At 45.9% G+C, this 114,893-nt stretch overlaps 8 protein-coding genes and 3 long non-coding RNA genes across 30 annotated transcripts; 8 read left to right on the top strand and 3 right to left on the bottom strand.

The window, feature by feature from the left end:
• Nucleotides 1-5,949: 5,949 nt before the first annotated feature.
• Nucleotides 5,950-9,929, top strand: MYL2 (myosin light chain 2). The gene is given in 8 exon segments (XM_061466375.1): nt 5,950-6,024; nt 6,026-6,079; nt 7,005-7,094; nt 7,395-7,470; nt 8,299-8,403; nt 9,450-9,525; nt 9,608-9,656; nt 9,743-9,929. Coding segments are annotated over 8 exon segments (609 nt in total). The 5' UTR covers nt 5,950-5,964; the 3' UTR covers nt 9,842-9,929.
• Nucleotides 9,930-10,516: 587 nt separating this feature from the next.
• On the bottom strand, nt 10,517-34,891 carry CCDC63 (coiled-coil domain containing 63). Of its 14 annotated transcripts, none has more exons than XM_061466357.1 (15): nt 34,625-34,676; nt 31,644-31,777; nt 23,511-23,800; nt 17,138-18,946; nt 16,620-16,708; nt 15,895-16,058; nt 15,551-15,740; nt 14,326-14,445; nt 13,695-13,876; nt 13,317-13,498; nt 12,619-12,839; nt 12,098-12,172; nt 11,539-11,731; nt 10,839-11,036; nt 10,517-10,642 (listed from the first exon to the last, which is right to left on the bottom strand). In XM_061466357.1, the coding sequence occupies exons 5-15, from the start codon at nt 16,632-16,634 to the stop codon at nt 10,533-10,535; spliced, it is 1,650 nt and encodes a 549-aa protein (XP_061322341.1). In that variant the 5' UTR covers nt 16,635-16,708; nt 17,138-18,946; nt 23,511-23,800; nt 31,644-31,777; nt 34,625-34,676; the 3' UTR covers nt 10,517-10,532. The 14 variants fall into 14 exon arrangements, with proteins under 14 accessions (XP_061322341.1, XP_061322348.1, XP_061322350.1 ...); XM_061466364.1 differs by lacking the exons at nt 31,644-31,777; nt 34,625-34,676 and adding exons at nt 19,693-19,821; nt 19,930-20,051 and having other exon boundaries at nt 23,511-25,942; XM_061466366.1 differs by lacking the exons at nt 31,644-31,777; nt 34,625-34,676 and adding exons at nt 19,693-19,821; nt 19,930-20,040 and having other exon boundaries at nt 23,511-25,942.
• A 122-nt stretch (nt 34,892-35,013) lies between these two features.
• PPP1CC (protein phosphatase 1 catalytic subunit gamma) lies at nt 35,014-49,915 on the top strand. 2 transcript variants are annotated; one of them, XM_061466373.1, is made up of 8 exons: nt 35,088-35,180; nt 36,764-36,904; nt 44,401-44,532; nt 45,198-45,428; nt 46,414-46,518; nt 47,491-47,714; nt 48,179-48,313; nt 48,751-49,915. In XM_061466373.1, coding segments are annotated over exons 2-8 (918 nt in total). In that variant the 5' UTR covers nt 35,088-35,180; nt 36,764-36,903; the 3' UTR covers nt 48,841-49,915. The 2 variants fall into 2 exon arrangements, with proteins under 2 accessions (XP_061322356.1, XP_061322357.1); XM_061466372.1 differs by lacking the exon at nt 36,764-36,904 and having other exon boundaries at nt 35,014-35,180.
• A 2,072-nt stretch (nt 49,916-51,987) lies between these two features.
• Nucleotides 51,988-58,058, top strand: HVCN1 (hydrogen voltage gated channel 1). The gene is made up of 6 exons (XM_061466374.1): nt 51,988-52,122; nt 53,690-53,922; nt 54,426-54,530; nt 54,975-55,206; nt 57,268-57,380; nt 57,699-58,058. Exons 2-6 carry the CDS (start codon nt 53,725-53,727, stop codon nt 57,762-57,764), a joined length of 714 nt encoding a protein of 237 aa, XP_061322358.1. The 5' UTR covers nt 51,988-52,122; nt 53,690-53,724; the 3' UTR covers nt 57,765-58,058.
• TCTN1 (tectonic family member 1) lies at nt 57,971-71,897 on the bottom strand. The gene is made up of 14 exons (XM_061466376.1): nt 71,657-71,897; nt 70,005-70,125; nt 67,885-68,015; nt 66,961-67,127; nt 66,653-66,740; nt 65,665-65,774; nt 63,507-63,527; nt 63,121-63,246; nt 62,413-62,538; nt 61,929-62,011; nt 61,442-61,582; nt 60,994-61,150; nt 59,823-59,948; nt 57,971-59,481 (listed from the first exon to the last, which is right to left on the bottom strand). The coding sequence occupies exons 1-14, from the start codon at nt 71,808-71,810 to the stop codon at nt 59,338-59,340; spliced, it is 1,695 nt and encodes a 564-aa protein (XP_061322360.1). The 5' UTR covers nt 71,811-71,897; the 3' UTR covers nt 57,971-59,337.
• Nucleotides 60,013-71,648, top strand: LOC133275992 (uncharacterized). 2 transcript variants are annotated; one of them, XR_009745753.1, is made up of 4 exons: nt 60,013-61,011; nt 66,659-66,773; nt 67,887-68,053; nt 70,733-71,648. It is a non-coding gene; the product is annotated as an uncharacterized LOC133275992 (long non-coding RNA). The 2 variants fall into 2 exon arrangements; XR_009745754.1 differs by lacking the exon at nt 70,733-71,648 and adding an exon at nt 70,615-70,724.
• Nucleotides 71,898-72,666: 769 nt separating the features above from the next.
• Nucleotides 72,667-77,486, top strand: LOC133275985 (uncharacterized). Its single transcript, XR_009745751.1, has 3 exons — nt 72,667-73,544; nt 74,453-74,570; nt 76,203-77,486. It is a non-coding gene; the product is annotated as an uncharacterized LOC133275985 (long non-coding RNA).
• Nucleotides 77,487-79,363: 1,877 nt separating this feature from the next.
• PPTC7 (protein phosphatase targeting COQ7) lies at nt 79,364-101,367 on the top strand. 2 transcript variants are annotated; one of them, XM_061466354.1, is made up of 6 exons: nt 79,365-79,724; nt 89,221-89,400; nt 92,114-92,312; nt 94,603-94,726; nt 96,558-96,687; nt 97,833-101,367. In XM_061466354.1, the coding sequence occupies exons 1-6, from the start codon at nt 79,523-79,525 to the stop codon at nt 97,889-97,891; spliced, it is 894 nt and encodes a 297-aa protein (XP_061322338.1). In that variant the 5' UTR covers nt 79,365-79,522; the 3' UTR covers nt 97,892-101,367. The 2 variants fall into 2 exon arrangements, with proteins under 2 accessions (XP_061322339.1, XP_061322338.1); XM_061466355.1 differs by lacking the exon at nt 96,558-96,687 and having other exon boundaries at nt 79,364-79,724.
• Nucleotides 101,368-101,954: 587 nt separating this feature from the next.
• Nucleotides 101,955-110,835, bottom strand: RAD9B (RAD9 checkpoint clamp component B). 3 transcript variants are annotated; one of them, XM_061466350.1, is made up of 11 exons: nt 110,739-110,834; nt 110,413-110,483; nt 109,168-109,317; nt 108,567-108,681; nt 107,543-107,642; nt 106,564-106,670; nt 104,796-104,902; nt 104,301-104,365; nt 103,343-103,465; nt 102,715-102,967; nt 101,955-102,408 (listed from the first exon to the last, which is right to left on the bottom strand). In XM_061466350.1, exons 1-11 carry the CDS (start codon nt 110,770-110,772, stop codon nt 102,277-102,279), a joined length of 1,257 nt encoding a protein of 418 aa, XP_061322334.1. In that variant the 5' UTR covers nt 110,773-110,834; the 3' UTR covers nt 101,955-102,276. The 3 variants fall into 3 exon arrangements, 2 of the variants coding, with proteins under 2 accessions (XP_061322334.1, XP_061322333.1); XM_061466349.1 differs by lacking the exon at nt 101,955-102,408 and adding an exon at nt 110,080-110,325 and having other exon boundaries at nt 102,731-102,967; nt 104,791-104,902; nt 110,739-110,835; XR_009745747.1 differs by lacking the exon at nt 101,955-102,408 and adding an exon at nt 110,080-110,325 and having other exon boundaries at nt 102,840-102,967; nt 103,343-103,460; nt 104,243-104,365; nt 104,791-104,902; nt 110,739-110,835.
• Nucleotides 104,901-106,494, top strand: LOC133275981 (uncharacterized). Its single transcript, XR_009745749.1, has 2 exons — nt 104,901-105,295; nt 105,403-106,494. It is a non-coding gene; the product is annotated as an uncharacterized LOC133275981 (long non-coding RNA).
• Nucleotides 110,831-114,643, top strand: VPS29 (VPS29 retromer complex component). 2 transcript variants are annotated; one of them, XM_061466351.1, is made up of 5 exons: nt 110,831-110,993; nt 111,435-111,446; nt 113,291-113,482; nt 113,913-114,148; nt 114,316-114,643. In XM_061466351.1, the coding sequence occupies exons 1-5, from the start codon at nt 110,991-110,993 to the stop codon at nt 114,431-114,433; spliced, it is 561 nt and encodes a 186-aa protein (XP_061322335.1). In that variant the 5' UTR covers nt 110,831-110,990; the 3' UTR covers nt 114,434-114,643. The 2 variants fall into 2 exon arrangements, with proteins under 2 accessions (XP_061322335.1, XP_061322336.1); XM_061466352.1 differs by lacking the exon at nt 111,435-111,446 and having other exon boundaries at nt 110,833-110,993.
• Nucleotides 114,644-114,893: the final 250 nt, after the last annotated feature.

Raw genomic sequence — 114,893 nt, 5'->3', positions numbered from 1 at the left:
ATCTACTTGGAACTGGTGCAGTTTGCAAATGCCAAGCTCAAACCCCAACCTTGTTACCATCAGCAGCAAACCCCATGGGTGCTCTGAGACCTTCGACCATCACATGCCTCTGCACTACACCTGCTTGGGTGCACCTATGTCAAGGGCCCAGCTTTGCTCTGGGAACCCGAGCCCTATAAATAGATTCTCTCTTAACCCAAAGAATCAAAGAGCCCAAAGCAGTGGGAGGTGCTGAGATTCGTAACGAGATTGGGGCTGCAGGTGGTGCCAGGAAGGTGCTTCACGTTTGGCTTAATGAGGCTGTAATTAGGCAGAGGTGAGAGCAGGTCGTGTAAAGGGAGGATTCCTCCAGGGAATTGGCTTCCATCCCTCTAAGGGCCATGCACAGGGGGAGGTTGGATTATAGATGGGCCAATAAGCTCAGGTGGGATGGATGGTCTTTGCTGGGGTGAGAGCTGGTGTCAGCTGTTGAGTGCCAGCGGTCTCTCCAAGCCAGTGACAGGGATTGAGATGTTCATGACAAGATGCTCCAGGCATCTGCTGTTGGACACCGTCAGAGACAGGTCCCAGGCCATCCCCCTGCACCCACAAAGCTGATCTCACACCCATAAATCACTGCCCCTCTCTGGAACAGAAGAGCCTGCTCATCAATCAGAAACAAACCTAACTGGGCATTTTGGTGAGCAAATTAAATTGTGGGCTTTGGAGGAATGTTTCTGTTTGGCCAAATCGTTAACAAATCAATGGGAGCCATAGGGAAGAGGAGAGGAACTGCACCCTGTGCTGCGCAGAGGGATGCAGAGCTGCAGGGTGGCACGCTCCATCCCTGCTCCCCCTGTGTCCCCCTGTTCCTGTGTTCCCTAAGGCACCATCCCGCTGGTCCTGGGGCATCCCAGGAGAGCAGGGGGATCCCATCCCACTGTGTGTGCCCCCCCCCCCTCCCCCCCCCCGGCTTCCCTGCCTCAGGGAATGCTGCGAGGTGCAGGTTAATAAATCAGTTTGTCTCCAGAAGGGCTTGCTTTGTGCTCCTGACAATAGCCCGTTGTAAACGGCAGCCCCTTGCCTCCTCTTCTGAAAGGCTTTTAATTAAAATATGGAAGGGGCTTTTCTGTGTACCTAAAAAAGAAAATAATAGTTAGATTTCAGCACGTTCCCATCCAATTTATTCGCATCTTCCCGATGGTTTTGATCCACATAAGCCCTTTGTGCGGTGATCCGGCCCCATTATGCAGTCGAGGGGTGATGCTGGCAGCAAGAACCATGAGCCAATGGTGATGGCGGGTTTGCTTGGCCTTGTCCCCAGGACAGGCAGGAGGACAGCAGGAGCCCCACCAAGGGATGAGTGGGGACAAGTCAGGCCTTGGGGCTCATCCTACAGAAGGAAGACCCTCATGAAGACCCAAACAACTGCTTCAGAGCTCTGTCCCCATCCCATGCAGGGGAACACAGCACAGCCCCTGTCAGTTGTCACAAGGGGCTGCCTGCCCAGTGCCCCCGCTGCAGGGTCTCTGCCTCTTCCAGTGGGAGACACCAGGGCTATCCCAGCGCTGCCTGGCTCTGCCAGCCCCGCAGCTGGATATGGGGCCGCTCAGTCCCTTTCCCATCTTCTCACACATGGTTTAAGGTGTTTGATGGAGCAGAAGCCCGTGACCGCAGGTGATGCAGCTTTGTGGCATCTCCCCTGTCCCGGTACCCAGCCCGCTCCCTCCTGCCCCTCTCTCCTCCAGCCCCTCTCCCCCGCCCTACCGGGTCCGGGCAGCGCCCGCACAGCGCCCGCTACAACGGCGCCACCTGGTGGCCTCCGCGGCACCTGCAGCGCGTCCTACCCGGCCGGGGCGGGGGCACCGGAGGGCACCGGAAGGGCTGGGGACACGCAGCGCCCCTATGGGGCACACTGAGGGGCATGGGGAGCATCATGGGGACAAAGCAGTGCAGGCTGAGACACCACGGGGGACTCTCCCGTTTCCCCTTGGTGCCCATCGCTACCCGTGGGACATGCACTGAGCTGTGCCCGGCCTCAGCCCTCGGTATCTCTGGGGTACCCCAGGATGTAGTGGAAGGATGCTCGGGCGCCTCCACCAGCCGTCTTTCTGCCACGGCCACTTCTATCCAGGCATATTCCCTTTACAATTAGCACATCCTCTTTAATTAATTTTCCTCTTTTATTGCTTTGCCCAAATCATCTCAACTATGGCACCATTCGGCGCGCACAGTGGATAATGCTGCTATTTATGGCTTTTCCCTTGTCAACGCCGTAGCTCCAGAGGCCAGGATGGCCACCTCCTCCTGGGGCCGCATCCTGTGCACAGCACAAGGCACCTCCCAGATAGGCCAGTTTGGGGATGGGATATTGTTCATCCTCATCCCCATCCTCAGGGCAGCCCGTCCCCAGCTCTGTTTAGTGGGTGGCAGCTCCTCCCCAAGCTCCTGAGCTGGGCAGACCCTCCTGGCCATTACTGCAGTGATATATCCTTCCAAGGGAAAATGGAGCTGAATCAGGAAAAGCTGCTAAATTAAGTCTGTCTGGAATAAGCTGTTAAACATGGAAACCTTCTGAACTCCAAGGGGAGGTGGATAAAACCCTCCTGAAGACGCTGCCAGCAGAAAGGGGCTGTGGGGGGAGTGTGATGAGTCCAAGGAAAGGATCCCCCCAAGCCCCAATGTGATGGGAAATGAGAGGCAGGGATGTGGCCAAGGACACAGAGGCCATCAGTGGCAGAGAACGGGCCTCAGCACTGCAATGCCCTGGCTACCCCAATGGCCACCATCAGTGTGAGCACCAGGGATAGGGTAACCACCACCAGCTTCCAACTGCAGCTGCACAGGAATCCATCCTTTAACCTTTAATAATCTTTCTCCCTTTAAAAATAATCATTACCAATAAAGAAATGCAGCAGGCAGTGTATATAAGCATCAAATTAAGTAGCTACATGCATTTGTTATATTTGATATAGCCTTGTTAATGGGAAATTCCTAGGTTTGGAATATGTATTGATTTCAGCAAACATATATTATTTCACGGTAAGTACCAACAGCCGTTGTAGTTAATATACAACAGTTTAATTTAAAATGCATTAGTTTAATAAAAATGCATAAAATAGAAGAGAATTGCATTAGCTTCAATAAAAAATTCAATTTCATAAATATTATCCCGTGTTAAAATGCATTGATTTCCCAGGAAAACGTATTGGTCAAAGGTAATTTACATTGGTTTGAATGGGAATGTACTGGTGTGTATACATATGTATTTGTTTAGTCAAATGTATCTGATCTCAGGGAAGAATGTCAGTTGGAGCAGAAGATATTCATAAGGAAACTGCAATGGCACGGATTGAGCCATGGCTCCGGAGCATCCCAACCCACTGATGTGGCCCTGGGGGCCTGGAACCCCCCCAGCTCACCTCCATCGATGGGACTACCCCTGGGCATGATGCTGCTGGGCTCCATGGGATGATGGAGCCCGTTATCGGCCATGGGCAGGACTTGGCTGGGCACAGGCACGCGTCTGGCTCAGGCGGAGCACGCGCCGTGAACAGAGCAGGGGTTAATCAAATCCTTTTGACTCCGTTTTTTATCGAGCTCAAGAGGGGCTGTCCTGTTAATTAGAAAGGCTTTTTCATGTAAAACACAGGCTTTTTTTTTTTTGCAGATAAGAAGGACAACGCTCGCTTTTGCCACGGGCGCAGAGACGTGTGTTATTCCTGACATCCATTCACAAGCCGCAGCTACTTCCCAACAGCTCTTTTGTTCACTACGGGGCTCTATAGGCATATATGTACATACATCCATATTTAAAGCACTCGCTTTTTCCTGGATGCCAGTAAATCCGCCCATATCCACAGCAGGAGAAGGAAAAGATGTGCCTGAAGCCACCTCCATCCCCAGGTTTGACCAGGATCCTCACTGTGGGGTCAGGATCCGGCCTGTGCAGCACAGAGGATTAGGTCTGACAGTGAGAAGTGAGCACTGGAGCAGATGCACCGTCTTACAAATCGCAGCAGAAGCACAGGCAGCCATCTGCACCCCATTCCCAGCCAGCATTCCTGTACCGCACTCAGCACATCCAGCCCCTCGAAGACCCCAGCCACCATTGGACCCCCAACCACAACATGGACAACGCAGGGGAGAGATCAAAGTCTGACCTATTCCAGTCTGGGCAAGGAGAAATGGTGTTTCCCCACAAAGAAACCCCAATCTAGGATATCTCCATGGCTCCAGGGCTGCCTCCTGCACCACCAGCCATGTGTGGCCATGGACATGGAGCCATGGATGGCAATGGGCAGCATCCAGGTGGTGCCGGTGGCTCCATGGCCAACCAGTCCCATTAAACTGCTACACATCACTTCCCTGATGCTTATGGATTTTTCCTTAATGCCACAAATTAAGGTAATTGGGCTCGGCTGGGCGATGAATCCAGCTGAACTTGGCAGGAGGAGGGAGCATCCACACCAAGATTGATTCCCCCTCATCCCTAGCTATGCCCAGGTTTGGTCCTCTCTCCATCCCTGCCCCTCAGCTCTCTTGTCTGCCCTTTTGCTCAGAGAGAGCCCAAACCCAATCCTGAAATCCCTTCCCTCAGCTGCAGCTCCATCCAGATGAGGCAGTCATTCCCGGATCAGGAGTTTTCCCCTCCCTGGGCACTTTTCCCTACTCATTTCCCTGCTGGCTTCTTAAATCCTCCTTGTAATACCATCCTTACTGGCTCGGTCGTGTCAGCCCAGTATTGAAGTGCATCCGAATGGTGAGTGCCAGGGATTAAGCAGGGTATTTGTGGCCTCTGGGGGAACAAGGGCAGTGTCTGGGCAGAGCCTGGAGCTCCAGGGATCTGATTTCATCATCTCTTTTGTTCCCAGCCCTGTTCCAGCCCTCCAGCCTCCTTGGCATGTGGAGGGGACGATTCCAGGCAGTGAGTCCAGCAGCACCCGTGCCCCAGCCACCAGGTCAAGGCCATAGAGTCATAGGATCTCAGACTGGGTTGGCTTGGAAAGGACCTGAAGGCTCACCCAGCTCCAACCCCTGCCATGAGCAGGGACCCCTTCCACTAGAGCAGCTTGCTCCAAGCCCCTGTGTCCAACCTGGCCTTGAGCACTGCCAGGGATGGGGCAGCCACAGCTTCTCTGGGCACCCTGTGCCAGCGCCTCAGCACCCTCACAGGGAAGAGCTTCTGCCTTAGATCTAATCCTAGCTCCCCCTGTTTCAGTTTAAACCCACCACCCTTTGTCCTACCGTGATGGCTGGTGGCACCAGTGCTGCTGCTCCAGGGTGCTGCAGGATGCAGTTCTGCACTCGGGATGGGGAGAGTTAATCCCATGCATGTCACTGGGACCAGGACGAGCAAGTGGTTGGCTTAAGTGTGTGACAGGTGCCTCGGTGGGGAGTGACACATGAGAGGAGCCCTGCGTGCCTGCCGGGACTCAGCATCACACCCAGCCTTGTCCCAGTGCTGCATGGGGTGCTGCATGCAGCAGGATGGTCACCTTTCGACCAGAGATGGGGTGGGCAGGCCCTCGGAGCATCACAGTGATGGGACTCAGTTGCAGGCAGGACACGGGGGCTTCTCCACCCACAGCACCTTGCTTTGCCACACTGTGATAGGGATGAAGGCTCCCAAAACTGCCTGGTAGGACCGAGGCAAAACACCCTTATCCTTGGGTGACTGTAACTGGGGGTCCCCAGAGCCCAAACCCTCCTTGCCTGTCCCCCAGAAGAGGGGAAAAGCCCGGCCCCATCCCGAGTGACAAACACAGGTGGGTTTGCTCCTGTGCAGTCCCCACCATGGGTCAGCATCTGCAGTGTGGGAGCTGCGGGGCCACTTGGTTAACCTTGAAACCCTCTCTGGCTCTCACATGTCACGTCAGCCGCTGACAAGAAGCTGCTATTCCAGATTAGAGAGAGGGGGACGGAGGGAGACGGAGACAAGAGGGCTGGGGGTGGCTGATTTACCTACCACAGCCAAAAGTGGGCATGAGGCTATTTTTAACCAGGGGTGGGATGTATTTATTGTTCCAGCCCGAGGGGAAGGAGAGACTTGCCTCTGAGACACCTCTCGCAGCAACATCGGTACCTGCGTGAAGCCATGGTGAGTACCGAGAGCCCAGAATTCCAATGGGAAGAGGCAAAATCTGTCAGCTTTTTCACCAGGATAGCTTTAATATGCAGGGAATGATGGAGGGGACAGGGATCTGATGGCCAAAGGTCCCTCCTGCCCTGGGAAGGGGGTGAGAAATCTGGCTGCATCAGCAGCATCCCGTGGGGAACAGAGAGGTGTATCCCACACTAGCAGAGCTTTCTAACGGGGGCAGAGGGTTTGGGGATCCAAATACCATCCTGCTGCTTTCCCTTCCTCCATATAGCGAGAGGAAGGGCTATTGTATTCCCTAAAATCCCTTCTCTGGCAGACCCTCCCTGGTTAGAGGGAAAGGCTGGGAAGAGGGATGACGGGCAGGGTGGGATGGCGAGCGGCTCTGTCCTCTGCTCCTTATAAAAGTTGAGCTGTTTCTGGTTGTTTCAAGCCTCACAGCAGGAGGAGGCAGATTCTTTTATTAAGCAGTTTAATAAGAGCTGAGTTCTCAGTGAGGCACAGCAGGGTAAGGAAGCACCCGATGACTACAGCCCTTGGGTGCAACCTCAGCAGCGCACTCCCAAAGCTGGATATCCACCCAGGGAGATCTCAGTCTCACCCCAATGCCGACCCTTTTACTGCCATAGCCTTTGGTGGGGAAGTGATTTCCCAGCTCATCTGTCCTGGGATCTATTTGGTTAAATTCATCAAGGAAGCAAAGATAGAGCTGTAATTTAAGCAAGAATCTTAACATCCATTGACATTGGAGGGTTGCATGTGTCCAGAGCTGAGCAATGCACCAAGCACCCAGGGAAGACAGCAGAGCAGCAGCACCAACCCAGAGCTACCGTGAAGGACTCACCTAAAAATAGGGTAGTTTCATGCTTTTGTTCCACGCCATAAAAAGCCAGTGAATTAGTGATACATACCTGAACCCCTGCAGGCACCCAAGAAAGCCAAGAAGAGGATTGAAGGTGCTAATTCCAACGTCTTCTCCATGTTTGAGCAGGCCCAGATCCAGGAATTCAAAGAGGTAGGTGTGTTTGGATGACCGAGCGTCCATGATGCGATGTGACCTTCAGCTCTTCATGATGTTCCCCCTGCATGGCTGGCACATGGTGCTGTACAGCATTGGGGTTTGCCATAGGAAGCCATCACCCCACAAACACCCAAGGGTGCAGGGGTTTAGGATTGCTGCTGGATTTGGGTGGTGGTTGTTGCTCCATTCTGTGAGGGCTCAAGGTGCCCTTGTCTCATCCAAGTCGAAGGGAGGAGGAGGAGGAGGATACTAAAGCCTCTCCCTGTGCTCCCTGTCCTCCTCTTGTGCTTCCAGGCATTCACCATCATGGATCAGAACCGGGATGGCTTCATCGACAAGGCAGATCTGAGAGACACCTTCGCTGCACTTGGTGAGCCCCTCTTTAGGATCCTCCCTAACAGCTTAGACAATATCAGACCTATTATGTGAGAAACCAGCTGTGAGCCCCCATTTAACCAAGCCCCACCGGTAACTGGATCTGCTGCTTCACTGAAAACCTCCTGATCCAAACCCACTTCTGTTAGCTCTGTGTGGGAGCAGATCCCACAGCAGCAGGCGTTTTATCCCACAGATCCAACTGCTGGATTGTACATGGCCAAATTCTCCCTGCCTTCTCTTAGCTAAGAAGGACCTGGTTAGGCCCATCCCACAGTAGCCCTGGGTGTACGGGCATTAGGGGCATTTATGGGCTTTGTGGGAAGCTGTGAAGTTGTGAGCTTGACTCTCTGATCACAGAGGCCAGCATGAACCAGTGATGGGGATGGGGAGTCCCAAAGACACCCAACCTCATGTAAAAGGATGTAGGCATTCAGTCCTGTTCACTTCTGACACAGGGGGGAGCAGCACTGTTAATTTCAACCCAAAGTATCTTCCAAGCAGGGCTGAAGTAGGCTGCTCCATAGGGCAGTGAGGGAAGGAAGCAGCACAGCTCAGCCCTTTGCAGGGCTGTATGATCCTGTGGCTGGAGAAACCAGAGATGGAGATGATGGAAATCAGCACACAGTTCTCCCATCTTCACTTCTTCATTGCCCTTCCTTGTCAGAGATGGTTCCCCAGGGCTGTGCTGCTTCAGATGGGGGAAAAACCCCTGGGAAAGGCTCCCGTGGTGTGTCTTTTAGCTGCTGGCACATAGAGCAGAGCCTGGAGGGCTGCACATCTCTGCATCTGGACATGGACACCCATTGCTGCTCTCCTCTAGGGCGCCTGAACGTGAAGAACGAGGAGATCGATGAGATGATAAAGGAGGCACCCGGCCCCATCAACTTCACTGTGTTCCTCACCATGTTTGGGGAGAAACTCAAGGGTGAGAGGGCAGCTGGGGGGGGTCAGTGGGCACTGCTACCATCACCAATATCCTGTCCCACCTGGGGAAGCCACACAGCTCCCAGGGCCTCTATCACCCTTCCACGGAGATCCCTCAGATGGTCCTTGGAGGCTACACATGGGAGCTGCTAAAGGAAAGCAAGTGGCACTGGCTGCTGTACTGTGGCATGCAGAGCATGGGAAGTGGGATGCTCCCATGCCATGGCCAAGAGGTCAAACCTGGGGACAACCACAGGATACCTGTGAAATGATCTCCCTCTCACATCCCTCTGACATCGCTTAGTGCCATCTTCTCCCAATGACAGCACAGGGACCCCCCAAAGATAGAGGCTATGGTGGGATCTTCACCAGCAACAACCTCTCTTCCCAAGAATTCCAGTTCTCATCCTCCAAATCCTGGACTTGTGTGCTCTCCCTACTTCCCTGTCCTGAGACACCACAGATAGGACAAAGAGCATCATGCACCCTGAGCAAGTGTCCCCAGTGAGATCCCTGCACCCCAAAATTCACAGTGATTTGCAATACAGTCTCAGACAGGGCTGGTGCTGCCCATCTGGAGACCTGGATCTCATTCCATGCCTCTCCAGCCTGTTGTGGTGTGAGCAGATCTCTGTGCCTCAGTTTCCCCAACCTTTAAGAACCACAGCAGGCTGCGAATGGGACAAAGAGATCCCGCTGCACCTGTCAGAGCCTGCTGACACACAGCCCGGGGCATGCAGCCTCCCTGCAGCTCTCCAGGAGGAATTGCAGCCCCAAAAGCCTGGAGCTCTATAAATACACCCAAAGATAAGATAGACGCCGGCTGGCAGGCGGTGGTGACAGCTTGCTCTGCGGCCACACCACAGCCCTGCCTCTGCTCCTCGACAGCCACCACCTCCACTTGAGGCCCCAGCTGCAGGGTCCACATTCCTGTGGCAATGATGCTTCCCAGCCTTCCCTTTCTACCCCAAAGGCTGTGGGAAGCAGGAGGCTGGAGCTGGTTTCCTCCTCCACTGCATCCAATGGCTGTGCCCATGTCACCCGCAGGAGCAGACCCGGAGGAGACGATCCTGAATGCATTCAAGGTGTTCGATCCAGAGGGAAAAGGACTGAAATCTGCCTAGTGAGTGCAGGGGTTGCCCAAGGGGAGGGCGGGTGTCCTCACTGAGGCCTCCCTGGTGCTCACCACACTCTCTTGGTTGCAGCATCAAAGAAATGCTGATGACACAGGGCGAGAGGTTTTCCCAGGAAGAGGTACGAGCTCCTTCCCTCCATCCCCGCAGAGCCCCAGGCACAAACCCCTCCTGTGCCACTTTTCCAACCTGTCTCCTTCCCGGCAGGTGGAGCAGATGTTCGCAGCCTTCCCTCCGGACATGTCTGGCAACCTGGATTACAAAAACCTCGTCCATGTCATTACACACGGCGAAGAGAAGGACTAACTGGGCACTGCGAGATCGCCTCTCTCTGGCTCCCACACGTTCCATGGGGAACGTGTGAATGGCATCCCCATTAAATTGCCTTTTGGCAGAAGAAATTCAGCCGCTGGTGTGAACAGTGCTTGGGCTTGTGTGGTGTGCCTGTGTGGTGTGTCTGTGCCTTTGGATCCCTCCCAGACCCGCAACCCACCGTTGCAGCCCCACTGCACATCACCCCCATGTGCCCTCAGTCCCTCTGCCTCAACATGGCCCAGCCTGGCCCAGCTCCCAGCCCCAAACAGCCTGTTTGGGCTGTGGCAAGCAGCCATCTGGTCCCACCAGCCCAGCACCAGCACAGAGCTCAGCTTTGCTTCAGGCAGCAGAGAGCTGCCTGCTCCTTCCAGGTTAGCAGGGAGCACCCAGCAAGCACACTGCTTGGGCAGGCATAGGGCAGGACTGGGACTGTGGTCCTCATCTCCTCCCTAGTAGCTACGTAATGCCTGGCTGCAGGAAGGGTGCTAGGCTGTGCCATGGGGACAGCATCCCACTGGAGAGCAGTGGGCCCTTTACACAGCAGCTGTCAGCAGTGGGTGAAGCCATGCCGAAATAGCACCTTTTGAAGCCTGCAAAAGGCATTGGGCTCCTTCCAGAGGAGAAGGGAGATGGAATGATGTCCAGGATGCAGAAGCAGAGGGGAACTCAAGAGTAAAACTATTTATTCCATCCCTGGTGTGTTCTCATCTGTACCAGCAGCGTTGTCCCAGTCCTTCTTGTGGTTCTGGAGAACCATCTGACAGAGCTGACTGTGGTCCAGAGGCACCTCCACTGCCCAAGAAAACATCCACCCCATCACACACACCCTATATACCTGTGTACAGCTATACATTCCCACTTATATACCTGGTAGGGCAGGACAGGCTGGGTGGGATTAGCTGGGGAGGACGGCTGACAACGGGATGTAGGAATCATGGATTGTCTGGCTGCATGGACACAGCCCTTCCCTCCCGCCTACAGCACTCACAGGCATCAATGGCGTTGTTGTTGTCATTCAGGGTGGGAGGTGGTGGGCAGATCTGGGACCAGTTGATCTCCTGGAGGAGCTCAGGGCTTCCCAGCAGTGGGTTGGTGAAGGGCAGGTCCAGAGAGGTGCCTTCAGTCAGTGTGTAGCGCAGGATGGACTCCAGCAGCAGGAGCTCATTGGTCTTCTTCTCCATGAGACCTGGGTGGGAAGAAACACCATCCTACAGGGCTTCTGTGGGCCCAAACCCACCCCCAGATGTTTGCTGAGAAGGGGATCCATGGACTTCCCCATGGAAGTGCTGTCAGGCAGCTTGTCTCCCCAGGGACAAGAGTCCAAGGCTGGGTCCCACACCCAGAGCCAAGATGAGGGCTTGGGGGCCCACTGGGATCATAGAATCATAGAATCAACTAGGTTGGAAAAGACCTTTAGGATCAAGTCCAACCTTTAGCCCAGCACTGACAAGTCCACCACTAAACCACATCACTAAGGGCCTCATCTACATGGTTTGTGAGCACTTCCAGGGATGGCCAGGTTAGCTCCTGAATTTGCTGGGAATCTGGCATCACAAAATCACATTAGGGACACCCATCCGTGATGGGACGGGGGGTGAAACTAGCTCAATTAAAACACAGTGCAAGCAGGTGGTGGACATACAAGATCCAGGCCATGTGGCATGAGAAGATGGGCAGCCCTGACTCACCAAAATACTGCATCAGGTTCAGATCCGTGATCTCTCCTTTTTCTCCAAGCTGCTTCATTATGTCCGTAGTGTCGCAGTCGATTTTTCTGATCAGGATTTCCATGCTGGATTTGAGCTGGCCCAGGATTTTGCTTCTCTCTTTGCACAGGTCTTCGTAGCAGTTGGCTTCCTCGGTGCTTTCCGTTAGATTTGTCTATCGGCAAAGGTTTTGCGAGGTGTCACACCAGTTCCCTGCTCTCCCCCCAACCCCAGTCCCATCCACTTCCAGTCTGGACACCGGAGACGTCCCAGGAGAGGCTGTGGGATGCTCCCATCCCTGCAGGGGAAAGGCTCTGTGAAGGGGATCCTAAGCTCCCCATGCCAAGGACAAGGCTCAAGGGGGAGCAGGGTTGCCAGGAGCCCTCCAACCACCCTCTCACCATGCACTGAGAGACAGGGCTGCCAAAGCCTATGCAGGGCCCTTTTCTGATCAGCATCAGCAGGACCAGACTCCCAAGGGGACATGCCAAGACAGACAGGGATCTGCTGCCCTTGCAGAGGGAAATCCTGGCTGCCTTACCTCCAGCTCCTTCACGAGATGAAAGCTCTTGGTCTTTGCATGCTTCTGACCCTTCATGAGGGATGCAATTTCAAGCTGTGTAAACGCAAGCACACAAAGGGGATACTGCCTGAATGCCCACCAGATGTTCCTAACGGAGGTTGGGCACCATCCCTCCATCCTGGGAGCAGGGACATCCCACTTGACCCCTCTGGCCCCAGTCCAGGAGGGCAGGTGATGTCCCCTTCTCTCCAGCTACGGAGTGAGGCAAAGGCAGCTCTTGGCTTTCCTGGATGCTGCAGTATTTTTGCTGGGTACACGGTGGCAGCATTGAGACACTTTTAGCTCCGACAACACAGAGTTCTGTTTATCGGAGTTGTATTTTTAGCTATCTCTTTCCATTCCCCTAATCCCACCCTTATGGCAGGCTGAGAGCAGGGCTCTGGTGCCGGCAGTGATGCTGGACACACGGGAAAGGAAACACCCACTCCAGCCCAAAACCCACCAGCTGAGAGGGGCGACATGAAGAGCCTGGAACAGACCTGGAGTTCCTTGATCTTCCTCTGCAACTTCTGCATATCGTCATTGAGCTCAGAGGCATAGAGGAAGCAGGCGAAGCTCTTCTGCTCCTTCTCGACGAAGCTACTCAGCAGCTGGTCGACATTCCCATCCTCTGCCAGCTCCAGCAGGCGTTTGTAAGCCACTTCCCAAGTCTCAAAGCACTCCCCTCCGCTCTTCTTGGCCCTCTGGGCTGCTTTCAAGTCTGAGGGAGAGACGGAGAGCCCAGGCTGTGTGTGTCCCTGCGAGGTGCCCTTCACAGAGCCTTCCCTTGCAGGTGCTGAGGGGTTCAGTGTGGTGCTCAGGACAGGGTGGACCAGTGCCAGAGGGGGAGAAGGTGTCCTGGTTTCACACTGAAACTAAGCAGGGAAGTTACTGTCCTCACGGGAATGGGCCAAACACAGTGGGATCCCTCCCCAGGAGGATAAAAGGAGACATGGTTGCACATAGGGGCAGCCGCCCCATCCCTCCCTCTGCCCCAAGGGCACACACAGTGCTGGGTGATTATCACTGTTCATCCTTTTCACTTGTAGGGTGAAAGTTGGGTGAAGGAGCCTTTGGAAAGGGGAGAGGTCCTTCCTTTGGGGTTCAGTGATATAAATCACTTTAAACAGCCCCCTTGCCAGCTCTGCAGGCTCCTGGTTGGCAGTCCCAGCTGCACATGTTCTTTCTGCTCTGATACCTCTTTTCTTTTTGGCCTGTTCCTCCAGTTCAGAGCGATCAGTAAATCTGGCAAGCATGAAGGCTTTCAATTTGGTCTCCCGTGCAAGGATACGCTCCTGCTCCTGCATCTCGATGTGGTACTGGGCAGTGTCTGTCTTGTGCCTTTCGATCATGGCTGCAATCCTTGTCTGGGCCTCTGACCTGCACACAGAGAGCAGCAGCAGGTTACATCATGTGTACCAGCCTCCCTGATCAGACACCTAATCCTAGCACCCAGCTCTAGACAAGGGTGCTGAATCCTCTCTCCGAAGTTGAAATCTCTTTCTTTACATCAACACATCATTGGCATTGCCTCTTGGTGCTCAGTTTGCCACACAGGGTTCTCAAGGCCACGTACAGCTGCTCGTAGGCTTGTGTGGTTTGCTCAACAGCAGTGTTCATCCTTTTCTTCTGCTGATCCAGCTTTGTATGGAGCTTGAAGTAGAAGTTGTCCAAAACAGCCTTCTGGATTTGCAGGCTTTCAATCTCTTCTCGAAGCTTGTCATTTTTGGCCAGGATGGTATTGAAATGGACATTGGCCTGGGAAGAGAGATGCAAAAAGCTTGAAGCTGGTATAGGACTCAGGTCTCTGTTGAAAGACCTTGACCAGACTTAGGACAAGCAGTCTAAGAGATCTTAAGTTGGCCCTGCACTATCCTCCCCAAGACAGGGGAGGCAACAGTAAGTCAGGCCAACCACAACAGAGATCTGGAGCTGGCATTGTCCAAAGCAAGGTGGCTTCAGGCAGCTTGGTTTTATTGCTACACAGGTGCAGACCTTCAGGCTTCTCGGCGTGGCACAAGTGCTGCATTTGGGTCACAAAGTTTGAAGGAGCCTTCGAGATATTCTGGGAGCAATCAGGCCAGGGGAACAGCCACGTCCTTTATGCAGCTCAGGCCAACCAAATGCATATGCACCATTCCCCTTTGTCCTTACTAAAAAGTGGGTTTCACACCTGGTCTCCAAAGGTGGGCAACAGGTTTGCTTACATTGTACAGACGCATCTCCAGTGTGTCAATCTGCTTCTGCAGCTGTTTGCTACAGTTTGCTTGCTTCACCTTGCTTGCTATCAGGTTTTGCTTCACAACCTTTTTTTCCAGCTCTTCTATCTGCAACACAGATTAAAAATAATAATGATCATAATAAAAGGAAAGCTTAATCTCCACCCCTGTGTTCTGGACTCTTGTCAGGACGCTAAGCCAAAGAAAATACCCACTGTTGACTTGAACTACAGCAACCATGTCATTAATGATCTCACAGTTATAGAAACAGCTTTAATCCCAAAGGATCCCATCCTGCACATGCAGAAACATAAACTGTAACTAGGAATGGGTTTACTTTCATGTCATGAAGGAAATGTAGCTGCCTCTGGAGGGAAAGTCAGCAGGTGTTGGACAAGGCACAGCAGCACTCTGCATCAAGTGGAAGAGGCAATGAGAATGGGGTTTTGGTAGTCACATTGTGCTGGCCAGACAGGGATCTGTGCAGTCCTCCCTGGGACTGAAAGGAGAAAAACTTCTTCCAGAAGTGAGGAGCTGCCAGAGGAAATAAATCCAGGAGAAGAATAAAGTAGTTGGAGAACAACGAAGCAGGGAGCAGGTGGGAGAGGAATGACTCAGCCAAGAGATCCCTGATGGAAAGCTAACCCTGGTGTGGAAAGCTCTGCAGCACCTATAGCAACTATAAACCATCCGAGCATGTTCCCTGATTTCTGTCACAGGCAACTTGTTCAGAGCAGGAAGCAGCAAGGACCTGTGACTTCTGTAGCACTAGGTTTCCCTTGGCCTCAGACCAAATCCAACCAGCCTGCCCAGAGGGGAAGTAATGGTACATCCCGCAGGTGCTGCTGCTCCTCAATTTGCCATGTCTCAGGCAGCACAACTAATGTTCCATTTTTGCCTCTTTTTCAGGAGGAAAAGTCAAGGGGAAAGCAAAGGGATGTTGCTTGACCCCAGGCAGGTGTGTGCCATCAAAGAGGAGCTGCAGAGACTAGGACAGCAAGGTTGAGGGTCAGACCTTACTTTTCCAGCCAGCACTGCTGACTTGAATGGCTCTATCCATTTATCATTGTCATGTGTCTTTTGCCAGGAGGCAGCATTATGTTCCAAGACCTGAACTAAATGCATTTTACATTGAGGCATTTCAGCTCCAGGGATCACTCTGTGACTGCTCTGCTGTACCATGCTCAGTAGGAAACAGTCCAGATGTTCTTACCTGGTTGTCCAGGACAGCTAACAGTGCTTTTCTTTCTCTAATCAGACAATCATACTGATATCTGATCTGCAAAAGGTATTGGGCCTCTTTGCAATTTCTGTCATCCAGCATCCTATTTTTTGGGGACATGATCTGGCCTATTGTTAGTGACACCTCTTTCTGTTCTTGAGTCAGAGATTCTATTTTTTTTCTGTAAAAACAGAACCACAAATTACATTCAGCACATCCCATCTACAACACCACAGCAGGTCCTACACCCGCCCTCCATCTCAGCACCAGGGTCCCTAGATCTTAGCATGGAGGAGCTTTCCAAGCACAATGAAGCTGAGTGAAGCTGAACTCACTCCTGGGCCAGTATTTGCTGTTTCAGGTTGGTACTGTAAGACTTCCTCTTCTCCATTGCTATCCGAAACTGTTTCTGCAGCCTGTTGATCTCGGACACAACCATCCTTTCTGACACCTTCAGAGGCTCATCTGAAAGGTCCTGCCTCGAGGGGTGTCCTTGCCTCTGTCACAGAGAGGGAGTTTGGTCACTTGAGCAAATGCAACCAGCATTTTCTGGTAGACAGTGGAGCTGGACACAGGGGAGTGGGTTAACGGCATCACCTCCAGCTCTGTGTCAACACCAAAACCAGAGCCACGTAAACCAACCCCATGAGTGGGTCTGACCAGCTTCAGAGCAAAGCCCACCATGCTGGTGGATGTGAACAAACCCAGCTTTGCCCAGGAGTGGAGCAGGAGTGCTCACATCCCCAGCTGTGCGAAGGTGACTTCTAGCTGAGAAACTGCCCAACAGGTCAGCACTGAAGCTGTGGCATTTAGATCCACCACTGCCTGTGTCCTCAGGTGTTATCTCCCAACCCTGCCTTTCCCAACACCCAAATATCAGTCCATGGACTCATCCCCAGCAGAATCAGACCCAGCAGAAGAACCCAACACCTTGCTAGCAGAAGAAAGCCTGGCTCCCTCCCCACCAGCCATCTAGCTCACTGCACCACAGCATTTCTTTCTGTAGGGAAGATCCCCAAGGCAGATTCAATTTAGTTTTGGTTTGTGCTTCAGTTTTTACCTTCGACTTCCTCATTTCTTCCAGCTAATTCTGCAGTCACCCTGCAGGCACCTTGGGAAGGGGAAGATAGAGCCTTCACGGGGACAGGCCTGCTTTCCAAGGGGAGAAACAAAACCTGGGTAAGGGGTTGGTTGTATGATTGTGTCCTTCGGGTGTTTTGGCACATAAGGAAACCATCACAGATGGCTGCACAATGAATAAAAGAAGAACATGTGTAGGGATGTCATCACGAAGCACGCTCCTCTTATCCAGTTTATAAGCAGGGGAAGAACAGATGGTTTGAGCTATTCCATCCCATTCGGTACCTGGGTTTCCATAGAAATCCCAGTGAGGCCAGACCCCCTGTGCCAGCAGCCAGAGTCCCCTGGGAGCATGAGCAAGGACATTGCCTGGATGCAGCCCCCATCCCTCTGCAGCACTGGGGCTGACCCCCCAGACCTCACCCACAAAGCTAGTCCCACCCCACCCAGCCCCCCTGCAGCCGTCCAGGCTCCCCTGTAGCCCGCAATGCTGCTCACCCTGCTGCAGGATGCTGCAGCTCCTCTCCAGCCAGGGGGCAGGACCACGATGGCAGTCAGTTATTCCCCAAGAACAGCCCCTATTTCCAGTGGGAAGCACAGAAGCAGTTAAGAACCCATCAGAGGGCGGGTACCGGTCCGACCCCGGTTACCATGACAGCAACATCACACCAGAATGTGGACGTGTTCTCCACGGGGACCATCACCAAGGAGGGTGGCCAGGGAAGTGCTGGGAGCCCCCATTACATGGACCAAAGGGGTTTCCATGCCCCAAAACCAGCCCCGAAGCATGTGCTCTGATGTCTCCCTGGCTGCGTGTCCACAGCAAGCAGAAACCCTCGTTTTACTGGTTCTTGCTTCCCTTTGAATATTTCAATCATCCCATAACCTGGGACTTTGAAGCCTTTTGCTCTAACTGGAAAGCAGAACCCAGGGTTTCACTGTCAAGAGCCACAGAGTTGCCATTCCCTTCCCTTCCTTGCAACCAGCTCCCTGGACATCATACCTAGTTTCAATCTGTTTTGCTCATGGAGAAGCAGCAATCACCACATCGCTGCCACTGCCTCAGCACTCAGACACCCTGGAGATGCCTGCCATTGGGAGAACAGGCACTGCCAACTCGGGGACAGAGCCAATACAGGGAACAAACTAAGGATTCATACCCGCTTCTCTCCTTTCCATGCACACGGGAGCTGTGGGCTGAATCACAAGAGCTATGATAATCCCTTCCTCATAAGCTGGAGCGCGTGTCCAGCTTCTTCCCAGGGATTCAGCAAACCCTGCGATCCCTGGAGGGCAGAAGCATGAGATAGAGCTGGAGGCTGCAGCAGGGCTGTGTTTTGTAGTCCTCGTGCTGCTTACTCAGCTGCGGGATGAAGGGGAATAGAGAAGTGCTGAAGGTGAGCAAAGGGCATCCGTGTCTCGGTTTGCAGAGCTGCGGTGAGTTCAAGGCAGAGAGCAAAATCCCCAGCCAGCACATCACTCCTGAGGCTGCCCGTCCCCGTTAGCCTGGAGACTTTGATGAGCTAACAAGCCAGCCATCAAGTTCCAGGCTAATTCACAGCCAGATAGGCTCTGAGGATGCGTTTAATTGGAAATGATTTTCATGGCAAAAAGCAGAATGTGACGCTAGATAATAAGAATCTCAACCAAAAGCAGAGCAACGCTGAGAAGGCACCAGAGCCTGAGGGTCCCACAGGGGCCCAGGGAAGCTCCCAGAGCTTTTTGTGCTGTTCCTGCATGAGTGACAGCTCCGTGGGATAGTAACAGCACCGTCTCCAGGGATGAAGCTGTCACTCTGTCTCGGTGGCCCTGGCTGTGTCATACTGCAGATTCCCTTCTCTCCAGTTTGCTTCTCTTCACCCTCAGCAGAAATAAGGCCAAACCTCCAGTCCAGAGTAAAGGTAGAGCTGCAGGGGTGGTCATTATTTTCCCAGAAACAATGCTGCTGAATGGCTCAAACGCCTATTTTCCCTTGGCTTGGACTAGTCCAACCTCAAACTACAGCCCATATTATCTGTCCTTTTTGTGTTCCTTCTCCATGGACCAATTCTCAATTGTTTAGCAATGAACAAGTCAGTAAATTAAACTATTGAGGAGGGTTCTGACTTGGTAGAGTCTGTGTCTGTCACACTCATTTATTTTACTAAAGGAGATTGTTTTCACCCAAACAATGCTCAGCTGTCAGACTTGCTCTGAATGAGGGTGACTTCATTGTCTGGATGGACCTTTAAGCTGTGGCTGAGCAGAACAGTAATCAGAGCAGGATGAGATAGTCTGTAGCATCTGAATCCAACAAATCTTTGTCTTCTGGGAAAAAACAGAAGAAAAGTGACTTTCTATGCAATTCTCACTTAACCCATCTTCCCTGATTTAATAGGTACATTTAGCACTGATTGACATGGAGAAATTATTCCTTCAGCTGAAGATCTGTGGTCCAATTAAAACTATTTGTACTATTTTAAGGGCAAAATTCTGATCTCTGCAAGCAGCACAAATCCTTCCCGACTTCAGCAATGATTTCCCCATTTCACTGGATCCAGCTAAATGGTGGCGGCAGGGGACGGTCAGAACTGGGCTGACTCTGATGTAAGCTCATCTTTTGAGCATCCCATTGACGTCCAAGAAGATCTCTGGGGTAAGCCAGAGAATAAGGCCCATATTTTCATGCAAATTTAATACATTCATGTTACCTAATGCCTATTTATAACAAATCCAGAACTTAATTCTACTTAACCCGTCTTTGGTGTTTGACACATGAAATCTGTGAGTCAGAGGACTATATATGGAACTGTCAAAACTTTCTTTTTTCCCTCCTCTAAAAGCCTGGATTAAATCTTAATCAAACTCCCATCAGCTCCAGCAGTAGTGCTGGGAGGTGCAGGAAGATGCTCACAACTGCTAAGGCAGCTGAGGATGGGGAAAGATCCTCTCAGCCAGCAATCCAATGGCAAAACCTTATAGAAGAGGTCCCAAATTCAGGCACACACTAGGTCCACCTTTGCTGAAATGTTATGTCATGGACCTGCAGGGATTCCTTGGCATCACGGTGTCACCTTATCGAGACTTGGCCTGCGAATGGCCTCCCATGAGCACATCTTCTCCCCAGGTTTTAGTTCTTTCCTCTGAAGAATGGCTATCTTCGTATGTGCATGAACCATACCAACCTTCATGCAGTTTTGGTCCTAAGAGCATTGCAAATGCATTGACAGTTGTAGACCTGCAGCCTTTTGCAACTGGCCTGAGTTTTGCTCTGTGTGTTTGTTACAGAAAAGGTTTACTAAAATACACACCATCTAATCCTCAAATGCTGAGCCATTCTCTCCCTGCATGATATCACTTCTCCTTGCCTGCCTGTCCTCAGCACACACCCTTCTGGGAGAAAAGGCTCTCATGCCCAGCATCTGCAACAACACTGCAAACATCTGATGCAATTTTCCTGATTTAACACTTAAAACCTCAACAAAATCAAAGCCAAATGTGCCAGAGACTCTACAAGCACGCAGCAGGACACCGTTCTCACGCTGGAAGTCTACAGTGCAAAAATAACAAGTGCATATCCATCATATCTATCATTAGAGATGACAAAATAGCACAAAAGTCACTGGTTTTCACCTCTAGGTATGTTTTTCCTGACAGACTGTGAGTGCAGCAGCAATGGCCTTTAGGTAGCGGGATGGGGTAGAGATGTTTCTACGTATGGCTTTAAGTTTTAAGAGGAATTGGTACTAAGCAAGGAGAAGGGAGGCTGTTCACAGCCTCCTCGATTACAGCTGTAATTCCTCTTCACTCAAAGAGGAAATTGTCATCATAATTTCCTGCAGATGGGTCTCTTCTGAATTGCTGACACCAAGCAAAATGTGATTTCCAGCAGGGAACCGACTCCGTGGCGTTACTTGGTGGTTTTTAACGGGTCATTTTAGGAGCAAGCTCCCCAGGGCTTGACTTTGGGAAAGTAAAACTCTTTTCCACTGCAGGCTCAGCCCCTCCAGCAGAGCCTAATGACATGGATTTGCTTCATCTCTCTATGCTGACTTCGCCTGCAGCAGGTACACCGTGCTAAATTACTGCTCAAAGGCTGCAGCCGGGGGGGGGGGGAACACAGAAGCAAAATAGCTGAGGATGTGCTGCCATCTGAAAGCAAGAAAAGACCTCAGAACGTTTCACTGGCCTGAGGTCAAACCTGGCATGTAGCAAACACTCATCTGCTGCAGGAGGGACGACTTTAGCTAGAGTAAGAGAAGAGAACAGAGGACTCAAGGACAGGGCTATCGCAGAAGCTGCTGTCACACAGGGTCTTGCCTGACTGGGACGAGTTCTCTGTGCAGATAACATGGGGTTTTGCTTATGATTTAGGCAAAGCCTCGCAAAGCAAAGCTCTGAGCAGGGCTGCTCAGCAGGTTTGGAGAGACGCAGCCATTTTACAGCATAAAACCCAAGCAGGAGGCTGGGTTTTTGCTTAAGGGTGGGATGTGCAATGCAAGAGCTCTGAAAGTCTGGCAGGACACTTGGCTATTCCAAGCATAAGCCGAGCTAATAAATTCCCACCGTGACCTCCCAGATCCCATTCTTCCCCAGGAATGTCTGTTGGCAAATCTAGATGCTGTGCTGGAAATGGTCTGTGCCAGATGCAGATGGAGAGCACTGGGAGGAGAGGTGAGAGGGGTGGTTTGTGGCTAGGAAAGCAGGACATCATGGGGGGAATCAGGGAGGAAAATTCCTTCCCCACAGAACCCGAACAGCTCTGTGTCAGCTCTGGGTAGAGCTGGGCAGCACAGGAGAGCACAGCAGGTACAGCCTGGTTTAGAAGAGCTATTTCCAATTAATCATTCCTGATTACCGTCCCGTGCAATGCTCTTGATCAGGACTAAGAATACCTTACTAGTTGAACTCACTCTGCAAGTGGCTTAAGGCAACTGAGGATTTGCCTATAAAAGATCACTCAGGGAAACTATTTTGAATTAACATTTAAAGGCAATTAATTAAACTGCTGCACGGGTGTTCTGCACCATCTGCATCCAGGTTATCTTTTACTTTACTTTTCCAAACCAAATGAAGGCCACTTGATCGCTGGGTTGGGCACAGGAGGAAAGAACCCTGGGGGAGCCCACAAGCCCCAGGGAAAGCAAGAAAACTGAAATAAATATGCCTGGAGGAATTGCACCCGAGGTGCAGCCCAGTGTGCTGTTGATATGGACAGCCCCAGGCCTTTCTGTCTCTTCAGTTTTGGCTTTATGGGAGAAGCTTGGGCACGCTGGGGTGTCCTCTTCCAACAGCAATTGTAGCAGTGGGCAAGAAACTGGGTGCACTAGCTGCTCTCCTTCTGGGTTAGTGATGTTAATGCCTGATTAAGTAGGTGATGGTATGAGGCAGTAAAGTGCATGGCCAAACACGGCCAAACAAGGTGGATAAGCAGGGTTTTCCTGCCCAAGCATCAGCCAGAGCAGAAAGCCATAGACACAGCAGCAAGCAGGGCCGTGGGACAAGGCAGAGCAGGGCTCCTTCAGCACAAGCCTCCCTGGAGAAGAGTCAGCCCATCAAAGCCACTTGCAGACTGCTTTGATTTAGGACGTGTCTCCTTGTAATGAGCCTGTCTTGGCCCTGCCATTTTTCTGAGGCAGAGTTTCAGACCAGCTCACGCCGAGAATAGCCGCGTTCCCAGCCTGCCGCCAGCACCACATCCCTTCTCTGGAGAAGGAACAGATTGTTCTGAACAGCCTGGTCCATTTGCCATTTCGAGGAGCTGGCTGGATTTGCTGTTTATTGCCACTCACTCAGCAACTATCTTTTGCAAGATTGCAGCTATCAGTTGCCTCTCTCCCATTAAGCGTTGCCTCATACCCCTTGCTGCGGGTCCAAGGCTTTATGAGGGACATCAGCTGACTTTTGTTGTTACTCAAGAGTTGATTTAAATTAAAGCTTTAGAAAAGAAAATCCCAAGGGTTTGGGCTGCATATTTCTCTTAGTGTAAATCTGAAGCAACTCCCAAGGAAATGCTGAGGTGACACTAATGAAACTCGGGTTATAATGAGTCCTCCTGGGTGTTTTGCTCCATGTGTTAGCACACATTTCTAGGACTAGTTCAAAAGGAAGCTGCTCAGCTCAGAAATGGGTTAGAAGAGAAAGCCTCTCTCTAGCCCTGCTGCTGACAGTGATTTGCCATAGGTTGGGTGTGCAGGAATGGTCATTCCCACTGGCTAAAAGCATCGTTCTCCCTCCCATGAACAGCCCCTGCCTTTCCCAGTCCCTGTTTTTCCCACTCCCTGTTGGTACCTCCTCTGGGGTACCAGCGCTGGGCTGGCCAGGCAGAGGGATGCAGGGATGCAGCCATCCCCTGCCTGCTCACTGCTCAGAGGGAGGAAAGGAGCTGCGCCAGTTGCTTGGCAACTCCCCTGAATATCTCCATCCTGTCAGAAAACATTTTTTCCAGCCATTCAATGGGTTTCTCAGGAGCAGGATCAGGCCTGGCTGATCAGGTGGTGTTAAGAGACCACACATTGTACCTGGAGGGGCTGCACACTCTCTTTGGTCAGGTCCTGGCCGAAAGCATGGGCTGTAAAACACAGCTCCCAATGGGCACTGCACAGCAGGGAGGGCTGTAAGGAGGATGACAAGGCTTCCTGGGGCTCCTACATCCCCATTTCAGCCTCTGCTCAGGGATCATGATGCTCTATATCATCCTTGTGCTAGCAAAAGACAGGGAATGGAGCAGTCTCCCCTTCTCCCATCTGCAGGCAACCCATGGATAGGACATGGAGTTTGGAGGGGGAATGAGTGGCTGACGTGAACCCAGGCGAGCTGCTCCCTGCACCCTTCATTAGCTGCCCCTTGTTCTCTCTAGACTGAGAGAGAAGCTGAGCTAGGCTGATCCTACCTTAGTCTTTGTGTCTCTCCATCACTATGGAGCAAGACTGTGGCAGCACAATTCCCTGCTCATCCAGCCAGGCTTTCCTCTGACATCCCATGCTTCAGCTGTCCTTGAGTCTGTACCTGGCTTCTTTAATCCCCCAAATTGAGCAGTCAATCCTGACCTGAAAACCCGTCTAGCTCTTCTATGACTGCAGTCTTCAATCTGTGTGCAGTGAGGAAGGAGAAGGAAGACAAGCCAGGTTGCATCCTTTGAGCAAAGCTGGGGCCATGCTGAGCTTGGTGGTGAAAATACAGCTGAAGAGGAAAAGGGCAGGAGCTAAGGAAACACAAAACAGCCCCAAATCACTGCCAAGCAGGCTGGATCCCAACACATACAGCATCCCTCTGCATTTCTACTTTGCTCTGCTCCTGTTTGCATTTTGCACGGGAGATGCTCCTGGCTTTGTCACCTGCCCAGTTTGTGTAGGAGCTCATCCTTCTGCTCAGAGCTAATGAAGGGGGGAATTTCCTCAAGGAAAACAGAATGGTCTCAGCCTGAAAAGGCTATTTTCCTCTGGATTTGTTGGTTAGGAACAGAGGCTGGAATTTTCCTCTCGGCTATGCTGACACAACCCCTTCTCCTCCAGCGTGGGAGGAGAATTTGGCCTGCTGGTATCTTATGCCAAGTTTAGATCGGGATAATGATATACTGTTCAGATTTCTATAGATTCTCAGGTCACTTTGCAAACACGAATTAATCTTGACAATGCAGCTGCAAGGAAATGGAGGTTTATTGTTTCTCATTTGAAGAGAGGGAAGCTGAGACACGGGCAGTACATGCTTTTTGCAAGGTTGGAGAGAAAACAAGTGCTGGGAGCAAACCAAGGGTCCCGAAATCCTTTCCGCTTCTTGCGGTGCTGCAGAGCACTCCTTCCCACACAAACCTGCTCTGGAGCATGGTTTTACACCAGCCCAAAACGTAACTCTCTTTTATATTTAGCTCCCAGGTTCTGTAAAGGCACATTATGTAACAGACCTCAAGCATGGCATTTTATAATTTACCAGCTCAACTTGTGCTGCTTCTATAATCCCACTGGTGCAGTGTATTCCCTGGCCCAGCGCACAGCCCGCTCCCATCTTCCTTCTGAGCTGACAAAACACCCCACTGGGCACTCAGCTGCAGGTTTAAAACCCTGATATGCCATCCCCATGGCCCCAGGCTTCCACACCATCTCTCTCAAGCAATTAGTGCTGTTGTCAGCTTCCATTTTCATTGTCAAGTTTGTTGTTCCTCCAAGAGGAGGACAGGAGGTAGCTGGATGTGCTGCTCTCAGAGAGCCAGTGGGAAATCCTCTTTTGGGATGCAAAATGATCCCACAGGCTCTGAAGTCCCCAGGGACAAGTGGGGGAACCCAGAGCTCTGCAGGGATTCCCACACATTCCTCCAGCAAAAATTGGTGCTCCCAAAGCTGGGGTGAGTGACTGAACAGGCAGTCAGCACCATGTGGGGATAGCTCTGCTGCCATGCAGTCCCTGTATCCCTGCTGCTCCTATCCTCAGGCAGTGGACTCCATGGGTCAGAAATGGGGGCTTTATGCCCTGGGATGCACCCCCAGGGAGAAGAAACCCAACCCTGAAGCTCCGGAAGCCACTTGGTGTCTTTGATGCTCAGTGCTCCCGACAGCCTGTCTGGTTCTCTCCAGCACAAGAGCCTGACACTTTGGGAAGGTCCTGCATTACCACACACACTTGTCCCCACACGTGTCCTCTTCCTCTGACTGACGCTGGGTTAAGCACAGACCCACTGGAGCGGGAAGAACACGTTGCCTAATGGTGAGAGCTCAGCTTGCTCCTGCCTGCAGCAAACTGGTGCTGCTGAGCTTGGGACAGAGTTTTCTCGGCAGCTCCTCTGCTCCAACAGCGAGCATCCTCCCACACAGTGGGTCCTGTCAGGGGATACAGGTCTGCTCCAGCACAAAGCAGGGCAAGGAAACATCAAACCACAGCCACATTGCTCCTTTCTAGCACTGCAGCACAAGCCCAGTGTGCCAGTAGCCTGCTGGGGAGGCTGTGCAGATGCATTGCAGGTTAAACACCGTTGCAGGGTTGACACCTCCAAGGTGAGCTGAAACTGGCAGGACAAACACAATTGACAACATTTCTGGCTTAAATCCTTGCCTGCAGGCAGAGGCAAGAAGCCACATGAGGAATATTTGCTGAAGAGCAGCAAAGGAGGGCACTCTGGCTCACCGTGAGTGCTGCAGCCCCTGGCCCCTCTGGTGCCACGAGCCAGCAGAGCCTTGGGGGACAGACAGATAGACAGCCCTGCTGTGCTCATCTCCAGACCAGGAAAAGAGGGCTGATCTCTCACCTCTTTCAGATGAGCCAAGCAATAATATGGAATGGCCTTAAATCCTGCCATGTGCCTTTTCAGTACATTATTTCTATCATAATATATATAAACTGGAGCTACCTGGAAGTTTTGCCATAAGCTTATGTGCCTGGTGCCGATGAGATACCTCATCCTGCTGGTCCCTTCCTTTTCCCTCCAAAAGCTGAGCACTTAACTTCCAGATTATTGTAAGCTTCAACATCTGCAATAAACAGAAAAAAAACTTGGTGTGTGACTCAGAAAGGGACAAGGAAATGACCAGAAACTTCAAATCCTGAGCTGAAAATACTGTTTTACTAAAAATACACGTCCAGCCCCTTTCAGTGCATGACACTGTCTCCGCCCTGGGAGGTGAGTTTCAGTCACATCACTGAACATCAGTGTCAAACAAGTGAAACAGAAGAGCATTAATTAATCAAGCAGTTGATGGCCCAGCATTTAAAGGCTGTGCTTGGGAGAACCTGGGAGCAGCAAGCAGAGGATTTAAAGCATATTTTCGCACTCCCAGCTGGAGCCAGGGACATCCCAGATCCAGAGCAGGGTCAGTAAAAGCACAGGGATGTGTGGTCATCCTGCCTGGGCATATATGACAATTTCCATATTAATTACAGCACAATAAAAAACACCAAACAAAAATGAGCTTGTCCACATGGCCAAGCTCTCAGCACATGAGGACTCGTCACCTATCGTGGTCACCTGCACCCCTGGAATTCCCAATCCCTCCTTGCTCAGGCCTGTGGAATTCACCAGCAATACCACAGTTTCACCAAGTGACTTACATCTCTTTGGACTTTATTTCATCCCCATTCCCCACTTTCTCATGGAAATATTACAGTGGGTCAAGATGCTGCGGCTCCTGGAGCATTTCTGGCATCGCCTGCTGGATGAGATGGGGCAGGTCACTTCACTAGCTGGGGCTGGGAAGAGATTGCACACTTGATAATAAGTAAATGCATTGTAAAAATAAGTGCAATCTTGATAAAAATATTAATTAATTAAAATATGCCTGCAGTCAAGCAATATAACACTGCAGCAAAGAGCTGATGGCTTGTCCCACCTCCTCCTCCACAGACGGCAGCAGGGACTGAAGCACACCATCATGGTATAAAGGGCACCAGGAAGTATGGCTCATGAGGGAGAACACCCAGGTCTGGAAAACATCATCTGAGAAACCAAAATTTAAGAGGGTGCAGGAAGAAAGAAAACAGAGGCAACGGTGGCTGCTTGCCTTGTTCTAACCTGTTGCACATGCTTACACTGCTGTTAAAATAGAGAGAAAGCTGCTGTTAACCTGGGTTGAAAGAGCAGTGAAGACCAAGCATGACCCAAGGTCATGGCTGTGAAGGGATCTCATCGGCTGGGTAGGCTCTGCAGCAGTCTTTTGGGGGTCTCTGAGCCACCCCAGTGCTCCTACACAGACCCAAACATCAAGCAGGTCTCAGGGGTCAGCCCACAGCTTGTGTTCTTCCTGGGCATGTCCTCAGCAGCTGCCCCCAGCACGTGCCATGGCTTTACTTCCTCATCTGGGGAAGGGCAGTGACCTTGTACCGCTTATGTCTCGTGTGTGCCAAGTTACAGCTATAAAAGGGAAAAAAGTTCAGCTGAAAAATACAGCTCACCTTTTTATAGAAGAATATGGGATCTGTTACATTCCAGCTGAAACCCTTCCAAAAGGCCAGGTGGGACTTTTTCTATATATATCTAGATAAAACCATTTCTTTCAACAAAAAAGAGCTCTGGCAACTATCCCATGCCAAGACATTTAATTGAAGCCACACAAAAGGCAGCTGGTCTCACCAGCAACTGCACTTCTATCGCCTCCAGAAAGCCTGACGCACAGATTCACAACCAAGGATGGATGTCAGCTGTCAGGTCCCTAAGGCTCTGCAGTGACCTACATGCTACCAAGAAGGAAAGATACCCAACGCTTGTTTGAGGTTGCACTGGGAGAAGTAGCAAAGGTAGCACGGCTCAGCAGAGGGGGGTCACTGAGCCAGGAGATGGGGTGAAGCATCCCCCATGCACTGCCCAGAGAGAACCTCCTCTCCTGGGGAGCTTGTGGTGTAAATCCATTGGTGCATGGAATTACCCAGGAGCAGCCATCTCTTCCTCACCCTGTGTTAGAAAAGTTAAATGAGAGTGTTGGGAGGTGCCAAGTTAAATGAATGTGTTAAATGAGAGTGTTGGGAGAAGGTTTGGTCTGACCCACACCAGCAGAACCTTGTGTGGGGTGTCCACTCCAACTTCGATGTGACTCCTGTCACCGAGCGCATCTTTGCTTGTGCCAGCTTGGTGGCAATGGGCTAAGGTGGGATTTCTCACAGTGGCTGGCCATGAGTCCTGCCCGATGGATATCTGGATGGCAACATGAGGCCAATCCCTCTGCTGCAGCTGGATCCGACATGACAATGTTCAGTGCTTGAGCTGAAAGGACCAGCACAGTCCTCTCTGCTTCATAACACGTTCCCTTTTCATATGTGCCATGTTGTCCAAGGCAACATCCCCTCAAGCTTCACTCTCTGTCCATAGTTTGTTTGCACTCCTCTCCCTTTACCACAAAGCACATTAATTTCTGCAACCACCTCTATAATAAACCCAAACCCACCAAACTCAGTGGTGAACATCCCCTGGAAGGGAGTGGGAATTCAGCAACAAGATGTAATGATATATTTGAACCCTAAATGCAGCCTTGAATAATCAGAGCTGTTCTGGCCACGAGGTGAATGCTTCTTCTAATAGTTTCTTTTCTTTGTAAATGTAAGAAACAGACTGCCCATGCCCACATTCTCTTTGAGGCAGAAGTTTAACATCAGCCCCCATGACCAGCTGGCTGACCCAGAGCTGATGCAATGCTGAAGTCTCACCCAATCCCAGTCTTGCACTGGGCTGAATCTCACCCGCTGTTCAAACATGTGCAGGGTGCTTGTTCTTACTGCAAACAAGGCTTCTGTTTTTAAAGGGCAGAAAAAATCATGTGAAGTAAAACACAGAGCGAAAGAAGGAGAAAACCAAGTTCCCGGAGAAAGCAGAGACTGGAACAAAAGTGGCAGGTTTCCAAGGCTCCCTGTTGTCCATAGATTAATGTTTCCAACTCTCCTGCCTCACCTGCCTCCTGACAGCATACGTGCGTATGGAAGCATTTACGTAAAAGCCCAATTTATTGGCTAAACCCCACTATTGTGTACGTTATCATTCGCAGCCCTCAGATTTATCACCACACTGAAACCAAAACACTTGTGATTTATCCCCAAAGACACCTGGCTGCAGACCAGTGTGGGAGAGAGCCTGGCTTCACCACTTTGGCTCCATGTGCTGTGACCCAGAGATGGGATTGCAGATACCAAGGTCACGTTGGCTTTAAACCAGCTCACAGCAGCACCCAAAGCACTGTGGGTCTGTGGTGAGCCTTGTCCACACCACGATCTCTCCAAGGGTGCCAGGGGCTTTGCCCAGATGAAGCTGCCCATGACATGGAGGAGAAACCATCCCAGAAGAAAGATATTTCAGGGAAAGCATCCTCTGGATGCAGGTGCAGGTCTGTTGAGCCGAGAACTCAGCTCAGTGCGACTCAGGCTGAGGATTTCAGATGAGTTAAATCCATTTCATACCGACTCCCTCAACCGGATAATTACCATCAATTATACAGGCTTGAACTCTGGCCATACTCTCCCAGGGACCTGGGAGATGCTGCTCTTGTAAGAAGCTGCTTGCCCAGGGGAGCCAGCACAGGACCACACCTGCTGGGACCAGACCTCATCCTCCACATTGAGCCTGGTTCCGAGGGATGCTCATGGCAGAGGATGCCCCAGAGCATCACAACGTCATACCCAAGCTGTGCAGACAAATCAGAAGGGAATGCAGGGATCAAAGGTGATTCCAGCCACAGATTCCTCCAAATCCTTTTGTATGGATTTTGACGCAACGTTATGTAAGAGCAGCCCAGCTCCTGAAAATGTGCCAGGCTCATGAGCAGCGAGGAGGAGGTGAGAATAGAAACAAATAAATAAGCACACGTGGCAGCTACCTCCACAGCGGGCCATGCTTTCAAATGCTGCCTGTGAGCAGAAACTCCAAGTGTCCAAGAACCAGCAGTGGGATTGGTCTCGATTTTTTGGAGTGTAAAGGAAAAACAAAACCTGAACCAGCAAAGCCACTGCCCTCTGAACACTTGTTGCATGTCCTACACTTTGGGAAGCCTGCAGGCACTTGCTGTTGGGATTTCCCATGTACTTAATCTGCATTTCAGAATCCCCAGTGGAATTAGGGAACCCCAGGCTGTGTGGAAGATCTCTTTCTTGCTCCTGCATCTTGTGTTAAGTGATGTCTCTCCCACTGGGGTCTGCAAAACACAGCAGCCCTTTGACCAACAGCAAATCAACAGACTTTCATCTTATTTCCATGTTCCCACTCCCCTGACAGCTCTCCTGGTCCTCCTTTTTCAACTGTTTTAATTAGAGAAACAGCTCATCCACGAAGCAGAGTCATGCTGGGGTAAAATCAGAGGAAGCAAAGGCACCTGTGTCCCAGGCTGCTAATGTGCATTTCTGGCCAATGCAATGAGGAACATCCACACAGTGCTTTCTTCAAGCCACGTGAAGCTGAAGCTGCACAAAAAGTCCCACTTAATCTTTCTGAGACCAGCAGATTCCACACCATGGAACAACCCACATCCCTCTGCAACCACATCCAGGCAGACAAAGGTGAGAGCCACCCTGCTCCCCAGCCCCTCTCCCCTTGCACAACCTCTCCTCACCATAAACCACCTGAGGGAGGGCTTAAAATGCAGTTTTTCCCTTTCCCTACCCATGAACAGCTCAGCTGAGCTTTGGTGGAGTGGATTGATTCTTGACCAAAGACAAGAAGACGGGAGCTCCTCTCCATCCCAAAGCAGAATCAACTGCTTTGATGATTCACCATGGCTGTTCTCCACCTAAAGTAGGACAAAGCTTACTTTAGCACCATTTCTCCTCTCTTTCTAAGTGACAAGGGATGCTCCTGTGTGGACAGGACACACGAAAATGTCTCATGTACCTGCTCTAGCTTTAAAAGTTGGATTAGTATAAGAAATCCACCAAGGGGGTGGAATGTGCTCTGTTTTCTTAATCCAAATAGCTGTAGCAGGAAAAATCCTACTGTGGCCACTTCTATATTTGAAAAAAGTGACTTATGACTTTTATTGGTAGTATTTTTGCCAGTATGAACCTTCCAAAACTCACCAATAGACCATGTTTTCATTCAAAACCATCTTTCATCAGAAACCCATGAAGTACATCTTTAAAAAAACCCAAAGGAAGTAGTAGAAAGGGAGGAAAGGCAAATCACACTTCTCACAAATCACATCAAAATAGCCTGTCTCAAAATTTTCTGAGCAAAATCTTTTCACATCTTTTATCAAAAATGTGATTTGAACAAACTTGAGATGGACTCGTCAGTGCTGTTGACAGCTTCTGCTGGTGAGAGATTGCAGACAGACGCCAGCTGCTGAGACTGTGAAACGGTTTGGGTAGAAATCAAGGTGTGCAGATACACCAGTGAGAAGAGTGTCTCCAACGGGAATCCTGCTGCTGGCTATCTGGGATGAGCCTTCATTTGGCTTCTGTACATGGTTTGAGGTGAAGCCAGAGGCTTGGGAGCAGCAGCTAGCCCTGAGCTCCTCACCACATCCCACACGGAGCAGCCGCCTGCCTGCAGTTTGCAGGGTTTGATGCTGGAGGGAGATCACTGCTCTGCATGTTTTGTAAATAAAATATGACACTAAGAAAACACCTGCCTGTGCGTCATCAGCTCCCTTCCAAGCAGGACACGGACCCCTCCATCTCCACATCAGCCTTGCGTCATGTTCCAGCTGCTCTTCTTTTGTCTGACAAATCACCACCGCCTACCCCAAATCTCTGCAGCACCTGTAATTTGAGGGTCAGCAAAACATTTTAGACATCAGAAGCAAGAGGGATGGAAAAAAAAACCTTTATCTTGATTGTAACACAAGGAAAATCTGGATGCAAACAGTAGGAGTTATGAAAACATTGAAATCGTGGCTGTGTATTGAGCTAGGAAAAATAACATTTGACCCACAAGTCACCCGCTTGTTTTTGCTGTGTTTGAACAGGCTGTGTAGATCTTTGTTTGAAATGTACACAAACACATTGGATTTCATGGACTTAGCAAATATGTAATCTAAGAGAAGGGGAAGTGTGGGTGACTCGCATTTCTTAGGATCCACCTACATACAGGGATAAAATAAGGGGATTTATTATTATCTGCATATATACAAACACGTGTGTATATAGTGTACATACATATTATTTTATACACATGGCTTATGTATGTGTGAGTATATATTATGTATATATATGTACAAAACAATAATGTATGTAGGTGGGTATTATATATATGATATATGTATCATTAAACACAGATTATGAACAGCTGTACAATAAACCAAGTGGCATGCGCATGAGATAGGGAGGACGAATCAGTGGGGAAAGATATTTTACATGGAGGTTTCCAAGGAACGTTACCAAAGCAGTAATTTATTTGCGGAATTTCAGGGAGGGGAAGGAGGAAAAGACACAAAGGTCTCAGAGCTGCGAGTGAGATAAACCGTACATCATCCTGTATGGAGCAAAGTGGAATGCAAATTGTAGACAAACAGAAAGGGGGGGGGGGGGGGGGGGGGGAATATAGGAACCACAGCTTCAAAATTACAGAATGCTTTAAGCTGTGTGCAGGGTTTAAGGACAAAGGGATTTCCCTGATTGTTCCCCCTCTAGAAATAACTCATTGTTGTGAGCAACACTGGAGAACAAAATAGTCTTGCACATTGGCCTGGGAACTCGCATTAAAACATAGCGGATTCAATCCATATTGTTATGTTTTACCAAATCAGCCTCAGACTGTGGCTTCAGTTACTTGTTTGGGACTTTTATTATCAACTACATGAGGAATAAAATTATCCACAGTGAGAACAATCAACCATTGGAATAATCTCCCCAGGGAAGTGATGGAGTCCCCAGCGTTGAACATTTTAAATACTCAGCTGTACAGGGTACTGGAACATCGTGTCGACTGTGCTTTTGCCAAGAAAGGTTGGACCAGATGAATCTCGAGGTCCTTTCCAACCTGGTATTATGAGTCTATGAGTCTATATTTATAACACCTTGGCTGGGTCCCCTTTCTAATCAGAGAAGCCGGTGTGAGGCGAGGTTTGTTATTTCCAGCAGAGAAAATACAGGTTATTAAAAGATAATTTTGTGGTGGCATTTTAATATTTCTGGCTCATCACAGAGGTTGCTGCTGTAGAGTCCTTATTCTTTATACCCACACAGCAAAAACCTACATGCGACAGACTTTGTGCATAAAACCACAGCCCCCTTCAACCAGGACACCAAGTACTGGCTGTCACTGTGGAGACACGGTGGTGATCGAGGTGATGATGGGGCCTTGACAGATTTGCCTTTAGCTGTCACTTCTCCCCTTCCCTCGTGGCTGCGCCTCCTTTAACAAGAATTGACGGTGCTTTGGACCTTGATATGGTTCGGCGAGTGAGACATATTCTTTGCCCTCAGTAGTGTTGTTGGAAGAGCCAGACCTTTCTAGAAGTAGGGATGTACTTGGGAATTCACTGGAAATTGAATTCCCATTTTGCACCCTGGAAGATGCCCCATTTCCCAGAGCGAAAGGGACTCAGCACCCCACTAAAACATGTCCCTGGAGAAGGGATAACAGCTGAAGGATAAGACGAAGATCTTTCCAGAAAGGCCAGGGTGGTTCCTCTGGAAACACAGGACACATTTCCCTTTCGAAATAACGCAGCTAAGCCCAGGGGAACAACTTGCCCTGCAGAATTAAGAGAGGATTTGAAGGAGAAAGCAAGCATTTGGTGCAAAAGAGCCCCGGGGGGGGGGGGTGTGGGGGGGCACTCCCCAGGAAGGTGCAGCACAAAAATAGATGTAAATCTGCAAAGGCTGTCACGTTGAAGTAGATCTGAAGTAACTCTATTGTCTTCAACGGGGTTACTTCGGGCTTACACCAGCGTGACTGAGATTAGCATATTGGCTTGGGCGTGCTCGTCATGATAAGCACAAGGGGAGGCGAGCGTTGAAGCTGGGTTTCAGGTAAAATCAGTGTCCTCTTATCGCCTTCCTCCCGCGTTGAGGCCTTCGCTTTATCACCCCTCCTGAGCTCAGCCTCTGCTCCGGCCCCACCACGGCAATAACTGGTACGGATGGATATTGGATAACAGCTGGAATCCACACAGGGAAGGGAGGAGGCTGACCCAGCCAACCCCCGGCAAATTAAAGGAGGAGTAAAGAAAGCAATTAAACAATATTCAACCAGAGGCAAACCGAACAGCGGGGAAGGCCCGCACGGCCCATCTCCCTTGTAAATGCAATCCCGTTTACGAGCAGAACCTCATTGTAATTGCCTGCCCCTAAGCTGTAGCTACACATAGAATAAAAGAGCAAAGCGTGAAGTAAAAGTGCAAGATGCTCTTGAAAGAGTGGGCTAATTTCTCCACCCATCGGGGATTCCAATGCCCTGTATGTTTGTTGCTTCAAGTGTTTGCAGAGAAAAAGCCACATATCTGAACTTGCTCAAGCCATGGAAGCTCCCATGAGGGGCACAGCAGTTGCAAGCGTGATTTTGGTGCTGTCTATCCCCGTTTAGGCTTAAGGAGGCGGTTGCTCCTCTGAAGGGAGAGCACCCCTCGCACCAAGCCACTGCCTCGTGACTTGAGGCAATGCTACCTTGGAGCAGACACCACGGGGAGACAGCGCTGACAGAAGCCCGGCTGGCACCAAAGGGCCTCCCCGCCCGCTCCACAGCCAGGTTCCGAGGCACCAAACCCCGTAACAGCCCTACAACCCGCAGACGGCAGCGCTGCACTATTTCACCTCCCGTGAGCGGAAGGATTCCGCGAGGGCGGGACGCGTCACGCTCCGTGACCCCGCCCCGCTCTTCCCGCCCGGCCTATAAAGGGTTTCCGGCGAGCCGCGTCGCGCGCGTAGTATCCGTGCGCCGGCCGAGCTCGCTGAGGGGGCGGCCGCCATTTTGTTCAGAGCTGGGTCTCTGCTGAGACCGGCGGTCGTGGGGGGGGGGCGGGGGGGAAACGAGGTTGTGAGGGAATAAGGAGAGCGGGGAGGAGAAGGGGAGAAACAAGAGAGAACAAGGAGAGAAGTCGGGTCGGCCAAGCAGCGAGCGGAGGGAGGGGAGCCGCGGGGAGGGGTCCGCCCGGCCGCTGAGAGGCGATGGCGGATATAGACAAGCTCAACATCGACAGCATCATCCAACGGCTGCTGGAGGGTGAGGGTCCGGGAAGGCATGGGGCGGGTGGCCGTGGGGTGGGTGGCGGCCGTGAGGCGCCTCCGTCGTCCCTCTTCAGCCGCCGCTGATGCACCGCGTCCTGCCCGCCCGGTGGGGTCGGGGGACCAAAATGGAGGGGTTTGCCGAGGCGCTTTGTCTTACCGGGGCTCGTCTCCGCCTCCCCCCCGGGCGGCTCGGCCCTTCAGCCACAACTTTTCCCTCAGTCCGTGTGTTTCCGAGCTGTTCCCTGCTCTCTGATCCCTTCTGCGCTCCCTGGTGCAGTGTTGGGACCAGCCGGCTGCCGCTCCTTCTCCTCCCCTGCAGCTCTTAAGGAGATGCTTAATTTAGTATAATTTTCGTAGGAAAGTGTTTAAAAACCCCTGGCTTTTTCTCTTGTCTTCCACGCATGCACATGGGGTCTGTGCTTTGGCTGGGTAGTTGTGGGGCTCTGGAAATAAGACCTAAAGAGTCTGTAGAAGCAGGTTTTGAAAAAGTCTTGAGATTTGTATGGGTTTCAGGCTGTCGTGGGTTTAGCTTTGATGAGCTGCTGGCGTTAATGCTACCATTGGGATTTGGCTCTTAATTTGTAACATATGGTGGCTTTTTAGGTGTGCAGAGAGGGTTGGGTTTTGGTGTTTCAGACAGTCTGTGGAAGGGCTTATTGTCTTGTATAGTTAGGGCTTTGGGTTGGCAATACTTGCTTGGGAATTTCTTAAAGGAAAAACTGAGAAGTTGCAGGGCATGTCTTCAGCATCATTCCTTTGGTTGCAGGGGTCAGCACCATGCTAGAACTGTCGGCTGATTGTAAGGCAAAAGGCGGAGAAGTAGCCGGTGGCGAATTTTCTTCTAGGCATCAAGGAAATTCATCATTCAGGGAAGGAAGCTAGCCTGAGACAGCCTCATTTCACATATGGCAGGGCAAAGCATCTCATCTGGGCTCAGGCTTGAAGAGCTGGGTCAGGGATTTAACTTCTTTCCATTTGGCATGAAGTCATGGGATCAATTGGGTTGGAATCTGAGATGTTGCTGAGACAAATGGTGAAGAAATGTCTTTCGGCTGTATCGCACCCTTTCCTTGTAAGATGTGGCTTGTGTAATAGCTTCGATAGCAAAAGGGCAGGCAGAGGAGCAATAGTGCTACTCTAGAAATTACTTGGAATTAAAAATCCTATAGATGCATTATGGGATTATTGAGCTTGAATAAGTAAAAGTAAATAGGGTTTTTCCTCTGATCTGTGGAGGTTTTTGCTTGTTACCAATTTAAGCTTCCCTGGTTTAAATTATTTAAAGGCTTCCTGTCATAAATTTAGACCAGGATTTTCCTAAAACTCTACTAGTGTGATTTGTAGATCCCAGGTCCTGGATGTCATATGATTGATGACATATTAATACATGCTCAGCTGCAGGTATTAATTACAATTATTATTTGATATCCCCTAGTGTAACTAGTGCAAATGATTAATATCAAAAACATGGAACAAGATAATCCTGGGAAGAGAATGAATCATTTTGAATTATTTCTCTTGTTTAAAGTTTCAAAAGTAGTGTGATGTACTGTGTCAGTGTGTTCTGTTCTTACCCAGCTTGTTTCAGTATTATACATTTGGAGGAGATGAGCGTTCATAAATCAGGCTTCCAAATGTTTCCTGACAAGATCTTCTGAGAGATGGTTCATGCAACGCAAGGTGTTACCTGAGGTTGCATCAGCTGCCAGAACTCTGAAAGTAATGTTTTTCTTCTATTGACATTTCAGCTGGGATTTTGGATGCCTTGAGGCAATGATTGTCTTTTGATATTTAAAATAATTACCAATGTTAGTAACCTGTGCTAGTGCTTTTTTGTTGCTTAATAAATGTCTGTTACAAACATCTTTGCCAGACAGAGTAATGATTGACCTTTGTGGCAGTCTGTCATTTTTATATCTTCTTTTCCAAAAAGGGCAAAAAGGTAATGCATTTTAGCAACCACTGCGATTTTGAGTGGTAAATTGTGTAAATTACTGTGCAAACATGGTTCTCCTCAGTTGTTTAAAATGTACTTCACGTATTCTTTCCCTGAAATCATTAAGGTCTGGCTGGGGTAAGTGATCTGAACCTCCAAGGTGGAGATTTGCATTGTGCTAAATAGAAGGGGAAAAAAAAGTAAAGTATGTGTAAGGATTCTTACCCTATAGACATTTGGAGCAAACAAGAGAGACTTTTTCACTGCAGTTCTGGTAGAACAACTGCATAATGTTAGTTACCCAAACTGGTGTGCCTCTGCCACAACTCTGTTAAGAGTTTCGACCTTTATTTGCGTGTAAATTAAAACCATACTCAAGCATGAAAACACTGCAAAATCTGCTTTAATAATCAGCTTACTCAAAGTTGTCCAAATCCTTATGCAGGCTTTAATTTTTAGAGCAGTATGGTCTTTCATTAGAGCTGTCGTTAAACTGTATGCTTTTTATAACAGTTAACTTTAGGTGATTTTGCTAGTAAAATAACAAACTCAAGTGTTAGGAGGTACTTGATGAAATACTTCAAATCAGTGAGAAACTACAGTCAAGTAGGTATTTGTGGTTTATAATACGCCTTAGTGTTGTGCTGTTGGAAGAGATCAAGAGAGCTTCGCTGGTAATAAGTCTGGTCTAATGGTCAAGATGAAGTGAGGAGTGATTAATGAATTACTCTCACTTTTGTTCTTAATACAGGGTATTAATAATGTATTTGTGAGGGAGGTTTACTTGTTTTCTGTCCTGACTTCTCTGATGAAGTGATACTATTCTTACTTTTCCCCCAGATAGTAGATACTCTCCCACCCACATTAGGCTAGTTAGCTGAAATTATTAGTTTGTTCTTTAAAAGCCCTGGAAGTGCCTTTTTAGCTTCTCATTCGAAGGTAAATATTTTAAGTCTTTCTTGCTCTAAATGTTAAGAGTACAGAGCCATTTGGCTTTGAAATGTCACAAGAAAACATTGTTCTCAACCTTGGAAAGCCATTCAGTAAAAACATTGAACATCCTGAGCTTTTTTGCTGTAATTGAATTTATACGGGATGTTTTACCTTCTTTACTAATGAGGTTTTGTTCTGCTAGGAACAATCTTGAGTACAGGTTGTCTAATCATGTTACTTTTAGTAACTGTACTAACAATTTTCACAAGAATAAGGCTTTTAAGGTATAGTAAATGACAGTATCCTTCACTGAGTATTGAAATGGTTCTGAAGTGTCCTTGATAGTGGATAAAGTCTCAAATACTTACAGAGCTAACTCACTTTACTGAAATAAGATGGGACAAAAGAGCAAATTACTCTCCTTCTAGGAAGAGTATTGTAAGACAGCAGGTTGATGGTTCTGAGTTTGCAGCTGTGTGTGGCTGCCAAGTCAGAACTGCCTCTAGACTAGAGGATGCTAGAAAAGCTCCCTGTAAGATGAAAAATCAGTGACATTTTGTACGGTCATGGAAGGGGTTCCAGGAAATGGCAGAATTCCTGCTCAGCTCCAGGTAAAAAATGAGTGACAAATCCTGAGATGCCAAGTATAAGCATGGCTTCCTTTCCGCGTCATGTCAGATGGTGTTCCTGACTTGAGCCCCTTATCAGTTTCCTTCATCGGCTGTGTTGGCAGCTTTTCACAGATAAGCGGGGTCTGGTTTGAAAAAGGAGCTGATAGTAGTGTAACTAGAAAACAAGATTGAAATGCATTAGTCTTACCATGGTAACGATAAATGACAGGGTAAAATAACACCATTCAGCATACCTAACTGGAACCAAAGTTGAAATACGCTTCTGAAAATATTTTCTGTGCTTCAGCCTCTGCTAATGCTATTAAGTGAAAACCAAATGATGAATGGAGGCTACTTAGGATAAAGCCATGTGAGGCTGGAGTGATGGTAGCCATTCTGAAAGCTAAAATCCTGGTTAATGCACTAAAATCAGCAAAAAGACTCTAAATCCTCAAACTTTTCTGTTTATACACCCACAGATTTCTATTCCTGGTAAAGCCTGTTGTATAGCTGTCAAGGAGATATTCTCTCTAATTTGCTTTTAATGGGGAAAGAGGATCATCCAGTTATTAAAAATAGTTGAACCAAAGAGTCTGGGTAAACTTTTGCTGACAACAGTGAGGGCTGTTTCTTAGAAATGCAGTTTTCCTCTGATATTTTTTTGTTACATGTTCCACTAAATACAGCACTCACTGGGCTGAAGGGTCACTTGCTATTCAGCTTCATATACTGCGATAAGTGCCTGTGATTCTCACAGTTGTTAATATGAAATGTGTTCGGATTTTACTTGAGATGGGTTGGGGTGCTCTGATAAAGTTTCTAATAGGCAAGCAGCACTTCTTGACCTCAAATAATATAATTTTCTGTAGTTTGTAGAGCTTCGTGTTAGCCATTTCCTGCTGTGTTGCAGCAGTTTATAATAACAGGAAAAATGGGAGCCCTGCGTTCAGAAGACGAGGACTAGATTCCTATCAGTGCTGTGGATTCAGTCACATTCTGCATTTACATCTCAGTCATTAAAGTGGAAGAATTTGTTATCTCTGAGTATTTGTGATGAGTGTGTGTTTACTGCATAGCTCTCTCCAGTGTGGAAGTAGACTACAAGATGAGAACTTGTCAGTGATGCAGAATCTTCTGTTTGATAATGCTGCTGTGAACTTTCATATTAAAAAGTAGACTACAAATTTCTCGGTTTAGAGGCTTGGACACTGAGGAGTTGCTTTTCAGTTTCACTTTTCAATCTAAAATGATCTGATCAAAGTTGGTAGTGCCTGCAAGAAAGGAAAACCTTTTCTACATCAGCCACTTTCAAGTTACTTTCTTTCATGCCGATGGTGCAAAACTGTCATAAGGAGCTGCTAAAAGTAAGGTGAAAAACAACCTGCAGTATTTTTGGAGATGTCTCTGGGATTGCAAACATCTTAATGTAAAAGGTGGTAAAATTGAGAGATCTGTTTAGTAGCCAAAAATGAACTGACCTCCTGATAGACGATTTTCTTTAAAACATTTTCGGTACAAGTATTTAATTTTGTATCTCAGTTGACAGCTTTTCAGCTGCAGCTTTTCATGTAATACAGGAAAATGAGATGTATCAATGAAATTTCCACTATTTTTGAGTTCTCTTTTTGAGTACTTCCCTAAGCATATGTCCCTTTCATGTTAACCTTGAATGAGGTAATATAATCAGTTTTATAATATCATTTGCCTTTGTTAAAGGGTTGTGTGGCACTAAGCAGAATATTGGGAAATGCTTGTGATTGGATGTGGTGCAGAAGTCTGTTGTACTCTATGTGCATGTGGTCTTCCGACTGTTGTACTCTCTAGATCCCATAGTTCTTAACCTATTTATCTTTCACAAACAAATGTATAAAAGTTATCCTGGGTGTCAAGCAGTGTTCTAGCTCCTGGCAGCTGCAGCTATGTTTTGTACTAGCTCCATTTGCTTGCACCAAGATGTCAGGGGTGCTGTAAAATTCTTGCTGCTCTTCCTTTTATTTTCCCCTGTCTGCTGGGGTGGCTGTAGCACTGCGCTCACCTCTGTGTAATACACTTATTTTAGAGCTGGTGTTGTTTGTTGCTTTCCTGCAGTTTTCCTCCTTGTCTTGGAAAGCAGTGTTAATTTTAACAGTTGGAACCCATGTTCAAGTCAGTACCTCTGCAGGCATCATCCAGGTTCCATGAGTGATCCTTTCTGGAGTCTTTTCTGTCCTGAGGAGAGCTTGTTTTTCCAAAACTTCTCATACTTGTACAGTGGAAAAGGTTTGTTAGAAGACTGCCCAGACTGGACACTGAAATTAAAGCTCTCAAAAAATCATTTTTAAGAGCAGTAGCATCTCTGAAAGAGGATGTGAATAAACTACTCTGGAAATAGTGCAGCAGTATGTGGAGACCAGGCACAAATAATGTATTACTTGAAATGGGCTGACTTTTTTTCTCAGCTGATTAATCATTAACTTGTTCCACTGCAGTTCCAGTCTGTTGTTTGAGAGAGGTTATTGTTTATGCGTTGAAAGAACAAATGTGCGAGTACAGCCCCATTGGCCTGCTCTTTTGACTTTATGACCAAGCTGCCAATTAGTATTGTACTTGTCTGATGTCTGTGAGCTGCTTTGGTTTGGTGCAAAGCAGAGAGGACAAACTGTAAACACAACATATTTTTCATAGTATATTATTTTTGCCTCTCTTAGTGAGATTAAGTAATGTGAAGGCTCAGAGAAATCTTTCTAAGTCCTAGAGACTGAACAGCCTGCATTTCATTGCAGATTAGAAAATCCTTGCACTAAAAATACAGATTTCTCAAACCAACATGCACTTCTGCATATTTGGTGCTTCTGAAGCCAAAAATATTTTTTCTGAGCTTCTCAGGATATATAGGTCAATGTGAGAAGAAGTTGAACATGCTTATTTCTTCTGTGCCCATTCCATGTTGGATGAGAGTGGTCTAAATGTCATTGGCAGGCAGTGTGCTACAGAGCTGAATCAGATTGTCCTGTTCTTCTTTCATCCTTCTGGTGTCTCTGCTAGTGAGCTTGTGGACTGCAACAAAGCATTTTATCTTGTCAAGGTTTTCTGCCAGTAGGTGACTAAAACTGCAGGAATATTATACTGGTTAAGTGAAAATATATTAGAGAAGCAAGGAAACTTGTATCTGAAAACAGTTTCCAGATTTCATTTAATCTTCAGCAGAAATGAATGCATATGCTTTATTCATGAGCTTTAGTGACTCAGTGCGTGACACAGTCCATATATTATTTTATACTTTATGGATGTGCAATACAGAGTTTGGTTTTAGCATTTTCTAACAAGACCAAGTCATAGAAAGTTAGATTTTTCAGCTTTTGAGAAAGCTAAAAACAAGTGTAGTGTATTATCTCAAAACCAAAGCTGAATTGTAAAATTGAAAAGCAGGGGAAATGTTAACATAATTCAGGCAGCTGGCCGCTTGATGCTATTAATTTCTGTTCCTTATTGCTGCTGGATAGTTGGCATTTTGAGTAACTTGCTCATTGCTTGGGAGTGTTTGGAAAATTACTGTATGGATGAAAAAATGATTGTGTGGATGAAAAGCCTCATGCATGATAAGCTGCTGTGACAAAGATGTAACTTTCATTTATATGCTCCATTACTTTGGATGTTTTAATGGAAGACATGAAGTTTAGTGGTAATTCCAGTGTTGTCATGTAATGTCAGAGCTGAGTGATAATACACAGGCAGTGAGTAGTGAAGGAGCATGTATTGCTTGAAAGATAACATTATGAAAGCCATGGCTTTTGACCTACAATTAAGTTAATACGACTGTTGGTATACATTGTAATTTGAACTAAATTTTAATTTGAAGCTTGTTTGAGGAAAAGTCTTGTGGTTTAGGGGGTTGTCCATGATTCTGTAGGGCAGCCTGTGCCACCGTGACCAGTACTTCTGGGAGTCAGTGTACGGGCTGGAATTGTGGTAGGAATGCTGTAAGTGCTGGTAGAAATTGCATCCAATGACACTTGATTTTATGGATGGATATTACACAAGCATTATTTTATTCTTGGTCTAGATAAGATGTATGCTGAGTCAGCAGTGTTTCTACTCTTAATCAGAGGCTTGCATAAAAGTAGGAAGCTTCTGTGCTAATGAGGAATTGTAATGCCTTTGGAACACAACAGCTTTTGTTCTTACTCTTCCTAAAACATGCCCCCTGCTTCCCCACTTTTCCTCTTGCATTTCTCTCTTCTTCATTCCATATAGTGCAAGGCCCGAAGTGACAGTACAGATATTTGAGTCTGTAGCTTCCAGATTTCTCGCTCTGAGGCTAAACAGTATCAAGGGAGTTAGACTCTAATGGTATCTGGAAGGTTATTTAGGAATTCGGGAAGGTAATATTGCATAGGTTCTTTTATTTGAAAGGGGTCAGGGGTTGTTGCTTGCTTTTTTTTGCAACTGAAGACCAAGTTTTTTTTGGGTAAGAGAATAAATTCTTCAGTTTCAATGCCATCTGAGTTGTGCACAGTAAGCCCCTTAACTAGGCAACATTTCCAGCAATGCTTCTGTTCTGGAGGTGTTGTTAAGAGTGTTTCAGGCATCTGAGGCTGAAGTTCTGAGGTCATTTGGCTTTGATGCAGCTCAGCCAATGGGTTATGTGGTAGAAGATGACTTTGCTTATTCCATAATCTTACTGGAGCTTGGAAGAGGTTTTTATTGCTTCAGCCTTATCTGTACTCTGTGTTGTTACTGGTTTGACACCAAATAAAAATAAGCTGTACCAGTAATGGCATAAACACCATTTTTATTTAGTCTTATCCTAACCCTGATAAAAGCTGCTGCGTGGAACTTGGCCATAGGTAGCGTATTGCTGCCATAGAAATGTCCTTTGTATTTCTGGGCAACAGAAACGGGGCATGGGGTGATAGGTAAATGGAGGATAAGCTGTGCTGGTGGCTGTAGAAACATGTCTGGGTCAAACTGGTGTCCTTGTTGTCCATACTAGGACAGAAAGCTTTGATAGATACTAAAGAGAACCAACTATTTTTGAATTGTTTTAGTGGGGGAGAGTGGAGCGTTAATGGAGGGGGTGAAGGACTGAGGGAAAAAGTAGTCTGAGGCTGGGAGATAAATGTCCTACTGGCTTGTCTTTTACTGTGCTCAAAGGCAATAAGGAGAGCTGTTTTGTCATTGTGATAAAAGAATATTTCCTTATGTATAGTTCTGACCTTCCAGTCATACCCTTGTTTTTTTTTTTCCATGGCTGCTAACTGCATTGTAGAATGGGGCAGTACAGTATTTATTGGTAGTGCAGCCTTGTTTAGATACTGTTTTGGGCAATTGTACAAGCTTCCCTAAACTGTCATATATTTCAGCTACCAGGTTGATGATTAAATGGGAGCCTTCCTTTTCCCATCTTCAGATGGCTTTCCAGAGAACAAGTGTGTAACTGCTTCAGTAAAAAAAAAAAGTCTATATAGTCTCATTGTCCAAGATATGTTTTATAACTAAAAGGACTAAACTGATGCTATTTAAAATGTGGCATTTAATGGGGGAAGTGTCAAGCCTTGAATTCTGTTAAAAGAAAGTAACATACAAATGAAACAGAAGACGCTGCCCTTTCTCTGGTGACAAGACAGTGCAGTTTCACCTCAGCAGACTGATATTACCCTGCTGTCATCTCATTCTGCATTGCAGTGGCATTTAGTCTCTTAAAATAACAGCAGGGTTGTTGATTTTGATAACTGAGTTCTGACTCCTTCCAACAGTGCGAGGATCAAAACCAGGCAAAAATGTCCAGCTTCAAGAGAATGAAATCAGAGGATTGTGCTTGAAATCCAGAGAAATCTTTCTGAGTCAGCCTATTCTACTAGAACTTGAAGCTCCACTGAAAATATGTGGTGAGTGCTGTGATCATGATTTGATACCTGGGCAGGGGGCGTCAGGTAAATGCAGCTCTTAAGCAGAGAACAAATGCCGAATGTTATTTTCACTTACTAACAGCAAAACTGATAAAGGATTGTAGCAAAAGGAAAAATAAACCCCTGCTGGATGCTTAGGGGTTTGGTTTCACCATACTTGTACACAGTGGCGTTCATTTTGCAGCACTTTCATGTCCAGTTATGCTAAAAGAATGAAGAATGTCAAAATGAAAACCTCAATAAATGCACTTTTAAAAGCTTCCAGTATTTTATCCTATTCCAACACTGAGGGATTTACGTCAGATTGAAGTAGATTGTTTAGTATTAGACACCGGTTGTCTAAAATTGAGTTAGATGCAACTGAACATACAGTTGGTTTCTCAGAATCTTGACTTTGTTTTACAAGTGTGAGTATTTCTAAGTAGCTACATACATCTTAGGGCAGTTAACCATTGTGTTACATAGATGCCAGACTTCAGAATGTAATCATTTTATATCCAGTAAGATAAACTGATTTTTAAGTATGTTGTATGTCACTGCAAGTTTTTCCTTTCTGAAGCATTGTTCCTTTGTTCTTTCTCTAGAATCAGACAAAGAATGTAGCAAAGGGTCACTTACATATCATTTCCAAATAATCTTTGCAGGTGATATCCATGGACAGTACTATGACTTGCTTCGACTCTTTGAATATGGAGGCTTTCCACCAGAAAGCAACTACCTGTTCCTTGGTGATTATGTTGACAGAGGAAAACAATCTTTAGAAACCATTTGTCTTCTATTGGCCTACAAAATTAAATATCCAGAGAATTTTTTCCTCCTCAGAGGAAACCATGAATGTGCCAGCATCAATAGAATTTATGGGTTTTACGATGAATGTAAGTAATAGATGTGTGCATCATCATCTGGGGATGATGATGATGATGCTGTATACTTGGGTGAAGTTAACCTGAAGAATGGGCTGGTGTTTACAGTGGTTATGTTACAGTGATTGCAGCTACTTCATATTAAGACCTGTAATGTTTAAAATAAACATGGCATTGCTACACAGTTAATGTACCAGCGCTGTCACTGCAGGGTGCATTGGTAGACCTTACCCTAACATAAGAAGCAGTTTTATAATGAAGTTGGAGTGTATGTTCATGTTTCAAAGGATGTGACTTAATCCAGATAATGTGAAGGAGATAAAACTGATAAATTAATTGTGCAGTGAAGCATTCTCACAACTTGCATTATGGGACAGACTTGGCTTGTAGCTTACAAGATGTACACTCCATGTCTCATTTCTCCTTCAGTGAGGAAACAAAGATGTGTGGTATTTCAGAGTTGACTCCTTGGAGATTAATCACAGGCTTAGTCATAGGTGGCAAATATGTTCAGGGTTCATGTCTGTTTGGAGAGTTGTCTTGAAAGTAAAACTGTAGTAGTTCCAATTTTCAGTCCTGTTTCTTTGCCTGGGGAGATTATGTGGTACAGCAGAAGAAAATCTGCTTTCCAGGAACTGCTGTTTTCCCTTAAAGAAAACAGTAAATGGCAAGTTTTTCCAAAATGGATCAAATTCTCCAAGGGATAACTTTCTGAAGCAGAGTTGGGACTGGAGAGTCTGGCTACCAGCAGTGGGATGTTGTTCTGTTGTCAGACCAGTGCTGTCCTCAGAGCTGCTTCAGAGCACTCTGCCACACTGAAAGAACCTCTGCAACTTTCTTCTGAGCAGTGAAGTGCGTCAGTGGGTATCAAGAGATAAATTGTGTATAGGTTTTAATGCTAACTTTTTGCAAGCTTTAGTAAACTTAAGGCTGTTAGGTTGACTGTAGTTGTGATGGAAAAGCATATTGACTGTTTTTATTCCAAAATGTCTTCCAGGTAAGAGAAGATACAATATTAAGCTGTGGAAAACCTTCACAGATTGTTTTAACTGTTTACCAATTGCAGCTATTGTGGATGAGAAAATATTCTGCTGTCATGGGGGTGAGTTCCTTAGTCAGTACATAAGAAACTAACACTCTAGTGTCAGTCATGGCAGTTTTATGTTTACGTTGGTGAAGCTTCAGAATCTGGGGGATTTTTTTCTCTGCCTTGGTGCATGCTTGAGGTAGGGTTGAGCTGGATTAGTGTCAGTTTGGTGAATCATTGAGCTGGTAATTTTGTCACTTCAGACACAATTATCTGCTTTTCCTTTTGTACCAGAAGGCACACTGAATAGCCTCTCCTTTTGAGTAAAGAGTCATTGTAGGTTTTTTTAGGCTTGCATGACTGGGAGTTTTATATGCATTGTGAAAACATGGTTTTTCGTAGAATCGAAGAATGATTTGAGTTGGAAGGCACCCTTAAAGATTGTTTAGTAGAATCCCCCCCTGCCAGGGCAGGGACATTTTTCACTAGACCAGGCTGCTCAAAGCCCTGTTTAACCTGAGGGGTTTGGAATTTCATTTGTAGAAGTGGGCTCTGTTATGCCATGTGTTACCTGCTTCATGCTGCTTTTCAAAGTAATGAAATACATATTGCACCTTAAATGTTTTATCACTTGCATGTGCCAAGAAATCTGTATCAGTGAGAAATGGTATGAGGTCTGTTTGACACTGTATTTCATCTTGGCAGGCCTGGTGGTTAAAATGAACCTACCAAGTGGTTTCTAGTATTAATGCCTCTTATTTAACAGCTCTTTTATCAGACACTTACAAAATACTACAGTGAGATTATAGTAATCCTGTAAAATGTAGAAATGACTTTGCTTATCTTGATTCCAGTAAATAATCTAGTAAATGGACATATCCACAAAGCGACTTGTCTTCTGTTACAAAAGCTTTAAAACGAAAAGCAGTTAACAGTGCAAGTGAGTTATGTAAAATCAGTTTGAATACAGATCGGTTTTGTTTTAAAATATTAGCTCAGTCTTGAGAGCAAAGTTGGATTAAGCTCTGAGCTGTGTGTGTCTTACAGGCCTGTCACCAGACCTTCAGTCAATGGAACAGATCAGACGAATCATGCGCCCCACTGATGTACCAGATCAAGGTCTGCTCTGTGATCTCCTGTGGTCTGACCCTGACAAGGATGTCTTGGGATGGGGTGAAAACGACAGAGGAGTGTCCTTCACATTTGGTGCTGAAGTGGTTGCTAAATTTCTCCATAAACATGACTTGGATCTCATATGTAGAGCTCATCAGGTATTCTAGTTTTGTACATTAAACTGTAATTTGGGTCCAGAGGGATCTGAGGTGCTTACCTGGTCCAACCCTACCCGCACATACTAAGTGCAAAACAAACCAGTGTGAGCCTGAGTTGCTGAGGATCTTACATCTGCAAGGGTCAAGATTCCACTGTCTCTGAGCAATTTGTCCCAGTGTTTAACAACCCTTGTAATGAAACTTTTTTTTTTCTTAATACATATAAACTGTTGCTGGATTCCTGATTCATAAACCAGACTGTCTTGAACCCAGCAGAATCCTGGTTTTCTCATTCTTAATGAACTCTGAACCAGGTCCTGCTGTGAGTTTCCTGTTCCAGTATGAAGGTCTGGAACTCATGTTCCTTAGATGTAGCCAGTCTGTCAGCAGCTGGCTGGATTAAAGCCGCTTTGCACTTTGGCAGGAAATTGTTCAGTCTTAATATTTCTGCTTTCTCCCTAAAGGTTGTTGAAGATGGGTATGAGTTTTTTGCAAAAAGACAATTGGTAACTCTCTTCTCTGCCCCAAATTACTGTGGAGAATTTGATAATGCGGGTGCCATGATGAGTGTGGATGAAACTCTAATGTGCTCTTTTCAGGTATGGTATCTGAAGGTTTCACCTACTGGTTAGCGCAGTTACACTTTAAATTTGTTCTGGTTAGAATCACTACTTCACTGTTACAAACACGTGCTGCTTGTTTCAAATGGATCTTTACCAACACGTAAACAGGGCTGTGCTTGCACTTACGTCTTCAACGATGTGATAAGCCCATGCTGATGTGAGTAGGTGAGCTGCTTTATGCTGGGTTTAAATCGTCCAAGCAGAGCTCTCAGCTGTCTGCCTGCTTCCATTGGTGCCAGCTCAGATCAGCTGCTCTCAAGCCCTTGTCTGAGCTCTGAGCAGGAAACACATTTAATTCCTGGTGTGCTGATGACTTGCTCAGATGAGCTGTACAGTGCTTTTACGCGTGAGTTAATTGCTTGCTGGTAAGAGAGTTAAAGCTTTGTGCTAAACACCTGAACTATCTTTTTCAGATTTTGAAACCTGCAGAGAAAAAGAAGCCCAATTCCAGCCGACCTGTAACACCTCCCAGGGGCATGATCACAAAACAGGCAAAGAAATAGTCACTTTGGCACTGCCTTGCTGGGACTTGTATCATAGTATATAACCTCCATTTTTAACACTGTCATGTGTACTGTTCAGCTTGCTCAAAATAGATAATGTGTTTGTGGTTTTACTTTTGATTTGATGAATGGCATTTGCTGGTTGTACCAGCAAATGAAAGACTTTCTTTTTCTCCCTCCCAGGAAGAAAGTTTTAAACTGTCCTTTTGCTGGTGTTACAGCTGTGCTCCACAGTGTCCCACATTCGGGGTAATCCTACAGCCGACTTCCTGACCTGTACAATGAGTAGTGTAAATGCTTGTTTTCTTCTTTAGGATCTAAAGAGGGCACTGGTGTGCTGTGAGAGTAGAGATTTGTTACTGTCAGAAATTACATACTGTTTATACAGACCACTGTGAACTTTTTTTTTTTTACATTTTTTGTTTTAAAGGGATTTTCTTTTAATGTCGTGTCACGTACACGTTTGTTTCATTGCTGTCAACATTAGAAATAACCTTCAGCCTCACCAGGCTTGCTGGGATGATGTATATTTAATTCAGACACTCCCCCCTCTCCGTACACTTCCAATGAGAATTAAAGCCATCATTTTAAGTGTTTGTGTCTCTTTCCTGAAGCCAAAGTTCGCTTTGCCTGTGACCCACCTCGCCGAGCTGGCAGGGCTCTCCTTTCATCCCACCTTCCTCTTGGAGACGGAAGGAAGTGCCGACTCAAAATAGCAAGTAGAAACGCTGTGCTGTTGGTCCTGCTGTGCTCACAGTGAACACGTTTTTGTACAGTTCCCGTGTGGTCGATCGAGTGGAGCATTTTCCAGCGGCGGCCGTGTCGGACGGACGGGAGCTACGGAGGTGGCTCTGGATCTGCCGGAACGGGGTTTGTGCATTTTAGCCTAAAGACTTTGTTCTACGAACGTAGACAATGGCTTGGGAAGCCAACCAGGGGCGTCGATCTCGATCTCCAGTTTCTATGAATCTCTCACAGAATCTTGTTTTTTAAATACTGTTAATCTTTTTTGGACGGATAACAGTGTACAATACCATGTAGTGAAAATCACTTATTAAATGAAGAAGTTGTTAAATCTTCTCAGTGTCAGTTTATCACAACATAAACACTCCTGCTCCCAGAGGATGTGACTTAGAGAAATAAATTTTTCTGGAAACCCCCACATTCTTGGTTTGGATTTGTGTGAGCTACCAGCACTAGAGATGTGTGCCGGGCACGCTCGGCTGTGTTCAGCTTTCTGTGGTTTGAGTGGGGTTGTTCACTCAAGTACTGCTCTGAGAAGGTTGTAGCTGAGGATGAGACCCATTTTCTCTGGTTCTTAATTAAACAGTGAAGGAGGAACCACTGCCAGCTGTTTTGTGGCCAGGTTTGGTGTGCCCTAGCCAGTGTGGGTCATGTCAGGGTGAAGGGTGAGGTGTGATGTGGGCTCTGGGCGTCTCACTCCTCCATTTGCCACTTTGTGTGCCTGTGGAAGACACTTTACGAGTCCAATGAGGTAGTGTGCCTGCTGCTGCAGGGGGAGATTGGGGTGAGCCACCAGTGCTGTTCTGGTGGCCACTGGCGAGTTTCCCCTTGTTTCTGGACAGAGCTGAGCTTTCCTGACAAGAAAAGCAGCCCCCAGCCCCCATTACTTTAACGTAGTTCTCTACCAAATCCAAAAACATTTTTCTTCCTCCAGGCACCTTGTCCCCTCTACAGCTAATAACCCAGCTCTTGGTAACTTCTGATGAACTTGTTACATCAGGTTTTGGTGATTGCCTGTCACAGGCTTCCTTACCACCTTTTGCCCTTTAAATCACTTCTGTGGTTTTCTTTACTGCTCTGATTTTAATCCCTCCTAGTACAATAGTCACCTGCATCTCTATAGATCTAGTGATAATGGAGCACAAGTGGAAATGGTTTTATGTGACCTGTGCCAAGGCATGCATTAACCCATCTGCAACTGTTCCCCCCCCCCCGACTGCTGTGCCTGTCGCTGTGTCACATCTTCCTCTGCGACTTGTTTCCTTCTTCTCTCCTCAGATGCGGTTTCAGTGACACGCGCCTGGTCTGGGCTGCGTTCCCTGGCGCTGCTCCCGGATCACGGCTGCTCGGGGTGAAGGAAGTCCCATGGCAGTGGAAGGTTCCTGTCCCACCCCAGAGGAGGAAGGGAAGGCGACTTGCTGCTGGCACTGCGGGTTGCGATCAAAAGCTCAGAGGCAGGTTTTATTCCCATTTCTTGGGGATTTTTGATCAGTGGAGGGAGAGAGGGAGCAGCAGGCACAGATTTCCTATTGTTTTTCCATAATAATACTTGCAGGATCATCCAGTTCAGGAACAGCAGGTGCTGTGGCTCCAGCAGGCACTGCGCCCTTGCTGCAAATCTCCACCAAAGCAGGACAGTTGTGATAAACCCGAGTTATCTTCAGCCCTGGCCTTGTGCTGTACACCCAAGTCTAACCTGAATGTACTGCTCTGACAAAGAGTGATGAAATCTGAGGTGGAGCCCTGTGCCTGTTCTCCACCTGGGAGGCGCACAAGGATGGACCATTGGGATGAGGTGCTAGAAAACGCTGAGGTTCCAGAAGATTTAGGCACTCCCTAGGAGGAAACTTTCCAAGAAACAAGTGTCTTTGGGTGTTAGAAGTGCAAAAGGGGGAGATGCTTCTTCATTTCTTCAGAAATACCTCAGGTTTGGCCCAGCAGAGATGGGTCCCTGATCGTTCTTGCAGTTGAGTTTGCTTAGGGCACTTCCCAAATGAGCTCATGTTTGTAGATTGAAGGGAGCCCTAAATAAGAAGAAGCCTTCAGATAAAACATGAGCCTGTAAGTGGAGGCAGGTTAATCCCGGCCTCATTTCTAGGTTTTAAACTTCTGTAATCCATGCGATCCCTGGGCCTCCACCTCCTCTGTGGGACTGATCTGTGTCCCTCCCTGCTCGGCAGCCGAGCTCTGATCCCAGCAGAGACTCGATTTGATTTCAGAGCTGTGCTGGATCTGGGGCTGGTTAAAACTTAAAGAGAACAGAAGTCTGAACCACGGTCCTGCGGGTCCTATTCGACAGCTCCGGGACGCGCCGTAGGGAGCCGGGGAGGGGGAATGTCGGATCGGGGACCGGGGCTCGGGACCCGTTCGGAGTCTTCCGGGCGGGGCCGGTCGGACGGTGGGGCCGGCCCTGGCTGGGGGGCGGAGCCGGGCCGGGGGGAGGCCGCGCAGCACTGGGGAGCGCGGGGCGGCGGGCGCAGCCGGGACGCGCACGGTACCGGGGGCAGAGGGGCCGGGACGCTCGCGGGGCTTGGCGCGGTGAGTGCCGGCCTGGGGATGGGGTGGGGTGGGGTGGGATGGGAGGTGCAGCAGGGCCTCCCCCCGGACCGCCACGTCCTTCGCGGTAGGGGTCTCGCCGGGGCCCGGGGCTCCGCCCAGCCCCAGGAGCTGACCGGTTGCTCCGGTCTCAGGGAGGTCGGGGAGCTCCGACGGCAGCGTCGGTCCCGCTTGCTCCATCCACCGGTGACGGCTCCAGGCCCCGAGGGCTGAGCGAGCCCAGAGGCCATCCCGCAAGAGGCTGGGGGGGGGGGGGGGGGTCGATGGTGGCGAAGCAGCTCCCTGCGGGGCTCCACTGTGCTCCACTCAGCGCCTGGTGGTCTGGAATGAAGGTGCTGTATCTGTGAGGCACCCCTACATTGGGTAAGGAGGTGCCTTCTAAGGCCACCCCTGCTGTGAGTGGAGCCCAGGGTGGCCCTCCAGGACCTCCAACTGCAGGGAGTGAGGGGAGGCAGAGCAACCCGGGGGCACGGGCAGACCCACGGGGGCTCCCTTGGGCACAAGTGGCTTGTGTTGAGCTCTCCAGATGGCTTTGGCAATGACGGATGCATGGACAGCCTCATTGAGGATGGGGATGTGGTTTTTGGCAGGATTTGTGGGCCAGGCAGCCCAATGAGGAAGGGTGAGCTGTGACCAGGGAACAGGACAGCGGGTGCAGATGGAACCTCTTCTGCAGTTGTCCCCAGTGTCGAGCTGCAGCCAGGATCATTTGTGGATTTGGGGTTGGTCCTGGCCCTAACCGGGCATCCATAGGGACGGGCTGAAGTCAGGATGCCTGAGGGTGATGGAGGGTGGATGGAGGATGCATTCTGGAGGATGCAGGGAGAAGAGGTGGGTTTGTACAGCATTGCCCACCATCCAGGCTGAAGTGTGGGAATTGCCTGCTTATTTTGGCTGTAAAGGGTAAAACGATTTGGGACCCTGATGTTAAAGAAGGGAAGTTACAGCTGTTTCTCAGGTCAGTGTTGTGGCAGGTGGGTAAGGATGGAGGGTTAGCCCAGGGCAGCTGGGCTGCAACTGCAGCCACTGGAAGGGCAGTATCAGACCCGTTGCTACAAGCAGCCTGTCCTGGTTGTGTAAGTGATGAGAAAATGAATGAAGGGGAGGAAATCACTTGCTTCCAGCTTCTGACCAAAACCAGGGCCTACTAGAAACACAGTGGCTCTTTCCAGTGGGAAACTGGCAGGTGCCTCTTCTGGCATCATGAGATGTGAGGTAAGGGCGGGTGTTTTTTCCTCCTGTAACCAATGCTTTGTTTGGAGATGTTTGGAAATACCTCACGAGCGAGTTCCTCATTGTAGAGCAGCAGACGGGGTGCAGACAGCACTGGGGAAGGCAGCGGGGGCTCCATGTCGTGCCGTGGGAGGTGATGCAAAACATGTGGCTCCACCATTGAGCAACTTCCCATCAGCAGGGCACGTCCACGCCACCCGCCTGGCTGTGCCTGAGCACTGTCACACTCCTGTCACTTGCTGTGGTGAAAGGAAAGGGATTTGGCATCCTTGGTCAGCCCCTCGCAGGGAGGTGATGCTCTGTTCTTGTCTCTCAGGCATTGGCAGGGTGATGCCAGCTTGATCCAGAGCCATGTCCAGGTACCTGAAGCACTTCACAGTGGTGGGTGATGACCCAGTGCAGTGGAGTAATGACTATCAGAAATGGGAGGAAGAGGAGGAGGATGCTGGGGAGAAGCAGCCAGATTCGGAAATCAAGCTGGAGCCCACCAGGAGGGATGTCTCCTTCCAGGACATGATGAAAAAGCTCTTCAGCTCCCACAGGTTTCAGGTGAGGCAGAACAAACCTGGGCTGAAGGGAGATGAGGGTGAGATCTGGCCAAAGGCACTTGTGATGAAACTGATGTGGGATGGAGCTCGTGAGCAGTCACAGTGCTGCAAGAGTGGCTCCTGCCTCTGAGCTGAGCTGTCCCATGGGAACACAGTGCTCCACAGCCAGTGCAGGTGTTTCCTGAGCAGTGACAAGCCTCAGTGCATGCTGCTCACAGCTCGAGCTCCCCAAGACACCCCCTATACCAAGCACTGGGCAATGACTGGGCTTGGTGGGCACCCAGGAGGTTTTATGTGGGTGAGACTTCACAGGAATAAACCCACTGACCCGGGGCTGCAGGAGTGGAAGTGCTGGGTGGGAGCAGTAGAAAGCTCCATCAAGTACAACCAGCTGAACTGGGGACCCAGGGCATTGAGGCATGTTTAGCTGAAGGCTGTATTGGCTCCTCTTGCTGATCTGTCTGTGCTGGGTGGGGGTTTATATTGGTTCTTCTCCTCCAACAGATCTTGGTTGTCTGTTTGGTCATCCTGGATGCCTTGTTGGTTCTCGGGGAATTGCTTATGGACTTGAAAATCATCCATCCGGACAAATATAATATAACCCCAAAGGTAAAATGCATGGTGATTTCGCTCTCTTTAGTGGTTCAAAGCCTACTAGATGGGATGACTGGGCAAAGCAGGACCTGGACTTTAAGCTGTGCTGAGGCAGCAGTTGCAGGCACACAGATGAAGGCCTCACCAAGACTTGTGTGACAGCCCCGCCGTATGCGGGACCAATCTGGCTCAGTTCATGCCATCCATGCAGCAGCCTTGTGTTTCCTTGGGCTGCAGGAGGGCTGAATCACTCTCACCACCCTTCTCTCAGTCATCTTCACACCTTCAGTCCACTGACAGCCACATGCTCTGGTTGTGCTTTAGAGCAGGAGGCCCCAGCCCTTCCCCTTGTACAGCCAAACCAGACATGCCCTCGCATGTAGGAGGTTTTCCAGGCTGCCCTGCTCATGAGCATGCAGGAGGGTTTCCTGACCCTAAACTTGCACTGTCTTTTCCCAGGTTTTCCACTACCTCTCCCTTTCCATTTTAACTATCTTCCTGGTTGAGGTGGGGTTTAAAGTGTTCGTGTACCGCCGAGAGTTCTTTCACCACAAGTTTGAAGTGCTGGATGGGATCGTGGTCATTGTGTCCTTCATCCTCGATGTCGTCCTCATCTTCCGGGAGCATGAGTTCGAAGCTGTTGGGCTCCTGATCCTGCTGCGGCTGTGGCGAGTGGCCAGGATTATCAATGGTAGGTGTGAGCTTCCCCTGCTGTATGGGCTGGATTTGCTGACCTTTCCTGCATTACCTGGGCTTAGGTCTTTGTTTCCTTTTCAAAGTCATCTCCTGGACCCCATGGTCTTGCTCTCCCAGAGAACTCAGTTTCATCCATCTGGTTTTTGTTGCTGGAGCCTTAATTTGGGTGGAATTTCTTTGGAGCAGCAATAATCTGCTGCTTGTGTTGGTGTGATCCTTCAGTGATGGCCAGCTCTAGCATGGCAGCATCAGGCACATTCCCCTTAAAACAACCTATAATCTGCTCTTGCATCCTGGAGGGAATGGCTCATGTCTTTGGTTTGCATGGTAGGATCCTTTTGGTGATGTTTCAATAAGGGAACAGGGTAAAACCCTGCCTTCCTGAGTTGACTTTCATGGCAGAGTAGGTCTTGCTGCTCTGATGTTCTGCTGTGACTCTGTCATCCCCTGCAGGGATGCTGCAGGGAACGTCCTGATCCCACTCTGGATCTTTCTTACTTGGATTCAAAGGGTTTATCATAAAAAGAGGAATATAAATATCCCCAAATCAGACTTTACTGAGTCTGCTTTTGTAACTGTAATTGTTGCAAATAGATGTGAATTCAGATACTGCCGAAGCAAGTGGAGCTGGAAACATCTTCTCCCTTCTCGGGGAAGGAATTTTGGGAGTAAAAAAAAAATGTGGCAATGAGATTATCTCTAATTCCTGCATGAAACCTCAGCCTAAGTGCTGTCCTGTGCCTACGAGTCCATTCTTGGTAAGTACTCTGCACTTGATGCAGCTCCAGGTCTTATTAGTTGGAATGAAAGGCAAGGATGGCTGGGGCCGTGTCCTTTGCCTGCAGCTCCCAGCTGATGTTTTCATGGGGAGAACATCCCTGATCAGCAGAAGTGTCCGGGAAGGGGGTAAATGTGAAAGCAGCTTTTGTGGTTCTTTTTAATTCTAGTGAAAGTCAGAGAGAAACTGAATTTGCATGCAGCTGCCTGACCTTGGAATCTTGGTGTCTCTTAACATGCCATTTTACAGCAGAAAACCAGTAGTGCATGTACAAGTAAATCCCCTTAATCCTGGGGTGCTCCTGGTTTCCTCCCAAAGCTTTTCACCATGCCCACTTGGAGGAACAGAGAGGACAAAAAAAACCTGCCCCAAGCTTTGGTGGTGTCTGAGCCGTGCACAGTTCATGGTTCACTGCCCATAGGGACCGGGTTACAGGCAGGTGTGGGACTGTTTGATGTTATCAATGCAAATAAGCAGCATCACTGCTTTGTCTTGAGGGAGGAACCTCGAAGCCCAGCCTGTAGCACTGGAAACACCGCACGCTTCAGTGCCTGCCTCTGTGCACGTTGTTCTGTCAGCAGCCGGAGGAGAGCTCCGCTCAGTAGGAAGAACGTGATGTTCTTGATGCTCTTACCAGGCTATTTTGGTTTTTCCCCCTCAGAAAAGGGTGGGAAGAAAATGTCTTTACTGCGGGGGCTGAGTTCACATGTAAGAACCTCACGGTATTTCAGTAGAGAAGTGACACCTCCACTGGAATGAGCATACTCTTTGTGCAGCTGTGCAAGGTGAAGCCAAAACACCTTGAGGATGATGTGCTGTGTCCATGTCCTGTTCCACAGGGCCAGAGCAGTCAGCCCCAAGGGTGAATGAGCCTTGTGCCCAGGCTGTGATGAGGACAAGGCTCCCCACTACATGAAACCAGCTAAAACACAGCCCCTTTTGAGTTTTGTTGTCAGCAAAGCTGCCCCCAGTTACATCCCCCCAGGCTGTGCCAAGGGAGCGAATTCAAATTGAGGATGTGAATGGCAGTATGATTAATTCAGCTCAGCGGCCAGACTGCCTCTTTCCAGCAGGGTATTGGTATCTGAATCCCTGGGGTGGCTAATTTCAAACCCTCCTCATTAAGAAAAGCACTTGGGAAGAGTGGTTTGGAGATGACAGAACCAGAGCACGAGAGAAACACATTTAACTCCTTGAGTACAGACCCAGTGTATTGTTAACCTCCTGCTCGGGGCTGTTTTGCATTGTAAAACGAATCCACTGTGAATTGTTTCACAGGAATCATTTTATCAGTGAAAACCCGCTCAGAACAACAATTGTCCAAGCTCAAGCAAATAAACCTGAAACTTGCCACAAAGGTTGAACAACTGGAACACAGCTGTGTCGAGAAGGTAAGAAAACAATTTATATGAGGTTTACCTGCTGGCTGCTCCCCAGGGTGAGCTGCTGGGAACCTTTTGCAAGGTTGCTGCTCTCAGCTTAGTTTCCTCATCAGAAAGTTGTGGGGCTGAAAAGCCACAACCCTGCCTGTACTTCCCATAGCAGCTCCTCTTGCAAAGGGATGACGGCTGCCTCTGCCCTATCCTAGCGAGGTCATCCTGTTTTACAGCAGCTCAAGATACATTACAGCAGTGGGAAGATCTATGGGAACCTGCAAAACTATTTTAAGGTAACAGCTCTATGAATGATTTGATTTTTGTCTCCTACAGGAGCAAGAAATTGAAAGGCTTAACAAGATACTAAAACAGCATGGACTCGTCAGCGAGGAAAAGTAGGCGGCTGGTTTTCCGAGATGGGAAATCTGCCCTGGAAAGTGCAGTGTTGAAATCTACCAGACTGACCTGCAAGGTTTTTGTGTGTCTTTGCTTTCTCTTGTATAAGTGTTTTCTATAAACATTTTCTATTTGACCACGCTTTGATTAGACCTTGGGATTGCAAAAACACTTTTGTGGAAAATTAATCCCATGTCCTCCCACAACAGTGATTTCATAAGACCTTCCTTGCACAGCTGTACAGCCCAGACTGCAAAGTAATTTAATAAAGACACATCCTTACAAGCTACAAACCCATGGAAGTACCACTTATTTGAAATAAGTTCATTTTTTTCCAGTGATAATGTTCTTTGTTTGTAACATCTTGTACAAACTGGCAGTACCACTGATAAGAACCCAGGCTGAAAGGTCATTGCTTCCCAACAAGATGACCATTCACCACTGGTACATCTCTCCTGTGCCAACCATTCTTTTCGTAGTGTTGGTAGTTTCCTCATTTCTGTTGCTGCTTCTGCCACTTTGATATTTATATAAGGCTTGTTTCAGAAATACCAACACACCACTCCCGTAGTTGACAATCAAATCAGCACCAAAATAGAGGCCAACACGTGCCATCTTACGTCAAACAGCGCCTTGTTCTCAGCAGCAGATCTGACTTCTGATACTGCATTCTCTCATCCCTGCTTCCATTTTAAGTGTCAGTTTGCAGCCCGCTGAGCTACGAAGTTCTTTGTTTCCACAGCTCATAAATCAATGCATTAGAAGAACTGGAATATGTGAGAACAGGTGTAGGTGAGTGCACTGCTGGGAACTGCGAAGACTCCAGAAAAGCCATTTAGAAAATGTGTTCTGAAGGACCAGGCTGGTGTTTGAACACTTTTCAGGTACTAGAAGGTCTCTGTGGAGAGACTGTTTCACAGTAGAAGATTCAGTAAGTGGGAATTCTGAAAGGTGTTGACTGTAGCAGGCATCTCCAGTTGATTTCAGCTGGAATGGCCATTGAGCTCTCCTGAAAGCATCACTTAACTGGTCAGATTTGTAAAGAAAGGTATAATTAATCAGTGGTTTGGGGAAAATAGCTAGAAATATGTGGCTTATTCATCTACAAAAATAGTTAGAGCCTTATCTAATAGCACATGATTACTTTAATTAACAATTTAGTTTTGCTATTCACAGAATAATGAAGCCTACTTTCCTTTAGAGCTGTCGCTTCCCCTCCTGCATCCACACTGCTCAGCAGAGCAGCCAATGTGGTGGGAGGCTGGTGGCTCTGCATGTGCTGACTGGGCAGCCAGAGCCACCAGCAAGTTCAGACTCAAGCTTTTTTCCTCCTGGCAGAGGTAGAATTGGGAACTTTCCACTTAATGTGGGGGTTTTTCTGCCCTAAAGCTTCCGAGAGCCCTCACAAGGATTCACCCTTTCTCTCCTGGGCTATTTTAACCCAGCAGGTTGACAATTCAGAACCAACTGATGGCTCTTCACAGCGACTGGATAAACCTCTCTTCTTTAGGAAATGAACTCCAAGTCAGAAAAAGCAGAAATGTGGTTGGTTTGAGGGGTTTTATGAATACTTACCTCAGACAAACGGGAAGAAAAAATCAAAGGGTAACTTGGCATTAATGGTGGGCCAGGCTTTATAGCCTGGCTCTGCAGGTAACGAAACATCCGTGAAAACAACAGAACTGGTTATAGGAATAGTCCTTTCCCTTCCTGAGGGAAGCTGCAACGAAAATACAAATGGTCATTAGCTTCAGCCTTCTCTTTGTACAACTGCTTTGTTTGTGCTGGGTTATATTCTCAGCTGTTACTTGTAAAAAGTTTGTTTTTTCATATACAGCTCCATGTGTTTTCATGAATGACGTATAGTTTTTTATTGAAGTGTGTTTTGGCCAGTAGCCCACAGTTGTGTTTGAGTTGGAACAGAAACTGTTGGATATAATAGAGTCTAATATGAAGTGCTACTTTTAGATAAGGAGATTAACTGGGTCACTGTTGCAGAGCTGATACCTAAGCAAAACAAGCCATTCTTTTTGTCTTAGGTCCTGTAATTGAATTACATACCTGCTTTAGTGTGGTGGTAGTGATCGTTGCTGTAACATTCACTATTCTGGCTTGTGGATTGACTAGGGATCCATATTTAGTCCACCTCACTTCTATTTCAAGTGATACCGGTATTTGGCATGAGCTCTGAAAAGTGTTATAAATTCTCTCATTGTCTGACTCATACAGAAACAGCCACATTAATTATTCATGTTATTAAACTGGCAGAATGCCCCCACAAAGCTGGCTCCAGGAGCTTCCCAGTACTCCTACACCATGCCTGTGCCCTGGACTGCTGCCTCTGCAGGCAGCACAGGCATTGCAGCCTTGGCTCAGGGGTGTCCCAGCAGTTTCTCCATAGGTGACAAACTGACCCTGTAAACAGCACTTCAAGCAGGGCTGTTCTACCTGAGGCAGGACTGTGACTCTCAGTGATAGTGCTGAGCTGGCTCTTTTTAGTAGGAAGACTTATTTCAGCAGAAATCCTTAGCTCTGTCAGGGCAGAATTTTGAAGCCTACAATCTTAGGTATTTTTAGGTATTTCTTTGTGAACTGTCAAGTTTCTGGTTACAGAAATGATTCACTGTTTAGTTGCAAAAGCCTGTTAGAAATCTATATGCAAGCTGTTGCTGAGGGCGTGCTGCCATTCAGCACGTGCCAAGCAGCACTGCCTGACACCAACAGCAGGATCTGTGCTGTTGGGAGGAGAAAGACTAGTACAGAGAATGTTAGGAATTAATGTAGTGTTTGGGTCACTCAAATATACTGTTTCTGTGCTTTAAAGGATTCTTGCTCTTACTCTAACCTGATATAAGCACCAAGGACAAGCACTGATTCTGTTACTTTGCTCTTTCAACCATACCTATTGTGCTTCATCCCCATCTGAAGAGCAAGAATCTAAACTGGCTAGAACTCATTCTGTACCTAACATGTTGTCCTGATTCATAACTGAGAAGCCTGGATAGCAGCTTGATTAAAGGTAAACCCTGTCTTCTAGAGCAAGAGCTAAACTCCTCATTTGTGACTATCCCAGGAAGTCATTCCTCCAGTTTGTCTCTGCATTTTTTTTCCCTGTAGGTCCGTATTTTTCCCTGAGAAGCCCAGGCTGGCGCTGCAGTACATGTACAGGTAGAGGTCTCAGGAGGGAGGACAGCAAGAGTGAAGGGGACAGTGGTAGTGGTGTAACTTTCACCTGTTCTGAAATGTAGAGGTGAGTTATCGGCACCCAGTCAAGCACATCCTGGGCTTGAGAATTCCCAAATGAAGCCACGTAGTCAGGGAAGCTTTGTCCTTTCAGTAGATCCAGGAGGGCCTGAGTCAAAGGCTGGCATTTCATAGCTGCTGTCATTCTTCCAGGGAGAAAAAAAGAGATGCATTAAAGCAAAATCTATCAGTTTGGCACAGTAATAATTTCTCCTTGCTCTCATGCGCTGTTCAAGCCTTCTGGCTACAGCTGCTAATGTACACAATCTTTTCAAGAGAAAGACCCTTATTAATTAAATGACATTTTTTATAATTAAATACTCCATTCCCAATACTCCTCCAGCTGTATAAATGTCCCAGGACCTGAAACAGATGCTAATGGAAAGGGCTGTCAGCAAGTTTAAAAGCACTAAATAATAAAAGAAATGGCCTCTTACCGTAACTTACAGCCTGATATCATGTTATAACCAAATAACACTGGGGCTCTGGCTCCCTGTGCCGCCAGACAGTCCTGGGCAGATGTACTTTGCAGGATGGTAAGTTGACTGTATTTGTTAGTATTTTGAATGATGCCAGATGTAACACACGGTTAAAGGGAAATTCAATACTTGATGTATATCGTGAAGAAAGAATCCTCAGTCATATCCTTAAAATATAGCTGAAAATGCTACAATAGCTCAAGACTCCTCTTACACTGCAAAGAAGCACTGGAGCGTACAAAGAAGGTCTGAATCTGTTTCACTAAACAGTCTCAGGAGATTGCAGTCAGGACTGAGTCATAAGCCACTTCTAAAATACAGCCCAAAAGCACACTTTTACACTGGGTAAAGAACAGATAATGTATTATAGATGCCCGTGCTAGAAAGTGTTTGTGAGGCTGGACCAGTGAAAGTGCTGCAGACAATTTCAACAGGGAAAGGATATCCTTGTGTCCGGAAGCCTGCTCTTACAGGCAGTCCAACAACATAACCAGGATTACCACTGAGAGGAACTGGTGTTGTATTTACCTGCAATGCAAACATACGGTATTAGTTCTCATCCTGTACTGAAATGGTTGGAAAACATAGAAATATTTCAGTTATTTTAGGATTATTAAGGATTGTTCAAGGATTGCCTTGAACAATGATAGTGGTAAGATGGTAACAGTAAGCTTGTAACAATTCTCTTAACATTGGTGCAGGCTTTTCTGTCACTGGATACAGTTATAGAGAGTCACAAGATGCATCTTCCAAATGTGAAAACCAGACTTTGGAGGCCATTATTGCCCAGTTCTCCGGTGCTGCCTCATTTGTGTACCCAGAGCAGGTTATATTTTACCTTGCTGCTAACAACTGTTCCAATTCAAGTTTAATAAGTTTTGTAATTAAATGTCTTTCACCAAGTCACCCGTAACATCTCCAGCAGTTACCTGAGTAAAGCTGATTTCGAAGCTCTGCTCTATTGAAAGTGCTTCTTTGTTAATTGCCCCCAAGACAAAAGCACCAGCTGCTTCTATTATTTCTCCTGCATCTGTGTATGTAATGTGATAGCTCACCTGAAAATTCAACATTTTAGATATTAATTAGAATAAATACGTAAGAGGATGAAACTAGAGAAGAGGAATTTAGAAGTATGCAAATATTTTTTCTTTCTTCCTTGCTTAAGGAACACTCAAGTACACAGTAAAGCCTCTAAAGGCTGGAGCCTCTTCAAAACTGGCTTCTTGGAAAACCTCTTCTAAGCATAAGGCCAATGTTCATTTAAGGTTTAAAGCTGAGATGACGTGCACTGTGTGTTCCTCTGCCTCTGTCACCACTGTGCCTGAAGTCAACATCTCCCAAGCATAATGGAGAGTCTAAGCTCATTTTATTATCTGTTATGCCATATACACACAGTCATAATAGAAAAGGATTTCATCCTGTCTCCATGTTATGTTGCATATAGTTATTATTTTGTTGCAAAATACTCCCGTTTTCCCAAAGTCAGTGTTTCTCCTGTCACATTTGCTTGGGAGATGTCAAATACATGGAAACCATGCAAGGCCCTTCTCACATCTTTGCAGTTTGTGACTCAGAAGTGATTTGATGCATAGATGCTTTCCATCAAACATGAGGAGAAAAAGAACTGTCATACCTACCCCAAGAACTACATTTATGCACAGTTCATCCAAAATCATGGGGAGCCTGAGGACATCACTATCATTAAGTAAAGTCCGTGTTCCATTTAGAGACTGGACAGATATGGACTGGACAGAAATATTCACCTGAAAAGCAAATTCATGTCATTTCTGAGTATTGTGTAGAATTATTTTTGGCTTTTTTTGTATTGTATTTGTGACCCTTCTGGGTTCTGTCAACAGTCCTCAGAACAACTACTATATTACATTCTGGTACCATATTTTTACTGTAAAGATTAAGGATAAAGTCCCTGTTCTGATGAAGTCAGTGAAAAAAGCTCCCACTGACTATAACCAAGTAAGAATTTTTCCCCCAGCTCTTCCCACTAAGTTAGAAGGATACTCACCATCTGACTTGACTTAGGCACCTAGGGAAGAATAAAAGAGCACATTTAAATGACAGCAAACATGACTTAATACAAGGAACAGCTAAGTAAAGCATTTAAGGCTTAACTGCTTTGCCAATTTAACTCTCTATCATTACAATAACTTTTATATCATGGAAGTTATTGGAAATACAATACGGTAGTGTGAAAACAATGGCTGCTCTTCATGGCTAGTAGGCAAAATCTTATAGTCCAGTCCTCTTCTTCCTCTGACAGTTACTGGAAAATGTCTTAGTGACTTCCATTAGTTTTCCCTCAGGCCTAGCTAGACTACATCCCCAACAAACATCTACTGCATTCGTCAAGTAGTAGATGAATCCAGTGTTTCCCTTGGACACTGTATTTGCAACTCAGAAACACTGGAAAAGTTTACTTGCATCAGAAAGGTGATGACTGTTATTGTGACCCATTGAGGGCGTCAGAGAACATTGTTCCTACTGCAGCTCTGTGCAACACCACTTGTAACTAACCGGAGACTGCCAGTTCAGGAAGTCTGCCAGGCTGTTCCTTCCCGAAGGAATAAAGAGGTTTTGTTGTGCCGTTCTGATAGTAGTAAGTCCATAGCTTCACAGTACAATGAAATGAGAAGCAAGTATCCCTCTTGTAATACAGCACATGGACATGCACAGTTGCCCCACAGGAAAATTTCCACTGAAATTTCATGGAAACACAGAAATGTCAGCCCAAGGTCATCAGTCATATTTATATCTACACCTTGAGGTATAGCTCAGCCATCAGAATGCCCCTGGGTCTGCTGGACAGGCCATGGGAGAGAGCAGAGATTAAGTGCCACAATTACCAAGAGCTTCATATCCCTCAAGCTGCCCGGCCTGGCAGTGAGTATGGGTTCATTATGATGGGGTTTCTGAAGGAACTGCTGTACCAGTCCTCTCACCGGGGGCTCCCCGGGTTTCTGCCGTATCTTTTGCCAGCAGCTCCACCTGCTGGCACTGGAAGGGCTCCCTGCTCTGCCCTGTCCCTAGTACCAAGTCACTTTTCTGTTGTCATACCCATCTTCAGCTCCCTTTGGGAAGGGGAGCTTCCTACAGACCATCTCCAGCATCTACTCAGCGCTCTCCAGTTCTTGCATCTGATCCTTCCTGAATGTCCAACGTACTTTGGACAGAATTCTGGCCTCTCCTGAGCTGGGCTGCTGTCACTGGCAAGCAGCACATGGGTTCTAGTGAGAAAGGGGAATTCACCTTTGAATTCAAAAACATTCATCTGCTTGGAGCTTGTCCTGAGGCAAGCTTGTTATTCCTGGTTCTACAGCCACCAAGAACGTCAATTCTGCATACACACAGAAACACTCAATGCCCTTCTGAGGCAGAGTTTTCTCTAACTGTTCCCCAGCAGGATGACCAAAAGCTGACATCTGTGTGCAACAAATGTGCTGATTTTAATGAGGTCCTCAATAAGCAGGAGAATGATCCCACCTGTGAGAACATGAACTATTTAAGGGGCTTTCCTTTCCTGTTGAAAGGGGATTTATTTCTACATGAGACATCATCCTCCACTTTAAAAAGGAATGAAAAAGTAAGCTTAACTTTGAAAAATAACCACAGGCTGTATTGGGAGTAGGCTGGATACAAACAAATTTGCTCTCAGTGGGTTAAAAGGTCATGTTGTTGGAGGACTATAAAAGGAAGGCTCAGTATGCATGTACAATACCCTACTATTAAAAACTGAGGTGTGTAAGAAAGGTGTATCTATGCAGAGGATTAAACCTTACAAGTTCTTCTTTAAGTACAAAGGTTTCTCAACTCGTTAAAGCTCAGACTTCTTATGCACTCTGGTAACAGGCTTCTTGGAAGAGCTTGAACAAGCACAAAAGCCTAAAGCTGCTGCCACTGCAGTAAGCACAAGCTCAGGAACAGGCTTGTCTCTTCAAGACCATTATTTTTGTTGGCCAAGCAGAGCACAGTAAATGCTTCTGCTACCAAAGCCTGAAGTAAAAACATTTCCCAAGGCTTTCTGTAGAAAAGTCCATTGCACAGGGAGGTGGTTTTTCCCAACCCAGTAAAGCACCATACTCTTTAGCAAATAGAATTGACTTAAATCTGTAGATACAAATGATATATCAATGGTCAGCTGTATGACTGCTACAAATCATACTCACTGCTAAAATGCTGGAGTTGATGTAGAACAGCATACTAATTGCTTGAATGTTTTCGCATTTTTCCACACTTACTGATCTAATGCATTTTGTAGCCTGGTTTACTAAAAAGCCTGGAAAAAAGCCACAAAGAATTACTGAAGGAAGTTAAAGTGTAATTATAAACACCAGAAATAAAAATCTAAGCACCTCAAGTATAAGTAAGTGTAAATCCTATTGCAGGTAAGGGTTTGTGTGAGCTATAAAGACTGATACTTTCTTAGATTCTGCCAAAGTGCTGAGACAAAACACTATTTTTTAACAAGCTTAATAAAAAGAAGCTTAATAAAAAAGCTTAATAAAAGCCAGCTGAAAATGTATTACTTCAGTTTCGAGATCTTATGAGATTTCTTCATTTCACAAGAAACTTCAGTTTTCTTACGGTCAGCATGATTGTTATGATACCATATTTAATAACAACAGTGGGGTTTGGAAACTGTGTGTTTGGTTGTGGCTTTTTCTTTTTCCCTCCCTCTCTGCAGAGGAGAAAAAAAACTGTGTGAAAGATTAAAATGTAGAGCTCAAGCCTGCAAGTCTGCCTTGACTTGCATTCAGGCTGTGAAAGGAACCTCACTGTTGTAAGAGGCATCTTACAAAGGTTGCCCGGTTAGGTCTTGCTTTGTGTAATACCCTCTTCCCTCAGGGTGTCACCCTTGTGCTATTCTATTAAACCAGTTATGCCAAAGAGGATGTTTTATTGTTGGATAAACACCCCATTAACAAGATTCTCAAGGATTTACATATCTAACTTTGAATGTTTAACATAGATGCAACACAACTTCCAATCTATGCCTAAAAATAAACCCAGAGGAGTGGAAACATGAACAGTTTGTTCATGAATCCTTATCTGAATTTACATCTCTGTGTGTGCCAATTTACTGACTGATTAAGATCAAGTCAGAGCAGAACACTCTAAAGCAAACGAAACTTGAATTCAAATGCAGTTTCTAACCTGCAGGATTTTCATCAGAGCACCAAGAGGAGACCACAGGACTAGGCAGTCTCAGGAATGCATCCACTGTCTGTATAGGAACACCATACTGCCAAACAAAAGAATATATTCCAGTGTACAGGTACGCTTCAGTTCTAGTTCACTTTTTAAGTAAGCCAACACAAAACGCTACACTTCTTATTTTTACATTTCAAAATTTAAAGGCCAAGATAAAGTTTGTCTCTTCCAGAAGAACTGCATGTTTTTAAAAGCAGATGCAAACAATGCTTACTTCAATCTAACACTAATTGCATCAGATCATTATTTACCTGGTATCTGTAAGTTTCATTTGCGTCAGACAGATTCTGATCATCTGTGTTCATGTCCCAGCTCTCAGGCTCAGCACTGAAAGTAGCACTTCCAAACTGCTTAAGCAATTGATCAAAATTCTCAGAAGTAGGAATTTCAGGGGAACTGAAGGTGAGTGCTTGTTCATCTGTCAAAACATTTTAAAGAATAGGAGAACTTTGGGGATAAAAGATACAGAAACAGCATTTAGTAACATTTTTTTCCTTCTGGAGTCATTAAAAACTCAGCAATAGAAAAATATTAACACAGCTTTTCTCTAAGAAAAGCTTTCTATTTTATTTAAAAGAAAACCTAAGCAGTATCTCAACCCATTATTTCCCCCAGGTCCATGAAAGCACAAACGTAAGGAAAAGGGTAAGTCCCTTACTCTCAAAACCATGGTTTCTAGCAGCCTATGTTACAAAACAAAGACTTGTCAGTTAGTGTCTACAGATCCCATTGAAGTATTCAGATAATTTAATTCTGACTGTATGTTAGTTAAGAGAACACAGCACTGATAACTCCTTCCCAGCAAGTCACTTCTTCCCAAAGCTGGGCATAACGGATTTGTACCACTGGTGGCTATTACATAGTTACAGTAACTGATCAGGAAGGAGTTAGTTTCCCATATGACAACTTTAAATATTATGATGATAAATTATTTAAAAACAAATAAACCCCACAAAACAGTTTATTTTTTTTTCCAACAGAGAAACTAAGAATTAGAGATGTTTTATCTTCACAGTTTCACAAGTGAAAGGATTACAACATAAGGACGGTGAACCTGCAGAATAACCAGTTTTTTGACAGGTTTAGTTAGTTCTAATTTTAGTCTGTTTCTGGTATCTAAAGAGCTTACAAAAATAACACCACAGTGCTTAATATTAGCAACAGTTCTTACTTACAGTTTGTAGCATGAATGCAGAAAATACTGGGATTGACTTGGTCGATTAATTTAAATACTCTTTCTGGTGGATTTGCTTCAACATCAAGTGAATATATGGCAGCTTTCTGACTACACAGACGGCTGTCACCTCTGCAAGCAATAATAATAAAATCAGTGACCTACTTCAAGTGAGTATTGACCGTATTTTCAAGTTCTTTTCATGTATTTAGGCAGCATCAAAAAAAAGCACGAGATTACTGTTTTAACATAACGTACTGCAATTGTGTCTCCTTTGAAGGCTTATATTGTTTTTTACTGTGTGCTTAGTAATAAATAATAGAGAATTCTCCAACAGCTTTTATCTAGCAGTGGAAATTGAGCAGCAACATGAAGAAAGGTGGGAGACGGGAAAGGGGAGAACCTGACACTAATAATATTAGAGCTAAAATGAGAAGTTGGATGGGATCCATGTGGTGTGAGACACCACAAATTGCAGAGGGTCCCACACAGTATACACAGCTCAGAAGCACTCTTATTTATACAACACAAGTGGGAAGTATGACCTTTAGGGTGACATAATGGCATGTAGACCAAAAAAAAAGGTCAGTTTTGTGAATATTGGAATAATATTCACTTGGGGCAGGAAGTCCTACTTGAGATACACGTAAAAGAAATGGCAGAGACAGGAGGGTGAAATAACTCACTCCAGTCTAACAAAGTATTTGTAGATGTGCCATGGGCTCATCCACAGCAGCCCAGAACTGTGGCAGTGAATGTGCCAGTTCATACCCTGAAGAGCACTGGTGTGTCCTACATGCCGGAAATAAAAGATGATGATTCCTGTGAAACTGGTGCTGGGGCAGGGTTAAAACAGTCAAGGAGAGATACTGAAGAAGTGAAATGCCTCTTAAGTATGGAGTTAAACTCTTCCATGAAGTAAAGCATTTGTTAGTAGCATTCACATCCTAAATCAAATGCCCTTTCTCTGCTGTTTCCGAGGCCACATCGCCTCTTACTTGGGATCAGTCAAACCCTTTCAGTAACTAACACAATTACACTGATGTTTATAAATCTAGATGTAAATAATGAGATCCACAGTCCTTGCAGCCATTGAAAATCCCATGGATTTTCCTGTAAAAGAAACATTTTACACAAAAGACTTTGGGAAAAGAAACACAACTTCATTTTATACATTTCTAGTTGACAAAGACAGAACAGTCACCCGAGACAATGAAACTGTCACTCAGGAAGGCGCTGATTAGACCTTTCTGATATCTATAAATGGGAATCAGTAGTCATTGTGTGCAAGAACAATAAGAACCCATGGTCTGGGATGACTGCTAATTCAAATTTCAAAGCACCAAGAATAAACCCCAGTGTTCACATTGGCATGACTTATGCAGAAGGTGGGTTGAAGAGCTGTACTTTTTGTTCTGAAAAGTCACCGAGAGACTTTTTTACATTACAGATTTGAAGGAGCTTTCTTAACTCCTTTTTGAGATGAAATTGGGTGAGAGTGGTTTCACAGAGACTGTAAATAGCAAAGAAATAATTATTGGCATTAACTTATTGATATAATGTTAGATTTCACTGTTTCTAATGTGACGGACTGGCAGTGAGGCAGCAGGTTGGGATGCTGACTTGTAAAATGAGGACCAGAACAATGCTCAAACTTGTTCATTAAGCCCTGAATTGATCAAGTTTCTATCTGATATCATAAACCATAATGAAAGAGGTTACTGATAAATTGCTGATGACTGAAGGGGGTGACTAGATGGTCCCATGGTATCAGCTTTAACTCCAGACACTGCATTGTATTGATTTAAGTTTAAAGATGCATTATTCTTGGCCCAACAGAAGGTATCACCACTTAAGTACCCATAAACAAGGAAAGAGGAGAAAAGCAAGGAGTATGAGTTCAGAAATGAGGGAATAAGTCAAAGAGAAACAGGTGAGAGGACAATTTGTTGTTCTACCTGGTTGGGGACAAAAGTTTTCATGCCTAGTGCAGGAAGGACTGGTCAAAGGGTAGGCAGGAGTTAGAATGGAGAGGGAGAGTGGATAGGATTTGTTAATAGAGCCCTTACAGATGCATGCAGCAAATAAGATTTTACTTCACACAGCTGCTTATGCACTTACGTGACCACAGGAACTGAACAGGTAGTGAAGAGGCTGAAATCTGCTGCACTGCAATCAGGGTCACAGCAGCAATTCACATCACATTGTGCCACCAGCAGGTCACAAACACACAGCTTGGCAACTGAGGGGGAGGGAGAGATTGAAATTAGAACTGAAACTTTACACACTACAGCATGTTCCCCAACACTTCCATTCTTCACCTCACCTTGTTTCTGACAATGGTCCAAAGTCTATATCCAAATTCATGTGCCTTTAAAAAGTCATTTTCTAAAGCTATCTTTTTTGCTACTTAGCAAATCTATGTGGGACACAAGAACAAAACCAAGGGCATACTAAAACCTGCTGCTGTGTTCCCTATGAAATCAAAAAAGCAATGTTATAGGAGTTTCAAAGGTATGAAAATATACCCAGCCCTGCAGAGGGGGGAAGAGATATAAACAAGGCTCACTTCTTGCTTGTTCAGCTTATTGGGAAAACAAACAAAAAAGGAAACATTTTGATAGAGCAGTGAGATGTTTACAAGTATTGAGCATGTCCCAAGGTCCAGTAATATGTTTTCCCGATGTGCCAATGTAACCATAGTTGACTTTGTTGTTTCTCCTCTCTTTAGACACTGTGAAATATTGTAATAATAGAAAGTGCTACCAATACTGTAAGCTGGCTTGATAAAATACACTTGGTAACTTCTTAAACATTCTTGGGTTTTCAAGTTTATAAATTCAAACAAGCTATTACTCTAATGAAGTGGGTTTGAGAGCTGGTATTCTGTAATAAATACTGACTTAAGAACAACAGAGTGAAGAAAATGAAGCCCAGCTCTGTAGGGAAGACATTCAAACAACATTCATTTTCCTAACTAATGCTGCTTTTATTTTGACTCTTGCCCATTTCTTTATGGCCTCTCGGATGTTCTCTGACCATCTGAACAGTATCCAGGTATTTCCTGGAATCTCTGATGCTCTGACTGTTCCGTTCACTGAGTTTAGCACTGCAATCCTTAGCTCACCTCGTAAACAAGGTAAGTTTAAACACAGATGATTAGGTTGGGAGGTTGTATCTCTGAGATCAGAGATTTAAGTCTCTTTTTCCCTAAGGATGGGTACACACCGGGACATGTTTAATTTGGCAAGTAACCCAGGCAAGCTGAACAGTTGGCAACAACACTGGGAAACCAAAAGTTAAAGTATACCTGCCGATTAGGAGACAGTAGGAAACCAAACAACGATCCGTCATCTATCTTGCCATAGCATCACTATAAACGCACAGAGCTGGGGCCGAGTTCCGAGTCTTGGAGCAAACTGTGTGTGCCACCAGCTCGGCTGGGAGATCTCCAGCACACACAGGGTGAGCCTGGGTCCCCTCTGCCAGGCCAGGCTGTGCCCCATGGGCTCAGAGCAGGGTGCTGGGTGGGCAGGGGGACCTGTATCCTGGCCGTGCATGCCAGGATCAGCGTACCCAGCGGCTGTGTAGCGGTACTGTAGGGTTGTAAACCTGCCTGAGGAAGCCCTGAGCCCCGCCTGGCTTGGGGTGCTGCTAGAGAGGGGTGCTCGGAGCACAGCTGCAGCACAGCCCCGGTAAATCCCCACGGAGAAGCAGGTTTCCCTTGCCCGGCAATAGCCGCCGGTGCCGCGCAGAAGCCCTAAGGCACCCACCGTCCGTAACCGGAGCGGGCCCTCTGCGGGTCCGCGCCGGGACGGCCGCGCTGGTCTCCGGTGGCGCTCCGGGATCCTCCCTCGGCTCTGCTGCCCGGAGCGGCGGCGGGAGGAGGAGGATGAGGAAGGCCCCGAACCCCAGCGCCGCCGCCATAACAGACGCTGCCGGCCGCCCCTAGCAACGGCGCGGTTGCCAGGGAGCGCGGGGCATCACGGGAAGCGCGAGTTCCCGCCCTCCCGGGGCATGACGGGAGGGTGTCTGAGGTAGTGGGGCTGGATGGGGACGGGGTTGTGCGCTCTGGCGCCATGGCGGGTGGCGAGGGGAGGCTGGGTCTTGTCTGGCTGTTGCTTCCTGCCGCCCTCAGCCCCATTCGTTGCAGGGAGATGTGGGGTGAGGCGACACACTGAGCCTCTGCCTGGGTATGGCCTCCTGTGAGGCCACTCCGCTCACCTCAGAGCCTCCATTATGGCTGCCTCAAGCACCCACTTGTGCCACCCAGCCCTGTCAGAAGCCGCCCAGCGCGGCTGTAACTTGGGTGTCGGTGGCCCTCGGTGCTAAGCCAAGGGCAAGAGGAAAAAGTTTAAGTTGTAGCAACTGAAGCATTAGCCATGTATGTGGTTTGGGCAAAAGTTCTGCTGGAAAGCCATACGCAAAGGTGGGGAATGGCTGCTTGTGAGCTGTAAAATCTTACGTTTAGTGTATTTTTGCAACTTTTTAGTAATCTCAAGCCAATTTTTAAAGTCCATTTCTCCTTTAGAAAATTCCGTATCTCCTTTTGAAAACACTTAACGTCCAGCGCATCTGTTTGTTCATCAGCCTTACCAGTAATCCTGCAGTATATACAGGTGTTTTTATGCTAACTGGTAAAAAATGAGCTAGAGAGCGACTGAATGATCACAATTCTTTACGGCTATCTTACAAATACCAACATCCAGGCTTCAGTTCCAACCAAGAGATGACTTTTTAACCTTTGAAGTCTTGTGTTCTGCATTTCCGGCTAAAAAGCACCTCTACAACGTTTGTTCCTGCATCAGGCTAACAAGTGCATTGTTACAGTGTGCCTTCTTTTTCTGATCAGGGTCGTTCTCGTCCTCTTGAAGGGAAGCGCTGAGAGCTGCAAGGCCACAAGAGGGCATGTTCTCTTTTACGTCGATCCACTTGACTGCTGGCCATGCAACTTCAAGTCGACAGTGCGTATTTAGTACATTGATGTTCCAGATTCTGCTGAGAACTGAAATGATTCCACAAAGTCTTTGGCACCTTCACACTCTCCTCTTGCCTCACAGGAGCCCATTACTCACAAAGGTGTTGATGAGTTTCGCAAGACAGACTGTTGTCTGTCTCACGCAGTACAAGGCTACCAAGGTCATTTGATACTATCAAAGAGCTGGTAACGTAAGATGGATTTGAAATAGCTCCATATTACGTGGCGAAGTCCTGGAGTCATCCTTCTCTTTGGAAAGAAGACTTAATACTTCAAAGGTGACATGAAGGTGAGAATCCAGCATACTCCATTGTACCTCAGACATCTGTGTGCCTTATGTGTAGACAGTCTCACCTGGGTGTCCAGTCTGCATTCTTTCTGTTAAATATAACTTAAAGTTACTGTATTTGCCTTCTTCCTTGGGGAAGAAAACCCAGTGTGTTTAGTCTCTTTGTTTCTTTGCTGTTTCTGAGATTACAATGGAAACATTCATGCTTTTCCTTTCAGTAAGGTCTCCTCAATGATGTTACTACTGTTGGGTCTGGCTTTTTTCTCAGGCTTGAAGAGTAACAGTAACTTCAAGTACATTCCCATTTTGAAAAGAGACTGTAAAAATGGCATCAAGGGCTCCTTTTTCCTTCTCACTAAGGCTGTGCCAGTACTGGCTGCAGACATCAAATAGAGTCAGTGCCTATATTTGGAGGAAATCATGGGAGTCTTTAAAAAGCAGTCTCTTTCCTGGTCCCAGAGCAGAGGAACATGTTACCTTTGCCAGTTTACTCAGATTTGCATATTCATAGCTGTGGTCAGGACAGATATTGATGCACTACCCTGAAAACTCTGATTTCTTTGCCCCTGCTTAATAACACACATAGGCACAGGTTATAGAAATCAGGCAAGGACCTGTTAGCAGCAGAGTAAGAAGACTTGCGGCTTCAAGAAGGAGTCCTTAGGCAGGGAACTGTCCCCTGAATAAAGGAGACTTGTTTTCCTGCCTGTTAAAAGGCAAGTGAAGCTCTTTACTTTTGTCACTATGAAGTGACTGAAGTTTCCGCATCCTCTTGCTTAAGGGAAAGTAAAAAATAGATTTGGGAGTTTTACTTCTAGCAGCTGTGGGGCTTTTCTCCACTTCCAAGGGAGAGGGAAGCCTGCAGGAGGGAGCAGTCTGAGTGTGTGGCTGTGCTCTCCTTCACTGCCCCTTGAGATGAGACTCTCATCTCTCTGGGTGAAGCTGACTTGGGGGCTTACAGTCCCTTGGACTTCTTGACTAATCTCCCATACTATGACTATGTATGGTCAGTTGACAAGGATGAGGATGTTTCTCCTCTGTAGAAGTCCTGCACATTTGGAAATCTGGAATTTGGTTTGGAGACTTGGAGGGAGAGTGGTGCTTAGTTTATGGTTTATCATTGTTGGTTGTATTCTGTCTTCTATATAACACGTTCAACTGCAGCATCATGAGATGAGCTCATTAATATTAAAGCACCCCTACTTGTTAGTTTAAATGTTTAATGCATTTAAACTGAGTAAAAAGGGCCTTTGACAACGCACAAGGGAAAATATAATGTAATACATTCTGTTTTGCATCCAGAATTACTTTGCAAAGCTGATGGTGCACAAGGGACCAGCCTCCTTGATGAAAACCAAGCCTTGCTGAAAGCACAGATTGCACCCTGAATGCATGTGGGCAGGAGCTGGATGAATAAGAGGTATTATTTCTTACTGCATCTACCATTGAAATAGAATAGAACTGGGCAACTGTTCAATAGCAAAGTATAATTAATCTGGTTTTCTAATGATTGTTTTCCCCATAGCAAGTTAGGGCTTTACTCAGACCAACAATTCACCTAAAATCCATCTCCAGTAGTACTTGTAAAAGAAGAACAGGATTAACATAGTAGTCACTTCAGTTTCCTCTTTATTAATGTTTAAGTGACTAATTCTAAATTCCTTAACTGTAGGAAGAGATAGTTCAATAAAGGCATGATATCTACCCAGATATATGCACACATAAACAAAATGTATTAAGTAAAGTCTTTCAGAATGTAACATTAAAAAAATAGATTAAAAAAACCCCAAACAAAATACGCTTTTGTCATTAAAAAAACAAGGGAAGACAAAAGCCAAGTATAAGAAAAACCTTTTGAAAAGTTCCACCATCACAAAAGCACCCTTGTGTTAAGACTTCTGAAGCAGGTTCCAAAGAGCAGACTCCGCAGAGGGTGGGACAAGATTGGGACATTGCTAAATACTGCATGTTCTCCATCACAGAGATCCTGATTTATCCCATCAACATGTGGGCATTAATAATTAAAAAGGGCACTGTGATGCTCACAGGGGAGGTCCTACAAAATGGAAATTCGAGCAGTTGAAGATGCAGTTGATTGCTGTCTATAAAAAAACATTTGAAGGGATTTACTGTAGCACTATTTTAGTCATATATTAAGGAGCAAGATTTTGATGTGCATTTAAGCACTGTAGAGTGGCATTTGCAATCCAAATGTGGCAGGATCAAGTCTTGTCAAGCACCATAAAAGCAGGGTAAGTAACTGATTGTAAGCACAAATAAAACTAACACAGATGTCCTTTATGAAATGCTAGGACTAAGCAAACCACATTAGGTATGTTTCAGTTTCTCTCATCCAAGCTTATTTAATTCAGTTAAATGTTATTTTTAACTCTATAACTTTGACCACAGTCCTCACCTTTTAAAATTACTTGAGATTTAAATAATTACTTTAACACATCTAAAACTATTGCAGTTTCTCAGAACAAGTCACTCGAGTTTTCAGAACAGTGCACCAGTATCTGTCCTGAATATAGCTACAAATATGAGAATCTAAGTGAGTAAACTGGCAAAGTCCACGTGCTTTTGTGCAGTGACAGAAATTCTACCCATGGACACATATAATTTTGGTTAGACAGCTTAATTTTATTTTTTTTTGACATTTAAACTAGTTCAGAATTAGCTCAATAAGCAGAGTCTTCATAAACAATGATGGATGAGGTGTTCAAGCTATTTGTGGGCTCTTTCTGAACACACCTTATACAAGGCTTTTAACTGCTCAGGTTTTAGTGTTAGGAGGTTTTTAGTACTAAAAAATGCTCAACAGAGTTATTGTCATGAAGGAGTTAGGAATTCTCTAGGAAGTGGAATTCCTAGAGAAGTAATTCCTGTTACTTTAAACGTTTAAAATGAGGATAAAATCCTAAGAGGAGCAGTTTTGTATGTGTGTTACTTGATCTAAATATGTATTTTCAGCATGGTGCCATTCAAAACAATTTTACCACTGACCAAAAGTCAGAGTCACCATTACACTGCAGTATTCTGTGTTTTATAGAGAAAGTGGATGACTTGGTTGAGATTCTAAAGGAACCGAGGGAGAAACTGATAAGCAAAACAAACCAGCTCTCCATAACAGCTGGGATTTGGGAGGTCCTTGTTCCCATCCTGAGATGGTGATCTTCTGACTCAGTATCTCCTCCTATCTCTTCCATGTGAAGTCTGGCATCACCCTTTCACATTAGTTTTCTGTTTGGTTTTAACTATGCTGTCTTGAACTTCTTCATCTTTTCAAGGCAAACATGAGTTTTGCTCCATGACAGATGACTTTAAAAACTCAAGCAGACAAGCATTTTTAATTAGAGTCAAACCAAAGTCAAATCAGGCTGAAATAAACTGCATTCTGGTCTAGCACAACATTAGCCCTTAAACAAATAGCGAGAAGCCTGGGCTGCCTCTGTACAGCAGATGGCATTACAGGTAATATTTATCATACTCCAATCCCAAGGCTAAGATAGCAGGGAGGGAGCACTGACGTCAGCTACAAGTGAATCAGTCTTAATACAAGCTGAAAAACTGCTTGTGCCTTCCACAGTTGATTACATTGCACAGCACTTCTGCTTAGAGTTCCCCATTGCATTTATTGGTCTGAGCAAGCCTAGCAGGAAGAGTTCATTTTGTTTTGCAGCTTAACTGAACTGATGGAAGTGGATCTTGGACTTTGAGGTGGGAAGATTCCACCCAGCTGCAGTAACCAGGGGAATGCCCTTTGCCCCGGTTTTGGTGCCAAATTTGTGCATTTGAGAATTTTAAACAAATATCACTTGGCAGGATATTGACCCTCAGGGTACAAGAATAATGCAGAGTGAGGCTGCAGGAGGGCATGTCCTGGGAGGGATTTATGGGAGACCTATCAGGACTCGTACTGAACAGTGGGGAAACCCAAATGTCCTGTTTCATTTCCAACGGTTGTTCTTTGTCTCATGGGAGATAAGTGAGCTGAATGAAAACCAACAGCAGTTTTGCATCTGGGCACAGTGTGAGTGAAAGACTACGGTGCAGGAGTGAAAGAGTTCAGCAGTGGTCACTAATTCTCATATAGATGATGCCACCTTCCTCGTGTCTGGGTGCTGAGCAGGGATTGAGGAGCATGAGCTGGCATGGGAGCCCTTACTGAAACATGGGGCTGTGCTCTACCAAGTGTGTTTGACAGCCTTGTGCTCACACTGTTTCCCAACCCATGCTGACTGGCAAAGCAGTACAGAGAGTGTCCCATCCAGCTCCGGGAAACACCCCATGCTTCCAACCAAACCTGGGTTCTCTGTGGCTCAACACAGTGTGCACCCAGCCACTGCAGGACACATCACCCTGTGCTAACCACAGCTGCCCAGCACAGCACAAGCTGTTAACGAAAATGGGGGTGAGGCCAGGCTGGACTTATCCTAGAAGGGAACTGGACAAGAAGGTGGAAGAATGAGAGCGAGAGGAGGAAAAGAATGACTCTGTGGAGGAAACTCTTGACAATATGTGCTTCCCTTTCCTGCTAGTGATACAGGAGGGGTGAGGCAGCAATGCTTGTGGTGGAGGAGAGCCACCTTGCCAGTGCTGTTTGTCATCTCACACACCCTGATGGGCCTTGGCAGCAGCACACCCTTATCTCCAATGCGCTGGCAAATTTGTCTGGGCAGTGGGTTCCCAGCTCACCGAGGCCTGGGCTGCTCTTTGTGTTCACTGCACGCTCCTTCTCCACATTAATTAATTTGGTAGTAAGTTTGGATACCACTTCAGCTTTAGATGGAAAATCTTCATGCATTGCTTAAGCCTTTTGTGGCTTAAAGGGAATATTGTTTCTGTCAAGACGCACAGCAAGTGAAATGCCTCCTGTCTCTTGGTGCTGTTATAATGATGGTGCTGGGCTGGGTCTGTGAGTGTGTCGCTGCTCTTCCTTTCACTGGAGTCAGCCTGAGGTTCAGGTTTCACACCTGCCTCTGCTTTATTTATGCCTGTTGTGTTATATTTACATATCTCGGGTTATGGAACGCGGCAGCAGCCTCCTCAGGAAGCATTAAGTGAATTCGCATGTGTTGTGCAGTGACCTGCTGGGGACTTCCCAAGGGACAAGCCCTTTCCTTGTCCACAAGCAGCACAGAGGAGCTGCAGAAGACAAGGAATTGGGTTTCTTTTTGAGTGCAAGTGGATGTATAAAGCCATCATGCCTTGAAGTTGTTGGTGTCTTTGAAGTTGTGCAGGGGGACACTGGAAAGTTGTGTTGTTGCCTTTGGATCATGCTCACCTGCAATTACCATGATGTTCGTGGGTTTTGTGTTGACTGTGTGCTGAGGGTTTTGTTAGGCATTTCACATCCCTGCCCCAAAACATTCTCCAGTTTCATGGATTTCCACAGAAGCCACACAAACATCACATGCCGCAGCGAGCTGGCGCTGTCCCTCACTGCACCCACGGGGGAGGGAAACAGGACTTGTCCTTTAAAGTTAAGTTTTTGTGCGGTGTGACTCACATCACCTGCCTCAACAGCCAGAAAACACAAGTGGCCACTGAGGCCCTTCGAGTTATTTGCAACGCGCCAGACACGTGGCCTGGGCTGGGCATGGAGAGCCGGTATCTGTGTTAGGTGCAGCCCCATTCACCCCGCTGTATTGTTAATAGCTACTGGTAAAGCCGCAGGAAGCTCCCCTGTCCCGGTGCGGAGCGTGGCCCCGGTTACCGGGAAGGGAAAGGGCAGAGACCGCGATGCCGCGAGGGCTGCCGGGAGCTGCGCGGTGTTATTGTCCCGCAGCATGCAAATGAGACGCGGCCCCCAGCCAATGAGAGAGGTCGTCGGCTGCGGCGCAAGCGCGTTGGGGAGGGGCGGGGCTGACCTCGCCGTCAAGCCCGCTCCGCCGAGCGGCGGGGCCTCAGCACGCGCGGCCAAGATGGCGGCTGCGGGCGGCGGGCGGCGCAGCGGGCACGGCCGGCTCTGACCGGGCCGCCCCACGGCGCGGCGGGAGGGCGTACGGAGGCCTCCGCGGGGCAGTGCCGGCCGGCAGGGGAGTAGGCAGAGCCCCCCTTCGGGGGGGGGGGGGGAAGAGGAGGGATTGTGTGCGGAAGGCGGGGGCCGCTGCCGGCGAGCCCGGCCGTGAGGGGCCGGCGAGCGGGGCGTGAGGGCGGGAGCCGGCCCGGAGGGGTGAGGCAGTCCGCGGTGGGGGGAGGGCGAGGGGCCGGGTTGAGGAGGGGCAGCGCGGGCTGAGGCGAGGCTAGCCGAGCCGGCCGGCGAGCAGAGGAAGGCTGGCTCCCTGCGGCGGGCGCTCGCAGGGCAGGCGGCGGCTGCGCCGGTGGCTCCCCGCGTTCCTGGCTCTCGGCTGCTGGGCGCCCCACGCCATGTTCTCGGTGCTCTCCTATGGCAGGCTGGTGGCCCGGGCAGTCCTGGGCGGCCTGTCGCAGACGGACTCCCGTGACTACAGCTTGGTGACAGCCAGCTGTGGCTTTGGCAAAGATTTCCGCAAGGGCATCCTCAAGAAAGGCATGTGCTACGGAGACGACGCCTGCTTCGTGGCCCGGCACCGGTCGGCTGATGTGCTGGGTGAGTGCTGGCGAGCCCTGCTCGGGGTGCTGGGGAGGGGTTGGTGGCGGTGACCCGGCCTCCTGTGTGAGCCGCACATGGCAAAGCGGCTCATCGGCTGCAGACAAAGGAAGCGGTTCCGCCTGTAAATGTCAGTGCGAGTTCTCTATTTTTTTAGCTTTAGAAGAAAGCTTTTGTACTCTTTGCCGCAGCACGACACCCACCTCACTTAGCACACCCATTGGGACGGGGTGCTGGGTGCCCAGGCCCAGCCTTGGCACCTCACCTGTAGGTGCCTGCAAGGCCTGGTGCCTCCAAAAGCTGGAGAAACGGCGTGTAATATTTCACTTTCCATGTGCCTTTAAACCGTAACCAAGCCCTTTGTGTATGCATTGCGTTTACCAAGAAAAGATCATTGAAACGGACACTTCCTGATTTTTAGCGTGTCCTGTGTCCTTGTCAAGTGAAAGGCAAAGTGACATTGAGACTGGCTTCAAATGTCAAACTTCAGTTTCAGTATTTGCGCTGTCTTGATTGCGCTCTCTGGTTTGTATACACGTGTGAAATGAATCTGAAGGGTTCAAATTTTAGGAGTAGTGAATAATTAGAGATAATGAGTGGAATCTTTGGTTTGTGAACAGCACTCTTCTGACAGTGCTTGACCTTTCTCCTGTGTAGTCAAGGTTGATTTTGGCTAACTGGTACTTTGCAAAAGTTAACTTACTTCTGTCAGTTGCTTGAAAGCTTTCATCAGAACTTTGATATTAAAAAGAAAAAGCTTCCCCCCCTTTTTATTTTTATTTTTTAATTTAAACCTGGTGGGATTACACTGCAATGTCTTGTGATGTATTGGGGACTCTTCACAAGCCAGTGCTGTTGCCCAGAGCTTGGTTGCTGTTTCATGCTAAGACGTTTCTTCTGGAAGCTTGGTGCTAGTTAACAGTATTGCTGATCATTCTCCAGTGAGCTGCTACTCTAAGGGTGATGCTGCAGCTTTGAAGATGTGGAAAACAGGTCAATGCATGTGAGATACTCAGCATGTTTTCTGTTGTGCCTATTCCAGAGAAACTTTTTGCTGTTCAAATTAGCTGTTGGACAGCTTTACTTTAGCATGTGACTGAGACTGCCTGCCTTTAAAGTTCACACTAGGCCAGCACTGATAAATAACTGAGCAATCAGGATTTGCCCAGAAGAGAAATGGAGGGTCTCCTTTACTTACAGGTGGACTCTTTGCATGGGGAAGCAAGTAGATTTGCACCCATTTGATGATGTTTAGTGGGTTTTGGCCATATTGGGTAATTGCCATATGTGGACCTACAGCTTGTCTTGTCTTCCTGCAGGAATCAACAGAATTGTGTTTCTAAGTTGGGCTTTGCATTAATTTTCATGGTGACATGAAAACAAACAGAATTGCAGCTCCACTTTAGGATCAAACAGCAAAGGCGGCTTCAGACCAGTATGTCTTAAACACCAAGGAGAAAATAATTTACACAGAAAAGCTGTTGGGTTGGGTTTTCCCCTGTAAAACTGTTTTCATGTTAGTTCTTTATGGATTTTCTAAATACACCTTCCAAACCCCCAGGATCACTGTACATTCTGCAAACAGTAACACTCAGGATGGGGTTTGATGCCGTCCAACTTGATGTTTTTTCTTCATCTGGAGTCCTTCATTTAACAGACATAGTTTACTCTTTGTTTCTGCTGCCACAGTCATCTCTTTGCTCTCCCTTTCTCAACCAGTCCTACACAGCTGCAAAGAGAGTTTCAGCACTAGTGTTCCTGCCTTTAATTCTTGTTGCTCTCATCACAAATGTGAGGTTCCTTAACAATTGTTTTTTAAAGAGCCTCATAAATTTTCTCCTAACTCAATACCTTGCCGACTGCACCTCAGCAGAACTGCCTGAGCTGAGCTGTTCCTTTCCAAGCTTCATTTTTCAGTATTACCTTAATGAAAAGGCTCACGTGGCTTCAGCTGGAGCAAACACTAGACACGGTGAGAGTGCTTGTAGAGAACAGTAAATTTCCAAGTGTATCACTTGGAGTTATCCTGCCCTGGTAGTCATCAGTGACAAAGCCATGCCAGACAATGAATTTAACATTCTTCTGTGCCAGCCTTTTCCAGAACCAATATATGGGAAGCATGCCTGTGTGGGATGGAGATGGGTGTGGTGTAACAGTGAAAGAGCTACTCCCAGCCACTTGGCATGAGTGCTTGGGGATTCATTTTCTTAGGTCAAACAAAAGTGTTTATAGCAGATGCAAATATGCTAAAGACTTCTTTTGTTCTATGTATACTGTGTAGTCTAAAGGCTGAAAACAGTGTCTTCTAGTCTGTGTTTCATCCTTTCACAGTAAGATCAACAGAAAGCTTATGAAGATTCATGTTGTTTCCAGTCCTCCCTTAGTAGTTAAGGGCTTGATGAGGCCTGTTACTGGTGTACTTGAAGCCTCGAGGGGTTTGACTTATTTTTACTTTGGTCTAGGATGTACCTGTTAAATTTGGATGTTTTCTTCCCATTTTGGGTACAGTGAGACGCAAGAAACTCAGAACCAGGGTGTTTCCTTTGGGATCACTCTGAGAAAAGGAAGTGGCTTTACTACCAACGTTAATCTCTAGAGATTTATGATTCAGGCCCGTGTTTCCTGCTGCTCATACCATATTGTGTCTTTCTGTGTGTTCACTGTCAGAGTCCTGGTTGTCCAGATCCTCAGGATATTCAAATACCTTCTTGAGATGTGATAGATGTCATGTGCTGCTTCAGGTCTAAAGGCATGCCCTTGACTTCTGAGGGCAGAAGCACTGTTTCCAGGGCGGAAAATCAAAGCTCTTCAGGAACTGGGACCTTTGTTTTTTTCCTAAACCATGTGCAAGTGGAATTTTCAGAGCATTGGGAGCAAACCACACATTTAAAAAATGAACTTAAACACTTTATATAAACATTTCACTTACTTAATGGAATTAAACATGAAGCTTGTTCGCAAGTTCTGACCCCACTCATACTGGTGACTGCTTTTTCCTGTTGTTGGGATCTGCCTTCTCTTGCTTGTTCCTGCCTTATCAGGCCCCTGATGCCTTTGCTCGTTTTTATGGATTTTCCAAGCTGTTGTGTGACTCATTATTGAAACACTACAGCAACCACTGTGCATCCCGTGACAGCATCTCTTATACAATGTCTGTGCTGGACAGAAGTTTGGGTGTAGCCACTGGGACTTGACGAGTCTTCCAAACTATTTCTGTCCCCTAGCAGGAGTAGGGGAAACCCCCTCTGGCAGCAGCATAGTGGTTGTCCACTGCAAAGCTAAAATTTGGCAACTGTTGGATCTGCTGCAAATCTGGATTTTTAAAGGAGTTTTGGGAAGGGGGGTGTTTAGGGCACCTGCTCTAAACTGAAAGGAATTGCATTTGATTTGAAAGTCAGGTTTGTCAGCAGCCTGTGTAAGAGGTGTGTAAAACTTGAGTGCCAAAGCCCCTGGAATATTGTTGGTCTCATTGTCACCAAGTGAATTAGAAGATGTAAAAGGATTTGTAGGTGAAATGTCAAGGTTGTTCTGGCAACTGTAGAGGAGGAAGGGACTCTGATGCCTGAAGGTCATGTAAGACTCTGTTAAGTGGTTTTATTTGGTATCATACCTGTTAAAGAGATTGTTGCTGCATCACAGCTTACCACACTGAAGGAGGCAAGTTGTCTGCCTGCTTTGGAGTGAGTAGCCTTTCACCTACTCTGGCAGGAGAGCTCAGGACAGGCAGTGATGGGATAAAACTTGCATATGTGTCTTAGCTTGTAATAGATCAAATGAAGTTTTCTTTTGAACATGGGGGCATAAGTACTGTCATTTGTAGAGAAACTACAGATTGAGAAAGATCCCCATTAACAATGATATCCACTGTCAGTCCTGTCAGTTCAGCTGATCCAAATGTCAGCAGTGCTCTTCTTCAGGAGCACTGACTGTATGTAACCTCTTAGAAATGTGGCAGCTCTTCTCAAGAATGAAGCTTCGATCTGGTTATTCTTTACCACAGTGTCTGCAAGGGCATTGCACACAACATGTTCTGATCAGCAATTGCAGTGGAACACATTTTAATTATAAGTGCTCTTACTACTTGTTGTAGCAGACAATTTTCCATTCATGGGCAGATCAGAGTCTGTCAGGAATCGCAGAAGGAAATAAAAATAAGCAAAGCTGAGCACAGTGCAGTAGGTGAGGTGTTAATCCTACCTGTGTAGTAGGAAATATTGCAGAACTCTACTGCTGTTTACTTTGCTTCATCCACACTTAATACTGTGAGCCTGAGATTGTTTGTGCTGCAGGTAATTTCAGTGCAGGTTGACTGATGTCTGTCTGTCTGCAGTACTTATCCCTTTCATCATTTAAGTGCCAACTGCCAGTAGCAGTTCAGCTGGGAAAATAAGGCCCACAGTTGCTCAACACCTGGAGAGGTTAAATAGTTATAATTATGTAGGGAAGTTCTCATAAAACATCCAGAAATAAATAATGATCTAGCGTTCTTCTGTAGCTCCCCAAAGCCACTGAGCAACTTCTCAGGCTTAAATAAAATAGGTAAGAGATCTACCTGGTAAAGACCCATTTCAGGAGCAACAGAGTATTGTAGCAGGGGGAAAAAATATAAGGAACTGCTGCTTTTTCCTCGGAGTACATGCATGCCTTAATGTTTTCAGTTCATTGTTTATCCTTCAGTTTGTTCTTCAACATTGTCTCTCTTGCTTGTTGTGCCTCATTATCACTTAGCCAGTTATTCTTCCAGAACCTTTGTATTTCATGCAAGGGTAGTTTAAGGTCTGCTGTAACTTTTAAAATGCTCAGTGTGAATAAGTAACCTTTCCCTTTGTAACTAGTTATCAGTCACACACAATCTGCCTTCAGGGATTTGTATTTAACTGAGTTATTTCTTAGTCAAAACCTTGAGGGTGGAGAGTAGACACCATTTGGCTCTCTTTGGGATCCCATGCTGGTGGAGCTGGTAGGAGAGTTGGTGTTGGTTCTGGGAATGTGACTTCATGGGGTGGAGAACCTATCTTAGGTGTGTGATTTATCTCATTGCTGATAAAGCAAGAAATCTTAATCGGTTTATCTCAGTTCTGTATGTTGACAAATACTAGGTGCTGTAATTTACAACTTGTGTAGTGCAATGGGTTGCACTTTGTTACCATTTTAGCCTTTCTATATGTGATGTGGAATAAATTCAGTCACAGATACATCCTTACGATGTTCTTTGTCAGCGATTCATTGCCAACTCGGATAAGGATCTCAAGACACTGAAAGTTCAGTGGGATATATGGAGTGTCTCACAAAGTTATTTGTGGGGCATGCAAGGGCAATTCCTGGTGGCATCCCTCTGCCTGCCAGGTACTTCTGTGTGTGAAGATTATCCGTAGCTGATGCAATGTTTGAAAGTATTCATCTTTCATTTTTAGGACAGGGTGATGCTTTTGGGCTCTGGCCATGGGCAGCTTAGTTTACTCACTAGCCAGAACTTCTACGCGTAACGCTAGTTATATTAAACAGGGTTTGTTCTGAACTTTAAGCCTGCTTAGTTTGTATTTGCTCTGAACTAGATACAACGTCTGAGTCTGACTTACAAAAGCGTGTGGTGAAAGGCACATGTTACTAGTGTTGGCATAGCTGGCTGCTCCCTGGGCAGTTAACCTCCTGTGGCGGCAGTCAAAACAACTTCACATTTGCATTTCAACTGGTATTTTATCCCAGATGCTTTTAGCATTTTGAAGTGAATTTTAATAAGTTTCAGCGCTTCTATCTTCATTTGCTCCTATCTTCTTTGGTGCTGCAGCATCAGTGACTTGTGCTTTGTCTTTGAAACTTCATTGCAACTTTGTCTTGCTGAGACATCTTGAGACACCAGATCTTTAAGAAAGCAGAAAGAGCCAGTTTTTGGACTGACACATGCAGCAAGTATTTAATCTGGCAGTAGCATTTGTGTGTTTTCCAGCGGTGGAGTGTTAACTCTCAAAGGGTTCTGAAAGGTCTCCATGATACAGTTAAATACTTGAGAAGGTTTCTGCTTTTGAAGTGATTTATTGTGAAATTTCCAATTGCTTTATTTAGAGCAGTGGTTCATCTCGCTGCAGGCGTTTCACTGTGTCACATGGACGCGTGTGCAATTCCTGCGTGGGCTCGAACAGGGAATATCCAAATAAATCGTCTTTCTGTATAACTTTCTGGTGTACTAAATAGCTTAGAAGAAAGCCAGGCTTGTACAGTCCAATTTCAGCAGTGTCCTGTGGTTCCTAGCCTGTAAGAAGGTTATTTTAAGTTAAATGATGGGTACTGGAAGACAATATTTAATGTCTTATAGTGAAATCTAAGAAAATGAAAACCCGAGTAATCTTTTTCACTTGTTAGAACAGTAGTTAATTGTGAGTATTTACAGTGGAGTTTGTCTTAGATGAAAACAAAGGTAATAGAAATAGAGCTTGGCATTATTCCATGGCAGTGATACTGCCAATAGCAGTACATCTTGACACAGGGGAAAACATGGTATTGCATTAAAAACTAATCTGTTTTCAGTTCTTGCTGCTTCTGGCATTTGAAATACCTCACAGACAGTTTAGCTTCTTGTTTGCTGTGTATCAGCTATCACAAAGTTTTCTTAAACTTTCTCATTTACATTTCATCTATGTCAGTAGCAGTTTGTTCAGTCTGTTTTAAAATCATGTACTCATTTCCCATAAACCCCATTAGCTTATGTTGGGAACATACAATGTAAAGATACTGCTTTCATGTTAAAACTACACTGAAGGTAAGACTAGATGGCTCAAGACCTTGGGGAGTGTAAAAATCTTATTTTAAGGCAAAACCAGTAAAGATGGGTGTTTTCCAGGTGGTATTTTGTGATGCAGAGCTGCTTGCATGTGCTCTGCCCATGTACTGCTGTGGGTCTGGGTGGCAGCAGTAACTCCTGGCTCCGTGCCGGAGCAGGAGGAAGCATTTGACTGCTCTGGCAGTGCTTGTGAACCATGCTTTAGGAGCCAACAGGGTCATTTAGCTTAAATTAGATGAACTGGCCTATCATCTGTAGGAGACGAAGTTTAAAAGGAAAAGAGGGGGAACATAACCAACGCCAAACTTTTGCAAACCCCCACATTGTCCATTGTGGGCAAGGACAAGAAATAGGTGCCAGTGATGGTTTGTGAATTGGTGATCTGATGGGATGCAGTGGAAGTGTTACAGTGGAAGCAGCTCCGGGGCCTGCTCCTGATGTAGTGGTCTCATTTGCGTCTGTGCCAGGATGGAGAAGGAATGCGCATCTGTCTTGCTGCTTCTTAACCAGACAATCTGTTCTCTTAAGTGTGGTACAAAGTTAAGTGAAGGACCCACTTGTGGACCATCTAGAGGGTAATTGTTGTAGAAGGCTGTAGCAGAATGTACATAAAGCTGTTTATAGCTTGCAAAAGCAGACAGGAAGGCAGCCAGACAAAGCCATTTCATGGCTCAAGATAGAGTGTGAAGTGTGCTGCCGTGATTATGGATTCAGATTCCCTGCCTGGTTTAAGAAGTGAGCAAAGAAAAGCAGGTGGCATACTCTTATCTTTGCTTGAGTAATTGAAAGAGGTTTTGATAAGTAACCTTACCAGGTGCTTGCTGAGACTGCTTTCTTGTACTCTATACTAGTGCTCTGGGGTTGCTGTTAAAATATTTCCCAAGAAGACTAATGTGCACATGGTTTACTGATCGCTTGAGGGGAACTCCTAACTTCTGGTGAGCTTGTTTTGTAACCACCTTGGGAGCCAAAAGCTTTGGGCAGTTCTTGTCAAACATCATCTTCTCATTGCAGTAACCCTGCTGCCATTTAAACAATGCTGTGTTCAGCTAGCAAGACTACATCTGGATTGTGTTCACCTTAAAGGGAAAAACTTAGTGTAGAACATGAAAAACTTAGTGTAAAGCAAGCATCATCATCCAAATCGAAGCTTAGTTTCTATTTCAAGTTCTAGATCTAGAACTTTCTGATAATGATCTCTTACTCTAGACTTGTCTGTGTGGCAGCAGAAGACAATGGGTTAATCCAGTATTAAGCTGAAGTTGTGGGACCTGTACAGAGGATTAGTTTCTTCTTGAAGAAACCAGAAAAGGCGTTTCCAAGAATGCCAGGGTTGCTTTTGCGTTAGCTTCTTCCCGGGGTCTGAGAGGTGAATACAGGATCTGCATTCCTGTCGCATTCTTCTAAGAACACAAACAGCCAAAGCAGGTGTCTAAAAGGTTGTGCACTATTTTTGGGAGAAATCTGATTAATGTTGATAGGCTGTTCAGAATCTGGCCATAACCTCTTGTCAGATTATCGTGCCAAGGGCGGCTCTAAAGCTTCCGTCTCAGTTTCAGATGGTGTCGGATGTGAAGGGCATTTGTAGAGGAGGCAAACTCAGTTTCACCTTCTCAGGCAAATTTTCATGCCTTTGCTAATAGTGGTGCTCTTTTTCTGAGGACGCTTGTTCTTTAGCACAGTCTGAGCTCTGAGATTGCCTCTTTGTGCTTTCATCAGGAACACATTATTTTAGCTTTATTATGTTACAGAAACTTGCACTTGAGATGGTCAGTCCCTTAAATGCTGAGGATCAAAAAGACTCCTGGAAACATTTCCAAGTAGAGGTATTTTTATCTCGTAAATAATGCCTGCAGACAGTATTGTGCCTGTATCAAGGAGGCCAGTTGAGGAACTTCAAAATGCTTCATCCAAACAGGCACCAGAATGTCATACCTACTGCTTATCTCGCTCTTACCACCCTCCTTCCCTGTGTGCATCTTCACTGTTTGCCTCTGCAGTTGCTCAGCAGCTTCCCAAGCTTGGGCAAAACTAATTTTCTGATATCCAGGTAGTTTTGAATAACTGAATGAAAAAGGACTGGATCATAGTTTCCATACTCTTGCTTGGCTGAAGCTGTAGGCAACAGACTCTCCTTGGAAGGTGTAGGTCCCAGCACTGTGTTGGTTATGTGTGGGTTTTGAATACATGTCTCAAATGGAAGTTTAGTTTCTACAGAAATTGATACTAACAAATAGAAAGTGTTGTCCCTCATGAGCACATAGCTTGAGAAGGAACTTTGGGGCACTGAATAATGAGGAAGAGTTTATGTATCATTTCTGTACTAGTTAAAGTCTTAACAGCCTCCACATTTGAAATGAATAAAACCATTTCTTTTTAATGGGCTGGTTGAAGGTTAATGGGATTGAAGCTTCCTCTTCCCCCCACATTCCCCACTACTTGATCTCTAGTGAAGTCAGCCTCCCCACAGAGTCCTCAGCGTTGGACTTTTACCTTCTCTCCAGCAAATCAGATTATATTTAGGTTTTTGCCTAGGAGCTGATGTCAGAAGTTCTTACAAATGCTTAGAATTTCCTTTTCTTAGTAAAAATGTTTTCGAAGCAGGTGCCACGTTGTACTTTTTAGTTACTGAATATCATGAAGTGATGTAAAGAATTAAAAACCTCGTTTTGGAAACCATGTCTCTCCGTATAACTCTGGTTTTATGTTTTCTTCTAGGGGTAGCAGATGGTGTAGGAGGCTGGAGAGACTATGGGGTCGACCCTTCTCAGTTCTCAGGGACTCTAATGCGAACGTGTGAACGTTTAGTGAAAGAAGGACGGTTTGTACCAAGTAACCCTGTTGGGATTCTCACCGCAGGTTACTGTGAGCTGCTGCAGAACAAAGTACCTTTGCTTGGTAAGAGAACACAAATACATAAACTGGATCATAATTGTTGTATGTCACTTAGATGTGCTTACTCAAGGTTGCTTTAATGTTACCAATGTCTACAACAGTTTTGCAGGTATTTCTCTTAATTACCCAAAGAACATAGGAATGAAGTTGTGTTGGTAGCACCCTTGTGTGTTTAAAAACTGTCTTGATTCATTCGGTGATACAGGGAATGTGTGTGTATGTATCAAAACCTGTGTGATGGGTGGTTACTCAGGAGTGTTTGCAGAGAGTTTGCCGTAGGATGCACTCATGCAAGTGCAGCGTGTGTATTAGTGCTCTCTATTACATGTGTATAAATAACTGTTCTCTGCTGAAAGCTGCTCATGGTTGGTTGTGGCTTTTTGCTTAAGCTATGCAAGCAGAAGTATTTTCTGATGATAATCAGGCATGGTTCTGCTCATTCCTTTCCTTACTGCTCCTGTTGCCTTTTATGTGCAATGATCTTTAAACCTAATCGGTTGGCTTAAGTCATTTAGAACATACAGTCGCTGGCACTGTATATTATTTTTACAACTCCTTGTGGTGGATTCATTACAGGCCTTTTGGGAAGCAAACTCAAGTAGATGCTTGGCATGTTCTGTGTCAAACTTGATTTTAGACAGGGCATCCAGCTGCCTTGGGAATGGTGAGCAGACAGAGAGGTAACATTTGGGCTTTGCTGACAGCCTTGAGAACAGGATACTTTTCAAAAGGGCATGTGACCTCTTCTACACTAAGAAAGTCACCCTGCAAGATACACATGCGTCTCACCTGACCTTAAAGTTCTATGCCAGACGAGTGCTGTGTAAGCTATATTTAACTTGTGTGCTGAGCTTCGGAACAGATGTTATGGCATTATATGCCTAAAGAATAGGTTGGAACCTCAGAAGTGAGCTTAAGTAACTCTAAAATAGCAGTGGTCGGTAATTACCTTAGGATTTTGTGTGTTTAGTAGTGCTTATTTGTGCAAAGCAGATGTAGCTGTAAGTGATCCACAAAGTGGGCCACTGGTGAGAGCTCTCGCAGCGGCTTTGTAGATGGAGGCAGTGCTGCTTGGCTTGACCTTTCGAGTGCTGAAAAGCAGCATATGCTGAGTCACAAGATCTGCATTCCACACATGGCCTCCTGGTTACACTCTGCTAGTAGAGTTAGAATTTGGAACTAATGATCCTTGGTGTTTCTCCTTTATCCGAGAATGGTATTTTTGGAAGTAGAAACAAACCCCTGGAATTACCACGGCAATGAACATTTAGTTTGTTGGAAATGAAGAGAAGGGAGAGGATCTCATTAAGGAGGATTCATCAGGCAATTAACTTTTCCTTGCTGTTGTGCTTTAAGTCTTGACATGTAGTTCATCAGAATTGAATCTAGCAAAGATTAAGATAAAACTGAAATGGGAGGAAACTCTGGTATTTAATTAAATGCTGTTTTTGAACTGCAGAACAATCTTGGCTGCTGTCACATATCAAATCTGAATTTTTCTCAAGATACTGCGTTGATTTGCCACTCAGTAAGAGTGGAGAAGATGCTCTGTATTCACTAGAGAGCAAATTAAGGGCAAGTGTATCGCAGGGAACTCCCTGTGTTAGGAAGGGAAGCATCTGGAGTAGGTGATGCCTAGAGCCAGCTGGACTTCTGCAAGCCTGGTCATAAACTTAGCTCATTGCAAGCTTGTGGGCTGTCCGGCATGTAGCTGTGCTTGGAGACTCCTGCAGGAGGGACATTAGGATAGAAAATGAAGCCTGTTCACCAGCTGGTGGAATGGAGACTTAACTTAGAGGTAGAAGTCAAGAAGAAATGCTTTAGCTGCATGTCATCCTCTTCAGGAATGAATGTTCTTCTGGTGGATGTGCTGTTCTTTGTACTGAAATTAAGTGACTGCTGTTTATTGCAGAGGACTTTGTGTGTGGATGGGTATCTCTGCAGTACAGTTGTGTCTGTGGCTTGCAACCAAGCACAGCTGGTGGCTACTGCTCAGTGAATGAATCAGGAATTCCTCAGTGCCCTCAAGCATGGCTGGGATAGTTCTGAGCACGGCTGACAAGTAGATACGTTCCTGTTCTGTCCTACTTGAACCTGGAGTAGCATTTGTCTCTGAAACATTTTTCCTTCAAATTTGTGAAGTTGGCATCCTGAAGATGTTATTTTTTACACATGCAGCCAGCTCTCCAGAGCCGTGCTGTGAAGAAAAGCATTTTGATGTTCTGCCAAGAGGAATGCAATAACACCTAATACTTAATTGCAAGCAGTTTTTTACTTGGCGTGGTTTATTTACAGCTGATGGGTGAAACTGTGTGGAGAGCACCCAGCATTGTATGGATGCTGCTGGAATTCTATTATCTCAATGATTTTGGAATTTCAGTATTTTATGCGACTTGTGTAAATCCAGTCCTATAGCAGAATGTGCTGACATATGTTGGGGTGGAGAACTGTAAATAAAGTGGAACAAAACAGGTATTTGTCAGCATATTGTGTTTACCGAAATCAGAGCAGGAAAAGTTCCATGCAAAAATCATAGGTTGTGCTGTAAAGGTTTCCAGCATTTTCCTGTCTTTAGTGATATTAATTTTGGCATTATTATTTCCGTTCCTCATTGTGAGCTCTGAGAGGTGTTTGAATAATAGCACTGTGAATCAAATCAGTGACAGACTGAACAGTTTCTGTAAGGGCAGGTCCAGTTACCATGTCCTGTTTGCAGGAAGCAGCACAGCCTGTATAGTCGTTCTGGACAGGACAAGTCATCGTTTACATACAGCCAACTTGGGAGACTCTGGATTTTTGGTAGTCAGAGGAGGGGAAGTAGTCCATCGATCCGATGAGCAGCAGCATTACTTCAACACTCCGTTCCAACTGTCCATAGCTCCACCAGAAGCAGAAGGTGTTGTCTTAAGTGACAGGTAAGATGGAGAGGAACTTAAATCCTTAATCTGTGTATGTGGTCAGCTCCAGAAGGCTGCAGTTCTGCTGCTGTGAAGCTCTTTGCACATGGGATTTCAGCATGTGCCTGCTCTTAGGGTTTTGTACCTGCCCCTGTCTTTAGGTACTGTGAACATTCCTCACCTTGTGCTTTCCAAACTCCATACATCGTTGCACAGTCTGAGGTTATGGAGCTAATGATGATGATTCATGGTGGCATATTCCCACAGTCTGCACTAGGCGTGTTCTCATCCATGGGAAGACGTTGCCCAATAAAGCTGCTCCCTAAAGCCCATTGTCCTGTGTGAGGGGCTTGTCTGACCTGGAGCTTTCTTCCCCAGTCCCTGTGTGCTCTCTCCCGAGGCTGGTCTGGAGTAGGCTAATTTGGATGTCTTGGCACTGAGGTAGCAAGTACTTGAAGAACAGAGCAGAGGGACATGTGACTGTAACTGGTGTTTCCAAAGAGCTGAGTTCCCCGCAGCATATTGTATTTGACCAAAACGAGCGAAAAAAACCCTGTTTGGCAGAACACCAAGCTGAGAAATGAGAGTATTAGGAAACGACAATCTGTTCACAGAAATGAGTTGTTTCAGAGGCAGACTTGTACTTGTGTCTTCCATGAAGAATGTCAGGCTGATCCCTCCTCTGACTTAGTGAAGTCTTGCCAGTAATATTAAGTAAGAATTAAAACCCCAGCTTTCAAATGTGTTAAAATACAGCTCTCAGATAATACTCACAGGCTTATTGATGTGATGTATTTCCTGGTTTAGTGCAGGGTGTCCCTGCCTATGGGAAGGGGGATGGAAGTAAATGATGTTAAGGTCCTTTCCAACACTAAATAGTCTATGACTCTGATATCCCTCTTCTGAATACATGGAGATTATAAAGGAGAGTGACCACACTACACAGGGAATGTAATAGGTATCTTAAGTTTTTGGTATAAGGTTTGTACTTGATGATCTTGAGGGTCTTTTCCAGCCGAAATGATTCTGTGAAACTCCAGTGCTGATGCAGTGAGGGCTATGACTTCAGTGCCAAGATGATGATGATCTTTTGGCAAATGTGAAGTTGTTGAAACTCATGACCATTCTTGCGTGGGGCTTTATTACTTCATCGTAAGACTGCAGAGAGGAAGCTGGGGCAGGACTCTGAAATTAGAACCTTTAATTGAACCTATTTATTAGGCTCAAATGAAACAATTGTTTGTAATTCCAGAGCTGTAAAAGAAAAACCTTTATTTTTCTGAGCTTTTGTGTCCTCCCTGGGAAGGCAGAACCCAAAAGCACAAAGAGAATTGATAATGTCCACTGGAGTCAGCAGTGTGAGTCATCACACAATATGGAAAGGCAAGATAAATGAGCTCCTCAGCTTCAGTTCTGAGTCGTGATTATAGCTCTGGCTCATTTCTGCTCTGTTCTTGATGTTAATAAGTGCTCACGGATGTTGTCTAAATGCTTCTGTAGCACCTTCTTTTTCATCTGTTGTCCCAGTTAAATGTTACATTTGGCTATCTATGGGAATAGGCAATCTTCACTCTGTCAGCCTTCCTGAAGCTGTGCATCAGCCAAGCAAAGCAGCTCTTCTGCTTTCTGGCACAGCCACATAGCATCGGATGCAGCAGTTCCTCCCTTCTCAAAACCCTTTCACGAATGTTTAAGAATGAAGGATTTGTCACTCCCCTGCCTCTGAGAGTCAGATTTGGCAGCAATATTCATGGTGAAATTGGTTTTTTTTTCTCCTCTTGGTGTTGTGTAAGGTACTGGGTATGAGCAGACCAACTGGCTATGGTCTCCTGGTAGCCATTCCTGGGGTGTTTCATATTCCATTGCATTAGAAAGTGATAAAGTGATTCAGAGTCCTTAAGTGTTTTGGCCATTCCTGTTATGAGTTGGCCTTTCACGTACAGCCCTCTTACGTACTTTGGATGAGTGGGGAGGAAGCCCTGAGCTGCCATTCTACTTAAGGGTTTCCATGGAGATCCACTTGTGAAGCAGATTAGTTTGCGGGATTGTTCATTTGGGAATTTTCAATGCAAATCCTTTGTGTGATAGCTGGAACATTACCTGTTTGCAGTCACAGCTCCTCTGTTGTAGCTCTCTTGCCAAGCCATCCCAGTGCAAAAGCTCCACAGTTAGTGATTATTTCTTTCTTTTGCAGAAAACCAGGTAAGAGTAGTGAATTACAAAAGCTGTTGATGGGTTTGTTTGGCATCACTTGGTGTCTTGGTGAAAGCTGGGGCCCTTTCCTCTAACATACCTGTCATTTTCACAGCCCTGATGCTGCTGATAGTACTTCATTTGACGTCCAACTTGGAGACATTATTTTGACTGCAACAGATGGACTGTTTGACAACATGCCTGACTACATGATTCTGCAGGAGTTGAAAAAGCTGAAGGTAAGTGTGTGTATTGGGAATCTCTCATCTTTTTGCACTGCATATCCCTTATAGTTACAAACACTATTTTTTTTAAGCATGTAACTTCCATGTTTTATGGAAAAGACACACCACAAAGTGCTCTCGAGACTTTTCAGTTAATACCATATGTGAGCAGGGGAGAGGGATCTCTCTTGCATCTGCACCCAGGCTGGATCCAGAAGCAGCAGCTTGGGCATAAACTGCCCAGGTCACTGATGAGTGAAGGAGGGAGAGGAGGCAGGTGACTAGGAGATGCTCAGGAGCAGGCGCTGGTATTTTGCCTGTACTTGTACATGAAGATACAGCATCTCTTGTAGCTTATTTGAGGGGGTGAGCTGTATACGTACGAATAATGTGAAGCTTTTCTTCAGGGTTATAAACATAGTCATTGTGCAGCAGTTGGGCTGTGCCAGTTGTGAGTTACGTGTGCTCCAAGATAACGTTCCATAAAAAAGTATTTCCTGGCAGCTTTTCCAGGTTAGTGGCCACAAATGGTCTTTTGAAACAGTAAAAATACTGTTAATTTCAATGAGAATATTTAGCTTAAGGCTGTTTACTTACAGAAAGTATACTTAGGAGATATCAATATGTATAAGCTCCCTGAGGAAACTCATTTGCATGGAACACAGAGAAGGTTAACGTGTAGAATTACAGTGTGGTTTTGAAAAGGTTCTGCCCGCTCCTGTCCTGCGGCTACATAAGTGGTAGGTGGTGTCAGACAAAGTGGGTCCTGGCAGACACAGTGTCTGAGAGCCCTCTGCACATCAGCCAGGCTTGTGTTTCCCCCTCTCTGTGGTCCCTGCTATCACTGTCCTTTCCTCAGTGCCCTGTTTGGGTCTGAAATGGAATGTGTGAGCACAAGCTGACAGAGGCTTTATCTGGTTAGTGGAGGTAATGACAGCACTGAAGGTGTGTCAGGGCGCTGGCATAGATTGCAAGGACCTGGTGGGCTGGTCGCTGACCTGCAGGGCTGTTACTTACGCTATAACCAGATCCTAGCTCTTGTTCACTGAACTCCCACCTTCTCGGCCAGGTTGGCCTGGGCTCGAGGTGGAATTCCCTTGTGGAGGAAGGTTGAGCTCCACCTTTTGGCCCGTTTGGGAAAGGCACTGAACTTCCCCGCAGGTTCAGCCAAAAGTTACTCATGGAAATGCCGCTAATTCCCCAAACTGCAGGGAAGAGTCTTGGAGTGAGAAGGCATTTTGAAATAGCTGCGAGCAAAAAGAGCAGTGGTTGTTGTGTTGTGTTGGCTTGAGTAAGGAAAGCCTTGGAGTAAAGCAGCAGAGTTACTGAAACAGGAAAAACCTAACATTTAAAATGCAGCCTGTGGAAGGTCGTGTGCTCAGGATGTGTTTTCTTATCTCCCTTCTAAAGTTCCCCTTCCCCCTAAGCGTGCTCTTGTTGGTTTGGGTAATAGGGTCAGAGAAATAAGACTTGCATTAAAGGGAAAGCATAATTACCTCAATAAAGCCTCCTTAGTGAGGGAAGGATAGCTCTTCCAGTGTGAGCTGTGAGTAGAGCTGTCAGATACCCCCTTGCCCTCCGGTGAGGCTGTTTATTGAGTGTTGGTCTTCTGAGTTTCCAAGTTCTATAAATCCTCCAAAACCAAGTCTTTATCTGGTAGGGAACCTGAGCTCTGGCCTCCAGTTGTGAGGATGGGCAGGTCTAACCCAAATTTAGAAAGCCTAAAAGATGGTGAGGGTTCCCTTTGGAAGAGAAGGTGGGATCAGGGGTGTGAATTGGCAGAACCGTTCCCAATACTGTGAAGTTTATTCCTATAAGAATGAACTTCTTTTCCTCCTTAATTTAGAACTCCAACTATGAGAGCATACAGCAGACTGCGAGAAGCATCGCTGAGCAAGCTCACGAGCTGGCTTATGATCCCACTTACATGTCGCCGTTTGCACAGTTCGCATGTGACAATGGATTGAATGTGAGAGGTAAGGTGATATTTTCCCTCCTGCTCCCACTCTCGCTGTCTTTAAGAACTCTTGAGCAAAGTGAAGTTCTGTTGTTCCACAAATCCAATTGGAAAACAGGGTGCTGGAAAAAATGTGCTTGGCTCGGGATGCCGAGCTTGGTGAGGATGCTGGCTCCTGGTATAGGTCATGGGGAGCAGCTGGAGCACAGAGAACACAGAGTGCATATTCTTATTTCATTTTATTGTAATCCAGTGTGTACCCTCCTGCCTGAGAGGAGCTCTCCAGGCTCTTGAGGAAACCGCTTGTTCCTTGGATTGGGGTGTGATTGTAGGGGTGGTTTTGGGGGTTGGTTTTTATTGTTGATGCTTTTTAGTCAAGATTCACACACACTTTAGGGGTTTGATTATTTTTGTGGTTGAAGTTTCTGACCCTTGTGCTGTACCATCAGCATCCCCATCCTCATCCCTGTGGCAGGGCTTGGAACTGGAAGAACATAAGGTCCCTTCCAACCCAAACCAGTCTGTGATTCTAAAGAGTCTTAAGTGAGTCTTAAGTGTCTCTCCTAAGGGTCGAGGCAGTAGCTGTAAAGCTTGGGCACCACACTGCTACAAAGCTCAATCAGTTGGTAACGAACCTGCAGATCTCCCGAGTCCACAGGACTGGTCTGAGTTCCCACATAACATGGGACCTCCTCTCTGAGCTGTTTCTCAGAGTTGAGTGGATTCCTGTAGCTGTTGAGGCTTGCAAAGTGACTGCTAAAAGGATTAAGTAGCTCTTGGGAAGATGGGCAGTGATACAGTGCTGGAGCAGAGGCGTTTGGTTTACAGTAGGAATTCCTGAGCAGCTCTTGATTGCAGGCTGCTTGTACCAAAGTGGTGTTGGGGGTTTGTACATTCATTTCACAGCCTGCTAGAAACCAGGCTTTCTGCTCTGCTCCCTGACAGCGAGCTCCTTTTCATAGCTTGACCTCACCCCAGCTCAAAAGGAGAGCGCCTTTTGCTGCGTCAGGTGTCGTTGCCACCCTCTGTCGTGTTTCAGAAAGGAGGTGGAGGAAGCAGAGCTTAAGCTGCCTTTAATGAAAGAGCTTTCCATGAGGGGATGTCTCAGGTTCTAAGGTGACCGCTGTGGCTGGATGAAATAGTTCTGCTTTTCTTCCATTGCAGGGGGAAAACCAGACGACATCACCGTCCTTCTGTCTATAGTAGCCGAGTACACAGACTGAGCTGCCCGCAGCGGCAGCCCCCGTTTGCACCCCCAGCTCCAGCCCCACACCCGGTTTCCTGCTGGCAGGATCCTTCCTTCCTTCGCAGCCGAGCTCGGCAGCCGGTTCTCGAGCCCGTGGCCTGAAGCCCTTGTGAAGAACCACTCTCATAGTACACTGGTCTTTGTCTGCCAGCAAGAGATGAAGAAGCTCAAGGCTTGAAAAGCATGTGTCTTGGAGCTTAAAAAGGGGGAGGATCGATCCCATGTCATTACTGCATTTGAAATGTGACTTCCTTTCAAAGGAGTAGAATTGGTTTCTCCTCTTTCAAACTAGATTCAATAGCTACAACCTCTCCAGGAGGGCATATTACTCTACTTACTAGAAACGTTCACTATTCATTAGAGGGTATGTTACAGAACACAGTTTCATAAGCATAGTCTTGTTACAGTGATAGCTGAGGTTTCGTGTTTCTAAGCTCCGGTTTTCAGGAGATTTCTACCTGCTGTAAACATTCTGCTCTTGCCATCCATGGTGTCAGCCTTAGGAGCCTTTTCTAGTACGGGACTTCCAAGACAAAAATCCATACTTAGTTCAAGTTCTATGGATGCAAATGTGTTTTGTGATTTCAGGTGCTTTAACTGTGATCTTAAGAAGTTCTGCAGATCATTTGTCCGTGACGGGCCTGGTATCGGGGTCTTTGGGCTGTGGAGGATTTTAATTTAGTTTAATTTTGGGTCATTTTTTTAAGTACGAATTTTAGCTCAGCACCAGCAAACTGAGCGGGGCAGAGCTGAGGCCCCTGCAGCATCCGACCCCATCGCACCGGCGCGGGGTGATGGGGTGATGCGGCACTGAGAACAGCTCATCCTCAGCTCTGCCCTCGCTTCTGGCAGCTGATGCTGTTGTTAACGAAGCTTAATTTGTGTTCAGAATTGCCACTCGCTCGTGTAGAACAGAGCGTGCTGCACCCGTTGAGGTCCAGTTCATCCCTTGCCTCGCAGATGAGCACCTCTCTCTGCTACTGCTGTGGGAGCAGCAGGAAGTACAGAACCTATTAATGAGTAATCAGCTAAACTTACATTTCAGTAACTCGAGTTTAGGGTTTGGGGAATGAACCTTAATGATGTTTACAGTTCTCTAACAGCCACTTTGCAATATGACATTTCCCTTCGAATGACCGTAGCTCCCATTTGTTCCCCCCCCTCTTCCAGCAAGCTTTCCTTTTCCTTTCCCGAGGTTCATACAAAACAAGCTGATAGCTGTAAAGATATATATATTTTTGGTCAGGTTTTTGGTTGTTTTTTTTTCCATTAACTTTTTTGCTGGTAGAGAAGTCTGTAGAAATAAATTAAAGCCATGTTTTTATATATAAAAAGTCGGGTAATGTTGCTGTTTAGGTGAGTGCAGTTAAACTCGGTCAGTAAGTAATCTTACCTGCTCTCCAGAGGAGATTTTTTACTACCTGGTTTATTGTATTAAAACTGTTTAAGTTTGAGGTTACCTCAACTTGTTTAAAAGAATTTTTGTGGACTTGTACTGTATATTTGCGTAACTATGTCAAGCTTTTATTTAAGGTCATTTAACATGTACCATGTACATGTCATTTTACTATATTTCAATGCACCGTGCTTGTAACAGGCATTTCAGTTATAATAAGTGATTAATTTGGAAGCTCTTCAGTAATTTATCTGCTATTCCTAAATTGGCGTCACGTTAGCGATGGATTTTACATCACCTTGTAATTACTTGTCAAAATGCCTTAACCACCCTAACTTGACCAAAATCTGATTTTGGTGAGGGTACAGGGAGGATGACGTTAATGAAGAAGAATCCCTGAGTTTTGTGCTACCTGGAGCAGTGAGTGGTGGAGAACTTTGCACAAATTGCCAGTCCTCGTTGTTTTCCACAACGGAACAAGCTGTTCCCGGCTGTCTCCTAGAAGGAATGTATCCACGCTGCAGCACAGGGCTTTGTTTCTCGTGTTTGGGAGGGACGTTTCTCTCTCAAATCTTGGGTGTCTTTTACACTTTATTCTCCAGTATTTCCTGTCGCGCTTCTTGATTAGAGCAGATTTGATCAACTCTTCTTTCCCTTCACCTTCCCTTCAGGCGATGCCCCTGTAGACCCGGACTGCTGCACCCTCACCCCTCGCTTTCAGCACGCTCATCCCCAGCCCTCGGTAGTTTTTCCCCCTCTCTGCTTCCTAGAGGTAGGCACGGGGAGACGTTTGCGGAGCGGACAGATGTGGATGGTGAAGGCGCTCGTCCCCTGCGCTGTGCTCTGCCGCTGCGGTGCCGGCATCGGGAATTCCCGATGGGAAGCCGTTGGCCGCTGAGCAGTATCCACAAAGCCGTTTGCCTCATATCACACCGTGATTCTAGTTTTTGTATTATTAAGAACAAATTGGGGTTTTGATTTACAAATCATGAGTTTATCCCTCACCGGACACACCAAAGACCAGTAAAGCTTATAGCTTTTCCATCTGTTTATAAAGCAATACTGTATTATAAAGAATTGATATTTTTATCACATGCTTGATTGTTTTGGGGTTTGGTTTTTTTTCCTTTACTTTCAGATGTGCACTCGAAACATATCAAACCTGATTTCTTCCTATGAACTTAAGCTGTCTGCGCACAACAGATTTCATGGAAAAGGAAATGACAGGGCCCATCCTATCAAAATCCTTGTAAGCGATGCATGAAGCAGTAACACTTCCTAGGAATTAGCTTATTGTGGCTACTCACGAGAGGAGCGTACAAGAAAGGTGTTCATGCCATGGAAGCGTGCGTGAGCGGAGCACGGGCTGACTCCCAGCTGCACGGAGGGTTTCTGGTTGTGGTCAGGAGCTGGTGGATCGGGAGCGATGAGCTGGAGGAAGAGTTTTGTACATCAGTGACACTGAACACCCGGGGCTGGTGGGAACTGGGGTTCCTGCAGCATTATTGGGTGTTTGGACAAACCAGGGCTGAGATGTGGTGAATTGGAATAACTCTGTGGTTCCTTGCTCCTTTTACAGCTATCTTTGGGAGAGCTGCGCCATCCGGCTTCCATCCAAATGTACTTTCTTGGTGTCTATGAAGAAGGTTAAATGGCCAAAATAACCCCAAAAAGCAGATCTTGGGACCAGGCAGTTGCAGTGAGTCAAAGAGAAGGGAGAGGTGAGGGTCTGGCAAAGATGTGGAGGATTTAGCGGTGGAATCCCTATCTGTTGGTGATGGATATCCCTCCTCTGTGGAAAAACCCAGCTGTGTGGGTAAGAAGGGGCTGTATGAAGTAGTTTCTCACAAAGATAGCTGAAATAACGAAGCAAATCTGAGTCTGTATCTAATGAGGATGCTTTTTTGTTGTTGTTAAAATGAGACTATCATCTATGCTTACCTAAGAAGCGATTATGTGAATTTCATGTCTGAGGTATAACTTATGCAGGAATAGTTCTGTAAATACATTTAAATGAATTGTAAAGATATTTAATAAATATAGTATTTATACTAAAATGTGCTTTTTTAAAGTAAACTTGACTGCAAAACCTCTGTTTGTCAACGCAGTGATGTCGGTGGTGGCACAAGGATCACTGCCACTGAGGCGTTGGGCTCTTTAGACCCTTGTATGGTCCTCCTAAATCGCTGTGGGAATGAAAGTGGGCTCTAACAATCTGGCAGACAGAATCACCAGTTTTGGTTAAGTAAAGATTAGGAAATTCAGTATTTTATCCCAGTGTGACTTTGGGAACACCGCCACTGAGCTGTGATGGAAGAGGCAGGGGGTGGGAAAAGAATAATGGGAAACGCAGAAACCTCTTGCACATCACCTTTATTTGTTCAAATGCATTCCTCTGGTGTTGGTTACTCAGTGAAATGCCAGTTCTGCACCAACCCTGTGCCAGCACCGGCTGTTCCCCAGCAGTAGTGTGCCCGGCTGTGCTGGAGTGGGTGGATGGGTTCATTTTTCCAGCACTCAACTTTACAACAGCAGCTTACCTGGCCTCAAGTGGCAGAGTTCTCCAGTGGGAACGCGCTGAACAGCTGAAGCTGTTCTTGCACAACACGTAAGGAACCCCAGAGGGGCAGGACAGCAGGTAACGGCGCGGGATGACCTGTGCTGGTGGTGAATGTGAACAGTGAGTGAACTCTTAACCTGAACTGACAAATAAGCTGGTGCTGAGTTGAGTCCTTGTCTTGCAAAAACATAGGCGTTGTCTGAGTGGGATTTCCACTTCCCAGACTCCAAACGGGTATTCATGAAGTGCTCTTCACTGCACCAGCTTAGAACACAGCTTCCATCAAGCTCTTAACTTGCAGAACAGCAGCTAAACTTTGTAAAACCAGGAACAGCTCCACTGTTACCCCACCTTTTATCTTTCAAGGCAACCCCCAGTAGTCTTTAGGTTCAGATGCTTTATGGCACTAGAGGACTGGGGGGCTCCGCATGTTGCCAAAATCCTCTTCAGTGTCGCTAGCTGTCGCTAGGCTATGGAAGGTGTGACTGATGGCATCCTTCTCCTTACAGGAAACTGCTCCAAAAAACAGGGAATGAAACTGAAAATACAGTAATTACAGAAGTCAGAAACTCTGAATTTGGGGTTAATTATTTCTGAAGCTTTTGCTACTTCAAGATCTTTATTACTACAGCGGCTCCATGTAAACCACACCTGTCACCTGTGAGTATTCCCAGTACTAAACATGGTGGCAGAGGTGTTTTTTGTCAGCTCTGCTGCTGTGGGAGCTGCTTCCACTGAAAGGCCACAGGCAGAATTGAATGTAGTTACACGTAGTGACCCCCAGGCTACGTGTACCTGAACACCAGCTGAGGTGTTCCACCCTAAATACAACTGGCTGCCTCACCTTGTCATAGTGAGCCTCTGTTGCCCCTCCTGCCAGTGCTGCATGGGCTGTGGTTGTTCCTCCTACCCCTGTTGCATCTCCCCCTGTGGCTCCAGGAATGACTTTCCTCTGTTTCACCAAAGGACTCCGAGGTTTTGCCGGCTCCGTGCTCGGGGTGTTTCCATTCCTCTGTGGCTTTTTGGAAGCATTTGCCTGCGTGCTGCTGTCTTTATCCATGGAGGCTTTTTCAGCTTTCCCTGTACGTGTCTCCGGGCTGGATGGGAGAGAGGAGGTCAGGTCAGTAACTGGCTTTTATGTTTCCATTAGAATGTCTGTTTTCTGATAGTGAAATCATTATGGCTTTAGAATGGATTCTCAACAAGTACCTTCCCTTCCTCTCCTACTGCAATAGCCCTGTGGAGATAAAAGAAAGCAGAAGCCAGTACAGAGTGTGCTCTCTTGTACTGTTTTATTGCTGCACATGCTGCTAAGGTGTTCCTGAACCTGCCTAGTTCACTGTTCTGTGAACAGAGACGCCAGTACCCTGCAAGAATGAGCTGATTCCTTTTCATCCTAAATCCAGCTTGGCTGGAACGCTTAAACTTCAATTTTCCATCCTCCCTCTCCCACCCCTGAAGCCCACCGTTACCTTTCCTGCCGTGGTGTAAAGCTGGGTGGTTGCTGCTGGGAAGTCTTCTTGTCAACGTCAGACAAGGTAGCCAAGATAAAGCTGGCTTCCAGCACCAGATCTTCAATGCTGAAAGCAACTGGCCTGAACAAACATTCAGAGGTGTAAACCAGTGTGTGTAATTACACGTGTTGTGGGAGAAAACAGTTTGTGCAGTTCTACACATAGGGATCAAAATGTGCCTCTGAAAAGCTGAAAATGTGATGTGTTTGCTGCTGAAGGATATGAGACGGCTTCCTGAGGCAGATTTAAATGCAGCAATGAGTAGATGTTATACAATACTGTACAGTATTGTACTTAGTCAAATTATAGTTTTAAATACGCAACAGTTAAATTTGTATTTTAAACGGAAAACTTATTGTTGCTTTAGACTATTGAATAAAACTATTGTCTGCATTAGCATACTTCTGCCTTGATGTGGGTATTTTCCTACCCACACCGTTAGCACATACAGCAGTAACAGCTGTGTGAATCTTGGTCTATGGAAGTAGAGGCAAGTTCTCAGTTTATTTGAATGTTTCCTTTTCTAGTATAATGAATTTTCTCAGTGTAGAATACACCACTCTATATTTTAATGAAGTTGGATGGGGCTTGGAGCAACCTGCTCTAGTGGCAGCGGGTTGGAGCTGGATGAGCTTTAAGGTCCCTTCCAACACAAACCAGTCTAATTCTGTGATTAGTCGGAGAGCCTGAAGCATGCAGGTGACTTCTATATAGGTGCTCATTAGTCAGCACGGGCAGCTTAGTAATGCTGTGCCTATGTTAAGTGCTTTCTGCATAATAACAGGCTATTTAACCCTGTATCGCAGATTAGAAATAGAGCTTTTTCTGGTTTATTGTTCCAGTTAAATACCGAGTAACAAAATCTGAGTGTAGAGGTGTAACTGCTGCAGTTTGTCAGGTGAGTTCCCAAACCTACTTTCCAGAGATGTCAAAATGGATGGAGACAGGAACACTGGTGGCTTCTGAAAACACCAGGAGTCCCTGGAAAGAAGAGGGGGGTGGTTAAGCACCATTAAAACCTGAAGCTTAATATTAGAATCTTAGTTTATCCCAGATGTTGTTTACTGGCAAGAAAAGGTAAAAGTCAACTGCTTCTAGAACACATGTGCTGCCATCCCTGCCTGGGGCTTTGTCAAAGAAGCTTCCACATGGAGAACTTCTCTGGCCATGATGCTTCTCCAGGTCAGTCACAGTGGTAAAAGTGTTCTGCTGCCTTTCAAAGGCTACTGTGAGGGACTCCTCAGTGTCCAGAAGATACTGATTTTAAAGCTAATCCTTGACCAGCTGATGCAATAGTGCTGCTGGTCAGGAGGCCTGATGGAGCCCGTCCAGGGCCATCCTGCATTGTCCTGGTCAAGTCAAGCAAATTAATGGGAAAAAGTTCTACTTTCAAAACAAGTTCTTACTTTACCCTCAATTCCTTAAGGCAAAACGTCACTTCAGAATCGACTCCAACCTGGAAGTAGTCAAATTCATCTGGATTCAGTTGTATTTCAGTAAGCATTGTCTTTGAGAAATCTGTTTAAAGTAACAAGAAAGGAGGCAAGTTTGACCCCAACAAACTCTGAGGATATCCCTGAGGTTGTTACATCAGCATCATTTGAGCAAGTAATTGTATTTTTAGTGACTAACGGTAATAAATGTTTTCCTCATCTCAATTTATTTCATAATTAAAATCTTCAGTTTACTTATACTATGTAGATTTAAATGGCTTTTGACACAACCTGTTTGATGTTCCAGTGTGATCTAACCCAATACCTGGTGCTGCTCTCACAGATCTGCTTTGTCTATAGGCATTCATCACAAATAATATTACCAGCTGCTTATTGCTGCATAGATGGGAAGATCAAAGTGCCACATGACTTTAACAGGTTAATCATAATTGCTGACAATCATCGGAGGACAATGGACGTGGATTTAGGTTCTTTGTTTTAAATTATAATCTTTTCCTGTTACTAAGTGGCAACAGGAAACAGGCTCCTCAGTTTCAGGTGCCAATTGTTGCTTCTTATCATTAGGTCAGCCCCTAGTTGTTATTAGGTGCATGAAAAGAAAGTAAGAGGGTGGAACTGTAACACATTCAACAGTTTCTGCAAGGCAGAGCCTACCACATGCAGATGAGAACAAGTCTGGGCAGGAGGTGTGATGTGTGCATGTGAAAATTAAACCTGGATGTGGAAAAACCCAAGCCAGCACCAGATGATGCGTTCAAAGGACATGGTTTGTTTCATATAGAACATGTGCTGCAGGCAGTGTATTGCATTACATACTACACAACAGCAACAATACTTGAAATGCCTCCTTTTTCTCCTTTATTGTTTGGGGTTTTGGTATCTCATTACCTTTTTACCTACTCATTTTTCACCTTTTCTTACAATCCTCCTGTATATTTCTAAACTAACCAAGTTTGTCATTCAATCTGTAATCTCTTTAGTATCTTTTATTTTCAGTAATTTCTTCTCTATTTCAACTCCACTCATCTTCCACCATTTAATCCTTCTTGCTCTCCACTGCTTTAGCCTGTTCCCAGCACAGTCCCCACCTCTGCTCTAGGCAGTCTTCTTTTTCTAGGTCATTATCCTCAGCTTTGGTCATAAGCAAGTATGAGAAGCATCCCTTTATTATATGATGTACAAGAACCTGTACTTCAGAAACACAATTACATCTTTAAAATTAGCTTGAGTCACACCCCATGAATTTAGATTGTTCTCATCTCAGCTGGAGATCTGAGAATGGCAGCATGCAGCACTGCACTGTTAGGCCAGCTAACACACTGTATTGCCCTTCTACTAAAATACAGTCTGTAATGAAATCAATTCTGTAATTGTGGTATTCAGATTTAAATAGTTCTTTTTCAAAACATAAAATGATCTCCTTTTTCCTGTATGCTGCCGTGCTTCTGCCCCTGCAGCACAGTAATTACTCTGCTTAAGCCTACTGCCAGTGGCATAATTTATTTCAATTGGCTGCTCAGTCTGGTATCTGCCACAGATACCAGGAAATGGTGTTAAAAAACGTACTTTCCTCAAATATATTAAAACCAAAGCGCAGAAGTAGGACTTAGAATCTCCCTGTGTATGTTTCCTCTCTTACAAATCTTATTCAGCCATTCAGGTTATTATTCTTTTAGTCACCTGTTTTAAAGTCCCAATACTGTTTTGTATTTTGAATATTCTTACCAGTGTCCTCCTCGGTGTAACTCTTGAAACAAACTTTCATTGGTGTAACTGATAAAGTTACTTCTTCTTGACTGCTCGGGAAGTGAACCATGATATCAGCCAGCAGCCTGTAAAACGTCAGTCAGTGTTAAGATACCTGCCGCAGATTCCCAGCCAGCATTTGTTACTCACATGAGAAACTAGAATAGTTCCTGGGCAGTACTGGTTGCAAAAGTGCCTTTGAAATGTGCACCCCCTACTGTGTGTGCATCTTTTTAATTGATTTATGTGCCAACAGGTACAGAAGACATCTAAAAATACAGCCAGTCATTACAAAAGCAGATTTGTTTGATGTCTGTGTATGCTGCCAGATCAATCTTACATATATATATATGTCTGATACCTTTCTCTCTATATATATCACAATTTTGAGCAACCCTCAGTATCCTATACTCCTTATTCAAAATCTTAGTTTTTTACAGTTACACAATCTTTTTATAAACACACTACATAGTATCTATACACAGAGGTCTTTATACACATTTAATAGCTGACTCTTGTGACAAGAAAACACTGTCAGAAGCACTGACAGTGACAGAAATGCTCTCAGGGAAAGTACAGTTGAACTGTTCTTTGCCTTTGCCTGCAGTGACAAGAACTTTGCCTTATTGCACTGAAGAAATTGTACTTTTATCACTGGATTCTTTACCTATAACATTCCAGCTCTGCTTTAGTTGTCATAGGTGGAAGTAGCTTAAAGGTATGAATTCAAAGCAGACATTACACACTTCTCAAGGTTAGACTGAGTGGGATTAATGGCAGAATGAGCCCCATTTCTTAAGCTGCAATGTGAAAAATCAAGCACTAAGGTACAGGGTTTAGGAATTTGCCATTTTTGGCTGTCCCCAATCAGACTTTGATTCTGTCACTGACTATGGCACCAGTATCATCTCCTGTAAGATTCTGCGTTCCAGAAAGATAACATTTTTGTATTCATTACCTGGAGTGGAGTTTGAGTACGTTGGGACACATGTGCTTTGCAAAAACAGCCTGCAGCGGATCGCATTCTTGAAATGTCAGGTTGTATGTTTTCACAACCCCTGAGTATAAAGGGTATGAACAAAATCAGTGCTGGTCTGTCATTTTAACTGGCTTATTCAGTATTAACTGTCCTTTTAGGATATCTCAATAGAGAAAATAACTACACTTAATCTAGCTGTGTGGAAATAACTCACTAACAAATAGAAAACTGCATTCACCTGCCATGGGAGACTTCCTTCACCTTATTAGTTATGCCCTGCAAGGTTCTGATGTTTTTTTAAGAATTCACAAGATGCAAGCAAAGAGCAACAAGTGCAACAAATGCAGGGAGTGGGGAAAGGCTTCAGTGTTTAACTGGTACAATATAAATGGTGACAGAATCAGATCTCTGTGTATTTCTAGATAAGCATGAGCTAAGAGAGCTTAATGATCCTTCCCTAATTCAATGTGTTCTCTCATTATTAGTAACACAAGATGGATTTTTAATGATGTAAACCACTGCCTATCACACAGTGGTATCACAAGCTATCACATCAGCAAGCTGTGTTGATAGATGATGGTTCTTTATGAGTTTTACAAAGTACACGTGGTGTTCTGCTGGACTGAGGATGTCAGACCTAGTGCTAAATAACTGTTAGAAGTGAAAAGACCCCGTAAATCCTCTACCAAACCAGGATTTCCCTCCTTTTCCACAATATGTTTTTAAGAGTTTACTCCAGCCTCATTCTAAATGTTGTAGGCAGTTGGCTGGCAATTAATATACAGCAGGCATTAACTACTGAGCTGAAGACTGTTTGTCTGATAAAGCCTATTTTAACTTCATTTTAATAAGGTAATGCAGATAAGTATAAATAATGATGTGAAGAGGCTGGAAGTGGTTGGCATAATGTTCCATCAAGAACATTCAGCTCCTAATTACACTCAATATTGTGCTGCCCTGCTGTTTTAAACTGCTGCTGCTCATGTGAAGATGTGTAACCTACCATGTTTGCAGAGGAGCTGAAAAGTTATGTGATGATCATTAATATCTGTATAAATGCTGCATTTCTCTACATTCCTTTCCAGCATATTTACACATCTAAATACAGGAAGAACTGACTGTAAAGAAAACAAACAAATTAGCACAGAGGTTATTCACTAAGCAATATTTCCCCTACTTTTGTATGATTTATATCAAGTTCCTGCTTTTATAGCTTCCCCAAACTGCTTTGTAAGCAGATACTAATCCTTGCCATCCTCACCCACTATTCCAATATATGCCTAATAGAGCTGTTTGCTAAAGAACTGGTCAAAGCTCTCTGGCTCATACTGGTTGTGAAGGAGAACCACAGAGAGGCAGAAATGTGGTATTCCTTTATCCTGAGATTAAGCTGGCTCAGACTTCGGGAACCACAGGGCACAACTGAGGAGGTACAACTTCCAAACATAATTATATACTAACACCCTTTTGCAGAGCTGCTCAGAAGTGTTTTGAGTTCAGAGCCATCCACATACCTCTAGGAGCCTCCCTCTATAATTTCATTTGGAAATTGGGCTAATTTGCTGCTTACAAAGCTGTGCATTGAAAAATCCATTCAAATGTACCTTGATTATCAATTTACACGGGGGGGATAACTGCTTTTCCTTCTGATGTGGCTGAGGCACAGCTGCCCAGCAGTAGTGTTGAAAAAACATAGATGAGAAGAACACGTATGCATATGCTGACCTTGAAGAATTCACTGATCTCAAGGCAAGCTGATAACGGAAGTAAAATAATTTATTAATGAACATTTATTAACTCAAAACTATTTACACTGTACCATACAGGTACCATTTGGTACCATACAGGAACCATTAGAGCTTTTAAATCTCAGTACTCATAGAATCATAGAATGGAAAGGACCTTAAGATCATCCAGTTCCAACCCCCCTGCCATGGGCAGGGACACCTCACACTAAAGCATCTCAACCAAGGCTTCGTCCAACCCTGAACACTGCCAGGGATGGAACATTCACAACCTCCCTGAGCAACCCATTCCAGTGCCTCACCACCCTAACAGGAAAGAATTTCCTCCTCATATCCAATCTAAACTTCCCCTGTGCATTACAGATAGAGTCATAGTTCAAACTTATCACCTGTATCATTACTGGTATAATACAGGCAGAGGAATCCAGTCTATGGACATTTAAGTGGCCCTGACCTTTGGTGAGTTACCAAAACACTTGGAGCTCAGTCTGAAGCATGTGAAGGATTGGAGTTTATTCTAGAACAATCTTGCTCTATGCCCATCCACACAACACATACAAATGAGCAAAGACACCAGTAGCACCCCAAAACCTCTTATATAAAGAGTTTACACTATTATATAAAGAGTTTATAAAGGTCTAAAAGGGAATTATCTCCAATCCTCACCCTCCCAGCAAGTCAAGATCACTTTTAACTAAGAACCCCCTAGAGAAAACCCTAATATTGCTGGAAATGGCTTCTGATTAATCAGAGGCACATTAATGGATGCACGCTTCCTGTTGAGTCATCCTGGTACAAAACATGTTGTTTAGAGGCAGCTTCTGATGGGGTACAGCACAGGAACCTTTTGACCCATGGTATTAATCCAGATGTCCTGGACAAGCTCAGGTAACAAAGAATGGAACAGCAGGGGCAGAGTGGGAATGGCTCTTCCATGATGCAATCTGTGTAATTACAATTACAGACAATATGGCGTTTGTCCATATTGAAAGTGGAGGGGCTCAGATGGGAGGGTACCTGCAGGAAAACAATGCATTATCCAACAAGGTAAATATTGTGCTTCCGACAGAGGCTTTTAAACTACAATAAATCAAATCCACTTACACCTTTCTCTAAGGGGTCAAACCAAAACTCATCGCTGATACGTGCTATGGCGTGAATTGCTCTCCCGAACACTGGCAGGAAAAGAAAACAACGCAATGTGAAAACCCAAAGTTATACTGCATCTTCTCCAGACTAACTGAAGAGGAAACATCACAAACGTTTTATGCATTTCAATGGAAACCAATGGCAGGGTGGAAAACGTCACCCTTTCCTTTCCCTTTTCAGCACAAACACCTTGAAGCCCGCTTTGCCGCACGGCCCTGCGGCAGCCCCGCTCTGGGGAGCCCGTTTCCCCCACACAAACCCCTCAGATCGGAGCTGGGTACCTCTGAGGTGCGCCCCGCCAATGACACACTTCATGGCCGCCCCTTCCCTCACACGACGGCTGCGGAAAGGGCGGGAAACGCCCCGCTGAGGGGCGTTCCTCAGAGACCCGGATGTAGCCGGAAGGCGGCTGCGGAGAAACGCGTTTTGGTCTGCGTTTGGCCCTTCGGAGGCGCCGTAGCGGGTGCTCGGCGCCGGCCTGGCTTCCGGGAGCGGGCGCAGCGGGCGCTGTGAGGAGCGCGGCGCCGGGCAGGATGGTGAGCGGCGGGGCCGGGCCGGGCTGGGCCCCGGCTCCGGGGTCTTCCTCGCCCCGTGGCGCCGGAGGGCCCCGGGTTCGCTTCCTGCGGGGTGTGGGGAACGCGCGGTCGGGGAATGCTTTCTGTCGGTGTCCGCCCCAAACCCCCCCCTCGTGCCGAGCTGAGGTAGATGGAGGGCGGGCGGGGAGCGCTGAGGAGGGGCCGTGCGGAGGGGCTGTGGCGGCCGGGGCTACGCGCAGGAGCTGAGTTTTAATTTCATTTAATTTAATTATTTTTTTTAACGCTTCTTTCATAACATCAACAATTCATTAATTATTATTTGCCTGTTCATTCGGCTGTATTTTCTTTTCTGTTGCTTTCTTTTGTTTTAACATTGATCATGGTTCACCCTGTTTTTCATTTCCCCCCCCTGTCTGCAATCAACTTCTCCATTCCAATAAGGCTGGGCACAGAGTAAGTTTACTCCTCTTGGCTGTTGCTAACACTGGTGGTAAGGGCTTGTCAATGTTACTAGATGATACAGATGTCAGATGGGACACGTGAATTAGGGGCTGCTGTTCAAACCATGCTCATGATTGCACCTAAATGCCTAGTAGAAGCCAGATGGCATAACTATTTCATGGTGCTGTGACTATTAAACACACTTCAGTACTTTTAATTAGGTTTTGTTACTGTAGCTTGCCAAGTTTTTCTGTAATTAATGGGTGCTCAGATGTGATTTCAGGGAGAATATGGGGTCGGCTGCTTTGTCAGCAAAGGAAGCAGCCTTTGTTGAATGCACGCGCGCTGCTGACTTTAGTGGGGTTGTGCGATTTGAGTGGCAGGGTAATTCTATTAAACATTAAATACATAACTGGCATTGTGTGTCCAGGTTGCTTAAGCATTAGTAAGAGAATCTATGGCTACTTTAATAATCAAAATCACTTATTACACATTTTCTACTTGCATTCAACTATACCAGCATATAGACTGATGCTAGGAGGGGTATTTTTCACTGGCAACTCTTGAAAAACCATCAAAAATGTCTTTTTTCCCCCCTCTCCTGGGTTAGTTTTAAATTGGCAACTCATAGGTTCAAAGCCTCTTGTATTGCTTTACCAGTACTTTAATCCATCTGTTCACCAAAGATGCATGGTTTTGATGATGGCACAGAAATGCCCCAATAAAACCAAAACTCACCCGAGTTTTGCCTTTTTTTGACGCCTGTAAGACAGCTGCATGGCCTAAAACTATCAAAAATAAATATTAAAAAAGATTATTAGCATAGTTACTGCTGTTTATATATATATATATGTGCTGCGTCTTTTACAAGTGCATTTGATGGCTGTCATTTTAGGTACTGTTACTAACAAAGTGTTACAGTTGGAAGATAAACTTTTTATTATGGAGCTATTCATCAAGTTAACAGGGATGACTCTGTAGATCCAGTGTTTTTGCAGCATAGTGGTGTCACGTCCCATGCTTTATGGAGCTTTCCATGCCCTTTTTGCATAATTAATTTATTGCCGTTGCTTGCATTAATTATTTGCACATTTAAAGCCTGTGCTGTTAAACTATGGTCCTACTTCAGCTGAATCCTTAATTTTGAAGCCCCATTAAATTTGTATTCTCCTTACAGCTGTTGTACTGCAACTATGAGTATCTAGAACCGGTAACAGCAGCACTGTGTGCAGGATGTGTAATAGTCTGCCTTATCTTGTCTGCAGTGCCCTGGTTTATTTTGTTTATTGTTCTTCAATCTGTTAGTCTTACTCTGTTGTTCAGTGGTTCCTCAGTAAGGGCTCTGAACAAGCTTTTTATTCTGGTCAGCTATTAACACACATTGCAAACTTTCAGTGCTTTTTATTTGCCTTCTTATTTTTTTTCTTTGGATAAGAAAACAAATTAGAAAGAAATTGGGTTTGAGTTTTAAGGGCAGTTGGCTACAGTCTAGCTAGGTCTGTGCTTGAGAACATGTGCTAGGGATAGCTGATGGTAGTTCCTAAATTTATGTAAAATACATCAAGTAGTAACATTTCTGTTGTTACACCTTGCAATGGCTTTCAGCAACAAAATAAATGGAGATGCTGTAGGCTGTTGTTTTGGTAAGGCCCCTCTGGGTAATGTCCTGTGGTAGTAAGGGCCCCGTTTTCCCTCAATATAACAATATTCCATCACCATTTCAGACTTACTTTAGTAGACATCAAAATGCCAAGTTAGAAAACTGAAGAGCACATTGCAAAGCTTTCTGTTTGCCTGTGGTTCTTGTCTTAATAAGCATTTTGTAACAACCTTTCTTTCCTGTTGTGACACCTAAGTTAGTGTTAGTGCTGGGAGATCTTCACATTCCACATCGATGCAACAGCCTCCCAGCCAAGTTCAAAAAGCTGCTGGTTCCAGGGAAGATCCAACACATCCTCTGCACGGGAAACCTCTGCACCAAGGACACTTATGACTACCTCAAGACCCTGGCTGGGGACGTTCATGTTGTCAGAGGGGACTTTGATGAGGTATTGTCCTCTCTTGATAATAATATTGGCTTTGTTCATCTACATCAAGGGTTATTTGTAATTCAAGTAAAAGTGGGCAAACTGAGGTTGGGTGGTGCTATCAGACCTTAAAGTTCCTTGCATCTTGCCACATTCTCCAGTGTTCATAAAAGCAGCTTTGTAGCAGTAGGGCCACTTATGTTGACTATTTTCATAAGCACTGGCACAGGCTGCCCAGAGAAGCTGGGGCCTGAAGCAGTCTGGTCTAGTAGAAGGTGTCCCTGCCCATGGCAGCATTAAGGTCCCTTCCAACCCAAACCAGTCTGGGATTCTATGATATGCTTCTATGAAAGCTTCTAAGAAGCTTTCCCCCCTCTCTCCTTCGTGTTGCGTAGAATTGTTTTTAAAGCATAAATCTGTACATCTAATCTGTGGTTGGTTTCTTTTTTAGAACCTGAATTATCCTGAACAGAAAGTTGTAACTGTTGGACAGTTCAAAATTGGGCTGATTCATGGCCATCAGGTTATTCCCTGGGGTGACATGGCCAGCCTGGCACTGCTACAAAGGCAATTTGATGTGGACATCCTCATTTCAGGACACACACACAAATTTGAGGCATTTGAACATGAAAACAAGTTCTATATCAATCCGGGATCAGCTACAGGAGCCTATCATGCCTTAGAGAAGTAAGTGAAGTATGGGAATGATCTGTGGGAATAACTAGAAAACTTATTATGAAGATTAATGTTGGCATTCTAAATGTTGGGGAGAGGAAGGGTTGATAGTAGCAGTGAAACACTGCTGAGGTGATTATATACTCACAACTAATATGAATTTTTCCCTTTCTTTCCAGCAACATCATTCCTTCATTTGTGCTGATGGATATCCAAGCTTCCACGGTAGTTACGTATGTCTATCAATTAATTGGAGATGATGTGAAAGTAGAAAGAATCGAGTACAAAAAATCTTAAACATGCTTTGGCTTGTCTGGTATTTTTACCATCTCATTCTGAACTGCAAGTTCCAATACTTGATTGCTAGTTTACAGTCCTACCCTTACTCACTAACAGCTTAAACAATGTAGCTTCTTGGTAATAACTTTGAAACATCATTGTGTTTGCTTTTCTCTCTATGAATTGATTTGTAAAATATTCCATTAAAGTAACTGTTTAAATACTGTTCCTTTATGTTGTAATAAACTCCACTTCATAATAAAACTAAGCTTTATGAACTGGTGTTGGGGAAAAATGCACCAGTTGCAAGTGCTTTTAGAATGCCCCATGCTCTGTTTGGTGACTTCTGAAGGATATTTAATTGTAAAAGGCTTGAACAAAAAGATTGGGGGCTCTGCAGCCATGTTATGTTTGCTTCAGAATCCAGTTGATATTTAATTTTCTCAACCTAGCATTCCCAATAAAATGGATTTATAGA

Source organism: Pezoporus flaviventris, unplaced genomic scaffold, assembly GCF_033815535.1.
Source record: "Pezoporus flaviventris isolate CSIRO_AGI_PZ_B2104156 unplaced genomic scaffold, CSIRO_AGI_Pfla_v1 ptg000041l, whole genome shotgun sequence".
NCBI classification, from domain to species: domain Eukaryota; kingdom Metazoa; phylum Chordata; class Aves; order Psittaciformes; family Psittacidae; genus Pezoporus; species Pezoporus flaviventris.
This window is presented reverse-complemented; position numbering and strand designations above follow the sequence as displayed.

Bases quoted from the DNA above. Each gene is read 5' to 3' on its own strand.
- CCDC63 (XM_061466369.1), bottom strand. The intron at 15,741-15,894 runs GTGAGTTCAGCT...CTGTTTTTACAG, and splicing joins CAGCAAATACTGGCCCAGGA to AAAAAAAATAGAATCTCTGA. The intron at 11,037-11,538 runs GTGAGTCAGGGC...CTTCCCACCCAG, and splicing joins GAACCTGATGCAGTATTTTG to GTCTCATGGAGAAGAAGACC.
- PPP1CC (XM_061466372.1), top strand. From the start codon at position 35,126: ATGGCGGATATAGACAAGCTCAACATCGACAGCATCATCCAACGGCTG. The intron at 35,181-44,400 runs GTGAGGGTCCGG...TCCTTCCAACAG, and splicing joins CATCCAACGGCTGCTGGAGG to TGCGAGGATCAAAACCAGGC. The intron at 46,519-47,490 runs GTGAGTTCCTTA...TGTGTCTTACAG, and splicing joins AATATTCTGCTGTCATGGGG to GCCTGTCACCAGACCTTCAG.
- HVCN1 (XM_061466374.1), top strand. From the start codon at position 53,725: ATGTCCAGGTACCTGAAGCACTTCACAGTGGTGGGTGATGACCCAGTG. The intron at 54,531-54,974 runs GTAAAATGCATG...GTCTTTTCCCAG, and splicing joins AATATAATATAACCCCAAAG to GTTTTCCACTACCTCTCCCT. The intron at 57,381-57,698 runs GTAAGAAAACAA...TGTCTCCTACAG, and splicing joins AACACAGCTGTGTCGAGAAG to GAGCAAGAAATTGAAAGGCT.
- TCTN1 (XM_061466376.1), bottom strand. From the start codon at position 71,810: ATGGCGGCGGCGCTGGGGTTCGGGGCCTTCCTCATCCTCCTCCTCCCG. The intron at 68,016-70,004 runs GTAAGTGCATAA...TATTGCTTGCAG, and splicing joins TGTTCAGTTCCTGTGGTCAC to AGGTGACAGCCGTCTGTGTA. The intron at 59,482-59,822 runs GTATGTAATTCA...TTTTCGTTGCAG, and splicing joins CTACCACCACACTAAAGCAG to CTTCCCTCAGGAAGGGAAAG.
- PPTC7 (XM_061466354.1), top strand. From the start codon at position 79,523: ATGTTCTCGGTGCTCTCCTATGGCAGGCTGGTGGCCCGGGCAGTCCTG. The intron at 92,313-94,602 runs GTAAGATGGAGA...TCATTTTCACAG, and splicing joins GGTGTTGTCTTAAGTGACAG to CCCTGATGCTGCTGATAGTA. The intron at 94,727-96,557 runs GTAAGTGTGTGT...TCCTTAATTTAG, and splicing joins AGGAGTTGAAAAAGCTGAAG to AACTCCAACTATGAGAGCAT.
- RAD9B (XM_061466349.1), bottom strand. From the start codon at position 110,772: ATGAAGTGTGTCATTGGCGGGGCGCACCTCAGAG. The intron at 106,671-107,542 runs GTAATGAATACA...GACGTTTTACAG, and splicing joins GTACTCAAACTCCACTCCAG to GCTGCTGGCTGATATCATGG. The intron at 104,366-104,790 runs GTAAGAACTTGT...TCTTCTTTCCAG, and splicing joins CTTAAGGAATTGAGGGTAAA to GGACTCCTGGTGTTTTCAGA.
- VPS29 (XM_061466351.1), top strand. The intron at 113,483-113,912 runs GTATTGTCCTCT...TTTCTTTTTTAG, and splicing joins TCAGAGGGGACTTTGATGAG to AACCTGAATTATCCTGAACA. The intron at 114,149-114,315 runs GTAAGTGAAGTA...CTTTCTTTCCAG, and splicing joins GCCTATCATGCCTTAGAGAA to CAACATCATTCCTTCATTTG.